A 144179-nucleotide genomic window follows, 5' to 3' on the forward strand; every position below is an offset into this window, starting at 1 on the left:
CAACTTTCAAAAGTAAATCCCAGTAAGTGATTTTTAACAAGCCTCCGGAAGGAATCAGCAGCTTCATCTCAGTTTAAAGAGGGGAGTTAGCACTTACTGGGGACTGAGGGAATGTATCCAGACTTGGAATATAGGGGCAGTGGGAAGGTTTTGCAGCAGGAACGATTATGGGGAAAGGCTGTGTCCCTTCTCCCACCTGGATGTTCGTATTGCTGCTTTTGGAATATTGCTGTGCACACTGGCCTGCTGCCTTTCCTGCACTGGAACAGTGATCACATTTTCAAATCAACATCACCGAGACAGACTTACCTGGATGTTAACACATTGCTGCTTGGGATCTTTCTGTGCAAAGAATTCCTGCGGCCTTCTCTACGTCATTAGCCTTTAGTTCCGAATGTGCATTTCTCTCTTGTCTCTAATTTGTTCTATCTGTCTGCCTCAGAGAAATGAGGGAGGAGTGAGGGAAAGATGGGGAGGGACAGAAGAGGGAGGCTATTACCTTGCTGGATCTTTCTGTGCACAAACTGCCTTCAGGGTTTTGTGTGTTGCGACAATGACTACATTTCAGAAGTTAATTAATTACCCAATTTCAGGGCTCTTGGGCCTGGTTTGCAAAGTTTTAATTTCCAAATAATGCCAGTGTTTTAGGGGATGAATTTGACTGTTAACATAAAATGCGCAGCAGCCACTTAATTCATTTAATTGAGGAACTGATTGTGGATCTGGGGGCCTCCAATGTGTAGTCACTGCCCAGCTCCAGTCATTTCCATCCAGAAATTGCAGTTTGCCAAAATGCCAGGGCAGCCAATTTTAAAAGGTCTCTTGAAGAAACTAGCAGCCTCATCACAAATTTATAGAGGGACTTGAGGCCATTCTAATAACTGAGGGGGTTCCTTTGCACTCTCAGGACACACAAGGCAACAGGCATGGAGATTGGGAAGGAAAAGGTTCCCGCATCCTATCTACATATGATTTCTTTGCTGCTTGAGGGATCTTGCTGTGCAAAACTGGCCTTTTCTGCACTGCAATGGTGACCACACTTAATATTTCATTGACCATAAAGCACTTGAGAAGGCATTGAAATTAAAGTTCTGATCCTGCGTAAAGGCTTGTTATAACTCCAGAGTAATGCTTTTGTTTCAGACAGGGTGATGAGAATTTGAAGGTTGAATGGAAGGTGCAGCAGCTACTTGAATTCTGTTTACTGAAGATCTGAGTGGGAGGTGGTGGAAAGAATTTCCTTCTGTCTCTCCAGCTTTCTCTCTTGCCCTTCTCAGCCCATTTCTTTCTACATTTCATCTTTTACTAAATCATTCATTATTCTAATTGGGGGCGGATGGGGGAAACAGTGGGTCCCATCTCCCATTTGCTTCTTTCAGCCCCATCTGTGAGGTTTGGTGTATGCTGTGGATGAAGGGGGGTGTTCTGCTTGAATATCCCTGTTGACACCCTATGTGTGTTAAAAGAAGAGGGGTGATGCTGTTGTGGGCCAGTGTTTGACATTGTCAAATTGCCATTAAAGCTTCTCTCTCTCTCTGACATTCTGGGCCAATCAATATTTATCCTTCAGGCAATGTCATTAAAGCAGATTGATCTGCTTGTAGGATCTTGCTGGGCATATACTGACCTGACCCCCATTCCCTGTACTGCAACAGTGACCACACTTGACTAATTCATTGATTGTAAAACACTCAGGATGGCTTGAAATTAATCTTCTGAGCCTGTGTAAAATTGTTACAATTCCCGAATAACATTTGTACTTTAGACAGATGGATGGAACTATGAGAGTTAAATGAGATCCGTGAAGGCCAATTGAATTCAGTTAATGAGGATCTGAAGAGGGCATGAATTTCTCTCTCTCTATATATATATATATATATATATATATATATCTCACCCTCCTACCCACTCTCACCATTGGTTAAAAACATGACAAATACAGCAATTTGATGTCATTAAAGGTTCAACAGAAATATTTCACAGCACAATACCATGAAGAATACACCCAGGATAGAGAGAAACAGAAACATGGACAAGGAGAGAGAGGGCGGACATAATGAGGGTCAGAGATGCAATGAGATAGCGAGAGTGTGAGTGAGAAAGAAAGAACAAGGGAGAGATAGGAACAGAGAGACAAGGCGCAGAGAGATAGAGAGAAAAAGAGAGAGATACACAAAGGTGGAGGTGACTCCATTAAGCTTTTAAACCTCTGGTTGCTAACTGATTTGTTTCCATTGGAATGTTGTGGAGAGCATGTTTCTGTAGCTGAGTTTATCCTAGGGTCTTGCTGTGCTATTTTGTTTAAGAATACATATTTGCACCTTGTCTTTTCAGCAATCCTCACGTAAAACACATTTATCTGGGCATGATCATGTGTGTGGGATCTTGCTGTGCCTGTGTGACCACACTTGGCTGGGGGTTTCCCTGTCTCTCCAACTTTCTCTCACACTCTCTTTTCCAGCCATCTCTTTCAATATTTCACATTTTAATACATTTAAAAATCAACGTGATTTGCCGTTATTTTAATTGGCGGAGGAATTGGGGGAAGGAGTGGGTCCCATTTCCCACCTGTAAATCCACAATCCTTGCAGAAAACACATTTGTCTGGCCATGACCATGTTGTGTGTGTCATCTTGCTGTGTGTGCATGGCCTGCCCTCGTTCTCTGCACTGCAACACTTTAAAAACAAAATATTGAGGGAAACAGGTGGAGAGAGAAAGAGAGGGAAACATGGAAAGAGGGAGACAGAGAGAAAGAAATAGAAACAGAGAGGGAGAGAGAGGGAGGGGAATTGGCAGGAGAGAGAGAAAGAGGGAAGGAGAGCAAAACAGATGAGGTTGTGGGGTGTGGGGTGGTGCATAAAGAGACACCAGATCTGGGGTGTCCTCCAGTGTGGGGATGCTTGTGGGATCATGCTGTGCAGAATTGCCTTAATTGCAACTTGAAAAACGAGTTCATTAACTGCTCCCAAAGGCCTAAATGTGAATCTTTGTAAATGTCGGTTACAATTTCTGAACATTATCCCTGTCTTAGGCAGAGCAATGAATAGAACAGTTAAATGAAATGTGTTGGGGATGAGGGCTGGTTGTTAGGGTGGAGGAGGGTGGGATTAGAGTTCAGTGTGCAACAAGTTTTCCAAAGTCTTTAAAAGCCTTCCGAAGGAATGAAGTTTCTTCGTGGGATTGGGGGGAATACTTGGAAAATATCACATTGCTCCTGTGGGATCTTGCTGTGCACAAATGGCCTGCAGCGTTTCCTACATTGTGACCCTGGCTACACTTCCCAAATTTAGTTTACTGGTGACCTGATTGTAGAGTGCTTCCATCCCCCAAGCCTATTTCTCCGTTTAAATCATTGATAAATATTCAACACGGCTAATGTGTCATTATTTAAAATGGAAAGACAGAAGTTTTCAGAATGCATTTCAATCAAGATTAATCCCGGGATAGATGGAGAGCGATAGAGAAAAAGAAGAGCTATTGAGAGAAGGAGAAAGAGGATGAGCAGGGATGGGTCCAGGTAGGCACAGAGAGTGGCGAGAAACAAGAGTACAAGAGAGAGGTGACTGTGCCAGGAGTGAAAGGCCCACTGTTAATATTTAAAGTACAAACAGCACCAATCCTGGACTAAGCAGGTATGGAGGACAGTGAATGGGAGAGTGATGAAAGTTGCTCATCAATGTTTGTGTTTCTTTGCAATGAGGCAGAAAAATAGTTGGAGATGGGAGGTTAAATACAGAGGGGGAGACACAGGTTCTGAGAGTGGTGGTGGGATGGGACTGGTGGTCTCGAGTACCTAGTCACTGCCCAGTCCCTGGAGTAACCCCCCGCCCCCCATCCCCCTGCACCCATCGCACCCCTTCCAGGATGTCTGACATATTCAAAAATAAATGCAGGGACAGTCATAGGACATGTGCACCTTCACTTCAGTTTAAATGGACTTTAATACGTTTCTGGGCACACAATGGATCTGAATTCTGAAAATGGCAGTAAATGGTTTCAACAATGGATTTGCAATGAAAAGGTTTGCAGCTCATCAGAAAGTAACTCCCTGGCAAGTCTCTGGTCAAAGCTAAGTGTGTGGCCTGGATCAACATGACAATTGGTAAGAATTCTGCTCCTAAACCTCTTTGCATTTAAAATTGGTTCCCATTGTCTGGGTTTAATATCGGGGATGTAATTGTAAAATGGTATCACTGAAGTTGTGTATATCAGTGAGTGAGGAGCCCTGGGTTCTTGCTGTGTCTTTTTGTTTCAAAATATTATTCAATTTCCATTTCTCCCTGTCTTGCAATGGGAATTTATTTGGAAGCTGCAGCTTTGATGATGCAAAGAGAGACTCATTTTGCTATGAAGAATCCTTGGACAAGAGCTAAAACCAGCAAAGGCTATCATTATAAACCTACATGTCCCTTTGTCATTCATTTTTATACACAGATAAAAGACTTGTGTTTAAGGCAGTCTGTGGAATTTTTACAAGGGGCAGGGTCTGGGGGATGGGACTCCAAGTCAAAAGCTTTGAGACCCCACTGCTTAGAGAGCTCAATGTAATCCCATAGATTTCAATCCCTCTATCTCTTCTTGCCACTCTATCTCTGCACCTCCCTCCGTGTTCTAGTTGTTTCTTCACATCTTTCTTTAAATCCCTATCCCTTGACGTGCTTGAAATCAAAATATCAACAACATTTTTATCACCTTCTGCGATTCTCTGCATCTCTTTCATCTCTCTCTTTCTGAAACTTTATCACTCCGTTTTTCGAATCTCGCTGAACTCTTATTTATCTCTCTCTACATCTCACTTTGTACCTCAACCTCTTTTTGTCTCACTGTGGATCATTATTTATATTTGTATCACAGCAGCACTATCTACATCTCCAGCTTGCTATTTCTGCATCTCTTTCCGTTTGCCCTTCTCTCAAGATTGCTCTGCTCTCAATTTCTCTCTTTGCAGTTTTTCTCTCCCAGTCTGTCTCTGTTATTCTCCCCCTCTCTCCCTCAGTTCTGGCTTTTGTCCATGGATCTCTCTGCTGTCTGTGCCTTGACTGAATGGAGGAAATTTGGACTCAGTGCCATGGTTTTGTATGGGTGATTATGAATCGGGATCCTCCTGCTTTCCACCTCTCCCGAGGTTTGCTCCCATTGATGTAAACGCAGGGGGAGGGATGTGAAAATGGACAGCTGATTCACAAGCACCTGGTCTGCACAACTGCAGCAAGTCAAAATCTAGCCCAGTGTTTTTTTCCCTCTCAATGTATCTGCTTTGTGACTGTTTGTACCTCTCTCTTATGGGGAAATGGAGGAAGGGACAGGTCAGATCATTGGTGGGACAGGCTCGAAGGGGCTGAATGTCCTTCTCCTGTTCCTGTGTCAACCAATGTTTGTGTCCAAGCGTTTGCTCTCTCTTTGGAGGGTGGGGATTGTGGGGAGGACCACCAAGATGAAGAGGGGAATAGGTGAAATATCTTTCTGCAGTGGGGTGGGGAATGCCCGGGGACTAGGATCATGCTGATCATTAATTGGTCAGGCAGAACGCCTGTGAGCCTCTCCATGACCCCTCACTATGTCCACCCCTTTGATTGGCTGGACATGAAGTGAAGGTGGCAGGGGCCGGTGTGGTTGAAGGGAGCAATTTTATGGAGTTCGAGCTGGACACGAATTAAATGAATGAAAGACAGGGAAGTAGAGATATAGGGGGCTGATTTTGCAGTGGGGAGATGGAGGTTTGGAGTTTCAAAGGGAGGAGATTACACAGGATTGGGAGGCCGATGCGATTATATGGGGACAGTTCCCAAGGGGGAAAAACCGCAGCTACAGGGTGGGCGGGGTTCGGCAGGGAAAGGCAAGAGCAAAATACTGCAGATGCTGGAAATCTGAAACAAAAACAAAAATTGATGGAAAAACTCAGCAGGTCTGACAGCATCTGTGGAGAAAAAGACAGTTAACGTTTCGAGTCCGTATGACTCTTCTTCGGCAGGGAAAGGTCTCATTTGTAATCGGACAGTGTGGTGCCCAGGCACACTGTGGGTGGGTGAGCTGACAGATTAATGAGTAAAACATGGTCAAGGAACAAAAACAGATTCTAGACGTGACCTCGATCCATCACTGACAGACACTTTCTATCGATCTGAGTGCAGACAGATTCGGTGCAGTTGTCAAAACTTAAGGTTTACCGGACCCCCAAATCTGTCCAGGTGTCCCGCTTTTCCGTTTCTCGGCTCCTGAAAATGCCTTCGGCTGGAGAGTTGGGATGTCCCTTTAAGCCGGAGCATGTAACTGCTGCCACAAGTCCGCTGTGTGGCGTCCCAGAGGCAGGGTATCCTCCCATTGGGATCGAGTTTCTCTCCCTGTCATTAAAACCGCAGCTTGATTTTACCCCAGGCCTTCTCTCCGGGAACTGAGCTCTAATTTTCGGCCTGAATTCGACATCGCAAACCTGGTTGTGGGTCTGGGAAATGGGGCTGTTCTGCAGCTGATCGAAGAGTTCCGATCAGCAACTGCTTGACCGAGATAGTCCTCAGCATGAGGAACATCTTCAAGTTGTGAAGCATAAGCAGTTGTAGAACTAATTGTCATATGAAAAAAAAAGTGTGCTAGGCGGATGTCACATCATCTTTCTTCGGCAGTCCCTCGAGAATGACTTGCTTCTACTCCAGTTAAATGGGTCCTGAGATGACTGCTAAGTCCAATGCACGATCTTCAGGCTCTGCCACACCTGGGGAAGGTAATGCCTGAGCAGTTGGGTAGATATGTTGTTTGTAGACTCCCTCATATGCCTCGACTTCACCCCTGCATGTTCCCGACGAAATTTCTCAATATGTTCGCTGCCTTCCCGGATGAGCCTTTCCCATTAACGTCGGTCACAAACCAGGAACTCCAATGAGTCAGCAGGGATGTTGGACCTCTTCAGGGATGCTTTGAGGACATCCTTAAAGTGCTTCCATAGCCCCCAGCTATATCCCATAGCTATAGATTCTCTAACCATGACTGAGTTCCAAGTAGAGCAGTTGCTCCGGAGATCTGACATCAGATACACAAACTCCATACCCCATTCAGTGAAACTAGGTTTGAGTGATTAATACCTTGATACTGGGCAAGTTGACTTGGGAGAGGACATAGTTACTGGGCCACCTTTCTTGCCACTAGATTTGGAGGGTCTTGCAAAGGCACCATGGGCGGTAATTCTCCACTGCTTTGAGGTGCCTGCTGCAGGTTGTACAAGTGTCTGAAGCATATAAGAGCACGGGGATCACTGATGCCAGGTAAGCCATGACCTTAGTCTCATGTTTCAGATCCCGGTTCTCAAATACTCTTTTCCTCAGTCAGCTAGAAGCTGAGTTGACAAATTGAAGGGATGGTGAATTTTGTCGTCTACACTGGCCTTCATCAAGAGGAGGCTCCCAAGATGGCTCACATTTTCCAGGGTCTCACCATTGATCTTAATGGGTGGAGGGAGGTGTTATGCTGTCAGAACTTGTTGTAGGGAGACCTTAGTCTACTGGGTGTTTATTAAAAGGACCATTTTCTAACATGTTTCAGAGATGGAGTCAACAATGATCTGGAACTCAGTTTCTGAGTTAGCACACACAGACAAACACCAGGACTGAGATTGGAGTAGTTTTGCATTTGGACTGAAGGTGGCGTAGGTTGAACAGTTTCCCGTCCTGCAGATTATCTGGACATCCGTGAGTAATTTGCTGGAGGTGAGGTGCAGCATTGCAACGAGGAAAATAGAAAAGAGGGTTGGTGCAATGATACAGCCTTGTTTGACCCCAGGCTTCATTGAGCTAGGTTCTGTGGTGGTTCCATTGGTGAGGATTACAGCTTGTATGTCATTATGGAGAAGACTGAGAATGGTAACAAATTCCTCAGGGTAGCAGATTTGAGGAGGGTACTCCATAAGCCTTTGCGGTTGACAAGGTTTAATGCATTTGTGAGGTCAGAAAATGCCATGTACGGCAGTTGGTGCTGTTTCTTGCACTTTTCTTGAATTTGCCACATAGTGAAGGTGATATCTATGGTAAAAACAAAAAAACTGCGGATGCTGGAAATCCAAAACAAAAACAGAATTACCTGGAAAAACTCAGCAGGTCTGGCAGCATCGGCGGAGAAGAAAAGAGTTGACGTTTCGAGTCCTCATGACCCTTCGACAGAACTTGAGTTCGAGTCCAGAAAAGAGCTGAAATATAAGCTAGTTTAAGGTGTGTGTGTGGGGGGCGGAGAGATAGAGAGACAGAGAGGTGGAGGGGGTTGGTGTGGTTGTAGGGACAAACAAGCAGTGATAGAAGCAGATCATCAAAAGATGTCAACGACAATAGTACAATAGAACACATAGGTGTCAAAGTTAAAGTTGGTAATATTATCTAAACAAATGTGCTAATTAAGAATGGATGGTAGGGCACTCAAGGTATAGCTCTAGTGAGTTTTTTTTAATAATGGAAATAGGTGGGAAAAGGAAAATCTTTATAATTTATTGGAAAAAAAAAGAAGGGGGAAACAGAAAGGGGGTGGGGATGGGGGAGGGAGCTCACGACCTAAAGTTGTTGAATTCAATATTCAGTCCGGAAGGCTGTAAAGTCCCTAGTCGGAAGATGAGGTGTTGTTCCTCCAGTTTGCGTTGGGCTTCACTGGAACAATGCAGCAAGCCAAGGACAGACATGTGGGCAAGAGAGCAGGGTGGAGTGTTAAAAAGGCAAGCGACAGGGAGGTTTGGGTCATTCTTGCGGACAGACCGCAGGTGTTCTGCAAAGCGGTCGCCCAGCTTACGTTTGGTCTCTCCAATGTAGAGGAGACCACATTGGGAGCAACGAATGCAGTAGACTAAGTTGGGGGAAATGCAAGTGAAATGCTGCTTCACTTGAAAGGAGTGTTTGGGTCCTTGGACGGTGAGGAGAGAGGAAGTGAAGGGGCAGGTGTTGCATCTTTTGCGTGGGCATGGGGTTGTGCCATAGGAGGGGGTTGAGGAGTAGTGGGTGATGGAGGAGTGGACCAGGGTGTCCCGGAGGGAGCGATCCCTACGGAATGCCGATAAGGGGGGTGAAGGGAAGATGTGTTTGGTGGTGGCATCATGCTGGAGTTGGCGGAAATGGAGGAGGATGATCCTTTGAATGCGGAGGCTGGTGGGGTGATAAGTGAGGACAAGGGGGACCCTATCATGTTTCTGGGAGGGAGGAGAAGGAGTGAGGGCGGATGCGCGGGAGATGGGCCGGACACGGTTGAGGGCCCTGTCAACGACCGTGGGTGGAAAACCTCGGTTAAGGAAGAAGGAGGATATGTCAGAGGAACTGTTTTTGAATGTAGCATCATCGGAACAGATGCGACGGAGGCGAAGGAACTGAGAGAATGGGATGGAGTCCTTACAGGAAGTGGGGTGTGAGGAGCTGTAGTCGAGATAGCTGTGGGAGTCGGTGGGTTTGTAATGGATATTGGTGGACAGTCTATCACCAGAGATTGAGACAGAGAGGTCAAGGAAGGGAAGGGAAGTGTCAGAGATGGACCACGTGAAAATGATGGAGGGGTGGAGATTGGAAGCAAAATTAATAAATTTTTCCAAGTCCTGACGAGAGCATGAAGCGGCACCGAAATAATCATCGATGTACCGGAGAAAGAGTTGTGGAAGGGGGCCGGAGTAGGACTGCAACAAGGAATGTTCCACATACCCCATAAAGAGACAGGCATAGCTGGGGCCCATGCGGGTACCCATAGCCACACCTTTTATTTGGAGGAAGTGAGAGGAGTTGAAGGAGAAATTGTTCAGCGTGAGAACAAGTTCAGCCAGACGGAGGAGAGTAGTGGTAGATGGGGATTGTTCGGGGCTCTGTTCGAGGAAGAAGCTAAGGGCCCTCAGACCATCCTGGTGGGGGATGGAGGTGTAGAGGGATTGGACGTCCATGGTGAAGAGGAAGCGGTTGGGGCCAGGGAACTGGAAATTGTTGATGTGACGTAAGGTGTCAGAGGAATCACGGATGTAGGTGGGAAGGGACTGGACAAGGGGAGAGAGAAGGGAGTCGATAACGAGAAATGAGTTCTGTGGGGCAGGAGCAAGCTGAGACGATCGGTCTACCGGGGCAGTTCTGTTTGTGGATTTTGGGTAGGAGATAGAAGCGGGCCGTCCGAGGTTGGGCGACTATCAGGTTGGAAGCTGTGGGAGGGAGATCCCCAGAGGAGATGAGGTCAGTGACAGTCCTGGAAACAGTGGCTTGATGTTCAGTGGTGGGGTCATGGTCCAGGGAGAGGTAGGAGGAAGTGTCTGCGAGTTGACGCTCAGCCTCCGCGAGGTAGAGGTCAGTGCGCCAGACAACAACAGCACCACCCTTGTCAGCGGGTTTGATGACAATGTCAGGGTTGGACCTGAGAGAATGGAGTGCAGTAAGTTCAGAGAGAGACAGGTTAGAATGGGTGAGAGGAGCAGAGAAATTGAGACGACTAATGTCGTGCCGACAGTTCTCAATGAAAAGATCGAGAGAAGATAAGAATCCAGAGGGAGGGGTCCAGGTGGAGGGAGAATATTGGAGATGGGTAAAAGGATCCGTTGAACTGGGAGAGGACTCCTGCCCAAAGAAGTGAGCCCGGAGACGAAGACGGTGGAAGAAGAGTTCAGTATCATGCCGAGCCCGAAATTCATTGAGGTGAGGGCGTAAGGGTATGAAACTAAGTCCTTTGCTGAGCACTGAACGTTCAGCATCGGAGAGGGGAAGGTCAGGGGGTATAGTGAATACACGGCTGGGGTTGGGACTGGAAGAAAGGGTGGGGACGGAGGGACAGGCAGGGGTGGAGGGTCCTAGATGGGTGTTGGTGTCGATGAGTTGTTGGAGCTTGCGTTCCTTAGCACTTGAGAGAAAGAGAAAAAGTTTCTTGTTGAGGCGTCGGATGAGCCGAAGGATAAAATGAAACTGGGGGCACGCGCAGCTTTGAAAAAGGGTACGGCGGTGCTGCTGGATGGAGAGGTCGAGTGTGTTCATATGGCGGCGCATGGCACTGAGAGTGGATTTCAGAATGTGACGGGAACAGCAGTCCGAGAAACGTTTTATGTCCCGGAGATACCTGTAATCCTGGGTGGGTTCGAAAAATGAGGGGTGGAATTTCAGTTGAAATCCACGTGGGGTAAGTCGGAGACGGAGACAGTCACTGAGAAAGGAGATATGGCTGTGAAAGCGGGTTTTAGTAAACACCTTGTCAAACACTAGGAGAGAAATGGAAAGCAATGAAGGTGAACAAGGCAACAGAGAGATCCGGAAATCTTGTCGCAGAGAGGAACAGAACTTCTTCAAGGAGGTAGGCATTTCTTGAAGAGCAGTGGCAGTCAATTAAACACAGAGATAAAAACAAAAAAACTGCGGATGCTGGAAATCCAAAACAAAAACAGAATTACCTGGAAAAACTCAGCAGGTCTGGCAGCATCGGCGGAGAAGAAAAGAGTTGACGTTTCGAGTCCTCATGACCCTTGGACAGAACTTGAGTTCGAGTCCAGGAAAGAGCTGAAATATAAGCTGGTTTAAGGTGTGTGTGTGGGGGGCGGAGAGATAGAGAGACAGAGAGGTGGAGGGGGTTGGTGTGGTTGTAGGGACAAACAAGCAGTGATAGAAGCAGATCATCAAAAGATGTCAACGACAATAGTACAATAGAACGCATAGGTGTTAAAGTTAAAGTTGGTGATATTATCTAAACAAATGTGCTAATTAAGAATGGATGGTAGGGCACTCAAGGTATAGCTCTAGTGAGTTTTTTTTTTAATAATGGAAATAGGTGGGAAAAGGAAAATCTTTATAATTTATTGGAAAAAAAAAGAAGGGGGAAACAGAAAGGGGGTGGGGATGGGGGAGGGAGCTCACGACCTAAAGTTGTTGAATTCAATATTCAGTCCGGAAGGCTGTAAAGTCCCTAGTCGGAAGATGAGGTGTTGTTCCTCCAGTTTGCGTTGGGCTTCACTGGAACAATGCAGCAAGCCAAGGACAGACATGTGGGCAAGAGAGCAGGGTGGAGTGTTAAAAAGGCAAGCGACAGGGAGGTTTGGGTCATTCTTGCGGACAGACCGCAGGTGTTCTGCAAAGCGGTCGCCCAGCTTACATTTGGTCTCTCCAATGTAGAGGAGACCACATTGGGAGCAACGATTGCAGTAGACTAAGTTGGGGTATATCTATGGTGCCTCACGATGGACATGTGTTGGTGCATTAACTAAAGTTGACCACCTGTATGTCCTCAAGGCCAGATTCTGGGACTTGACGTCCATCATCACGTACTGTCATTCCCTCTGGATGATTTTTCTTGAGGGCCTTCTTGTCACTACAGAATTATGGAAGATCTCTTCCTTTTAACCTCCTGGAATAAGGCACTTCATCTGAGAACCAGAGAATCCTGTCTGTTGCCTGTTGCTCCACCTGATGTCTTTTTCCTAATGATTATTTCCACAACACAGACACAGCTGACGTTTCTATATAATGACAGTCGCTATCCTTTAAGAGAGGCCGGCTACTTGTAGGGGAGACAGGTTGGCTGAAAGATATTATCACCACTCTTGCTGCTGGGCTCCTGTCGAACCTATATCCAACCCACAAGTGTGTTCATACTGGGCTGCACACATAGATTCATTGAAATGAGGAGGCAGCATGAAGAGCAACCTGCATGTCTCAGTGGGACCAACTGCAGACCAATTGCGAATTGGAACTGTCCTGTCCAAAATGGGAATGGTCAAACTGTTCTTCCTCCTTCTTGATTTCCTCACTAGAGGGATGGATTTTTCTGTATCTACCATATTGAAAACTTTTGGTGTTGACCACATTGATTAGATCACTCCTCAGCTGTCTAAATTCTACAGAATACAAATGATGTTTATAGAATCTATCCTCATAATTTACTCCTTTGATCCCAATATCATTCAGGTGATTCTGCTCTCGACCCATCCTCAAGACCAATATAGTCTTTCTCAGCTGCAGTGCCCAAAACTGAACACAGAGCTCCAGATCGGGTCTGACAATGGTCCTGTACATTTCAGGTTCCATTGTTCTCAGACCTCTTTGAAAGTCAAATCCTTCAAAATATGAAATATTTCATGTTTCTATTTTGTCTCTGCACTTGGGCCAATAAAATGCAATGTACCCTCTTCTGTTTACCCATGGAACTCCTGTATGATGCAAAAATGTTTCTTGTTATCTCTGACATCCCTTTAATATTCAAACTCTCAACTTATCTAAAAATGCAATTCTTAGATCCAACCTATTTACTTGTACTTCAAACCCAAATACAAATACACAAACCTAATGCCTCTATCCTTTCATGCCCAAAACCTTCCAGACAACCTGTCCCTGGTACCCTTTCCCCAGCTTAACTAAATCACACACAGATACACAGCCTTCTTCACAGACTAACACAATATTCCCCAAAAATATTTTAAAAAATAGCATCCATTCTCACATACCCAACTGGAATTGACTGCCACTAGGCCTCACTAAATAGTAATAAGTCTCTCAAGCGAAGACTTTACTGTTAAGATGTTTTTGCTCTATTTAATTACATCGTCTTCACCCACAAGCAGTGCAAAATTGCTGTCTGCCAAAGCGCATCATTCATTTCAAAGAATTTGCATTTATATGGCACTTTTCATCACCACTGAGGGTCTAAAGGCGCTTAACAGCCAATGAAGTGCTTCTGAAGTGTACTTACTGTTGTAACTGAAAAAAAACACAGCCCAAGAAGGAGTGGATAATTAACCATGCAGACTGCTCAGAACTGAAAAAGAGTGAAGGGGCAGTTGTTGTTCTCTTGGTGCAATCCTGTGATGCAATCTCCAGGTGCTGGTTCTTGTGGACTGGAAAGTAGAGGTGAGCAACATTATTCTGATCTGCACATGATGGTGAGGACAGAACTTCAGCCCATTTGAAATGAACAGGAACAAAGAACATATCCAGAATGGTGCAGGCCCAGATGTCATTGGTGCAAATTTCCAATGGCCTTCTATTGCACCACCATTAGCCCATTCCCCACAGAATCTTAGGTGGTCAATACAAACATACGAACAAGGAACAGGGGTAGGCCATTTGGCCCCTTGAGTGTGCTCCATCATTTAATAAGATCATGGCTGAGCTGATAGAAACTTCAAACCTGTTTCCCGTCTACACCCCTCCCCCCAATAACCTATCACCCCATTGTTTACCAAGAATTAAACCACCTCTGTCTTGAAAATATTCAAAGACTCTGCTTCCACTGCCTTTGCAGGGACAGAGGTCCAAAGACTCATGACACTTTGAGAGAAAAAAAATTGCCTCATCTCCATTTTAAATGAGCAACCCCTTATTTTTAAAAAGTGACTGATCAGAGGCTGTGTACACCGCAGTTACCTGCTGACCTCTTGAACCTTCAAAACCTCTGTCTCATCTGTAAGGCATAGGTCAGTGGTATAACCACTTATCACCTAGATTGGTGCATATGCAAATACAGCAACACTCAGAAGCTTGATTCCATCAAGGATATGACAGTCAATTGGCACTGGACTTAATATCACGTAATTCAATGGGTCAAGGATGATCTGCAACTGAGTTCGGTTTACCCACCTTTATTTCATAACACACAGGGAAGTGGGTTCAAGAAAAAGTGATGCGTAATAAATGCAGTTTGGCCAGCATGTGTCATCCAGATCCATAGCGATAATTTACGAAAAGCTAAATCCACGTGTTGGAGAGACAGCTAGACCAGACCAAGGCGGATGAGATGGGGTGAACAAGTTAAAATTACAAAACTGTTTTTGTTTTTGTTTTGGATTTCCAGCATCCGCAGTTTTTTTGTTTTTATCTTTAAGTTAAAATTACAGGTGGAACAAACTGTATGACTTGGAAATATATTGCAATTCCTTCACTGTTACTGGGTCAAAATCCTGGAACTCCCATCCGAACAGCATTGTGTACCTACACCATATGGACTGCAGCTGTTCAAGAAGGCAGCTCACCACCACCTTCTCAAGGGCAACTAGGGCTGGGCAGCAAATGCTGGCCCAGCAGTGATGCCCACATTCTGTGAATGAATAAACAAAATGAAGGCCAGATGCCTTTAGATGCTTAGATTGGAATCAGAATAGTTTGCTGGGAACTGGCATCAGCAGAGTCATCGTGCCCACAAGTGTGGGAGAGAGAACCATTTTTAGGAATGTGGAATGATTCAGTCTGCCCAGGTTATTTATCATAATCTTCATAGTCAATATCAAGCTGCTGTTAACTTTTTTTTACATTTAATCAAATCAGTCAAGAGCAGCTGCTGACTTTTATTTCTGTCCTATACATTTTCTAGGCTGTCTCGAATTGCAATTGTTACGAAGAAGTGTCACCCTTCATTCAGCTGGCAGTGCTATCACCAACGCAGTCAGAAGTTTGTACAGTTATTTTCCCGTTCAACACCAGTCCTTCAGTGTGCCACGTCATCTCCAAAGGAAGATTCTAATTAATGGACCTTTCTTAACAAAAGACATTGTCATTTGAGGCTCTACAATTTCACTCAAGGTCATTATCCATTGGCAATTTCTGGCAATTCTGGAGGGCCAATGGAGGGGGGTGGGGGGTGAGGGTAGTGAATTTGTTTTTTTTAAACTTTTCTTTATTCTTTCATGGGATGTGGGCATCTCTGGCAAAGCCTGCATTTGTTGCTCATCCCTAATTGCTCTCTTGAGCTGAACATTTCAGAGGGCAGTTATGAGTCAACCACAATTGCTGTGGGTCTGGAGTCACATGTAGGCCGGACCAGGTAAGGACAGCCGATTTTCTTTCCTAAGGGGCATCAGTGGATATTAGTTCATGGAGGAACATCTGGAAAATAGGAAATGAATGCTGAACACTGGAAAACAATAGAAAGAGAGGATGTAAGTAAATACTTCAAGCACAATGTCTGCGGCAGCTTAAATGGAGTGTTTCCATCCCTTCCCCCATCCCCATCACACTCCCCTTGAATATTTCTTGGGTACCCATTACTCTGTTGTGCACTCCCTGTGTTCTCTCTTTTAATTTTGTGGCTTTCTGGTTAGTATAGTGGTTAGTACCCCCACCTGTCACGTGAGAGACCGGGATTCAATTCCCTGTTGGGGTGAATACCCTTTGGTGTAATCAGAATTTTCCCTGACACAAGTTCTTATAACAGCTTGGCATTTTCTTTCCATTATACCAGTACATCAGAATCGTACATTAATTAAAAATCATGCCTTTGCTTCTCTGCATTTCTTGAATCCATATTTCCATGTTAACTTTCAACTTCTTCTGTTGGTCAACATTTGTCCTGTAACAAGAAAATTTGGAACAAATTGTCTGGTCTTTATTCCATGTGTTGTTTTTTGTGGGACTTTACTTTGAGCTAAATGGGAGATGCGTTTCCATACAAAACAACAGACATAGGAGTTCACACGAGTACATTGGCTGTGAAACATTTTGGGTAAGGTGAAAGACGTGTATTTTTTTGCAAAAAGACAAACTAAGTATTTATTTCCTGGAAATCCTTCTTTAAAACAGTAAACCCATCACAGCCGGATAGTAATTTATTTTCACAGGTGAAAATTTCTGAGTGAATTTGCATTTCAGTAAACTTGCACTGAATCACAGAATCACACAGTGCAGAAGAGGCCATCGAGTCTGCACCGACACATGAGAAACACCTGACCTACCTACCTAATCCCATTTACCAGCACTTAGCCCATGGCCTTGAATGTTATGACGTGCCAAGTGCTCATCCAGGTACTTTTTAAAGGATGTGAGGCAACCTGCCTCCACCACCCTCCCAGGCAGCGCATTCCAGACCGTCACTACCCTCTGGGTAAAAAGGTTTTTCCTCACAACCCCCTAAACCTCCTGCCCCTCACCTTGAATTTATGTCCCCTCATGACTTACCCTTCAACTAAGGGGAACAGCTGCTCCCTATTCACCCTGTCCATGCCCCTCATAATTTTGCACATCTTGATCAGGTTGTCTCTCAGTTTTCTCTGCTCCAATGAAAACAACCCATATCTATCCAACCTCTCTTCATAACTTAAATGTTTCATCCCTGGCAACTTCCTGGTGAATCTCCTCTGCACCCCCTCCAGTGCAATCACATCCTTCCTATAATGTGGCGACCAGAACTGCACACTGTACTCCAGCTGTGGCCTCACAAAGGTTCTATACAACTCCAACATGACCTCCCTACTTTTGTAATCTATGCCTCGATTGATAAAGGCAAGTGTCCCATATGCCTTTTTCACCAACCCACTAACATGCCCCTCTGCCTTCAGAGATCTATGGACACACACCCAAGGTCCCTTTGTTGCTCAGAAATTCCTAGTGTCATGCGGTTCATTGAATACTTTCTTGTCAAATTACTCCTTCAAAAGTGTATTACCTCACACTTTTCAGGGTTAAATTCCATCTGCCACTTATCTGCCCATTTGACCATCCCATCTATATCTTACTGCACAACACGTTTTAATAGATCTGTTGTCAATGATTATCATTATTCTGTTAAACCTAATAGGCAACTTTTTTCACTCCTGTCTCATCTTGAACTTTATTTTATATTTTCAGATCTAGGGAGATGCTCAAGGGGAAGATTTGTGATGTGAAAGCACTAATGTTCTAGTCGACATTCTCCCTCAGCCAACTGCGCATTCGTTCCAATATTATTGATCTCATTGTTCTGTGTGCAAAATTGGCTATCCGGTTTATCAATATAACAATTGTGACTCCCTTTAAAAAGATAGTTCTTTGGGAAACACTTTGGGATACACTAAAATTAAGCCTGAATATTTTTCTTTCAGTATATGTATATATACATGACGGAGAGGTTGAAGAGTGTCAGATCATGAATTTTACACTCTCTGCTTAGGATATAAATAGTATGTTCTCAAGTGGTTGCACATTTTGCATTGCTTCCACTATCTTGATTCTTTATTTGATTTTTCACTTCCATATTCGAACAGACATCGAACTTCCTTGTTTAACCGTAAGCGCTGTCTGGATGGATCTGTCTCGCAGAGCTGGCTCTTACACGGTTGAATGGTTCATTATCTTCAGTTATTGTGGGTGTTTTGTTGAGTGTAATTCTGATCATGAGTTCACTGGTATATTCTACATGCACCTGGAAGCAAATAAAAAGTGGTTTTCTGACCAAACAGGGTGTCACAATAAAAGTCATTGTTTGTATAATAGCGGCTGTAGTCTTTCATTTTGTGGAAGAACTAATGCAAGAACAGTCCCCATGTCCGTGTACAGTGGACCAGAATATTGTCTACACCTGCTTCTTCCTCATTATCCCTTCAGCGTTACTTTTTTTGCTCAGTCTTCTGATGCAGCCTGATTGATGAAAATGGTGTTAGTCTAAGTGTTATGGAACGTGTGAATCATGCAACTGCTGTCAATGTTGGCAAATATCGCCTGTCATCATGATGTTACTTAAAGCATTTTTTCCGTCAACAATGTGGGTCGTTATATTCTTCCTGGATGGCGACTACTATGCCTGCACAATGTTGAAGGGAACACATGAAATCTTGAACCAAACGCCGTTGCAATCAGCCTGCCAAAGACATTCCATACCGTCTACACAATCTTTGCAGTACGTCGCGGGTGAGTAAATGCTCCTTCAGATACGTAATTTAACGGCAAAACTTACAACGGCAACTTACATTTAGACCACACATAGAGTGAGGAGACCTATAGTTAACTTAGCATAGGGGAGAGATGTGGGAAATCCGGAAACACCACCACCTGGAAGTTCCCCTCCAAGTCACTCACCGCTCCTTCACTGTAGCTGGGTCAAAATCCTGGAAGTCCCTTCCTAACAGCACTGTGGGTGTATATACACCACAGGGGTTGCAGCGGTTCAAGAAGGCAGCTCACTACCACCTTCTCAAGGGCAATTAGGGATGGACAGTAAATGCTAGCCTAGCCACCCACGTCCTATCAATGAATGAAAAATAAATTTAGAGCAGGGGGAAAGATGGTTGAAAGCTTTGTCACTGGTAGTCGAGCAGAGGGAGAGAAATATGCCAGACTTCAAAGTTAGAGTCAAAGAGATAAGGATGGATGGGAATTGCACGTATTGGAAATCAGAGCAATGTTGTTCAAATGTGTGCTCTGACAGAATGGAGATGGACGAAGGTAAGGGGCAAAAGGGAGTAGGGATCAATCCTAAAGGGATACTGTTGACCGTTGTGGATGAGCTTGTATTTGTGTGACGTGGAACTTGAGGGGCCATTTGAAAACTGCGACTGGAGGTGACAGAATTATAACAGAGCATTCAAGTGACAGCGACAGCGAGAAAGGACAGAGGCAGGCGATGTTTCAGATGAGAAAGTAGGCAACATAAGGATGGGAAATTTAAGCTCAACTCAGAGCAAGACATAGAGTTTACCTAACAACGTATTGAGTTTGAGTGAGTACGCAGAGAGAAATCGAGATGCGGCAGCGCTTTCCTGTGAGCGATTTTATACTACATTACCTAAATAACAACAGGGACTGTACTTAAAAAGATGTAGATTGGATTGAAATATTTGGAATACATTAGGAGTTGTGACCAAGGGCTATATTAACACAGGTTTAATCGCAAGTCAGGGCTTATGCAGTGAACACCGAGCGTTCAACTTTTCTGACAAGCATTTTATCAAACTTGTCTAGGAAGAGTATGCATTATTAAGTTGTGCAGATCAGCCTTACTGAAATCATTGTTTGCACTCAGAGTCAGGGTTTGATAAAGGCAGCATTTTATTTGCCAAAAATGAAACTGCCCTGCCTGTTATTAACAACAAAACTAGAGTTTATGGGGATCACTCATTCTCTTGTAAAAGAGCTTCAGCTTGACAGACTAGAAGGCTCACATTCTCTTCCTCCCTTGTAAGTACCCAACTGATGACAATGGGGCAGCAGCAGCTGCAGAGCTGACCTCAGAGTCTCTAAGTTAGGAAGGTGGTAAATCAGTCAAATTTGCGCTCTGTTCACTTTCCTGTAACCGTGATTGCAAAGATATGTGTTGAGTGTTAGTCTGTGTGTGCTCACATGGGTCTGAAATGTGCCTGAATACATACATGTGGGTTTGTGTGTTGTCTAGGCCTGGTTCTGACTTTTTTTTAATATATTCACTGGTGGGATGTAGGCGTCGCTGGCAATCCTAATTGCCCTTGCTCAGACGGCATTTTTTTAAAGAGTCAACACTGTGGGTCTGGAGTCACATGTAGGCCAGACCAGATGAGGATGGCAGGTTTACTTCCTAAAAAGGCACTACATCAGTGAACCAAATGGGTTTGGTTATCATTAGACTTTTAATTCCAGATATTTATTGGATTCAAATTCCACCATCTGCTGTGGTGGGAGGCAAACCAGGGATCCCCAGAATGTTAACCTACGTCTCTGGAATACCAGTCCAGTGACAATGCCACTATGCCACCGACTGACTAAGGTACTGCAAGGCCAATGGCTGAAACATTTGTTACTAAATCAATGGGTCACAAAGCAGAGAAAATCCAGGGTTGCGTAGGTGAGCTGCCAACTGTTCTATCTCATAGTTGGACAGGCACCAGTGAATTTTACCAGTTTGAATCAGAGGGGGCATTAGTACACAAGTACAATTGATACTAGTATTCCAAAATTCTGAAACTTCACTCCACTTAGGGTCAAGCTCCACGAGTGAAACTGTACCCAAGTTAGAGTCAAGCTGAAAAGGAATGAAACTGTGCCTAAGTTAGAGTCAAGCTTCACGGGAGTAAAACTGTACTCCAGCTAAATTCAAGACTACTGGAATGAAATAGTACACCAGTGAGAGTCACAGCTACAGAAATAAAGCTGTACCCCAGTTAGAGTCAGGGCCTACAGGATTGAACAATCTTTGCAACTTCAACCCTGTGAGTGTTAGGGTCTGCAAGAATGAAACTGCCCCAGGAATAGGTAGGGGTCAAACTTGATAGACCCTGAAAACAGGCTCGGGAATCATGGTGTACAATAAACCCATGCTTCCGATGCAGGGTCCATAGAATGAAGAATCTGAAACTGTACCCCAGTTAAGTATCATGGTCTACAGGAGTGGAGTCTGTGAAACTGTACCCCAGTGAGAGTCAGGATCTAAAGGAATGGAGCTTGTGAAAGGATACCCAAGTTAAGAGCCATGTTATGTGGCAGTGGACTATGTGAAATCGTCCCCAATTAGATTCAGGGTCTATAGGTTTGGACCCTGTGAAAAAAATTGCAGGTGACTGAAAATTGGCTGTGTGGATGATGGTGAGATCTAAATATATACACTGCAGGAAGGTATAATTGGACTGATCAAATGGGTGCATAACCGGCAAATTAAGTTCAAAGCTGAGAAGTGTGAGATAACATGTTTCCAGATGGTAATGCAAGGCAAGGAAATACACAGTTAAGGATAGGATGTTGAGAGGTGTATTGCAATAGAGGTACCTTGGAGTGCATATAACGGCAATTATGGATGGGCAATAAATGATGGCCTAGCCAGCAATACCCACATCCCATTAATAAATAAAAAAAAGAGACATGTTGAAGCTTTTCATCTTGCACTTGTCAGGACACTTTCCAAGAATAGCAACATAAAGGGAAAACAACAATTTATACTGTATGTGAAGAGAGTGCTAATTGGTTGGCAAGGAGACTCTGATTAGTAGAAGCTTTGCCATGGAGAATGCACTAGTGATGGTGACTGACAGTTAACTGCCAAGCATTGTTTGCAATTTGAACCGGGCAGCTTGACCCTGATTAGTCAAGGCATTGTCCTGAGGAATGGGTCAGTGAATGGCTGTCACTTTATTTTAGCTGAAACAGGCAGACTGAGAATTATTTAGCAAATGTAGTCCAGTCACAAAATCACATCTAATGCTGGACGCTGTGTTTTGACTTTTGCAAGTATGGGCTGGTTGGGTACAGCCTGTAACTTGCCTGTTGAGGACAGCAGCTGGGACATGCGGTTTGATATAATCCCTCAGTCTTTGGAACAAACGAACATATGAAATAAGAGCAGAAGTAGGCTATTTGGTCTCTCAGGCCTACTCTGCCATTCAATAAGATCATGGCTGATCTGCTTCTGTTTTGAATTCCACATTCCTATATATGCCTGATATACATTGATTCCCTTGCCTAACAAAAATCTATCTACCTCTGCCTTAAAAATATTCAATGAACCCGCCTCCACTGCCTTCGCTACAGAGAGTTCCAAAGACACACAATCCTCCGGGAGAAAAAGTTTCCCATCATATCTATTCTAAATGGGCAACCCCTAATTTTGAAACAGTGCCCCTTAGTTCTGGGCTCACCCACAAGAGGAAATATCCTTTCCATGTGCACCTTATCAATACCGTTCAGGATCTTATATACTTCAATCAAGTCACCCCTCACACTCCTAAACTCCAGTGGAAACAAGCCCAGTCTGTCTAACCTTTCCAGGTATCAATCTAATAAACCTTGGAACTGCCTCCAATGCATTTACATCCTTAGTTAAATAAGGAGACTAAAACAGCACACAATATTTGAGATGTGGTCTCACCAATGCCCTATTTAACTGAAGCATAACATCTTTACTTTTATGTTCAATTCCTCTCATAATAAAAGGCAGCATTCCATTAGCCATCTTCTTTACTTGCTGTATCTGCAAACTAACTTTTTGTGATTCATGCACTGGAGCACCCAGATCCCTATGCACCTTGGAATTCTGCAGTCGTTCTTCATTTAAATCATCCTCTGCTTTTTTATTCTTCCTGCCAAAGCGAACAACTTCTCATTTTCCCACATTATATTCCATCTGCCAAATTTTTGATCACTCACTCAACCTATCTGTATCAGTCTGAAACCTGCTTGTGTTCTCTTTGCAACATACTTTCCTACATATCTTTGTGTCACCTAAAAACTTAGCTTCCATGCCTTCACTCCCCTCATCTAAATCATTGATATAAATTGTAAAAAGTTGAGGCCCCAGCACAGACCCCCGCAGGACTCCACTCACCAAACTCTGCCAATCAGAAAAAGACCCATTTATGCATACTCTGTGTTTTCTGCCAGCCAGCCAATCTTCTATCCTAGCAAATATGTTACACCTTACACCATGAGTTTTTATTTTCCACAATAATCTTTGATGTGACACCTTATCAAATGGCTTCTGGAAATCCTGCAACAGTAACAGCACTGTGGGTGTACCTACACCACATGGACTGCAGCGGGTTTATGAAGGCAGCTCACCACCACCTCCTCAAGGGCAACTATGGATGGGCAATCAATGCTGGCCCTGGCAGCAAAGCCCATGTACCGTGAATGAATAAAAAAGTATGTCTACAGGCTCCCTTTCATCCACGGTACACGTTACTCCATCGAAGAACTCCAATAAATTGGTTAAATGTGATGTCCCTTTCACAAAACCTTACTGACTCTCCCCAATTACCTTGACTTTCTCCAAGTGCCCAGCTACAACCTCCTTAATGATCGACCTTAACACCTTCCCCACAACAGAGGTCAAGCTAATTGGCCTACAGTTTCCTGTTTTCTGTCTCCCTCCCTGCATGAACAGAAGGGTTATATTTGCTACTTTCCAGTCTAATTGAACATTTCCATAGGTTACATTCATACTTAGAATCACACTGGCACTGAAACACAAATGCCACATTACCCATTTGTGTGATAGGCAGAACATCTTTTTGGCTTGAGGGCAGCAGTCTGTTAGTGGCGAATGCCATTCATGCTGCTATTACATAGTAGCAGCGTGAAACAGCTAGCTTCACCTGTGTGATGTGTCCTGGTGAATGCAAGATGAAAAACTTCAACATGTCTCTATTTTCAGCAATACTCAAGTTCTGTCCTGCCAAGACTATTTGTTTGCCTGAGACAGGGCGTATAACAAAGACCAAATCTGAGATATCAAGGCCATAGTTCAACTTACAGGTCAGTTAAGAACAGGTAAACTATCTAGTGAATTTCTCCAAGTGTGTATTAAACCAAAGGTTGTGCCAGTTTTTATTTCCAAATATATTGATAATGCTAAAGCGAGACATAGTCCTACGATCGAGTGAGCGTTAATGCAAGAGATTGAACAGATGGTTAATGGGGTTACTAATTTATGCTGTGCCCTACACTGTGCTTGGTTGGAGGTGCACAAATTTCTTTCATTCTTTGAATTCATCCATTCATGCCGCTATATTGCCTCAATTGATGACTGCACTACAACCAGTATCCGTTTGAAACATGTCTGCACCATAAACACAGCTAAACAGAAGCAGTTTGGTATAGAGGTATTGTCACTGGACTAAAATGCGGAGAACCAGGGTAACAACCTTGGGGACCTACGTTCAAATCCAACCATGGTAGATGGTGGAATTAGAATTCAATAAAAAATCTGGAATTAAAAGCTTAATGATGACTATGAAACCAGTGTCGATTGTTGTAAAAGCCCATCTGGTTCACTAATGCCTTTTAGGGAAGGAATTCTGCTGTCCTCATCTAGTCTGGCCTACATAAGACTCCAGACCTGCAGTAATGCGGCTGACTTTCAAGTGCCCTCGGAAATGGCCTAGCAAGACACTCGCTTGTATCAAATTGCTAAAAATTCAATAAAAAGGAATGAAATTGATGGACCACCTGACATTGACCTAGGCACTGGAAACAACAAAAGCAAACCCAGTCCTGTCGATCCTGAAAAGCCCTAACATCTGGGGGCTTGTACCAAAATTGGGAGAGCTGTCTCACAGAATAGTTGGGAGGGAGTTGCCCTAGGACTCCTGAACATTGACATCGGCCCCCATGAAGTCTCATGGCATCAGGTCAATCACGGGTAAGATAACCTCCTGTGATTACCATGTACCAGCCTACCCGCATCCTCCTCAGCTGATGAATCAGTGCTCCTCCATGTTGAACGCCACTTGGAGGAAGCACTGAGGATGGCAAGGGTGCAGGATATACTCTGGGTGGATGCTTTCAATGCCCCTCACCAAGAGTGGCTTGGTAGAATCACCACAGACTGAGCTGGTTGACTCATAAAAGACTGCTAGTCTGGGTCTGCGGTAGGTGGGAGGGAATCAACAAGAGGGAAAGACATACTTGACCTCATTCTCACCAACCTGCCTGCCACAGATGCATCTGTCCATGACACTATTGGTAGAAGTGACCACTGCACAGTCCTTGTGTAGAGAAAGGCCTGTCTTCATATTGAGGATACACTTCATCGTGTTGTGTGGCACTACCACCATACTAAATGGCATAGATTTCGAACAGATCTAACAACTCAAGCCTGAGCAACCATGAGGCATTGTGGGCCATCCGCAGCAGCAGAGTTATACTCATGGCTCGGCATATGCCCCACTCCAACATTGTCACCAAGCCAGGGGATCAACCCTGGTTCAATGCAGGAGCAGCATCAGTAATACCTAAAAATGATGCATCAACCAGTGAAAATACAACACAGGGCTAGTTGCGTGCCAGATAGCATAAGCAGCAAGTGATAGACAGAGCTAAGCGATTCCACATCCAGAGGATCAGATTAAAGATCTGCAGATCACCACATCCAGTCCTAAATTGTGGTGGACAATTAAATAACTCACTGGAGGAGGAAGCTCCACAAATATCCCCATCCTCAATGGAGGAGCTCAGCACAGCAGCACGAAAGATAAGGCTGAAGCATTCACAACAATCCTCAGGCAGAAGTTCCGAGTGGATGATCCATCTTGGCCTCACTCAGAGATCCCGGAATCACAGGTGTCAATTCAATTCAGTCCACGTGATATCAAGAAACAATTGAAGGCACTGGAAACTGCAAAGGGTATGGGCTCTGACAATATTCCGGCATTAGTACTGAAGACTTGTTGCTCCAGAACTTGCCGCACTCCTAGCCAAGCTGTGTTCCAGTACAGGTACAACACTGGCATCTTCCTGACTATGTGGAAAATTGCCCAGGTATGTCCTGTACACAAAAAGCAGGAAAAATCCAACCTGGCTAATTACTGCCCCATCAGTAAAGTGATGGAAGGGTAAATCAACAGTGCTATCAAGTGGCACTTGCTTAGCAATAATCTGTTCACTGATGCTCAGTTTGGGTTCCTCCAGGATCAATCAGCTCCTGACCTCATTGCAGCCTTGCCTGAAACATGGACAAAAGAGCTGAACTCCAGAAATGAGGTGAGAGTGACTGCCCTTGACATCAAGGCAGCATTTGACAGAGTCTGTATCAAGGACCCCTAGCAATACAGGAGTCAATGGGAATCAGGGGGAAACTCTCCACTGGTTGCAGTCATACCTAGCACAAAAGAAGATGGTTGTGGTTGTTGGGGGTCAATCGTCTCAGTTCCAGGACATCACTGCAACAGTTCCTCAGGATAGTGTCCTAGGCCCAACCATCTCCAGTTGCTTCATAAATTACTTCCCTCCATTATAATGTCAGAAGTGGGGATGTTCGCTGATGATTGCACAATATTTAGCAGCATTCACGGCTCCTAGATACTGAAGCAGTCCATGTCCAAATGCAACAAGACCTGGACAATATCCAGGCTTGGACTGACAAGTGGCAAGTAACATTTGCATAACACAAGTGCCAGGCAATGACCATCTCCAACAAGAGAGAAGCTATAACCCCTTGAAATTTAATGGTTTACCATCACTGAATCCCCCACTATCAACGTCCTGGGGGGGGTTATGACTGACCAGAAATTGAACTGGACCAGCCATATACATACCGGGGTTATAAGAACAGGTTAGAGTTTGGGAATTCTGTGGTGAAAAACTCAACTGATGTCTCCCCAAAGCCTGCCCACCAACTACAAGGCACAAGTCAGGAGTATGGTGGAATACACTGCCTGGATGAGTGCAGCTCCAACAACTCAAGATGCTGGAAAGAATCCAGAACAAAGCAGCCCACTTGACTGGCATCTGATCCACCAGCTTCAAATTCACTCCCTCCACTACCATTGCAGTGGCAGCAGTGTGTACCATCTACAAAATGTGCTGTAGCAACTCACCAAGGCTCTTTCGACAGTACCTTTCAAACCCGAGAACCCCTGCACCTAGTAGGACAAGGACAGCAGAAGCAAATGAACACCACGACTTGCAAGTTCCCCTCCAAGCCACACATCATCCTGACTTGAAATTATACCGCCGTTCCTTCACTGTCACTGGGTCAAAATCCTGAAATTGCCCTCCTTATGGCATTATGGGTGTTCCTACACCACATGGACTGCAGCAGTTCAAGAAGGCAACACACCACCATCTCTTCAAGGGCATTTAGGGATGGGCCATAAATGCTGGCCTAGCCAGCGGCATCCACATGCCATGAATGAATAATATTTTTTAAAAGTACCAGGGTGCCCAGATCTCTCTGTACTTCAGAATTATTTAATCTTTCTCCATTTAAATAATATGCTGATTTTCTATTCTTCCTGGACAAGTTCACATTTTTGTACATTATACTCCATTTGCCAAATTTTTGCACAATCACTTAACCTCTATTCTTTTACAGGCTGCTTATGTCCTCTTCACAACTTACTTTCCTACTTATCTTTGTGTCATCAGCAAGTTTAGCAACCATACATTTGGTCCCTTCATCCAAGTCATTGATATAAATTGCAAATAGTTAAGGACCCAGCACTGATCCCTGTGACGCCCCACTCGTCATATATTTCCGAACCAAAAATGACCCTTTTAAATCTGATCTGTTTTCCTGTTAGCTAACCAATGCTCTCCCCCAGCTTATATGTTATGCCCTAGACCATGAGCTCCTATTTTGCATAGTAACCTTTGATGTGGCACCTTGTTAAATGCTTTCTGGAAACTTAAATGCAGCACATCCACAGGTTCCCCTTTATCCATGTTGATTGTTACTTCCTTAAAGAACTCTAATAAAGTAGTCAAACATCATTGCCCTTTCACAAAACCATGTTGAATCTGCTTGATTGGATTGATATTTTCTAAGTGTCCCGCTATAACCTACTTAAGAATAGATTCCAACATCTGCCCTATGACAGATGTTAACCTAACTGGCCTGTAGCTTCTGACTTTCTTTCTCCCTCCTTTCTAGAATAGAGGAGTCACATTCACTATTTTCCAATCTGATAGGACCCATCCAGAATCTAGGGAATCTTGGAAAACTAATACCAGTGCATTTACTTTTTCAGCAACCAGATTTTTAAGACCCGAGGATGAAGTCCATCAGGAGCTGAGCACTTGTCAGCTTTTAGTTCTAATAAGTTTCTCAGTACCCTCTCCCTGATAATTGTTTTCGGTTCGGCTCTCCCTCTCATTTCCTGACTCACAATTATTTCTGAAATGTTACTTGCATCCTCTACAGGGAAGGTGGATGCAAACTAACTGTTCAGTTCACCCGCTATTTCCTTATTTCCATTATTAATTCCCCAGGTTGGCCAGGGGAGGTGGTGGCATAATGGTGTTGTCACTGGAGTGGTACCCCGGTTCAAATCTCACCATGCCAGATGGTGAAATTTGAATCCAATAAAAATCTAGAATTAGAACTCTGTTGATGACCTTGAAATCATTGTTGTAAAAACCCATCTGGTTCACTAATGTCCTTTAGGGAAGGAAACCCACATGTGACTCCAGACCCACAACAATGTGCCAGATTCACATCAATGTGGTTGACTCTTAAATGCCCTCTGAACAAGGACAATTAGGGATGGAAGATAAATGCTGGCCTAGCCAGTGATGTCCACATCTCTCTAGAGGAACAATGCTCATTTTACTTACTTTTTTCCTTTTAAATACCTGTAGAAACACTGGCTTGCTATCTAGCTAGCTTTCTCTCATTATCTGATTTCTCCATCTTTATTAATCTTTTAAAATTCTTTGCTGTTCTTTATATTGTGCCCAATCTTCTGACCTGCCACCTATAGAAGTATGCACTTCTTCTTTCAATCTGATACCATATTTAACTTCCTCAGTTAACCACAGGTGCATCCTTCCCTTAGAGTCTTTGTTTCTCACTGGAATGTATCTATTCTGAACATTTTGAAGTGTCTCCTTTAATGTCTGCCACTGCATTTCTACTGACCATATTTTCCAGTTTACTTTAGCCAGCGCTGCCTTCATGCTCTCATAACTGCCCTCATTTAAGATTAAAATACTAGTCTTAGATCCACTCTTCTCTCCCTCAAACTGAATGTGAAATTCAGTGTTGTTATGATCACTGCAATGAGGACACATTTACTATGAGGTCATTAATTAATCCTGTCTCATTGCACATTACCCAAATTACTATAGTCTCTGGCTGGGTCTAGAAAGTTCTGCCATAAGAAACTATTCCAAAAGCATTCTACAAATTCCTCATCCAAGTTACTTTTGCCAATCTGATTCATCTAATCTATACGTAGATTGAAATCACCCATGATTATCACCATAACTTTCTCACAAGTTCTCATTTTTTCTTCCTGGATACTCTGTGCCATTGAAACTTTTTCATGTTTCTCTCTATTCATGTAGATCATGACTACATCGTTGTGTTGGTACCTCCCAGCTCTAGTCCACATTACTTCACACAAACAAGGATATTGATTGACAATCTGCACATCTCTTGAATGGCATTTCCTGCTTTCCCTGCTTTCCTGTTCTGAAGTGTGTACTATCAACAGAAGGCAGCAACTCACCAAGGGAATGTGCATGGGAACACTACCACTTGCATGTTCCCCTGAAAGCCAATCACAATCCTGACATTTTTAAAAATTAATTTATGAGATGTGGCCTTCGCTGGCTGGGCCAGCATTTATTGCCCATCCCTAGTTGCCCTTGAGAAGACAGTGGTGAGCTATATGTTGTTCCTTCACTGTGGTGAGTTAAAATCCTGGAACTTCCTTCCTAACAGTACTGTGGGTGCATCTACACCACATAGACAGCAGTGGTTCAAGAAGCCAGCTCAGCACTACTTTTTCAAGGGCAATTAGAGATGGGCAATAAGTATTTGCCTATCCTGTGATGCCCACATCCCATGAACAAATATAAAAAAAACGATCTCATGTAAGTGGGTTTAGCAGAGTTATCCTCACCTTGGGATTTATTCTCACTTCCGTTACTCATTTACACATTGGTTTGATCCAAAGTCTTCTATCCGTGAAATTAGTTCCAAATTTGTGCCTGATATCTACGTCTTACCTTGGTTGTGCATCTGCTAAATGGGAACAAGTCGGTCCTTCTGCTGCACGTTGGGGAGTTTTGATCTCCTCTCATGATTGAATTGTTGTTCACTGTCAAATTTCATGTTAAATAAAAAAATAAGAATACCTTATTATTCGTTGCATAACATTTTTTAGAAGAAAATATACTTTTGCTATGTTCCAGAAGGACTGTTCAGTGATAATAACACAACAGAGAGGCCTTAGAAAGAACAGAATTGGGATCCGCCACTGTAAACATTTTACACTCCAGCAGTAGTAATAGTGGAGGAAGTTGATGTTTAAGCTGTTGGATAAGATGCTGATTTATTCATTTAATTGGGTCATCTGGTACAAAGCCTCTAAGTAATACTATTTCTGCATTTTGACAATTGCTTTAGCTACTTCCTTGGTTATGTGTGTGCATGAACATCAGCTTGCTTGTGGTTAACATGTACCCAAGCTCTTATCTCAGTTAAGCTGTTCTTTCATCCACATTGAGAAATAGAAAGACTTGCAAACATTTCCTGTACATTGTTACTGAAAACATGAAAATATTGTTTTGAATATAAGTGCTACAAGTTATAAAACATAGAAGAACAAAATAAGGTTTTTATCATGTTATTTTGATCTTTGAAATGACCAGTGCTTTCATTTGAAGTTAGGTGAACTGGACTGATTACTGGAGCCTGGCCACAAAACAAGCAATAGGATGGTATAAAGTCATAGAATGGTCCATGACAGAAACAATTCATTCTGTCCATCTAAGCTGTAGCATTGCTGTACTTCACAACCGCAGGTAACGAGTTTGGTCAGAAAGGACCCAGGGTAAGAACCGTACAGCTGACGACAAATATATCCCGACCATCTTACCCAGAGATGGCCAGTGGCGACGAGCTTGAGGGGGGACCAGAGGGATCCCTGACACAGCATTTAGCTGACAAAATAAGAAATTGATAGGCAAAATGATAAAGAACAATTGGAACCCATTTGATTCACCCACCGATCAGAGAAAATGGCGGGATACTCTTAAAAAAAGACAAAGATGATAAAGCCTGGATCCTAATGTTAAGGCAACACGTAGAGTTAAGTAAGAAACTAAATAGAATGCTGGCCAACAAATCCCAAAATGAAGAGCTGGTACAAGCAAAAAATCTCATGTCAGTTTCACCAGCTTTAACACAGCCACCAGCAACTCCACAATATGCAGATAATGTAGATTGGAATGGGCTGGTGGAACAGACAGCAGGATATGAGGAACAACAGGAAGTTGGTTGGGAATCACCACCCCCATATCCTGTGGCCCCAAATAAGAAAGAGTATGTGCTCCCAATGCCTGGACAACCAGGCAGACCAGGCACAGCAGCAAGCTAATTTCTGAGCCTTTAGAGCAGAAATAGCACAAGTCTTAGGGCAAGCCCCAGTTAATTGGAATATAGTGACTGGAGTAAAACAAGAAAAGGGTGAGGGTGCCCATGAATATGCCAATCGGACATTTGAGGCATATTGTAACTACAGGGCTGTAGGTGCTGCGTCAAACCGAGGTGATGTACAGTTTATGCCATTGTACAAGGCTGGCCTTAGCATGACCCACCAGGCAATCTTAGACACTGGGCTAGTAGACAAGAACACATATGATGAGCTAGAAAGATGGGTCACCGGGGTAGATAACCACGTAAGGAAAACTAAGATAAAGGTGTCAGCAGTGGAGGTTACATACCCCACTGAAATGGTGGGCCATCGCGACAGACATCCCTCAACCTGAGGTGTGCTTTAATTGTAAAAACCCGAACATAAAATACTTACAGTTTTAGATGTAGTCAATAGATTTTGGTCGATACCACTGGACCAGGAATTCCAAGATAAATTCGCTTTCACAGTGGGAGGAAGACAGTATACATGGGCTAGGCTCCCACAGGGAATCCACAACAGCCCAAACATCTTCCATCGGTTCACGAGTGAGAAGCTGAGTCACTGCGACGTAGAGTCTTACAACAGTACAATCTTATAATATGTAGATGATATCCTAATAGCATCAGAATCAGAAAGGGGCCACATCGGAGCTCTCCTGATCGTCTTAAAGACACTGAGAAATGCTGGATTTAAGATAAACCCCTTTATGAGTTGATGACCGGGAGGGCTATGTGCTTGCCAGTGGGCATAGCCACCGGAAGCGAGGATAAGAGACCCATCAGAGATAAAATTAAAAACTATATTAAGCAATTGAATGGACAGCTAAAGGAAGTGAAGGACCAACAGGCTATCAGGGATTTAGAAGAGAGGACAAAAGGGGGACCCTGTCACCACTGGTTGAGGTCGGAGACATGGTGTTTGTTCAAATCCCCCTAGCCAACCAGGCTTTGCCCTGAAATGGACTGGACCGTACGAAATTATTTTGACCAGCAGTTCATGTGCCAGCGTCGATATAAAGGGAAAAGGTAGGTGGAAACACTGGTTGCAATTGATAAGGTATGATGTAAGTAAGAAAGACTGAATTACAGGGCAGTGGGGGGAAAACAGGCAATGAACAGTCCATACTCTGTTAGCCAAGTGGTTTAGGATTCATTCCCGATCTGGAGGACTGGCCATCTGAAAGACAAAGGGGGAATCCTCTACTATGGGGAGGTTCACCGTGGGCTGTGCACAAGGAGGGGTGAAAAGGAGAAAGCTGCCTCTTATATAGAACCTAACCCCTGGTGATCATCAGCAGTACGCTTCATTACAGTAATAACAATAACCAGGTAACTTCTACACCAAGATGGAAAGTAAACCGTGAAGCAACGGCCGGTATGGGCTTATACTACAAGAAGGTCAGCGACGGATATTGCGTGAAAGGAGGTGTGAATGTCACAACGGAAAGGTCAATGCTCTTCAAGTGTGGCACTGGGCTTATGCAACTATCCGTTGGAATGAGTGATGGAGAGAGCCTTGGGCAGAGCTCGGAAATGGGAATGGAACTCTGATGGAAAAATGAGGGCCCAATATGCATCCAGATCAGCGATGGTTCGGACGGACCCTGGACATGTTTGAAGGGGGCACAGGTCCAGATACAACGTGTGAGAGATTTTTTGCAATTTACCTTCACACCCTGGGACAACAACAACTGGGTTCACTGTCCTGGGGAGGAGGGCTTGGGAATGACAGGTACCTGGCATTGGATCTTGAGGCCCAAATACTCAGAGTTGACTACAACGGTGGACCCCAGACTGACACCACCCTCCTATCACAGGACACAATGACACCACAGAGACTACCTTGCCCAGACACGACCCCTGGGCCACAGAATGGACTGGTACTGTATACGGACGGTGAACTCTTGTATGATAATGTTAAACATGAAATTGTACCGGTAATTGTGAACCTGGCAGGTATACAACTGCCTGAGTATTGCAGTAACCAAACGCCCCTACGAAAACTGTACAAATTACTGAGTAAGGCTGTGATTAATCAGGTGGCCAATGCCATGGGCGCCACTAGATTCAGGAGACATGCTGCTTTCCACCGCCAGAACAGAAGGTTAGTTAACCATGTACTGACAGGGATGAACACAGGGACTTCCCTGGTAAACTCTCTCGACATTCAAGGAATCAACTCTGAGGTCACGAATCATGAGGCAGCTGCTCATAAGAGCAGCGAGGGGCGGTGAAATGGCAGCAGCCCTAGGGAGCAAGAGTGTGGCATCTGTATTGGAAAGCGTACACGTTATAGAGACCCATGCCAAAGCCACCAGCCAATTAATAGAAAGGGAACAACAACAAGAGGACAGCACCCAAAAAAACCAGCTGTGCCATGCTTACAGCCAGTGGATGATCGGGCAATTAAGACACAATCTGGCCTAGATCCAAAGGGGGGAGGTACCGAGCTGGATCAACTGTGCTTGGTTGTGGGGGATGGCCAAGAACCTAGGCGTCATCGGCGCCTGTACATTGAAAGGAATGACCAGGGTGAATGCAGTGATTCAGAAGTGCACCACAAACCAAATGAACGTGATAAGCATGGTATTGGCAATCCCCTCAGACACAGCAGACACAGACCCGTACCCTCAGTACAAAGTGGAGAACATTGGGTTAATCCGGGACAATGACTCCCTCCGGTACTAGCCCATAGACATGTATGCCATACACAAGAATAAGGGCATACACAGGGTATCACTGAGCGGGTGCAGGAGGAAAGGTAGCCTCACGATTTGCCTCCACCCAGTCGGAACTGGGGTGGGTGAGGGGGTGCTGGACAACTGTGGCTACAACTGAATGGAGGGTTGTATGTTAGAAATTACCCACAGAGAAAACCATCACACCCGCTCAGGATACAAGAGAAAGGGGGAAATACCGTGTGACAACTACTGAGCAGTCATACATGTATGGGAGCCTACATTGCAACATCACCACCCCCAAGTTCTGCTTTAAACCCCGGCTCCCAGGTACTATCGGACACAGGCGAATGGTGTACATCCAACAAAGGGGTTAGATCTCAGTCAACACCTCCGACACACTCCACCATACCCTGGAACAGTATGAGGAACCTGAGCAGGCCTCAATTTCCCACCTTCCCGAAAGTCTGACAAAGATTAAAGGGGACATACAAAAGGTGAGGAATCAGCATTAAGTGTTACAGGCGGTGTTTAAAAGGCTAATCAATGATACAGAAAAGCAATTGAGAAATCCGACATGGTGGGAGCAAGTGTGGGACTGGGGGCTGAATATAGATATACACCCCTGGATAAGAATAATTTCTCATATACTTGTCGCAGTGCAGCTAGTGCTAGCATTGGCGTGGGGAATTACAGCATGTCGCACCTATAAGAAGGAAGCCCTTAAGACACAGGACAAAAATAATGTTAAAGGATCAACAGAGGCTGCTGGGACAGGACACAATATTAATGTACTGGTGTCCCAGCCTCCCATCCGGGTGACTGCGTACTACCAGAAAGGCAGGAGTCTCGGACATTAGGAAGCTTAAAAACTTGGGGAGAGATCCGGGTGATGCCATGGCCCATAGGACTTGCTCAGATCGGTACCACTGGAGCCATGACAGAACCATCGGGCGCAGATTAATTGGCTAGTTTAAGCTAACAGTTACGCACCCAAAAGGGGGGACTGAAGATGCAGAAAATTTGGATTTATTTTAATGTGCCAGCCAGGACCAGCATCTAAGGTGCCAAAGCATACACAGACAATCACAGCCTTACATGAAAGCTAAAAACTTGCACAAAGGGCTCAGCTGTAAATTTGCAATTAGGAAATGGGAGACACACAAGGGCAGGGACATGGGATAACTCAGTCAGGAAATGGGGAAGGCCATTTCGCACTGTCTGATAGCCATCTTCAAAAGGACAAAGCTTTGTCTCTACACTGCAATTACTGTACAAAAACACAATTATCAGCCCAGCGGGGGGTGGGGGGGGGGGGGGTCATTGTACTGTGGCCTTTGTCTAACTAACACCATTAAGTTGTAACTGGTAATAAAAGATATATAAACTGTGCTCATTTGAACCTCGGTGTAGAAGTGCCTGGATTGCCCAGCGTTTGCTCCCCGCATGCATAATAAAGGAACCACTTGAATATTGCATCTGGACTCCGAGTGTTGAAATTTTGTACCAGAGTATTCCTTGGACATTTCAGTTTCAAAATCTTTCCTTGTGTCCATGCACAATTACCTGTCCCTACCTCTCCAATGTACTCCAGTTCGGTTCCTCTCCGGTGTGCTATGTCCTTACCTTCTGCCTACCTTCTATGACCAGAGACAGCGTAAAACCATCTCTCCCTAAGGCTGCTCACCTGCAATATTGTAGGAAGACACGTGGCGTTTCACTGTAACAGTCTTTGCACTTGAATTTACCACACATCTGATTAGCCAGAGTTTCGTTCTTTGCCATTATCTCTGAACAGACGAGGTGGTCACCATCCAAAAAGAATATGACCATCCATATTGATGGTGGAGTCAGTTTATTAACCAGCAGGACTATGCAACAACAACAGCAATGCCATTGACGTGAATACACCCATAGACTGATGTAAAAACAGTATAAGGGAAGGGCCACTTAAGAATAGCCAGGTGTAGCAACTGTTCCACTCTTCAATACACGGACATGGGGTTTCTTTTTGAAGAGTACTTCTAATACATATATTAAAAAATCTCTGCAAGACTCTTCATGACTCCCGATGCGCCTGGGTTATGGAAACCACCATAACTCAGTTGGGTTTAGAATAGTTATGGAAATGGATAAGGTTGGGCCAGGAATAAATGCTCTAAACTGGGGAAAGGGTAATTTTACTAAGAAGAGATACCATTTGGTCCAAGTGGACTGGGAGCAGCTATTTGCAGGTAATACTGTGTCAGAGCAGTGGGAGGCATTCAAGGAGGTAATTGCATGAGTACAGGGCAAATATATTCCCATAAAGAAAATTGTGGGGATGGGGGGGTTCGGGCACCAAGTCTGGAGGACCCTGGATGTCAAGGGACATGAAGGTTAGGGCTAAGAAAAAAAGAGAAGTTTATGGCAGATACCAAGGGCTCAATACGGCAGGGTGCCTAGAGGAATATAAAAAGTGCAGGGGGGAACTTAAAGAGGAAATTAGGAAAGCTCAGACAGTGCATGAGAAAGCATTTGTGGGTAGAATAAAGGAAAGCCCAAATGGGTTTTTAAAATATATACAATGCAAGGGAATAACTAGAGAAAGAGTAGGGCCAATTAGACAACACAGAGGTAATGTGTGTGTGGACTCGGAAGACGTGGGTACAGTCCTCAATGAATACTTTATGTTGGTCTTCACAATGGAAAAGGATGACGCAGGTATAGACATCAGGGTGGAGGACTGTGAAATATTAGACAAAATTAACATAGAGAGAGAGGGGGTACTAGTGGGTTTAGTAGGCTTAAAAGTGGATAAATCCGCAGGCCCGGATGAGATGTATCCCAGGCTGCTGAGGGAGGAAAGGGAAGAGATGTCAGGGGCCCTGGCAGTAATTTTCAAATTCTCTCTGGTGAGGTGCCAGAGGACTGGAGGACTGCTAAAGTTTTCCCATTATTAACAAAGGGAGGAAGGGATAGACCAGGAAATTACAGGCTAGTCAGTCTAAACTTGGTGGTGGGGAAGTTACTAGAAAGAATTCTGATGGACATAATATATCTGCACATGGAGAGACACAGATTAATCAGGGATAGTCAGTATGGATTTGTTAAGGGGAGGCCGTATTTGGCAAATTTGATCGAATTTTTTGATGAGGTAACCAGGAGTGTTGATGAGGGTAATATATTTGATTTGGTCAAATGGACTTTAGCAAGGCTTTTGACAAGGTCCCTCAGGGCAGACCGGTCAAGAAAGAAAGAGCCCATGGGATCCAAGGCTAGGTGGCACGTTGGATGCAAAATTGGCTGAGGAGCAGGAAGCAGAGGGTGATGGCCGAGGGATGTTTCTGTGACTGCAAGTCTGTTTCAAGTGGGGTTCCACAGGGCTTGGTGCTGGGGCCCTTGCTGTTTGTGGTGTACATAAATGATTTGGATTTAAATGTAGGAGGCACAATCAAGAAGTTTGCGAATGACACGAAAATTGGTAGGGTGGTAAATAGTGAGGAGGATAGCTGCAAACTGCAGGAGGGTATCAATGGACTGGTCCGGTGGGCAGAGCAATGGCAAATTGAATTCAACCCAGAAAAGTGTGAGGTAATTCACTTGGGGAGGGCTAACAAGGCAAGGGATTACACTATGAATGGTAGGACACTGGAAAATACTGAAGATCAGAGGGACGTTGGTGTGCATATCCACAGATCCCTGAAGGTAGCAGGGCAGGTAGATAAGGTAGTTAAGAAGGCATATGGGATACTTGTGTTTATTAGCCAAGGCATAGAATACAAGAGCAGAGATGTTATAGCTGGAACTGTATAAAATGCTGGTTAGGCCACAACTGGAGTACAGCGTGCATTTCTGGTCATCACATTATAGGAAGGATGTGACTGCACTTGAGAGGGTGCGGAAGAGATTTACCAGGATGCTGCCTGGGCTGGAGGGCCTGAGCTACGAGGAAAGATTGGATAGACCAATGTTGTATTCTTTGGAGTAGCGAAGGTTGAGAGGGAACCAGACAGAGGTGTATAAGATTATAAGGGGCATAGATAGGGTGGCTAGGAAGGCACTTTCTCCATTAGTAGAGGGGGTCAATAACCAGGGGGCATAGATTTATGGTAAGACGGGAGTTGAGGAGAAACTTTTTCATCCAGGGCGTGGTGGGAGTGTGGAACTCACTGCCTGAAAGGGTGGTTGAGTTAGAAACTTTCATAGCATTTAAGAAGTATTTAAATATTCACTTGCATTTCCATAGCCTCCAGGGCTATGGGCCAAGTGCTAGAAATGGGATTAGTGCAGTCAGATCTTTGTTGACTGGCATGGATACGATGGGGCAAAACGGCCTTATTCTGTGCTGTAAATGTCTATGAGTTATATAAAAATCAACTAAAAGGTAATTCAGCTAAATAACTACCCATTTCACTGCAGTAATATGGTCATGGTATAGGGGGAAACATACTGGCATGGATAGAAGATTGGCTGGCTAACAGGAGGCAGAGAGCAAGCATAAATGGAACTTTTTCTGGTTGGCAAGATGGAACAAGTGGTGTGCAAAAGAGATCAGTGCTGGGACCTCAACTGTTTACAGTTTATATAAATAACTTGGATGAAGGGATTGAAGGGATGGCTGCCAAGCTTGCTGATGACACACAGATAGGTAGGAAAGTAAATGTGAAGAGGGCATAAGGAGGCTACAAAAAGATATAGATAGGTTAACTGAATGGGCAAAGATCTAGCAAATGGAGTATAATGTAGGGAGGTGTGAAATTGTCAATTTTGGCAAGAAGAATAAAAGAGAAGCATATTATCTAAATGCTGAGAGATTGTAGAGCTCTGAGGTGTAGAGGGATATGTGTGTCCTGGTGCTTGAATCACAAAAAGCTAGTATGCATGTACAGCAAGTAATTAGGAAAGCTAATAGAATGTTATCATTTACTGCGAGTGGAATTGAATACAAAAGTAGGGAGGTCATGCTTCCGTTGTACAGGACACTAGTGAGACGACATATGGAGTACTGTTTATAGTACTGGTCATCTTATTAAAAGAAGGATGTAAATGTGTTGGAAGCAGTTCAGAGGCCACTTACCAGACATTTACCAGGAATGGGCGGGTTATCTTATGAGGAAAGGTTGGACAGGCTAGGCTTGTATCTGCTGGAATTTAGAAGAGTAAGAGGCATATAAGATCCTGAGGGGTCTTGACAGGGTGGGTGTGGAGAAGATGTTTCCTCTTGTGGGGGAGTCTAGAACTAGGGGCCAATATTTAAAAATAAGTGGTCGCTCATTTAAAACAGAGATGAGGCGAATTCTTCTTCACTCAGAGGGTCATGAGCCTTTGGAACTCCCTTCCTGAAAAGGTGGTGGAAGCAGAGTCTTTGAATATTTTTAAGGAAGGGTTGGTTACATTCTTGGCAAGCAATGGTTATCGGTTAGGTTATTGGGGGTAGGCAGGATGTAGATTTCAGGTTACTATCAGATTTGCCATGATCTTATTAGATGGCAGAGGAGGCTCGAGGGGCTGAAAGGCCTATTCCTGCTCCTTGTTTGTATGATTGTAGAAGGCAATAATCCTTCAGGGCGAGATTTACGACTGGTGGGAATCTGCTTTTCCAAGGACAAGCTTGCTTGGGTGGCTTTTAAAACTACAGCTGAAACCAAAGTCTCAGCTTTGCAGTTTGAATTCGATTGAGTGCAAGGACTGCTCATTTGAGTGAACAGAGGAACCCTTCTCATGAGGAGAACTCTACTCTAATTCAGAGGTTCTTTTGAAGGATTATTTTAGGGATAAATAGGAGCTCAGGAGAGATTTGACAAAGATGCTATGGACAAAAGACAAAGGGAGTGGTAATGATATTGTTAATGAGTAAGGCAGGTGCTAAAAGTTGCAGAAAAAGCAGAAAGCAGAATGTGTAAATAGCAGAACAAGGGTCATTGCTCTCTGAAAACAAAAGATAAGAACAAGTTACAGACTGGCCTTGTTGGGGGGAGTGGTTTGGGAAAATATCAACATGGAGCTCAGAGTTCATGGTCTGAATTTGTTGAACTCATTGTTAAGTGTAGGAGGCTGTAAAAGGCCTAATCAGAAGATGAGGTGCTGTTTCTCTAGTTTGCTTTGGGGACTGGAGGAACAACACCTCATCTTCTGATTGGGCCTTTTACAGCCTTCTGGACTTAACATTGAGCTAAATAACTTCAGACCACGAACTCTATTCTCCATTTTGATATTCTTTTACCAACACTCTCCCCACACAGGGCCAGTCTGTAACGTGTTCTTATGATTTGGTTGCAGAGAGACATGACCCTTGTTCTGCTATTAACACATTCTGCTATCTTACCTTCATCTCACTATTACCACCTTAATCTTCAACACTACAATTACCACTCTATTTGTCTTGTGTCCATGACATCTTTGTCAAATCTCTCCTGAGCCCCAAACAACCCCTGATCTTCTACTTTGCTCCACATGCTTCACTTCCTCTCTTCAACAATACACAGCAATACACAGGGAGACACAGCAAAAATTCATCCCTAGGATGACAAGGAAGGATGAGGCAACCATGGCTGACAAGTGAAGTTAGAGACAGCATAAAAGCTAAAGATAAAGCATACAATGCAGCGAAGAGCAGTGGGAAACCAGGGAATTGGGAAGCCTACAAAGACCAACAGAGGACAACTAAAAAAGAAATTAGGAGGGAGAAGATTAAATATGAGAGTAAACTAGCCAGTAATATAAAAGAAGATTGTAAGAGTGTTTTTAGATATATAAAGGGTAAGAGAGAGGCAAAAGTGGACATTGGGCCGCTGGAAAATGATGCTGGAGAGGTGGTAGTGGGGAACAAAGAAATGGCAGAGGAACTGAATAGGTACTTTGCATCAGTCTTCACAGTGGAAGACACGAGTAACATCCCCAAAGTTCAAGAGATTCGGGGGGTAGAGGTTAGTATGGTGGCCATTACCAAGGAGTAGATGCTAGGAAAACTGAAAGGTCTGAAGGTGGATAAATCACCTGGACCAGATGGATTATGCCCCAGAGTTCTGAAGGAGATAGCTGAAGAGATAGTGGAGGCGTTAGTGATGATCTTTCAGGAATCACTGGAGTCAGGGAGGGTCCCAGAGGACTGGAAAATTGCTAACGTAACCCCCTTGTTTAAGAAGGGAGTGAGGCAAATGACGGGAAATTACAGGCCGATTAGCCTGACCTCGGTTGTTGGTAAGATTTTAGAGTCCGTTATTAAGGATGAGATTTCAGAATACTTGGAAGTGCATGGTAAAATCGGGCAAAGTCAGCATGGTTTCATCAAGGAGAGGTCATGCTTGACAAATCTGTTAGAATCCTTTGAGACGGTAATGAGTAGGTTAGACAAAGGAGAGCCAATGGACTTTATCTACTTGGACTTCCAGAAGGCCTTTGACAAGGTGCCGCACAGGAGGCTGCTCAGTAAGACAAGAGCCCATGGTGTTAGAGGCAAGGTAATAGCATGGATAGAAGATTGGCTGTCTGGCAGGAGGCAGAGAGTGGGGATAAGGGGGTCCTTCTCAAGATGGCGGCTGCTGACTAGTGGAATTCCGCAGGGGTCAGTGTTGGGACCACAACTTTTCACTTTATACATTAATGATCTAGATGAAGGAACTGAGGGCATCCTGGCTAAGTTTGCAGATGATACAAAGATAGGTGGAGGGACAGGTAGTATTGAGGAGGTGGGGAAGCTGCAGAAGGATTTGGACAGGTTAGGAGAATGGGCAAAGAAGTGGCAGATGGAATACAATGTGGGGAAGTGTGAGGTCATGCACTTTGGTAGGAAGAATAGAGGCATAGACTATTTTCTAAATGGGGAGAGAATTCAGAAATCTGGAGTGCAAAGGGACTTGGGAGTCCTAGTCCAGGATTCTCCTAAGGTTAACTTGCAGGTTGAGTCAGTAGTTAGGAAGGCAAATGCAATGTTGGTATTTATTTCGAAAGGACTAGAATATAAAAGCAGGGATGTGCTGTTAAGGCTTTACAAGGCTCTGGTCAGACCGCATTTAGAATATTGTGAGCAATTTTGGGCCCTGTATCTCAGGAAGGATGTGCTGGTCCTGGAGAGGGTCCAGAGGAGGTTCACGAGAATGATCCCAGGAATGAAAGGCTTAACATATGAGGAACATTTGAGGACTCTGGGTCTATACTTGATGGAGTTTAGAAGGATGAGGGAGGATCTGATTGTAACTTACAGAATACTGAAGGCCTGGATAGAGTGGACGTGGGGAAGATGTTTCCATTAGGAGAGACTAGGACCTGAGGGCACAGCCTCAGAGTAAAGGGAAGACCAATTAGAACAGAGATGAGGAGAAACTTCTTTAGCCAGAGATTGGTGAATCTCTGCAATTCATTGCCACAGAAGGCTGTGGAGGCCAGGTCATTGAGTGTATTTAAGACCGAGATAGATAAGTTCTTGATTGGTAAGGGGATCAAAGGTTACGGGGAGAAAGCAGGAGAATGGGGTTGAGAAACTTATCAGCCATGATTGAATAGTGGAGCAGACTCGATGGGCTGAATGGCCTCATTTCTGCTCCTATGTTTTATGGTCTTATGGTAATATAACATTCATTACCTTTCTACCTCTCTTCAACTGTGAAGAAGGGTCACAGTCTCAGAATAGGGGGTCAGCCATTTAGCATTGTGAGGAGGAGAAATTTCTTCATTCAAAGTGTTGTGGAATTCTCTACCCCAAAGAGCTATGGATGCTCAGGCATTAAGTATATTCAAGACAGATGTCAATAGATTTTGGGATATTGAGGGATATTAGGGATATGTTGGAAGGTAGAGTTTGAGATGTATATGATCTTATTGAATAAGGCAGCAGATTCCAGGGGTCAAATCACCTATCATAACTCCCACTTCTTATGTTCTAAGTGGCCGCAGGGTCCTGTGCCGTCCGCTTTGAGAATTGTGGTTGCCGAACACAACACGGGGAAGTATTCCAGGAAGTTCCCATATGAGTATAGTTTGCTGCTCATAGCCCTCGCCCCTCCCCCGTGTACATTTTAGTTTCTTTGCTGCCTGTGTTCCATCTTCCTTTAATTCTGCAAAAAAAAAGGCTATTATCTTCAGGGCCGGGAGTCAGTGGTGTACTCAGACGCCAACCGGCGCCTTCCCCACAGCTAAACACCAGTTCGGCAATAGCACAAATTTTTATCAACTCCTCTCAATACCCAGTGCTTCCGAAGTTCAACATGAGCCAATAGAGACTAAGAAGCAAATTAGTTGCATGTTGCACAACCACCTCTTTAAATAGGCAGTTGGGCCTTTCGCTGGCTACTCAATGTAACTCTTATAGAAGCTAAACGGGTGATTCGGAAGTCGCCGCAGAAGAAGACTTTAATCTGTCGAAATTGATTTTGAAATTAACCTGTTCGCCAACATTCCCACACAATGATTACAGATATAAAAACCAGCCACTTGAGCAGTAAAGCTCTTTGAGCCTGACGTGATGGCTACTCAATGTAACTCTTTCGAGTACAAACCCGTTTCCATCTGTTTCAGATGAAGTTACATTGTTTCATAGTTTGCCATTGTGAAATTTGAACTCTTGATAATCTTTTAAATGAAAACCAAATCAACAAAATTGAGATAAATCAGGCACAGCCCCTAATTCAGGTCAGCTGTAAAACCAAGAACAAAGTTTAAAGGAAACTTACAAACTTTAAATCAAAATGTGATTAAAGGGGTCAACAAAACACCCCAGTCCCCGCGGTGCCCACTGAGCACGGAAGGCCTCGAGAGTGTCAGCAGACACCACGTGCTCCCTCTCCAGGGACATCCCGGCAGCGAATGTAGCCGCGGAACAGGGACAAACAATCGGGCGGGACTCCCCCGTCGATTGCCCGCTGCCTGGACCTGTTAATGGCCAACTTGGCCAGGCCCAGGAGCAGGTTCACGAGGAGGTCCTCCTCCTTCCTGACCCCCTTCCGCACCGGGTGCCCATAGATCAGGAGCGTGGGGCTGAAGTGCAAACAAAACATCGATAAAAGGTTTTTCAAGTAACTAAAAAGGGAGTGCAGCCTACAACACCCTATGTATACATGGTCCACGGACTCCACAAGACCGCAAAAAGGGCACGTGTCCTGAGAGTCCGTGAACCTATGCATCCTCTTATTATAGGGGACCGCTGCATGCAACACCCTCCAACCCAGGTCCCCGATAGAAAGGGGGAGGACACCTCCGTAGAGGGCCTCCCATCGGGGGCCTCCGCCGCCGGACGGCAACAAGGCACGCCAGAGCGTGTCCGGGCGACGGACAAGGGCGAGAAAATGGAAGGTGTGCAGCAGCAGTCCGTACAAAAAGCCCCTCTTTGCCATGCCAAAAGGCACGGAGGGCATGTCCCCGAGGCGGCTCATATTGCGGGGCACCAGCACCCGAGGGAGGGTTCGGGGCTTGGGGCCAATGTGGAATTCTGTCCGAACAGGGGAACGTTCAGACGGAAGACCACCGCGCACCTGGGCCACCTCAAGACCCAAAATAACGTCGGGTCCGAGCACGACCGTTCTCAGGTCTTGGATGGCATCGGCTGCGACCTGGACACTCACAGACGCGCGTCGCGCCAACTCCTGCGGGAGCATCCAGCCCAGTCCTCCGCCACCCAGCACGTCCCCGATCCTGGTCACCCCTGCGGCCACAGCCCTCCTCTCCGCCAACCACTGAAAAGGACGGAGGGGCGGATTCCTGAGCAGCGGCTCTCTGACGATAGCCGCTACTCCTGACGGGGGAGAGCTGCGTCGCGAGGCGACCACCTTCCAGACTTTGATCAGGTCCTGGTAAAAGACGGGCAATGCCTGCAAGGAGCCACCGAGGCCCAGCTGTTCTATAAACAGGAGCTGCACGTCATAATTCAGGCCGTGCACCTGACGGAAGAAATATGTCGTCAGGGCACACCATCTAGGAGGAGGCGCGACGTAGAGGTATCGCTGCAGGGTATGAAGGCGGAAAGTCGCCACCTGTGTGCGTAGGCACACTAGCGCCTGACCACCCTCCCTAAGCAGGAGACTCAGAACCTCGGCAGCGACCCAGTGCAATCTTTTGTCCCAGAAGAAGTCGACTAACAATCTCTGGATTCTTGTGACAAAGTCCGGGGGAGGGGTCAAAGTGACCAGCCGATACTACAACATGGCGGCGATCAGCTGGTTTATGACCAGAACTCGACCTCGGTAAGATAGCACTCGGAGCAGTCCTGTCCAGCGCCGCAGGCGAGCGGTGACTTTCGTCTCCAGTTCCTGCCAGTTCGCCGGCCAGGATTCCTCAGCGGGGCAGAGATGGACCCCCAGGTAGAGGAGGCTGGTCCTGCTCCAGGTGAAAGGCCTGAGCTCCTCAGGTAGGGGATCCATCTGCCACTGACCGACCAGGAGTCCAGAACATTTACCCCAGTTGATCCTGGCAGAAGAAGCGGCAGAGTAGACCTCCTGGCACTCGCGCATCCTCCGCAGGTCAGCCGGGTCACTAAACATAAGGAGCACGTCATCGGCGTAAGCCGAAAGGACCACCCCGATGCCCGGCCCACGCAGAACCAATCCCGACAACCTCCTCCACAAGAGGCGCAGGAAAGGCTCCACGCAAATAGAATACAACTGGCCAGACAGGGGGCAGCCCTGACGTACCCCTCTCCCAAAGCGAAGGGGCGCCATCAGGGACCCGTTAACCTTCACTAGACACTCCGCGGCGGTGTACAGAAGTCGGATCCGGGCGACAAAATGCGTCTTGAACCCGAAAGCTCGCAGAGTTCCGAGTAAGTATTCGTGATCCACCCTGTCGAGCGCCTTCTCCTGATCGAGAGACAGGAAGGCGCTCGACAGACCAGCCCTCTGGGAATGGTGGATGATGTCCCGGACCAGATGGATGTTATCATAAATGGTTCGGTCCGGGACGGTGTAGGACTGGTCAGGGTGGATCATGTGGTCCAGCACGGTGCCGAGCCGAGAAGACATGGCTCGGGCGAAGATTTTGTAGTCCGTGCTGAGGAGGGAGACCGGGCGCCAGTTTTTAAGAAGGCGGAGATCCCCCTTCTTCGGCAGCAGGGCAATCACGGCCCTGCGCCACGAAAGGGGCATCTCCCCGGTAGCAATGCTCTCCCCCAGGCCCCCCGCGAAGTCGCTCCCCAAGACGTCCCAGAACGCCCTGAAGAACTCCACGGTCAGCCCGTCTAGTCCCGGGGTTTTGCCCCTAGAAAGACCGTCGAGTGCGCCGGTCAGCTCCCCCAGACTTATAGGGGAGTCGAGCTTTCCGGCGCACTCTGGGCCGACCTGCGGCAGGTCCTCCCAAAAAACTCTGCAAGCTTCCTCACTGGATGGATCCGGAGAGAACAGGGCAGTGTAGTAATCTCGGGCAATGGCCCTGATGCCCTCCGGATCCGAGACAAGGGATCCGTCGTCGGCCAGCAGCGTAAAGAGCTGCTTACGGACCCCGTGCCTTTTTTCCAGCGAGTTAAAAATATGTTTCCATCTTTTTTTTTCAGATGAAGTTACATTGTTTCATAGTTTACCAGTGTGAGATTTGAACTCTTAATCTTGGGGTTACAAACCCAGTACCATGACCACTTGGCTATTTAGGTCAATGTATAAGTGTGAGTTAAGAGAGGCTGTTAATTAAAGCAAAGAATTCAATCATGGCCAGAGAGACAGTGAATCAGCGATTAATGTTGACTGACCACATTATCCCGTCCACTCTGCCTGTTGTGGGCGCAATCAGGTCATGTCCTTAGCAAGGCGGCATTTGGCGCACACCACGGCGGCAGTGGAACCATAAAATACCAGTTCTGGCAGCATCTGTGGAGAGGAACACAGTTAACATTTCGAGTCCATATGTCTCTTCAACAGAACTAAGGAAAAATAGAAAAAGGGTGAAATATAAGCTGGTTTGGGGGGTGGGGGCAGACAAAAAGAGCTGGATAGAGGGCCAGTGATAGGTGGAGATAACCAAAAGATGTCACAGACAAAAGGACAAAGAGGTGTTGAAAGTGGTGATATTATCTAAAGGAATATGCTAATTAAGGGTAGAAATCAGGACTAGTGGGGATGGGGTGGGGTGAAGGAATCGAAAAAGGCTAAAAGGCAGAGATAAAACAATGGATGGAAATACATTTAAAATTAATGGAAAAAGGTGGGAAAAGAAAAATCTATATAAATTATTTGGAAAAACAAAAAGGAGGGGGAAAATCGGAAAGGGGGTGGGGATGGAGGACAGAGTTCATTATCTAAAGTTGTTGAACTCAATATTCAGTCTGGAAGGCTGTAAAGTGCCTTGTCGGAAGATGAGGTGCAGTTCCTCCAGTTTGCGTTGAGCTTCACCGGAGCAATGCAGCAGGCCAAGGACGGACATGTGGGCATGACAGCAGGGTGGAGTGTGAAATGGCAAGCGACGGGGAGGTTTTTCCAGGTATTTTTGCATCCGCAGTTTTTTGCTTTTATAAAACACCAGTGTTTTTGCCTCGGTTTTCGCATCTACTTTCTCAGCGCCTTTGTTTTTAAATTCTTGTTTACCCTTCTGCTTTATTGACACGTTTAAATAAACAAGTGAAAGTATTGATTTTAGAACAGATGAAATCTCAAACCTATATCTCTAGTTTCAGCTTTAAAGGGAATTGGAACATTGCGCTGGCAGAAGTGTCGTTATGTTAAATGACTAACACGCACAAGTGAAGCTTGAAAATTACTACAGGGGCTGAGGTAACAAACTGCTGACGATAGATTAACAGCGGTAAGCAACTATATGTGGACTGTATAGTTAAGCATGTTGCTATCATTGTGCTCTTGGTACGTGAACTTAACTTAGCATTACACCGTTGCACTACCACCCATCCTTTCAAATTCCTGTTTCATATTACCTAGTCTCCTGTTTACATGTCAGCCATTGCTCTGCGAGCAGCACATTCACCTGAATTAGAAGGCCATTGAATCAGTCTCATTCCAGAGACTGAAACGCATCTAGGCTGATATTCTGTATTACCACAGCCTTTTAGCCTCTCAATGGATAAAGAAGTTCCCAAGCATAAGTTGGAACAAAGAGCAAAGGAGTTTTCCCAGTGACTTGGCCAACATTCATCTCTCGACCACTGTCACCAAAGTTGATTTCCTGCTCACTACCCAACTGTGCAAGTTGGTCATCACTTTCCCTATGTTACAACGGCGACTTACACCTCTTTACAGCACCTTCCAAACCCGTGACCTCTACCATCTAGAAGGACAAGGGCAGCAGATAGATGGGAACACCACCACCTGCAAGTTCCCCTCCAAGCCATCCACCATCCTGATTTGGAAATATATTGCCGTTCCTTCACTGTCGCTGGGTCAAAATCTTAGAACTCCCTCCCTAACAGCACTGTGGGTGTACCTACAACAGGTGGACTGCAGCAGTTCAAGAAGGTGGCTCACCACCACCTTCTCAAGGGCAATTAGGGATGGACAATAGATGCTGGGCTTGTCAGCGATGTCCACATCCCATGAAAGAATGAATAAAAAAAATTCTAATCAGCTGTAAAGTGATTTGGGGCATTCTCACATGTGAACTTTGCTACCTGAATGCAAGTTAATTGTTATTTTATCCCCTCGTCTCTTAAAGGTACAATGGAATCTGGCCTGCCCGGTGCCTCAATCACTTGTCCGTATGCAATGAGTACATCAAGATCTTCGTCACAGCTGAACTCAAACTTGCCTATACCAAATTTCCATTCTCTTGCTTTGCAATGGAGTAACTGAGCACAGGGAAACTCCGTAGTAACCCTAACGATAACATCCCGAGGCCAAATGTTGTGTCATGGCCTGCCTGAGATTAGCGAGCTCAGCACAGCCCAGCATTTGTATGTTGTGGGTTGGGGTGGGGGTTTGTGCTTTGGATGCTTCAATACCAGACTGGGCGGGGCATTTCCCCAATTGATTTTCAGAAGGGAGTTGTCTTTTTGCACTAACTGTGCATAGTCCCCTTGTCTAGTGTCATGTGGCCGTCTTGGTGCTACGTAGACTGTGAAAGAGGAACAGAACTGGCAGTGTTTTCAGCCATCTGTTTGACAGCTTTTAAAATGGAGATAGCTCCTGCTGAAGGCCTTACACTGAGAATGACTATTTCTGGGATCTCTTTTCAGAGATCAGTCCAAACTGTCAAGTTTTTATTTTCAGCTTCGTAACAGTTTGCTCCATCTGTTTTCATCCTTTCTTCCTCAATGAGATTAGTTAAACATGCCTGACAGCATCTGTGGAGAGAGAGAGACAGAGAAAACGTTTTGAGTCCATATGACTCTTCATTAAATCGGATGGTCATATGGACTCAAAATATTATCTCTGTCTCTCTCTCTCTCTCTCTCCACAGACGCTGTCAGGCCTGCTGAGATTTTCCAGCATTTTTTGTTTTCATTTCAGATTTCCAGCATCCATGGTATTTTGCCTTTATATTAGATTAGATGGATTTATACGAAAATTGACAGCAGATTCGTACTGAATTCACATCCTGCCACCTGCAATGGTGGGATTCGAACCAAGGTCCCTGGAGCGTTACCCGGGCTCCCTGGATTATCAGTCCAGTGACAATACCACTACGCACTGCCTCCCTAGTTCAAATACTGAAGCAGTCCATGTCCATATGCAGCATGAACTGGATAATACTCCTGCTTGGGCTGATTGTGGCAAGTAATACAATTGCCAGGCAATGACCATCTCCAACAGGAAAGAATCTAGCCATCTTTCCTTGAAATTCAATGCCATTACCATTGTTCAATCCCCCACCATCAACATCCTGGGGGTTACCGTTGACCAGAAACTGAGCTGGACAAGTCCCATAAAGGCTGTGGCTGCAAAAGCACATCAGAGGCTTGGAATTCTGTGGCGAGTAACTCCCTTCTGACTCCTCAAAGCCTGTCCTCCATCTGCAAGTCACAAGTCAGTAGTATTATGGAAGACTTTCCTCTTCCTGGATGTGTGCAGCTCCAACAACACTCAGGAAGCTCAACATGATCCACAAAGCAACCCGTTTGATTAGCACCCCAAACACCACCTTCACATTCACTCCCACCCCCAACACACAGTGGCAGCAATGTTTACCATCTACAAGATTCACTGTAGCAACTCACCAAGGCTCCTTCGAAGCACCTTCTGAACCCATGGCCTCTACCATCTAGAAGGACAACATGAAGAAGGTGCCCCTTCAAATCCAGCAACTACCACATAGGCCAGTTGAAGAGGAGAAGTCACAATCCCTGATCACACAGCGACCACAGAGACTCAGGCTTCCTTTAACTGGTTTTATTCAAGCATATGCAAAGGAGCCACAATCATTCTTAAGAATAAAGACCCAGCTCCCAGACTGATTACATTTCATTACTTTTGTACTTTTTCTTATCATAATACATTTGAGTACATTTGAATACATCCAATTGGTAACTGACACACAGGTCCCATATTAACACTATCCTATTGAGTAAGTAAACATGTTATTTTGCTAAGCAATTACTCTAAAGGGTGCATACATAATTATATTATCCAATCAAAATTAAAACACGTACGCAAAGACCTTGGTTCTCACAACTCAAGACTGTTTGTGTTTCATCAAAGCCCCCTCTTTGTCCATTGGATGTCTTCCCATATCTAAGCTAAAACCACCTGCCCCTTCCCTATGTGAGATGTGAGTACACTTAATCTGATTTAAGTCCTGCTTGTGTCTTCCAGTTTGACTCTCAAGACTGTGCAATGTTCATCTGGTAATCTTCACCTCGTAATATGTTTATGGAGATTTTTCAGTAAATTCTTGCTGTATTCACTTTTAGCATTTTTAATTTTCCCTTTACAAAGGGCAGTAGAAGCATGGGATCACCAACACCTGCCTGTTCCCTTGAAGTCACACAACATCCTAACTTTGAAATATATCGCCGTTCCTTCATTGTCGCTGAGTCAAAATCCTGAAACTCCCTTCCTAACAGCACTGTGGGTGTACCTACACTGCATGGACTGCAGCAGTTCAAGAAGGCAGCTCACCACCACCTTATCAAGGGCAATTAAGGATGGGCAATAAATGTTGGCCTATCCAATGGTGCCCACATCCAATGAACGTATAAAATAAAGTATTCGGCACTTTAAATTTATAGAAATATCTTAGTTTACATCCAATTTGGTACATTGCCAATCAGCCAACTTGGCATTTTCCGACCACACTCACTTCACTTGACTTTGGTACAGACTTGTGTTGCACATTTTTTCTCTTGTTCCAATAAACTTTCCAGCTGTATTCTATATCAATCCAATCTCCATTCATTAGTTCCAACCAATTAACTCGTTCCATAGCTTCTGCCATTTTAGCAATGTTTAACCTTCTGTCATCCGGGATCAGTTGCACACACTCAGTATATTTAGTTCTACCAGCCACATGAAACTCTACAATGTGGTTGGTGTTGCCAATAGTTGGCAGACTCTACAGTGGAAACTCAACGCCTGATAAGGTATGCCACAGGACACAAGATATCTTCATTGGCATGTTAAGAGAAGAAAAAGTCTTAATATTTTGAACATTTTTTTTCAGTTGCATTTTCTACCCTAACCGGTGATAAGCCATCATGCCATTGAATTCCACAACCATTAAAAAAGGATTGTGCACATATTTCTAGCTGTTTCTATGGTAACAACAAATGCCTCACACATTGAAATAGCAGCACAGCTCCTCTCTGAGATACTGCAACCTTTCCCAATTTTTTTTTGCCTTTTAGGTGAATGTTTGACGCAGTGCTTTCATCTAGCCATGTCTCAAAACAGAGGAAAGTAGCTATTATTATTCCTCACAGCATACAACAGCAGTGACAGCAATTTGCTGTAACACTCCATGTATTTACGCAGATAAATCCCTTTATCTGCCTTTTTGAGGCAATCATTCTTAGAGTGCTCCCTATTTGTTTAAACGCATATTTAAAAAGAGTTGTGCAAACACAGTTAGTGAAAATATTCCTTCTTCAAACTGACTAAAATTCCAACTAATATCTCCAGTCATCTGTCTGAAGGGATTTGGAGCATTTCATTGATATGAGACTAGAGCTGTCAAATGGCTGGGAGCTGCAGACTTGAAGATTGATTGTTTATTCCCCTCTAGACTGATGTTATTTGGTACATAGAAACATAGAAAATAGAAGCAGGAGTAGGCCATTCGGCCTTTTGAGCCTGCTCTGCCATTCATTATGATCATGGCTGATCATCCAACTCAATAGCCTGCTCCTGCTTTCTCTCCATATCCTTTGATCCCTTTCACCCCAAGAGCTACATCTAACTCCTTCTTGAAAACATAGAATGTTTTGGCCTCAACTGCTTTCTGTGGTAGCAAATTCCACAGGCTCACCACTCTCTGGGTGAAGAAATTTCTCCTCATCTCAGTCCTAAATGGTCTATCCCATATCCTCAGACTGTGACCCCAGGTTCTGGACTCCCCCACCATCGGGAACATCCTTCCTGCATCTACCGACCAAACACCACAGATGAAAAGCAACATGTTTACAGTCAGTGCTAGATCGTGTGCTTTTTAAATGTTTATTTGCTACAGAATTACACACTTGCACTCCCTCCACCCATGCACCTTTTCTGTGGGCAGAAAGTGCTAGTTCTTAGAACATTTAGTTTCCTGTTTATCTGTCAGCCTGGCTCAGTCAGTAGCATTCTCAGCTGAATCAGAAAGCCCTGAACTCCCAGTGACCTGAGAACAACATTGAGGTTGATACAAAAAACTAAAATTACTGGAAAAACTCAGCAGGTGTGACAGCATTTGTGGAGAGAGAGACAGGGTTAATGTTTCGAGGCCGTATGATGCTTCATCAGAACTAAAGAGAAATAGAAATGTGGTGAAATATAAACTGTTTAAGGGGGTGGGGGGGGGGGGGGGGGGGGGGCGGGGGCGGGATTTGGGTGGGGATGGTGGGGGGAGGTGGACAGGTGAAGCTGGATGAAGGGCCAGTGATAGGTGGAGGCAAAGGAGAGATTGCCAAAGATGTCATAACAAAAGGTCAAAGGGGTGTTGACGGTGGTGATATTAGCAAAGGGATGTGCTAATGGTAACACTAAGGGTAAAAAGCAAGATGAGCAAGTGCCAGATAGCCCTAGTGGGGGTGGGGTGGGGAAGGGGATTGAAATAGGCTAAAAGGTAGAGACAAAACAATGGATAGAAATACATTTTTAAAATAAGAGAAATAGGTGAGAAAAAAAAACATATATAAAATAATAATCATTTGAAAAAAGAGGAACAAAAGGGGTGAGAGCAGGGTGGTGTGTTGAAATGGCAAGCAACAGGAAGGTCCGGGTCATGCTTGCGGACAGATTGAAGATGTTCCACAAAGCGGGCACCAAGTCTGCGTTTGGTCTCTCCAATGTAGAGGAAAACGCATGGGGAGCAGCGAATGTAGTAGACTAAATTGAGGGAGTGTTTGGGCCCTTGGACGGTGAGGAGAGGGGAAGTAAAGGGGCAGGTGTTGCACCTTCTGTGGTCACATGAGAAAGTGGGGTGGGAGGGGGTTCAGGTGTGGGGGCTGAGGGAGGAGTGGACCAGGGTGTTCTGGAGGGAACAGTCCCTACGGAATGCTGACAGGTGGGGTGAAGGGAAGATATTTTCACTGGTGCCATCATGCTGAAGTTGGCGGAAATGGCGGAGGATGATCCTTTGAATGTAGCGGCTGGTGGGGTGATAAGTGAGGACAAGGGGAACCCTAACATGGTTCTGGGAGGGAGAGGAAGGTGTGAGGGCGGATGCGCGGGAGTTGGGCCGGACACGGTTGTGGGCTCTGACTTTCGAGTACGGCCAGGCTTTGGACTAACTGTGTCGCGTCCTGGTCTGTGTGTAATTGGGTGTTATGAATTCCCTGTACTCGCCCTAAAATCTCCTTAAGCTTAAAGCTCAGGGTACCGACCTTCTGGTCAACAGTTGCCAGGTTCTGAATTATCCACTGATGTCCCTATATTAAATATCGTAGTGGCATCATTTACCAGGCTGCGCTTAACGCGGTTCCCTCCCAAGCCTGATCGCATCTCGATGTTGAACTGAGATGCTTCAGTCATCAGCTGGCCCATTAGAGCCATATAGAGTGCTTGGGTATGGGTTGTGCACCACTGGGGTGGGGCAATTCCGGATATGTTCAAGACTACGGTTACCAGCTCGTGGCGTACATTAGCATACAAAACTCCTGATTAACCAGTACCAAACCACTTGTCGGTACTGGATGCATAGTCGGACAAGGTGGGTCAGTCGGTGTGGTTTGAGGGGCTTCACTTATCTCTACTCAGACTGTGGGAGTCGATGTGGAGGGTGGCTGGATGGTGGCGGACTTCCCACGCTTGATCTGAAGCAAAGCCTTACTACAATTCAAAAGTACTTGTTCTCCTACTGTTATATTTATCATTCCCTGTTGCGTGTCGCATTTGGCACTGTCCGTGCTGTACCAAAGTTCCTCCTGTGGTGCGGGATGAGCAGTGATGATCCCCAACCTTGTTGCCAGTACTGATACGCCCATGACCAGGATCGGAGATCTGTGGAGACATTCACATCAGCTCCCGTTCTCTGGGTTACCGCTTGGTCAATTGTCATGTATCTTTAACTGTGTGTAATGCCCCCGTATACTTCCCGTTCTCATATCTACAAGTGCGCATGGATCACCTGTCATAATTACCTCATATGGTCCATGCCTGTTCGCTCTGGGATCACCTTGACCATCACCGGTTGGTCTCTGACTTCCTTTCTTAACTCATGCAATTGCTTACTTATTTCCCTCACATGTTCTCGCATTCTTCCTTTTAGTGGCCCTACATCTCCCACTCTGACTATGATTTCCTTGGGTAACTGCATTGCTCTCCTTATCATTATTTCAAATAGGGTGAACCCAGCGGTCCTGCTTGTTGTAGCCCCTAAGGTGCATTAGAATATAGAATATATTTTTTTTAAGTTCAGTTCATCCTTTCCACCATCCCCGAGCTCCGTGGCTGGTAGGGAATGTGGAATTTCTGTTTATATTTAAATTTATACATTTCTTTAATGACTCTTCTTGTGAAATGAGTTCCCTGATCTGAATCCATCTAGATAGGCCCCCTCCACTCCTTCCAGTCTACTGTCTCCTGCTGCTGTCCCACATTGGTCCTCAATTCCTTTAAACTGCTGACACAACTCTACAATGCACCTCCTTATCCTATCTTTCAATGGCTCAGTATCTTCATTTCCAGTAATGGTTCTCTCTGGGAACTGCTTAACTCTGTCTGTCATCATAGTGTTAATCCTATGGCCTTACATTTTGTCGTTCGGAGGCACATTAATACAATCAGTAATACATCAATTTAGCCTTTTTCCAGCTTTCCCTTCAACTGTATCCATCTTGTGGTAAATTGTTAAGTATTATTTCTCCTTACATTTCAATTCCTGAACTACAGATTCCACATAGTTTTACCTCTAAGTTTTTTTCCCCCTGACCATGATCATCCTAAGGTTCTCTTGATGTCAGTTTCTCTATTGTCTTGATCGTTTATAATGTTTCCTTGCTCTTTAGGCCGTATTAACTATTCCATGTCAATGAGGATCTCCCTCTCTAGATCCTTGCTATCTCGCCCTGTTTGTTTCCAATGTCTCAGCTGATGGCCAGATTATCAAATTCACTTCCCTTAAAACAGTTTGTACATTATGTCCTCTTTCCCTAACTCTTTCTCCTACTTGCCTCATACCATTTTATACATGCAACAGCTACCATCTTATCTTGTTCAGGTTGCCTGGAGAGACATGAAAATAAATAAAATATTCTCATAGTTTTAAAAACAGATTTCAGGCATTGACATGTTCCTTATCTTCTTCTCAAACAACATTTTTTTGTCTCAAAAGTAACTCACTAAAATGTGTCTGACCCTTTTCTTTTAGAATTATCCCAGATTCATTAACTCAGCCAAAAATTGGATTTCTGCCAAACTTTGTCAAGGTCTTGAGCTTAGCTTCATATTTTGGGAACAGATTTACACATATAAACGCTTGCAGCATTTGAATTAGTGCCAATTGTTGTCAAGCCTTTTAAAATGAAAATTCCCTTTTGAGAAATTATCAGGAACCAAACCTCAAATTTTAAACTTTGTCAGAAATGTAATTTACGCTATCAAAATGAAAACTACCTCTTTCTTATGTGTATTGATTTGTATCCAAGTTATAATTCCTGTATGTTTATTGACACATTCATTATCTTAGAAAGCATCCTAGTGATTCTAAAGTAACCTGCTAAATTACACTGCACTTTACATCTCAAAATTGTCCCAAATTCAAATTACGGTGTTGTTGGGATGCAGATTTCCTTTCATATTTAATTCATATCATCAAAAGAAACACCTTTTTATCCCATTCGAACCACCTAGACCGTGTGTTTATCCCTTTTGGTTTTCCTAGAATCCCTTTGAATTTCAGGTAATCTTTTTTTTCCCCTCAGAATTTGAGAATACTAACTCGTATGAGTTAATGTAACACATATGTATCAATCCCAATCAGTTTGGAAGCTGGTGGTACTAGTCTGCAAGGGGGTGGTACAAAGATTGGTTCATCTAACCCTGCCTAACGACTTAAAACTCTCATAATCTAAATGAAACTTCAAATAGCAGTGGGGGAAATAAAGGGATCTTGAAGGCTCCACCTATAGGGACAATCAAACTGATGAAAGCTCACATTTCCCCAGCTCCTGCCTGTCAGTGTTTATTATCTCCCCTAGGGGGTACCCCCCTTTTCTCTCTTTTTCTCTCTCTCCAGCACATGCAGCTCTTGTAACTTAGCTCAATTCATTTTTTTAAGTTACAGAAAATTCAGTAGCAGACCTTTCGAGTCCCAACCATCCTTCCACATTTTCAGCAAAATCTTGTCATCCTGAACGGGACATTATACACCCCCAATCCATTTCTCCCTCTCCCAAGGCTTCCTTAACGGCCTCCTCAAAGTCCCTGTGCAGGGCTGTCACCTTCTCCTGATCTGGGACGTCCCCAGGTTTCACCCAGTCTCCACTTCTAGACTGCAGGGGTAATCTTTCCCTGATATCCCCTGGGCATTTAGCCTTCACCAGTATGTGGGTATCAAGGGGATGCATTGCATGGAAATCTTGCATTTCCCGCAGTTTGGTCCAAAAATCTGGGTTGCTATGCCGAGTTTTAAGCTTCAGCAGTTCTTTAAGCAAAACCTGCTTCTCCCCTGGGCTGAATGTTACTTGCTCAACTTTCTCCGTAACCCTCTCAATCTCCTCATCCTCTCCCAAATCCTCAGCCCCCTTTCTCCCTTTGGTTTTTAATTTGTCTGTCCTTACTTTACTTTTCCTAACAATTACTGCCATAGGGGCCATGGGATTTAACGGGCAGAGTGGGGCGGTTGGTTCGTATGAGGGCGGTTTTTTCCCAACTCCATCATAGGTTTCTCCTTCAGAGCTCTCCTCCTCTTGATCAGTATCACTACAAGCTGCCGCCACTGCTCTGATCTGTCCTGGACATGACTTTGTCTCTCTCTCCCTACTCGACTCGAACTTAGTATTAATCCGTCTAAACAACTGCAGGTACAAGATAATAATAACCATCACCCCTTTCTTTTCCTTATCCTTTTTCTGCTCTACCCATCACTTTTTTTCCTCCGGGGGTTCCCTCTGAATTCCACCCCCCTTTTTGCATTTTTGTGATTAATTTTGACTTGTTGCACTATGAACCTCGTAATGGAGGCCGTGGTTCGCCAGTCGAGTTCTATAGCATTATTCTGTTTCCCTGATAGCACTCAGTTCTTATTCCCGTCTATCTCTGCACGGTATGTTCGCACGGCCCTAACAACTTAGTTTCTTGCAGTATGTGCGGTGTCACTTCTTTCACTGGAGTATGGGCTTCTTGTGCAGCTTCAGTTATGGTTATATTTCAAACTGTAATCTGCCAGCACAGCTCTGCCTCCTCTTTTCGGGTAGTGGTCTGGCCTTCCGGCGTGGCTTTGGCACTGCTAGCTCACCTGCACGGCTCCGCCTCCTACTGTGGAGCCTCCTATCTCCTGTCCTGAGTCCTCCTCCTGATTCTTTGATACTTGACTGGACCGTTCTCGGGTAGGCTTCCTCCTCTAACTACGGGCGGTAAATAACTATACTCACCCACTTTGCAGAGCTGTCCTGAGCATCCGATCCAAGTACCCTGCCGTCTACTCCAAACTGTTGTGGTCACTTTGACAAACGGACCACAGGAGTCTCAGGTACAGGTCACGATCGTTTATTCGAGCAATTGCAAGGGGAGAACCATCTCAATGCAGCTTGAGATAGCACTCTGCTAAATTACAAGTGTTCAACATATTTATACATTATTGGTCACGTACAAGAGCAGTTTCCAGATTCCAATCTCGTCAACATTTAAGTTTACATTAAACAGACATCTCTGGTAACAAGTACATGCATCGTATGTCCCTATTTTTCACCCAGGCAGAGACCTTCCCTCGTACCTAAACTAGGACCATCTGTTCTTCCCCTATCTGTTGAAGAGCACACTTAATCTTAGTTGTTATTGCCAATGGTCTGACTGCAGTCCGGCTCCCAAGGATCCATTTCTGTTGTTTGCAGGCCACAAGGCTGTGCAAGGTTCATCTGGTAACCTTTAACTGCCAATGTGCTTGGTAGCCCTGGTTGCCTGGAGATTTTAAGAAATTCATTCCTTTTCAATAAATTCTCCCTTACCATAAGTTCTTACTTACTTTCTTCCCCCTAACAAAGCCATTGTTTCCAGGACTGATACTCATCTCCTCTGGAGATCTTCCCCCCACAGCTTGCAACCTCATAGTCTCCCAACCTTGGACAGCCCGGTCTACCTCCTACCCAAAATCCACAAACAGGACTTTTCTGGCAGATTGATCGTGTCAGCCTGTTCCTGCCCCATGGAACTCATTTCTTGCTATCTTGACTCCCTTCTCTCTCCCCTTGCCCATTGTCTTCCCACCAACATCCACTATTCTTCTGATGCCCTACATCATGTCAACAAATTCCAGTTCCCTGGCTCCAACCGACTCCTCTTCACCATGGATGTCCAATCCCTCTACAGCTCCATCCCCCACCAGGATGGTCTGAGGGCTGTCCCTTTTTCCTTGAACAGAGGCCTGATCAAACCCCATCCATCACCACTTTCCTCCGTCTGGCTGAACTTGTTCTCCCACTGAACAATTTCTACTTAAACTCGTCTCACTTCCTGCAAATAAAAGGTGTGGCCATGGGTACCCGCATGGGCCCCAGCTATGCCTGTCTCTTTATGGGGTATGTGGAACATTCCTTGTTCCAGTCTTACTACTGCCCCCTCCCACAACTCTTTCTCCGGTACATCGATGACTGTTTCAGTGCTGCTTCATGCTTTTGTCTGGACCTGGAAAAATTTATTAATTTTGCTCCCAATTTCCACCCCTCCATCATTTTCACATGGTCCATCTCTGACACTTCCCTTCCCTTCCTTGACCTCTCTGTCTCAATTTCTGGTGACAGACTGTCCACCAATATTCATTACAAGCTCACCAACTCCCACAGCTACCTTGACTACAGCTCCTTATACCCCGCTTCCTGTAAGGACTCCATCCCATTGCCTCAGTCCCTTCACTTCCACTGCATGTGTTCTGATGATGCCACTTTCTAAAACAGTTCTTCTGACATGTCTTCCTTCTTCCCCAGCTGAGGTTTCCCACCCATGGTGGTTGACAGGGCCCTCAACTGAGTCTGACCCATCTCCCGCACACCAGCCCTCATATCTTCCTCTCCCTCCCAGAACCATAAAAGGGTCCCCCTTGTCCTCACTTAGCACCCCACTAGCCTCCACATTCAAAGGATCATCCTCCGCCATTTCCGCCAACGCCAGCATGATGCCAACACCAAACACATCTACCCTTCACCCTCCCCTGTCGGCATTCCATTGGGACCATTCTCTCCGGGACACCCTGGTCGACTCCTCCATCACCCCCTACACCTCAACCCCCTCCCACTACACCTTCTCATGCAACCACAGAAGGTACAATACCTGTCCCTTTACTTCCCTCTCCTCACCAACCAAGGGCCCAAACACTCCTTTCACGTGAAGCAGCGCATCACTTGCACTTCCCTTAATTTAGTCTACTACATTCGGTTTCCTCTACATTGGAGAGACCAAACGCAGACTGGGTGACCGCTTTGCGGAACACCTTCGATCTGTCCGCAAGCATGACTCAGACCTCCCTGTCGCTTGCCATTTCAACACTCCACCCTGCTCTCATGCCCACATGTCCAACCTTGGCCTGCTGCAATGTTCCAATGAAGCTCAATGCAAACAGGAGGAACAGCACCTCATCTTCCGATTAGGCACTTTACAGCCTTCCGGACTTAACACTGAGTTCAACAACTTCAGATCATGAACACTCTCTCCATCCTCACCCCTTTTTGATCCCCTTTTCTCAGTAATAATAATTTTATATTTATATATATGTATTTTTCCACCTATTTCTATTATTTTAAAAGTTCATTTCCATTCATTGTTTTATCTCTACCTTTTAGCCTATTTCGATCCCCTCCCTCCACCCCACCCCACTAGGGCTATCTGTCGCTTGCTCATCCTGCTTTCTACCCTTAATGCCACCATTAGCACATCCTCCATTTAATATCACCACCGTCAACACCCCTTTGACCTTTTGTCTATGACATCTTTGGCAATCTCTCCTTTGCCTCCACCTATCACTGGCCCTCTATCCAGCTTCACCTGTCCCACCCCCCCCACCCCACCCCCCCTTAAACAGCATATATTTCACCACATTTTTATTTCTCTTTAGTTCTGATGAAGAGTCATACAGACTTGAAACGTTAACTCTGTCTTTCTCTCCACAGATGCTGTCAGACCTGCTGAGTTTTTGCAGCAATTTTTGTTTTTGTTTCAGATTTCCAGCATCCGGAGTATTTTGTTTTTGTTTCGGTTGATACGTTGCACTGTCAGAGGTGCTATCAGTTGGCCCATCTGTTCTCTGAGGTGGACACAGTGGATCACTAAGGATGGGGAAGTTCTCCCAGTCCCCAAGCCACAATTCACCCCTCAGTCAACATCAGCAATTATCTGCTCATCATATCATTTGTTTTGTGGGATCTTGCTAAACACAAATTGTCTGCCACGGTACCTACATTATGTCGCCAAATACACTGCAACCATTTTTTCTCTGCTGTAAAGTGCTTGGGGACATCCTGAGTTTTTGAAAATGCAAAGTCTGTTATTTTCAGCCCTCTTTTCATGAAACTGTATTGAGGTCAGATATTTCTGTGCCATGTGCCGCCATATGAACACACTCGACCTCTCCCTCCAGCAGCACCGCCATACCCTTTTACAAAGCTACCCGTGGCCCCAGTTTCATTTTATTCTTCGTCTCATCTGACGCCTCAACAAGAAACTTTTTCTCTTTCTCTCAAGTACTAAGGAACGCAAGCTCCAACAACTCATCGACACCAACACCCATCTAGGTCCCTCCACCCCTGCCTGTCCCTCCGTCCCCACCCCATCTTCCAATCCCAGCCCCAGCCGTGTATTCACTATACCCCCTGACCTTCCCCTCTCCGATGCTGAACGTTCAGTGCTCAGCAAAGGACTTAGTTTCATACCCTTACGCCCTCACCTCAATGAATTTCGGGCTCGGCATGATGCTGAACTCTTCTTCCGCTGTCTTCGTCTCCGGGCTCACTTCTTTGGGCAGGAGTCCTCTCCCCGTTCAACGGATCCTTTCACCCACCTCCAATATTCTCCCTCCACCTGGACCCCTCCCTCTGGATTCTTACCTTCTCTTGATCTTTTCATTGAAAACTGTCGGCGCGACATTAGTCATCTCAATTTCTCTGCTCCTCTCACCAATTCTAATCTCTCTCTCTCTCTGAACTTACTGCACTCCATTCTCTCAGGTCCAACCCTGACATTGTCATCAAACCCGCTGACAAGGGTGGTGCTGTTGTTGTCTGGCGCACTGACCTCTACCTCGCGGATGCTGAGCGTCAACTCGCAGACAATTCCTCCTACCTCTCCCTGGACGATGACCCCACCACTGAACATCAAGCCATTGTGTCCAGGATTGTCACTGACCTCATCTCCTCTGGTGATCTTCCTCCCACAGCTTCCAACCTGATAGTCGCCCAACCTCGGACGGCCCGCTTCTACCTCGTCCCCAAAATCCACAAACAGAACTGCCCCGGTAGACCGATCGTGTCAGCTTGCTCCTGCCCCACATAACTCATTTCTCATTATCTTGACTCCCTTCTCTCTCCCCTTGTCCAATCCCTTCCCACCTACATCCGTAATTCCTCTGACACCTTACGTCACATCAACAATTTCCAGCTCCCTGGCCCCAACCGCTTCCTCTTCACCATGGACGTCCAGTCCCTCTACACCTCCATGCCCCACCAGGATGGTCTGAGGGCCCTTAGCTTCTTCCTCGAACAGAGGCCCGAACAATCCCCATCCACCACTACTCTCCTCCGTCTGGCTGAACTTGTTCTCACGCTGAACAATTTCTCCTTCAACTCCTCTCACTTCCTCCAAATAAAAGGTGTGGCTATGGGTACCCGCATGGGCCCCAGCTATGCCTGTCTCTTTATGGGGTATGTGGAACATTCCTTGTTCCAGTCCTACTCCGGCCCCCTTCCACAACTCTTTCTCCAGTACATCGATGATTACTTCGGTGCTGCTTCATGCTCTCGTCGGGACCTGGAAAAATTTATTAATTTTGCTTCCAATCTCCACCCCTCCATCATTTTCACGTGGTCCATCTCTGACACTTCCCTTCCCTTCCTTGACCTCTCTGTCTCAATCTCTGGTGATAGACTGTCCACCAATATCCATTACAAACCTACCGACTCCCACAGCTACCTCGACTACAGCTCCTCACACCCCGCTTCCTGTAAGGACTCCATCCCATTCTCTCAGTTCCTTCACCTCCATCGCATCTGTTCCGATGATGCTACCTTCAAAAACAGTTCCTCTGACGTGACCTCCTTCTTCCTTAACCGAGGTTTTCCACCCACGGTCGTTGACAGGGCCCTCAACCTTGTCCGGCCCATCTCCTGTGCATCCGTCCTCACGCCTTTTCCTCCCTCCCAGAAACATGATAGGGTCCCCCTTGTCCTCACTTATCACCCCACCAGCCTGCGCATTCAAAGGATCATCCTCCGCCATTTCCACCAACTCCAGCATGATGCCACCACCAAACACATCTTCCCTTCACCCCCCCTGTCGGCATTCCGTAGGGATCATTCCCTCCGGGACACCCTGGTCCACTCCTCCAAAACCCCCTACTCCTCAACCCCTCCTATGGCATCACCCCATGCCCATGCAAAAGATGTAACACCTACCCCTTCACTTCCTCTCTCCTCACTGTCCAAGGGCCCAAACACTCCTTTCAAGTGAAGCAGCATTTCACTTGCATTTCCCCCAACTTAGTCTACTGCATTTGTTGCTCCCAATGTGGTCTCCTCTACATTGGAGAGACCAAACGTAAACTGGGCGACCGCTTTGCAGAACACCTGCGGTCTGTCCGCAAGAATGACCCAAACCTCCCTGTCGCTTGCCATTTTAATACTCCACTTTGCTCTCTTGCCCACATGTCTGTCCTTGGCTTGCTGCATTGTTCCAGTGAAGCCCAATGCAAACTGGAGGAACAACACCTCATCTTCCGACTAGGCACTTTACAGCCTTCTGGACTGAATATTGATTTCAACAGCTTTAGGTCATGAGCTCCCTCCTCCATCCCCACCCCCTTTCTGTTTCTTCCCCCTTCCTTTTGTTTTTTTCCTATAAGTTATATAGATTTTTCTTTTCCCACCTATTTTCATTATTTTTAAATATTTTAAAATCTTTTATGCTCCCCCCACCCCCATTAGAGCTATACCTTGAGTGCCCTGCCATCCATTCTTAATTAGCACATTCGTTTAGATAATATCACCAACTTTAACACCTATGTGTTCTTTTGTTCTGTTGTCTGTGACATCTTTTGATGATCTGCTTCTATCACTGCTTGTTTGTCCCTACAACCACAGCACCCCCCTCCACTACTCTCCCCCACCCAAACCACCCCACCCCACCCCCCCACACCCCCCCCCCCCCCCCCCCCCCGCCAACACACACAACTTAAACCAGCTTATATTTCACCCCTTCCTTGGATTCACCCAGTTCTGTTGAAGGGTCATGAGGACTCGAAACGTCAACTCTTTTCTTCACCGCCGATGCTGCCAGACCTGCTGAGTTCTTCCAGGTAATTCTGTTTTTGTTTCTGTAACTGGTGCTGGCTGATGCCTCGCACAAGTGGGACCACACCCTGAGAATGACGTTTGTTCTCACCTTATAACCACTCTCTACTGTTAGAATATGTGTGTGCTTGTGGGCGCGGTTGGTGATGTTCACAGTCGGCGGCGCGACTTCATACCGATGTGGGGCAAGTACCGGAAATTCCTGCCAACCTGGCCATAAGGTTCTGAGCACAAATGCTGTTTCTCGTTTGCCGTCCCTGAGATTAGCTGGCTGAGCACAGGTCAACGCGGCAAAGGCTGGAAGTTCAGGTTATATTCTGGATGCCTAAAAAGCATTAACCCAAGTGAGCCGCTGCAGGCAGTCAGGTCCATTTGATTCCAGGTAAACCGGATGTACAGAGTCCACCTGATCAGCGTCCTTGACGTCCCTAGTGAAGGGTACAAAAGGGGCTGGGGGCAGGGGGTGGTCTGGCACACTGCTGGAGTCTAATCAGTTCCTTTGCAGGGAATGAACTCACTGTGGTCACAACATTAAGCATTCAGCGGGCAACTGAATGTCATCATATGCAGAGAAGATGCTGACTGCACGGCTAACAATCCTTTCTTGTCTGCAGGAGTTTCATTTAATTCTTCTGATCTCTTTCTAATAATGTGAAGTAAACACATTAAACTGAGACTTCAAACAGCCCCATTATCCAGTGCAAGGTGATGTATGCACCCTATCCCACCTTGTACTGTCGTAAGTTCCAGGTACGATGTACGAACATGCACTACAATGAGACGAAATCAGTTTGTTCCAGTTTACACTTAAGTAAATTGCTTACTTTTAGTATAACGTGATTACAGAAAAAAATCTGAACAATCGGCCTGCGTTTCAGTGACAATTTTAGCTAAGGAGTGAGAGTGAGCGTCTATTTGATGGGTATTGCTCCTCGAGAAGGCCGTACACGGCATTACTGGTCCCGCAGCGGTGTGAGTTTGATGGTGATAGTGCAAGACGATATTTGGGCTAAGTCGGCTGATCAAGCAATAGAGGTGTTGAAGCCTTTTCATAGTATTCAATCCTCAGCGTCACAAAACTCCTCAGGATACAGTCATCCGAAACTCTCAGGGAAAGATGCAGGCTGCAGTTACCCTGAACTTTCAATGGATATCGAACACTTCATGAGCACAATACTCTGATAGGCACTGGCTAGTCAGGAACACGATTCCGTTTGGCATCTCTCATTCTCCCCGAATGCTCTGTCCTGGCCTTTCTGATCCCAAAAATGCAAGCACACCTTGTAACCCTCAAGGTCACTAATCGTTAATAATTGAGGACACATCAGCTACATTGCAACCTCGCTCTTAGCCCATTTCAAGGCGGCACATTTTATTCCCCTCCTGATACGTGAACATGAAAAACAGCCACAAATGTGCTCTGAAGAGTCATACGGACTCAAAATATCGCCTGTGTCTCGCTTTACAGATGCTGCCAGACCTGCTGAGTTTTTCCAGCACTTTCTGTTTTCATTACAAAGATGAACTGTCTGTTAGACATAACAATTTGGATAAAAGCAAAAAAACTGCGGATGCTGGAAATCCAAAACATAAATACCTGGAAAAACACAGCAGGTCTGACAGCATCTGCGGAGAGGAATACAGATAACGTTTCGAGTCCGTATGACTCTTCAACAGAACTAAGGAAAAATAGAAGGGAGGTGAAATATAAGCTGGTTTAAGGGTGGGGATTGGGGGGGTGGGGGGGGGGGGAGTAGAGCTGGGTAGAGGGCCAGTGATAGGTGGAGATAGCCAAAAGATATCATAGACAAAAGGACAAAGAGGTGTTATCAGTGGTAATATTGTCTAAGGAATGTGTTAATAGGTAACATTAAGGGTAGAAAGCAGGATGAGCAAGGTACAGATAGCCCTAGTGGGGGTGGAGTGGCGAGAAGGGATTGAAACAGGCTAAAAGGTAGAGATAAAACAATTGATAGAAATACATTTAAAAATAATGGAAATAGGTGGGAGAAGAAAAATCTAAATAAATTATTGGAAAAAAAGGGAATCTGAAAGGGGTGGGGATGGAGGAGAGAGTTCATGAGCTAAAGTTGTTTTACTCAATAACTCAATATTCAGTCCGGAAGGCTGTAAAGTGCCTAGTTGGAAGATGAGGTGCTGTTCCTTCAGTTTGCGTTGAGCTTCACTGGAACAATGCAGCAGGCCATGTGGGCATGAGAGCAAGGTGGATGTTGAAATGGCAAAAAACAGGGAGGTCTGGGTCATGCTTGTGGACAGACCAAAGGTGTTCCGCAAAGCAGTCACCAAGTCTGTGTTTGGTCTCTCCAATGTAGAGGAAACTGCATTGGGAGCAGCGAATGCAGTAGACTAAATTGAGGGAAGTGCAAGTGAAGCGCTGCTTCACATGAAAGGAGTGGTTGGGCCTGTGGACGGTGAGGAGAGGGGAAGTAAAGGGGCAGGTGTTGCACCTTCTGTGGTTGCATGGGAAGGTGCCGTGGGAGGGGGTTGAGGTGTAGGGGGTGATGGAGGAGTGGACCAGGGTGTCCCGGAGCGAACAATCCCTGTGGAATACAACCAGGTTGGGTGAAGGTAAGATGTTTTTGGTGGTGGCATCATGCTGGAGTTGGCAGAAATGGCAGAGGATGATGCTTTGAATGCGGAGGCTGCTGGAGTGATAAGTGAGGACAAGGGGGACCCTATCATGGTTCTGGGAGGGAGAGGAAGGTGTGAGAGCGGATGCATGGGAGATGGGCCGGACCTGGTTGCAGGCCCTGTCAACCACCGTGGGTGGAAAACCTCGGTTAAGGAAGAAGGAAGACATGTCAGAGGAACTGTTTTTGAAAGTGGCATCATCAGAACAGATGCAACGGAGGCAAAGGGACTGAGAGAATGGGATGGATTCCTTACAGGAAGTGGGGTGTGAGGAGCTGTAGTCAAGGTAGCTGTGGGAGTTGGAAAACTTGTAATGAATATTGGTGGACAGTCTATCACCAGAAATTGAGACAGAGAGGTCAAGGAAGGGAAGGGAAGTGTCAGAGATGGACCATGTGAAAATGATGGAGGGGTGGAAATCAGAAGCAAAATTAATAAATTTTTCCAGGTCCGGATGAGAGCATGAAGCAGCACCGAAACAGTCATCAATGTACCTGAGAAAGAGTTGTGGGAGGGGGCTGGAGTAGGACTGGAACAAGGAATGTTCCACATACCCCATAAAGAGACAGGCATAGCTGGGGCCCATGCGGGTACCCATAGCCACACCTTTTATTTGGAGGAAGTGAGAGGAGTTTAAGGAGAAATTGTTCAGTGAGAGAACAAGTTCAGCCAGACAGAGAAGAGTATTGGTGGATGGGGATTTTTGGGCTTCTGTTCAAGAAAGAAGTGGAGAGCCCTCAGTCTATCCCGGTGGGGGATGATGGTGTAGAGAGATTGGACATCCATGGTGAAGAGGAGGTGGTTGGGGCCAGGGAGCTGGAAATTGTTGATACGATGTAGGGTGTCAGAGGAATCTCGGATGCAGGTGGGAAGGGACTGGACAAGGGGAGAGAGAATGGAGTCAAGATAGCAAGAAATGAGTTCTGTCGGGCAGGAACAGGCTGACACGATCTGTGGTCACTTCTTTGGGCAGGAGTCCTCTCCCCAGTCAACGGATCCTTTTACCCGCCTCCAATATTCTCCCTTCACCTGGACCCCTCCCTCTGGATTCTTACCTTCTCTTGATCTTTTCATTGAGAACTGTCGGTGTGACATCAGTCATCTCAATTTCTCTGCTCCTCACACTCACTCTAACCTGTCTCTCTCTGAACTTGCTGCGCTCCGTTCTCTCAGGTCCAACCCTAACTTTGTCATCAAACCTGCTGACAAGGGTGGCGCTGTTGTCTGGCACACTGACCTCTACCTCGCAGAGGCTGAGCATCAACTGACAGACACTCTCTCCTACCTCCCCCTGGATCATGACCCCACCACTGAACGTCAAACAAAACATGTGACTGATGTTGCTAGCCGTTCCTATAATAGTCACCAGCCTGTTATTTTGGTCATTATTAATGATCCAAGAGAAAATAATTTAATAGACACTAGATCAGCTGTTAGAATCGCTTCAACCCTGTATTCTAAATGTTGCTGGTCAACAATCAGAAATCCTATTTCTTCAATTTTCTTTTAGAGATCCATGGACCAGGCACATGAAAATAGGAGGCACACTTTTATTTTGGTCAGATAAAGGTTAATTTTCCAAACATTTAGTGATGAGAATGAAACATTGGAAAACTATCGTCAGTTTATTTTTGTGGTGAGGCAACTTTGACAACAATGATTCAGGACAAACTTCAGTCATATGGTTAATTAAGGAAAGTCAACATGAATCTCATAAGGGAAATCATGTTAAACTAACTTGCTGGAGCTTTTTGAAGAGGTAGCAGGGAGAATTGATGAGCACAATGCTATTGATTGGTGTACATGGACTTCCAAAAGGCGTTTGATACTATGCTGACAACAGACTTGTGAGTAAAGTTATAGCTCATGGAATAAAAGGGAAAGTAGCAATATTGTTAGCGAAATAAAAACGAAAAGTGCTGGAAAAACTTATCTGTGGAGAGAGAAACAGAGTTAATGTTTTGAGTCCATATGACTCTTCAGAGCTCTAGAAGAGGCCTGAAGAAACCTCAAATGAAATCTGGAGGTACTCTCCTCGAAGTCCCATCACAACGCACACACACACTCCACCAGCGTAGAGACACACGTTTTGGTGGGACCTAGCTTTAGAATAGCCTCGGGATCAAAATCTAGTGAGCACATCGCACTGTCTGATCCTCAGCAGGCAATGGCAGGACTTCCCAAGTCCCCAGCACTCGGAAGGCTGCTGGAGGCCAGAAATTTGCTGAGTCTGAGTCAGATGACGAGCCAATAGACTTGATCGCGGCACAGTTGCAAAGGCAAGCTCAGGAACATCGGGAAGGGATGTCCGCCGCACTCCTCAGATCTCAAGGCATGATGGAGGAGTTCTTCCGCCTTCACTCTGAGGTGATAGTGTAGGCATGCCAATGCACTGAGGTCAACACTGGTAGGATGGTCACCGCTATGGAAACCTTGGTTCAGGATGTTGCTCCTGAACTGCTGCCTCGGCTCAACTCCATCACTGATACCATATTTGGCCTCCAACAGTGTGTATGCGAGAGGGTTGTGGCAGCTCAATCTCACTCCAGGTACCAATTCTGCTCAAGGAGTGAGCCTGGGGCCCCCGGGTGCCCATAGGGAGGGGTATCAGCAGGTGCACACTCCAAGCCCATTCATCCAGGTGACTCTGGGAGTGTCCGGCCCATCCAAATCCCCTCTTCCTGTGACCACAGCAGCTCCAGCTCCACAGGCCAAGGAGGGTGACACTGCCACCCAAAGGACCCCAAAAGCAGGCCGGGACCCTTCAGGTCTCAGCCTTCCAGAGGGTGCCCGCCAAGGTCATCACAAACAGGGCGTAGCAGTCAGCAGGCTGCCTCCACCTCCGCTGTGGATGTCCGTGGAGCACTAAGACATAATGGCAGGGTTAGGAAAGTTAAGGAGAATGAAGTCCTTTTGGGAGTCCAGCAATTAAACTAAATTAATAAAAATGAGGGACAAAATTGGTTGCACAGCCTGGACACAGGTGTTAATAACTTGTACATATTATTCACTCTTGTCAATGAACACCCAAGAATGTATCCCTGCCTATGGCTCCTTGTCCTGATGAGCAGTGTTCTTGTCACTCAGATGTGAAACCTTTCTGTGCAAGATAAAGGTAGGTCTCTCAGTCCAGGGCCTCTTCCCTTTGCTCTGTGCAGCCTACAGACGAAAGTGATGGTCCGACCTCACATTGCCTGGGCACATTACTGATGCCTGCACCTTGACCTCTGCCGACAGAATGTAGTGGGCAGGCATCATAGCGTACCATCATTCACTCTGTGTGCTCTCAGCGCCTTTAAGTTGGGGCTGGTCCCCATCTCTTCAGTCTCTGTGACCAGTGACGCTGTGCTCCTGAAGGGATCAGGTGCTGAAGGTGTACAAAGGATCATATACTTCTAAGTTTTATGGCTGTGTCTCTAAAATAAAAGTGGGAAGTGGTGGAATAACTCAACAAGCCTGGCAGCATCTGTGGAGAGTAAAAGAGAGTTAACGTTTTGAGTCAAATACTTTGAGTCAAATGTTTTGACTCTTCTTCAGAGCCCTGAGTTCCCACATTCGAGTTCAGATGCTGTCAGGCCTGCTGAGTACTTCCAGCACTTTCTGTTTTGATTGCACTTGGTAGTAGTTCGTTTTTGAACTTCCTGCCATAAACTACTGCCGAGCTTTTACCAGCAGCAGCAACTCTGAGATGGAATGCTGCATCTAGATCGGGTGAGATAGGACAGGTAGCTTGCATTGCGATAGTCCTTAACTGTTTGATTGCATTAATGAGTACTTCTGTTCAGTTATCTTTAAATTCTTTATCCTTTTGCTTCATGCAGTGATCTAGTGAGCTCAGCAACTTTTAGAATAAATGTTCGCTGTTTGCACATCAACCCCAGGAAAGTTTACAAAGCTGTTATGGAGGCAGGGAGCAACAGTCCCTGGGTCACATCAACTTCACGTTGATCAGGCTGGACCCTTCATTTATGATGTTATTGCCAGGGAAAGTAACTTCAGGTTGCAGGTTTGTCTTTTGAGGGTTAGTTTAAAGACCAGGGTTTCGGCGGCAAGAAGTCAATCATTCGCAGGCTGTAATAAACAATCTGGACATGAAAATTTACATACCAAAGCAGCTCGTCTCTTCTGAAAAATAGTGGGAGAAATGTGAAACCCCTGTGGCAGGCAAAAGTAAAAATAAATTGATCTAGCAAGGGGATTTTGCAGAACTTGTTAGCAACGGAGTATTGAAAACCATTTGATTTACCTTGGTCCTTTGGAAAACAAAACGTGCAATCTCTCTCACCATGAAGGACAGGCTGGAGTCTTGATAATCAACTCTAAGGCTTTGGTTTCCATTTGGTTTCTTTTATGCCTTGGGTAAATGAGTTTGTTGATCAACCGAACTCCAACTGCACGCCTTCCTACCTTCAAGGTGATGGGCAGGAGGTTTAGGGGGGATGTGAGGAAAAACCTTTTTACCCAGAGGGTGGTGATGGTCTGGAATGCGCTGCCTGGGAGGGTGGTGGAGGCGAGTTGCCTCACATCCTTTAAAAAGTACCTGGATGAGCACTTGACACTTCATAACATTCTAGGCTATGGGCCAAGTGCTGGTAAATGGGATTAGGTAGGTAGGTCAGATGTTTCTCACGTGTCGGTGCAGACTTGATGGGCAAAAGGGCCTGTTCTGCACTGTGTGATTCTGTGATTCTCCTCAATTGACGTAAGAATAAACAGTGATGGTTTATTGAGACATAGGACAGAGCACTAGGTTGTACATGCTCACGCAGAAACCTCTAGAACTAGACTTACAATTCCCAGTTGCCCATGCGGTACAATGATTTGTCAGTACTGTCACATGATCAGTACACTTGCATTCTCTGAAAGAGACAGGGTACCTCACTTTACCACAGTTTCTTAACAAACCAAATGGGAGAATTGATTGTGAAAGTATCCTGTGGTTTAACATCCAGCTATAACAGTGCCTCAACCATATTCTGCAATGCAGGAGTACCCTCAGGTGGAATGGGTTTTTGATTAAATTTAAGATGCATCAGCATGTGAATTTCTTCCTCTCTATTTAGGTGCTTATAACCATGTTTGTGCATGGTAAACACTGCTCTGGACTGGGTTAATAGTACCTGTTATCTGGGTCTGTGTGTAAATAAAGGGATATATGTCAGGATTCTTAATCACAACCACTGTGGGCAGAATTTTGAGGTGGGCGAGTGGGCGCAGTCGGCGGGACCGGACGGGGCTGGGAAACAGCCCGTTGCTTGCGGAGTGGCACATGTCTGGCAAATCACTGACTACACATACTACCCTGGGGTAAGGATGACAGATCAGCCGCGATTAGTCAATAAATTGCCCAACTGTCTAATGTTCCCTGTTTGTAGATCCCCCCAGCTTTCTGAGAATTCCTTTCACATGTTGACAGAAAAGTACTGTAATGGAGCAATAGGCAATCTGTGAGGAAGAGATTTTTAAAGTAATAGCCGGGCACATTCCAATCATGGCGGAAGGTAGGGGAATTAAAACTAGTGGCTGGAATTTTCTGTCTCCATTGGCGTCAGGCATCATGGTGGGCCTGAGCAGACAATATGGTGGGAAGGCCATCGTGAAATCAATTTGTGATTGTCTGCTCCATCCGTTAATGTCGGGCCACATTTCCCACCGCCGCATGTGGAGAACGTGATTTTAATATATCTGCATATCATCAGAAGACCGGCTCACCAGGATCTCTTCCCCCCACCCCCCGGCCAAGGATCACCTCCCCCCCCCCCCACCCCCCACCAAGCTGGATCATCATGGCACATCTGCGCGATTGCATACTGATGTGTTAAACAACTGTATGTAGGTGATGTGTGCCTGGTGAGCTGTACGTCACTCGGAGCTTCGAGCTTTGTTTGTCTACCTGGCTTCGGGCAGCACTCGTGGTCATCAGCGCCAGGCTTGGCAGGCAGCTCTGCATCACTTTTAGGATTGCTCATGGGCAGGTGTCTACCTGCCAGGCCAGCCATAAGGTGGGGGTGGACTTTCAATGGCTGCAGGGCTAGGGCTTGCTTGGGGAAGCAGGGAGGTGCAGGGGGGAGGTGTCAAGTCAAGAGCCTGCAGGTCAAAGGCTGTACTGGTGAAGTGGGTGAAGTGGGAAGTACATGGTGTTTGTGTGTGTGTGCACATGTTGATCTGTGCAAGTGGCCTCAAGATGATGAGGCCTGAGGAGGCAGTCTCCAGAGCAGATGAGGCCAGATGGAGATGTGAGGGTTTGTGTGAGAAAATGAGTGGCGATGTCTCTTGAGCTGGCAGTGAGTGAAATGTCAGTGAATGTGTGATCGCTTTCTGAGTGTGTGTGTTTACAGTGATAAGATGGTTGCCTTATCCTGGTGGCACACATGAGATCATTCATCCATTTTCTGGATAATCGAGGCATATATTACAAAAGTCGGGAGGTCACGTTGGGGTTGTATAGAACCTTGGTGAGGCCACAGCTGGAGTACTGTGTGCAGTTCTGGTCACCACATTATAGGAAGGATGTGATTGCACTGGAGAGGGTGCAGAGGAGATTCACCAGGATGTTGCCTGGGATGAAATATTTAAGTTATGAAGAGAGGATGCATAGACTTGGGTTGTTTTCGTTGGAGCAGAGAAGGCTGAGGGGTGACCTGATCGAGGTGTACAAGATTATGAGGGGCATGGACAGGGTGGATAGGGAGCAGCTGTTCCCCTTAGTTGAAGGGTCAGTCACAAGGGGGCATAAGTTCAAGGTGAGGGGCAGGAGGTTTAGGGGGGATGTGAGGAAAACCTTTTTTACCCAGAAGGTGGTGACAGTCTGGAATGCGCTGCCTCACATCCTTTAAAAAGTACCTGGATAAGCACTTGGCAGATCATAACATTCAAGGCTATGGGCCTATGCTGGTAAATGGGATTAGGTAGGTAGGTCAGGTGTTTCTCACTTGTCGGTGCAGATTTGATTGGCCGAAGGGCCTCTTCTGCACTGTGATTATGTGATTATGTGATTCTGTGATAGCCAATATTGGCACTGACCACCTCTGCAACTGCTTTCCAAACTGGAGTGGTGAAACTGATGGGCGTCCTGCGGCCAGAGGGAGTAAAGGATATTGCGGTGACCCTTCACAGTGACCAGGTGCCTCAGAGATGCCTCACTGAATCAGGGGGCTGCACTCTTCTTGGCTTTTGGGGCCATGTCTTCACCAGTGCCTTCCTGGGCCACAAGAATTGAGAAGCGTGCGCGCAGCTGCAGTTTAAATATGGCACACTGCGTGAGGAATCAGTGAGGTAATGGCATGGAGGGCAAATTGGAGGCTGCCTGCCAGTGAGATGTGTTTCCTGTGACTGCATAATTAATGAGGTGGGAATGGGATGATATGGTGTGAAAAGTCACCATTGCGGCCGGTAGCTAAAATCTCCTTTTTCCCACCTGCTATTGCAGATAGCGCAAATTTGGGACGATCTGGCCAGTACTTTTTTAGATGACAAGAGAGGCAGAGAATATGATGAATCAAAAAAAAGAGGGTGTATAATGCTTGTTAGATGAACTCTTCTAGCAAAAACATGCCAAAAACAATGTGCGGAATTGTCCACTCACCTTTGCCGTAGGCGTCAGGGGGCGGAATTTGCCGGGTGGGGCAGAAATCAGTTTCCATGAAATCACAGTGGGATCATCCGATGGCGTCCGCAAATCCTGCTGGAGGCCAACGTGAACCCAACGGGATGTGAAGTAAGGCCCTGCCGGAATCATCCACCCTCCCCCCACCCATGCCAAATTTACCATTACACCGGCAGGACATCACGTCGGCCCAGAACTTGTCCGGACAAGTGTGACGTGCAGAAGTCGGGACTTATCATTAGGACTTTGCTCAGATCGTGGACAGCCGAGGAGCAGAAGATGCTGGAGCCCGCAGCTTCCAGATCTTGGAGGAGAACGTGCATCACATGCTGGGTACTGCCTCATGCATGTGACTCCACCATGAACCAGCTCTCGGAAGGTGGGAGGCCTTCATGCAGCAGCGTTGGCTCCATTGAGGCTTTGGAACTTCACGGACTTCGCCATGGGCTGGTACAGATGATTGGCAAAGGGTGGAGGGAGGGAAAGGAAGGCCTAGGTGTGAGTGGAAGATGAAGGTGTGCTGGGGGAGGGTGGGTGAAGGTGTCAGATGGGATGTGGTTGGGAGGGAAGGGGACAAGGTGTTGGTGGGATGAGTTTGGGGGTTGCGAAAGTGTCACGGGAGGGTGAGGTTCGGAAGGGGAAGGAGTGTGTCCAGCAGGGGAGGAGGGAAGGTGCAAAGTATTGCTGTTCTGTATGTCTCTCAAGCCCACATATCAAATCTACTGTTACCACATGAGCTCTGCTATGAGAATTAATGTTGATGCATTTTAATCTATGCCAACTCCCTGGCTGCCTGAGCCTACAAACATGGCACCAGCATAACCACTCTGCAAATACAATCACCGCATCAGTGTTGGCATGCCAATTCAGACCAAACTGGCCAATCCAGCTCACATCCAGATGATCATTTCACCCATCTGATCTCCCTTCAGCCTTGATGACTGATGGCAATGTTCTTGTAAGAGCCATGAGATACCAAATAGTTCACTTACATGGGGTGATAATGAAGGAACAGCGATATGTGTCCACGTTTGGTTTGTGTGTGGCTTAACAACAACAACTTGTATTTATGTAACACCTTTAACGTAATAAAACATGCAAAAGCAGCTCACGGTAGTGCTAGCAATAAAAATTTGTTACTGAGCCACATAAGGAAATATTAGGGCTGATGACCAGAAGCTTGGGGAAAGAGATAGCTTTTAAGAAGTATCTGAAAGGAGAAAAGAGAGATAGGGAAGTGGAGTGGTTTGGATTGAGAATTACAGCGCTTGACTTCAGTAACTGAAGGTAGGACCACCAATGGTGGAGCAGTTAAAATTACTAATGTAAGTATTGTGGTGCTGGAGGAGGTTACAGAGATAAATATAGAGAGCAACTTGAAGGTGATGGTGTTCCCAAGATCTGCTGCTCTCGTCCTTCTTAGCATTAGAGGCCATGGGTTTGGATGGTGCTTTCAAAAAAACTAAAATGTACACACTGCAGCCATGGTGGAAAGAATGGATTTTAAAAGAGAAGGCTGGGCTGCTGAGTGTGCCACCTGCTTTGTCCTGGACAGTGTTAAGCTGGGACACTGTCTCTTTTCACTGGCCATGTTTCAGCCATTGCATGATAGCTGCTTGCTGACTGGAAAATTCTAGTTGATGTGGGAGAGGGGTTTAATAGGCATCTTAATGGCCTCAATTGACTCCCCACTGCTTGTGGACCATTAGCCATATCATATCAAACCCAAACTTCTTAAAAATGGCCCTAACGCAGGAACTGGCACACCAGCTGAGAAATTCTGGGTTCTTCCGTCTCTGCTCCTGCCACCCACGGGCTTTCACAAATCTGCCCAACGTGTCTATTAGGGCAATTCTTTTTGTAGATCTGGATAGGATGTAAAGGCAGGCTATCCAGGGTTGGGGGCCTGAGAGGCTGGAGGAGGTCTTGGTAGTGGGGAAGCATCTCCGAAGATGAGATTAGCGATGTTCTGAAAAATGATGACTTGATGTTTGATGGCGGGATTATAGGTGGGAAAGTAGGAGGATGTGTCGGAGAGTTGAGTGAGAGTTCTCAGTCTTATAACTCTAACCGTGTGAGTCCTCAGCCACTCAATATCAAGTTGTCCCTTTGAGAATATAATCATGTAGACAAGAAGAAATATTCTGATGTCATAATGTAATGGTTCTACTATATTTATCCTACTGGTAAGGTAAATATATTCAGTCGAGCTTATTTTTATCCTTAATCCTCAACTAGGAGAGATTTCAAATCATTATAATACCTTAGTCAGCTATACTAGCTTTAATCCTGTTCTTAAAATAAAATGGCCTGCCTCCCAGGAGTATTTAGGCTAAACAAAGGTATCTCAGAATAAAACATAATTAATGTTAACAAAGGTAACATAATAAATAGCAGAAATAACTCCCCTGAGTTAATTACTCTCAGTAAATAGAATTCCTCATTTAAGAATTCCAGAGAAGTTAGTGTCCTGAAGTATAAAGAGTGAGTCTGCAAATTTATAATGGTTACTTAATAATATTTTATTATAAGGCTAAATCCTGAATTACATTATAATGATGGTTGCAATATTATAAAGCGTAAAGTAAATAAAATAAACTAATCCACCTAAAATATAAATGCAGAATAAACAAATCCACCAAGAAATAAATGAAGGATAACAAATCCACCAAAGAATAAATGCAGAAGATTAAAATCCACCTCAAAGCTAAATCCAGGATCCAGAAGGAAAAAAACAGTAAAAATTGGGAAATAAGAACATTGATCTGAACTGGTCTTGTATACCTTAAAAAGGAACACCTGTAAAAACTGGGAAATAAGAGTGCCAGTCCAAACTGTTTTTTTTTCTTCTGGAAAATATATGTGTAGACAATAACATGCTATGTTAATACTCACAATCAAAGTATAAGGCATAGTTTTTATCTTATCTCAGCTATGAGGAAATTGTCTTTTTTATGCTTTCTGGAGCCAGAACTCTTGATCCATAGCCTTTCCAGACCCTGATTTGATCAGACAGCGCATGATCAGCCTCTGATTGATTTCTTAAAGTCATCTTAAATCGGCAGTACTGTTTTTTCCAGGATATCTTTGTTCTCCAGAGACATTAGGGGGTCACATGATTGACACAAATTCTTATTGGACCATACCAAGTGATTTCCAGGAACTGAAACTTAAGAGAGTCTGTACAGGGTCTATGTTGTCTTATAAGAAATCATTATATAGTTAATTAAGGACAAATAAAATGATAAGAATTAGATAACCAGGTGCACTTGCAAAATACCGTGAAAAACATAAGTTTGCATAAGTAACAAAAGCAATGAGGAAAGACTACATAATTACAAAACTAATTACAAAACTTGATTCTTAAAACTGTCGTACATCAGACAGTTGCATAATTTCTCTACACAAGAAAGTAAAAGGTTCTTTAAGGCATTATTGTGCAATTAACATGTTAATGCCATGTTAAAAAAGCTAACTATAATTACACGATAGAAGTGCAAGTCCTCAATTGGAAATATAATGCCATTCCTTCACTGCTGCTGGGTCAAAATCCTGGAACCCCCTCCCTAACAGCACTGTGGGTGTAGCTACACTTCATAGATGTAAAGATACATTTTCTATTATGTGTAATTTAAGGGTACATGTGTATTGTGGCAAAAGTGTGATTTAAGAATACAATTTCTATAAATGTATTATTTCAGGATAAATTTTCCTTGAAAGTACTGAGGGTGTGAGTGCTTGTTGTGAATCTGCGCCACCCCGTCCCAGAGGGTGTGAAATATGAACATTTATCCTTGACTTTTAGCTAATGATGTGGTTCATTAACTCAATTAAATTAATAATATTCCAAATAAAACTCATGTAATTTCAATGAATGGTGCTGAGGTTACTTTCCTCTTGGTCACATTTCCAGTCTGCTCCTACTTCACTGAGATGAATACGAGTCCCTTTGGGTTCCACACTGCTCTCAGATAAAAGTTATCAAGTATCCTGCTTCTCGAGCAGGAATTTGATGAGAGTGGAAATTTGGTACAGAGCAGGAAGGAAGCGTGAAATGTGAAGTGATTTATACTGGTAACAAGAACAAAGAGAGACAGTACGAAATAAAGGGTACAATTCAAAAGGGGTTGCTGGAGCAGAGGGACATGGTTATAAAGTACATTATGAGCCAGTGACAAAATCCTGGAACTCCCTTCCCAGCAGCGCTTGGGCGTACCTTCACAAGATGGGCTACAGTGATTCAAGAAGGGGACTCACCACCACCTTCTCAAGGACAGTTGGTAATGGGCAACAAATGCTTTCAAAAACCCTTCCTTTCAACTGCTTCCATTTTACCCTCCATACTACCCACACTATTGTTATTGCAAGGAGCTATCATGTTTATTCCTGCACTTGAAGGTTGCTATAAAAATGAAAAATGCTGTTGTTGCTGTGTACAAGTACAGTCTGCAACCTGAATGAGTGAGAAAGATTGTACAACCACTCTGTAAAAAAGAACTACAAGGGAATGACTTTCTGAGCCCCCATTCTGATGTGGAACATCACTGACAACGAATGCAGTAACAGAGAGATGAACAATTGGTCTGCAAATTTTACTCCTCTATTGCATTCCCACTGTTTGATATCCTGGAGTAAATTCCCATGAGGGCATTGACCCCACATCTGCTGAGGTGCAATGCGGCAGAACTGGTTACAATGTCCCGACATACAATACAATTTTACCAGTTATGCATTGAACATTTTCACCCATTCTTCCGTAACACATTAAACCAAAATTTGTGGTCCTAATTTTTACCTTCTTCCTTAGCTCTGAATCTCTGCTTTAGGACTTCAATCCATTTCCTACCTATGTTATTTATTCCCACATGAACCATAGCTACAGGCTGTTTTGTTTTTAATTTATTCTTTCATAAGATGTGGGCATTGCTGCCTAAGCCAGCATTTATTGCCCATCCTAATTGTCCTTGAGAAGGTGGTGGTGAGCCGCCTTCTTGAACCACTGCAGTCCATGTGGTGTAGGTATACCCACAGTGCTGTTAGGGAGGGAGCTCCAGGATTTTGACCCAGCGATAGTGAAGGAAGATGATATATTTCCAAGTCAGGATGGTGTGTATCTTGGAGGGGAACTAGCAAGTAGCGGTGCTCCCATGTATCTGCTGCCCTTGTCCTTCTAGCTGGTAGAGGTCACTGGTTTGCAAGGCACTGTCGAAGGAGCCTTGGTGAGTTGCTGCAGTGCATCTTGTAGATGGTACTCAATGCTGCTACTGTGCATCGGTGGTGGAGGGACTGATGTTTAAGGTGGTGGATTGGGTGCTAATCAAGCAGGCTGCTTTGTCCTGGATGGTGTCGAGCTTCTTGAGCGTTATTGGGGATGCACTCCAAGCAAGTGGAGATTTATCCAACACACTCCTGACCTGTGTCTTGTAAATGGTGCACTGGCTTTGGGAAGCCAGAAGGTGAGTTACTCACCACAGAATCCCCAGGCTCTGACCTGTTGAATGTTACATGTCACTTATCATCCTGACACTGAATGTTAATTAGTGGCTTCATCTTGCATACCACTTACCACGTTGGACATTTCAGCTCCAGAAGTATTTTGTTTAGTCTTTAAATGAGAGAAAATATGCTTGCTATTCCACTTTTCTTCAAAGCCTTCTTCAGCCTGTTTAGCTGCTTCTTCTTTCAGTTTACTCATAATCATCTTTTGTTCATGTTCTGCATAAAGGTCTTCATATATTTTGCAATATTTCTCCTGGCCACAATGATGAAGACAGTTGAAGGTTATCAAGACGATCAAGAATATGAAAAGTGTAACTGCACCGATGAGCTGTTAGGATATGGATGAAAAGATATTTTAAAAATGAAACAGAACTGCTCCAGTCTAGAGATTTTGTGCTCTGTTGTGAAGAGCAACTTCCACATGTATCTATCCTCATCTGGAGCATATATCAGACATGGTTCCAATTTAGTGAGTTTATGAGTGTATGAATAGAATGTGTGTATGGGTGTGCCTGAGTCTGTGATACAGATTGTGTATTTGACAGAACATGTGAGTTTTTTTTTGTTCTTGCCATTTGAACATCCCAAGCAAGGCCAACATATGTTGCTCATCGCTAAATGCCCATTGGGTGGTGGTGAGTCCAGGGCCCTGGAGAGAAATCATGGGCCCTGGTGTTTCTCCTATTTCCCAGCCTACTGATCACATTTGACAATTCTGTTTGTTCTGGGATTTCAATTTCTTAGCACACACAATACCTACTTTATTGCAACTGAATATGCTATGTTAATACTGCACAGATGCACATTGATTTTCATAATGGGCTGGACACTGAAGAAAAATTAATATGTAATTGGACAGTGGCGGAGGGGGTGGGTGGATGGGGTTGAGGCGGATGTGGGGGAGTGGGGGGTTTGCATTGGAAGTGCTCAGCTCCAAGCTAATGGAAAGAAGATCAGGAGAGTTCCCCTACTGCTATGCCTTCCATCCACCTGATCACAGAGGGCGCCTATTTTTCCAGGCTCCTAGCGCTAGGCTGCCGTCCCAAAAAGTAAACATAGAATTAGATTCAACAATACCATCTCCTCTGACCTGTCCCAACAGTTTGTTTGTGTGTTATATCTCATCTCACTTTTTGATGAGGTACTTAATTAGATGCTGTTGATGGATCTGTGCATCAACATAAGTCACTGATTTTATGAGGGGAGGAGAGAAAATTGTGGGCAGGGGAGAAAAGAAAATACACACAGGCCCAATATTTATGAGAAGGTGGGGAGGATATGGGTGAGGCCAAAAACAGCTGATGCACCCAGCAAAACACAAAAGTGAAGGTCCTGATTTTTTAAAGCTAGGAACTCATGAGCATCTTATAGCTCCTCTCCCACCTGTCCTAAATTTCTCCTCCTCATTCCCAAATTGTTCCACTTCAAAGTACAGATAAAGGGAAATCCCTAATGGAAATACCATTGTGTCTTACAAATGAAATATCTTCATTTGATAGAAAATGCTGGAAAAGCTCAGTTGCTCTGGCAGCATCTGTAGAGAAACAGAATTAACTTTCAAGTCTGTATGACTCTTCTTTAGAGTGTCTTACAGACTCAAAATGTTAACTCTGTTTCTCACTCCACAGATGGTGCCAGAGCTGCTGAGTTTTTCCAACATTTTCCGTTTTTATTTCAGATTTCCAGCATCTGCAGTCTTTTGCTTTTATGTTCATTTGACTATGGCAGGAGACTTTATGTTGGAGTCCTGTGACATACATTGGGCTCTGAAGCTGTTTCAGTGGTCCACTTAGCAGAGTGTACTCAATAAAACTTGATGGCCAAGAAGGTAAATGCAAAAGTTATCTTAGTAGGGCTTGAAAAAGCTGGAGTATCATCCAAATAACTACCCCCAACTCAAACAGCCACAGCACAGGTCTATCCTCAGCTGTTGTCTCCTCTACCAAACCTTGTATCCCCTGCACAATCCCATTGAAGATACATGAATATTCAATCTTTTGTTCTCCCAAGTGCACTGTGCAAATACAAACATCAGAAACGTGTGACGTCAACTCTTCTTTCAAGATAAAAACTACAGAGCTTTTCAAATCCCCACAGACTAACCTTGCTTAGCTTAATCGTGCCTGATTTTGTAGCGAGCACTTTAACAGCTTCACCCACCGCATGCATGTCTGTACCTGTCTCGCACCAACTCAGCCAATCCAGTGCGGGCATTCAATTGATGGATAATGCCACTGACCAGGGAAAGCCAAAGCCAAAATCAAGTGCAGCTAATAAAACCCCTCCCTCCCTCCATCCTTTATGCTGTGCTCCACCCCTCACGGCCCCTTATTACTGGCAGAGAAAATAAGCATGAGGTGGTAGAAAGTAAAAGTTTAGCAGGATAAAGGTAGAAATTAGCGGAATAATTAACTAATGATGTGCATGGAGTTTTTATTTAGAAAAGGAGGGTTTGGAGGATTTGCTTGACTCTGGCCCCACCTAGGGCATGGGCTGTGGTGTTTTGCACCGTATGCACGCCCCACTCCCAGGCTCTGGTTGAGTCAGCTTCTTAAGCCACCTATAGTCCATGTGCTGTAGGTACATGCACAGTGATGTTAGGAAGAGGATTCCAGGATTTTGACCCAGTGACAGTAAAGGGTTGGTGATTTAATTACAAGTCATCGTGGCGTGTGGCTTGGAGGGCAATATGCAGGTGATGGTGTTCCCAATGTTTTTGTTGCCTGGGTGATAGAGGTCATGAGTGCGAATGCTGCTATTAAAGGGTTCTATTGAAGGGTCATGAGGACTCTAAACGTCAACTCTTTTCTTCTCCGCCGATGCTGCCAGACCTGCTGAGTTTTTCCAGGTAATTCTGTTTTGTTCTGCTATTAAAGGGGTTTGGTGAGTTACTGCAGTACATCTAATAGCACTTATGTCAATGTGCACCAGTGGTGGAGGGAGCGAATGGTGGGTGCCAATCAAGCAGGCTGCATTGTCCTTCTTGAGTGTTTTTGGAGCTGCACTCATCCAGGCAAGTGGAGACTATTCTATCACACTCCTGATTTGTGTCTTGTGGATGATGGACAGCTTTTGGGGAGGCAGGAGGTGAACTTCTCATTGCAGAATTGCTAGCCTCTAACTTGCTCTTTGAGCCACAGTATCTATATGGCTGCTCTTGTTAAGTGTCTGGTCAATAATAACCCCAGGATTTTGGTGATGAGGGAATTCAGACAGGCAACAACCAACAACATAGGTAAGAAGAGGGAAGAGGTCCTGCAAGCAGAATATAGGGAGCTAGGAAATAAACTAAAAAGCAGTACCTCAAAGGTAGTAATCTCAGGATTACTCCAAGTTCCATGCTCTAGCAAAATCAAGAATAGGAGAATAGGACGGATGAATATGTGGCTAGAGGGATGGTACAGGAGGGAGGGATTTAGATTCCTGAGGCATTGGGACTGATTCTATGGAATATGAGACCTGTGCAAGTTGGATGAGTTGTACCCCAGCAGTACTGGGACCAACATCCTCACGGAGGACTTGCTAGTACTGAGGGGGAGGGTGCAAACTAGGGTGGCAGGGCGATGCGAACCTGAGTGGGGAGACACAAGACAGGGAAACAAAGATAGAAATGAAAGACAGAAAAGTAAAAAGCAAAAGTGGAAGGCAGAGGAATTGGGGGTAGCAGCAAATAGGGCCTTAGTGCAAAAAAATGTGTAATAAGACAAGTCTGAAGGTAATGTATCTGAATGCACATGGCATTCACAATAAAGCAGACAAATGAAAAGCACAAACAGTATAAATGGGTACAATATGATTGAGATTACAGAGACATGGCTTCAGGGTGACCAAAGCTGGGAACTGAATATCCAACGGTTTTCGATATTTAGGAAGGACAGGCAAAAAGGAAAAAGAGATGGCGTGGCATTGTTAGTTAAGGATGAAATCAATGCAATAGTGAGAGGAGATATTGGCTCAGAAAATCTAGATGTAGCATCAGTCTGGGTGGAGTGAAAAAGCATCAAGTGGTGGAAAACATCAGTGGGAGTTGTATATAGGCCTCCAAGCAGTAGTGGTAAGCTCAGGGACAGTATTAAACAGGAAATTAGAGATGCATGTAGCTACAGTAATCATGGGTGACTTTAATCTACATATCGACTGGGGAAACCAAATAAGCAATAATAATGTGGTGGATGTCAGACTAGTCAATTGAGAAACCTACTGAGGAACAGGCTATTCTAGATTTGGTTTTGTGCAGTGAAAAGGGGTTAATTAATAATCTTGTGCTGGGTCCTTTAGGGAACAGTGACCATAACAAGATAGAATTCTTCCTTCTGTTGGAAAGTGAAGAAATCCAATCCAAAAGTAGGGTCCTAAATCTAAACAAAGGAAACTACGGATGTATGAGGCATGAGATGGCTAAGATAGATTGGCTCATTAAAAAGCAATGGCTAATATTTAAGGAATGAATGGATGCATTGGAACAGTAATATATTTCTTTCTGGCACAAAAACACAAGAAAAGTGGCCCCACCATGGCTAACGAAAGTAATTAAGGATATTATTAGATCCTAAGAGGAGGCATATCAAGTTGATAGAAAAAGTAGCAAGCCTGAGGATTGGGAGCAGTTTACAATTCAGCAAAGGAGGACCAAGAGAGTGATTAAGAGGGGAAAAATAGAATGAGTGTAAACTTGAAAGGAACATAAAATAGGACTGCAAAAGCGTCTAAAACTATGTAAGAAGAAAAAGGTTAGTGAAGACAAATGTAGGTCCCTTACAGTCTGAAACAGGAGTATTCATAATAGAGAACAAGGATATGGCAGAGCATAAAAGCAAAATACTGCTGATTCTGGAAATCTGAAACAAAAACAGAAAATGCTGGAAAGATTCAGCACGTCTAATAGCATCTGTCAAGTGAAAAACAGAGTTAACGTTTCGAATCCATATGACTCTTCTTCAGAGCTAAAGAGAAGCAAAAATATGATGAAATTTATACTGTTTAGGGGGGGCGGTTGGTGCAGGTGAAGCTGGATAGAAGGCAATGATTGGTGGGGGCAAGGGAGAGATTGACAAAGATGTCATGAACAAAATGAGGGGTGTTAATTGTGAAGGGGTGTTAAATGGGGGTGTTAATGGTAGTGGTAAAGGCTAGAGGTGCTTATAGTTGCATTAAGAGAAAGCAGAATGTGATAATAGCAGGACAAGGGTAAGCACTATGAAAAGAACAACATGATCAAGTGACAGATGGCCCTTGTAGAGGTGGGGTGGGGGAAGGGACAGTGGTGGGGAAAAATGATTAAAAATAGGATAAAAGGTGGGGATAGAACAATGAATGAATGAATAAAAATGAAAAAAAAAATAAAAATGTGGATAAAGAAATAAAAATAGAAAAATAAAAATAAAAATGTAAAAAGAGGGTTTAAAAAGGGGGTGAGGATAGGGGAGAGAGTTCATGGTCTGAAGTTGTTGAACTCAATGTTAAGCCCGGAAGGCTGTAAAGTGCCTAATCAGAAGACGAGGTGCTGTTCCTCCAATATGGCAGAGCAATTAAACACCTACTTTGGTTCTGTCTTCACGGAGGAAGATATAAATAACTTCCCAGAAATACTAGGGAACAAAGATTGAGTGAGAAGGAGGAATTGAAGGAAATTAGTATTGCTGAAAAAACAGTGCTGGAGAAATTAATGGGACTGAAAGCTAATAAATCCCCAAAGCCTGATAATCTACTTCCCAGGCCACTAAAGGAGAGGTCCATGGAAATAATGGTGCATTGGTTGTCATCTTCCAAAATTCTATAGATTCTGGAACAGTCCCAGCAGATTGGAGGGTGGCAAATGTAACCCCACTATTTAAAATAAGGCAGGAGGGAAAAAACAGGGAATCACAGACCCGGTTAGCCTAACATCAGTGAAAGGGAAAATGCTAGTGTCTAATATAAAGGATGTGATAACAGGAATCTTAGAAACTATCAACAGGATTAGACAAATTCAATATGGATTTATGAAAGGGAAATCATGTTTGACAAACCTACTGGAGTTTTTGAGGATGTAACTAGCAGAATAGACAAGGGAGAACCAATGGATGTGGTGTATTTGGATTTTCAGAGAGCTTTTGCTCTAGTCCCACATAAGAGGTTCATGTGCAAAATTAAAGCACGTGGGATTGGTGGTCGTATACTGGCATGGGTTGAGAATTGGTTAGCAGACAGTAAACAGAGAGTAGGAATAAATGGGTCTTTTAAAGAATGGCAGGTGTAAAGGGGTATGGGGAGAGCATAGAAATACGGTGTTGAGATAGAGGGTCAGCCATGGCCATATTGAATGGCATAGCAGGCTCGACGGGCTGAATAACCTACTCCTGCTTCTATTTTTCTGTTTCTGTGTTTCTACTGATTGTCAAGGAGATGGTTATATTCTCTCTTACTGAAGATGGGCATTGCTAGGCACTTGAGTAGCATGAATGGTATTTGCCACTTTATCAGCCCAAACCTGAATATTATCCAGGTCTTTCTGCATATGGGCATGGACTGCTTCAGTTTCTGAAAAGTTGTGAATGATGCTAAACATTGTGCAATCATCAGCAAACATCTCTACTTCTGACATTATGATGGAGGGAAGGTAATTGATGAAGCAGCTGAAGATGATTGCACCTGGGGCACTACCCTGAGAGATGCCTACAGCAAAATCCTGGGACTGAAATGATTGGCCTCCAACATCCACAATGATCTTCCTTTGTGATAGGTATGACTCCATCCAGTGGAGATTTTTTTCTCCTGATTCCCATTGACTTCAATTTTACCATTGCTCCCTGACGTCACACTCAGTCAAATGCTGCCACTCCTAGCTCACCTCTGGCATTCAGCTCTTCTACCCATGTTTGGACAAATTCTGTATTGAGGCCTGAGTGTGTCTGGGACAATATTTGTGTGTACAACAGAATGATGTATATCAGTATGTGTATAGATGTGTATCTGAGAGGGTGAATGAGGCATTACGTGGCTGTATGAATGGAATGTGTAGATGGCCTGCACTACCCATTTTCAGCTTCTTTACCACCTCCACTAGTGTCCCCCACCCAAAATCTACTCCTCCAACCTCTACAAGTAATGCCACATCTCCAACCTCCTATGTCCTTTCCAACTACTGTCCTACGTCCAACTTTTTCTTGGTATTATCCAAGGTTCATTGCCCACATATCTCATCCCTTCTTGTTCAAATCCCTTAACCCTGGTACCTGATCTGCTTACAGTATTCAAACAACCCTGGTCAAAGCATTACTAACACTAATTTACTGTGATCATGGTGTGTTATTCTTCCTCATCCTCCTCAACCTTTCGATAGTTTGAGACACAAAGTTGGCAAGACAGATTCCCATCTTGTTCAGTCTCACTGAATACTTCCTGGCCTACAAATAAGTTTGTCTTATTATAGTTTTTCATCAAAATCCCAAGATATCCTGAAATGCTTCAATCTAATCAACATCTTTTGAATGTCAATTATTTAGGTAATGTTGCAGCAGTCTCACACATAATAAAACACTACTCCATTTACATTTCACTGCAAGTTGTGACAGTTTAACAGTGAGCATTTCAAACCTGAATTTAAACCTCACCACCACACCACCACCCCCCGCCCGCCCCCCGCCATCAGAAATATTACCCACCCTTTTCACTCTCACCACCTTTGATATCTTCATCCATGCCTCTGCACTTCCAGACTCGGTTCTTCATATACTTCATTACTGATCTCTCAAGCCCCACAAACTGCACCTTTTCGATAACTACCACCCACACCACCTCTTCAATTGAATTCTACTCTGAATACCCATTATCCTCGCCTACCTCCATCCCCACTTGGTGCATTAATTTCAAAATCCTTCCCCCTGTCTTTAAATCCCTGCATTGCTCACCCACCCTATCTCTAACCTGCTGGAGACCAGTGAACCCATTCAGTTCCAACTCTGGTGTATGGCATCTTTCTCACCCTTCATCATTTGTAATCCATACTGAACCACTCAGAGTTACTACATCTCTTGTCTACACTCGGTATACTGCAGATTTCCTAATCAAATGCTCCTAGCGATCAATGGTATCAGCAATATTTTCAGCAGCTCCCTCAGTCAACCCCTGCCACTTCAGTTGGGTCTGACCACCAATGGGGAAATGCATCGAGAGATGCTTTGCTATATTAAAGGCACTATTGAAATGGAAGTTGAGGTGGTTTTTTTTCTTTACAATTGATCATTAGATTAAATATTTAAAGACATTACTCACCCGCGAATCATGGCAAAGATGTGTGTCAGATCGAAGACGAATAGAAATTTTATTACAATTGAATTCGGCGCAGACCGTATAATTCTCACTTTCCTGCCATGCACAGGCATAGTAATCACCATCCAAAAACAATACGGCCATCCATATTACTGATGGAACGCATAGTCGAAACAACATCCAGACCCTCAGAAAATAGCATTCCTTACAGCGCGGCTTTGAGTTGGCGATTTGCATCAAGCTTTTTCGCTGTATTGGCCTACGCGCAGCACAGTTATTACAAAGACGATGCCATTGATATGAAACAAATTGCAGCATTAGACGAATCAAAAACAACAATACTGAAGGGAAAACAAAAAATAGCACAGTGTAGGTGATATTCGCCAAACTTGACGTACACGGGCACGCAATATCTTTTTCAAGAAGCTCTTCCAATCCATAAAGGAATAAAAACAGCATAGCATTCCCGATGACTTTGAATGTGGTTGACGTATTGTTTTGCAATAACTCTTTTAGTTGGTTGAATATTTCTAAATCCAGTGGCATTGTGCACGTAATCAGAACCACGCAAAACTAACTGGAGCACTCAAAGCAACTAAGGTTTACAGTTAATCACAGGGGAGTTGAAGATCCGCTAAACTCTACGCAGAGAGTTCTTGAGGTCGTTCAAACAGGTTGACATATCCATTGGTTGATCTCTGTGCTAAATTGGAAGTGAATACAGTCAGATACAAGAATAGAAAGTGAAACTATCTCAGGCTGTGCAAGCTGCCACATCATTTTACAAAATTATAAGGGTTAAACAATAACAAAAGGAGGTAAAGGATCAATAAGGATTTAAAATTCAACTTACTTGAATTAATTGTTTCCTGTGAATATCAGACTGTCATCAGAGCTTTCACTTTTGCCAACAGATTCTGAAATATTCTGTTCAGGTACTAATTGCTATTCTCCATTTTCTCCCATGTCAGTGCATTTTTTTTAAATTTCAAGTCTTTGAAAACAGTTTCACCCAATTTTAGCAGCAGCTTTATAGAGTAATTGGTTCTTCTAAGTCATCCAGCCTTTCCTGTAAAACTTCAGTTTCAGCAACTTTGGCGAGATTTCGCAAAAAGTATTGCGTACACTGACATTTTATCCCCAGCCAAGTCATTTCCTAACAGAAAACCGACCTCTACGATAGGCAAATTAAGAATGTCCCAAAGTGCACTTTTGAAGAGCAGTCATTGCAATGGGACAGCCAATTTTTGTTCTCTCACCAGCAATCAAATCAATGACTTGTTGGATGAGTGAGAGTGTTTTTTTTATTCTTTGATGGGATGTGAGCAACACTCACAAGGCCAGCATTCATTGCCCATTGCAAACTGCCCTTGAACTGAATGGCTTATAGGCAGCTAAGAGTCAACCAGATTGCTGTGGGTCTAGAGTCACATGGAGGCCAGACCACGTAAGAATCAAAGATTTCCTTCCCTGAAGGGTATTAGTAAACTAGCTGAGTTTTTACAGCAATCTATGATAGTTTCATGCCACTATTATTAAGACTATCTTTCAATTCAAGATTTTGTTACTTGAAATTAAATTCTACCAGCTGTCATTGTGGGTTTGAGCCCATGTCTGCAGGATATTAACTTGGGCCTCAGGATTATTCATTCAATGATATTACCACAGCCCCACCATCTTCCCAAGGCTCATCAGGAAACAAGAGTTTGAGGATTGTAAAATTTACCTTTGTACACCTCTCTAGACTGGAATACCAGCCGTAAGATACTAAACAAGACTAAGAGCAGTTGCTTATTGCCAGTTCTGGGTTGAACAGAATAGTGATCATGGAAAATATGACAATTGATAACAGTTTAATTTAAGGGATTATTCAATTCAAGTTCACTAATATTCACAATAGGCCACAGGTATTTGCCTCCGTGAAAATATGTTACAATCTTGCTGTAATTTTAAAAAATCCATTTATACAACTCGTCAAGATGAACCAAAATGTTTCACAGGCAATAAATTACTTTGAACTGTTGGTTTGTACAGAAACACATTTGCCATTTTGCACAAAATAAAGTCCCACAAACAGCAGTTGCAAAAATGACCAGGAGCTGGATTTAGTGGAGGCTGCCAGAGCAGGAGTAGTGGTGTGGGACTGGGTGAATCAGGCGGGAGTACATGCATTGAATTCCCAGCATCGACTGGCCCTTAGTGAGTTGAGAGCAGGAAGGGCCCGATATGGGAATTCCACCCAGCAGCAGTGGGAGGGCAGTTAGGCTCATTGTGCCGAATTGATGAATCCAGCATCAGGAAGGAGGATACTGTTTGCCACTTCCTGCCTTTTCCTCTGAACTCCCTACCCACTCACCAGAGATCACTCCCTGTGACCCCCACCCCACCTTCAATGTGTCCTGAAATCCAGCATCAATCTTGGGACTAGGCCCCACTACATTACCAGCAGCAACCACCACTTCCAGTGGCATTGCTGGCAAAGGAGAGCTGCCGGCCTCTGATTGGCCAGCAGTTCTCAGAGACAGAATTTCCACCCTTCATGTAGCTGATGTGCTCAGGATGCCCAATGCTGGCCAATTAAGTGCCTGATAGGCACATAGTTGTATCGGGATTCCCCCTCCGTAGCGACACATTATTTCCGCCAATCCTGCAACTGATGCCAGTGGGGTGGGTGAACCTGCATTGCTTGAACAAAATTCAGCCCCAAATAATCTGTTTTGATTTTGCTTGCTACAGGATAAATATTGACCAAGACCCCACAAGAAATTTCTTGTTCTTCTTTAAGATTATGTCACGGACCTTTTATGTCCACCTGAAAAGGCCTCAGTCCAGCATCTCAGTTGAATGGCACGCACCTCTGACAATTCAGCACTTCATCAACACTGTTGTGGTAAAAACAACCATTCTGAATCTGTGAGCTTTCAAGTAAGTAAGGGCTTTCTTTAAGCATATGCTAGCGAGAAAGAACCACAGCCCTGTATGGTGTCTCTCTCTCTATGACATAGGCTTTGTAGCACATATTTATAATTCTTATCCTAATGTTTCTCAATAATTTCTTAACCAACCATAGTATTCTATCAGCAGATGCTCCCACTATCTCACCCCTCAGCCTTGGGTACGCCTTCAGTTCGCTCTTGTCCTTCTGGTCCCTGTCCTGTTCAACATGAATGACTGCAAGCTGATATTGTTACAACTGTTGGGCTAACCGCTTCTGGAACTATCCTTGGCCAAGGGTCCCATCATGCCGATAGTATTGGCTAAATTTCCCATCATGCCTAGAAAGCACTCTCATAACTATAATTTTCAATTCTAAAGCTATTAATGCACAATTTAATATCAATCTTAATAAAAATCAATTCAACTAACCCACTTCCAGCATCTCAGTTGACCATTTAGTACTCCATTAACACCATACTAGGGTGTCAACCTAGATTTTATGCTCAAGTTCTAGAAGTAGGCTTCAATCCTGGACTTACTGACTCAAAGGAGTATGTGTAGAATTTTCCTCTGTGGAGACAAGTGTGATGGCGGACAGAAAAGATGGTGTGTTTCCCGCCAGCCGCCGTGGTGGGTTTCCACACCAGATCATCTGCTTTTAAGCTTATAAATGCATGAAAGTGAAAAATGCCATATTTCATGGCGGGGCAGGCTGATGATCACCTGCCCTGCCCTTACCTCATCAGCTCATCTTTCCGGGTGCCCATATTTAACACACGTACGAGCATACGAATTAGAAGGAGGAGTAGGCCACTCGGCCCCTAGAGCCTCCGCCACCATTCAATGAGATCATGGCTGATCTGAATGTAACGTCAGCCCCACATTCCCACTGACCCCCGATAGCCTTTCACCCCTATGTTAATCAAGAATATCTCTAGCTCTGCCTTAAAGATATTCAAAGACTCTGCTTCCACTGCCTTTTGAGGAAGAGAGCTCCAAAGATTCACTACCCTCTGAGGGAAAAAAATTCTCCTCATCTATGTTAAATGAGTGACCCCTTATTTTTAAAGAATGACCCCTAGTTCTAGATTCTCCCACAAGAGGAAACATCCTTACCACATCCACCCTGTCAAGGCCCCTAAGCCTAACCTGTCCAGCCTTTCCTCATAAAACAACCCACCCATTCCTGGTATTAGTCCAGTGAACCTTCTCTGAACTGCTTCTAATGCATTTATATCTTTCTGTAAATAAAGAGGCCAGTACAGTACACAATACTCCAGATGTGGCCTCGCCAATGCCCTGTATAACTGAAGCATATGCTCTCTACTTTTGTAATCAATTCTGCTCACAATGAATGATAACATTCTATTAGCTTTCCTGATTACCTGCTGTAGCTGCATACTAACCTTTTGTGATTCATGCACTAGGACGCCCAGATCTCTCTCAATCTCAGAGCTCTGCAATCTCACACCATTTAGGTAATAAGCTTCTTTTTTATTCTTCCTATCAAAATGAACGATTTCACATTTGCAAACATTATAGACCATTTGCCAGCTCTTTGCCCACTCACTTAACCTATCTATACTATTTTGTAGCCTCCTGACATCCTCTTCACAATTTACTTTCCTAGCTATCTTTGTGTTGTCAGCAAATTTAGCAACCATTCCTTCCTTTTATATAAATTGTAAAAAGTTGAGCTCCCCGCACTGATCCCTGTAGCAAAGCACTCGTCACATCCTGCCAACCAGAAAAAGACCCAATAATGCCAACTCTCTGCTTCCTGTTAGTTAGCCAATTTTCTAACCATGCCAATATGTTACACCGTACTGCACCTGTACACAAATTGACTCTGCAGCCAGGACTTGTCGTGGTAAGCACTGGGATGGCCCCCAAAATAATGAAGCCCACAGCACAAAAGTTTAGTCACACAACACTGGTGCCACTCCTGGATGCTGTGGAAGATGGGCGGGATATACTTTTCCCCTGTGATGGGAGGCGGGGATCCACCCTGGCTTGGGAGCAGGTCGCCAGGGTGGTCAGCACTGATGCGCCCTAAAGGAGAACAGCCATCCAGTGCAGGAAGAGGATGGATGATCTCATCGGCTCTGCCAAGGTAAGCCAACCTTCTCCTCACTCTCAACACACACTCTCACAGGCATGTCAGCCATTATCAGGGTTACAATCCACAGGGATCTCGCACACTGCTACCATAAGGAACATAGCCACTGACCCTCTCACAAACGCTTTGATCTCTTCATCTCTTCTCATGTCCTGTGCAAACCCAGAAAGCTTGCATCAGCTTTGGCATCCGTCCTGCTCACAATCTGTCTGTATGTCTTTATGCAGGACAAGGTTGCTCACAACAACAGGGAGAGATCCCAGACTGGAGGGGGGGGGAATGCCTTAGCTCATGCCCCTCACTCAATTTGAGGAGCGGACGGCTGAGTTGGCCGGCGAGGACCGGGATCGAGCCTGCACTGAGGCTGAGATTAGCATTTTCGGATCTATTGAGGACCCATTGTCAGCTCATCAGAAACTGTGAGTGCTTTGCAATGTTGGTGACTATCCAGCCAATCACTAATTATCTCTTCTCCCTTTGACAGACACCAGCAGCAAAAGGAAGAGGACCACCGGCAGCCAACTCATCAGGCCCAACCCCCACAGCACCTCGGATGGGGATCCTAGATGCCCACAATATGTAGACCCATCACAGCGTTCACCCGCACCCTCCAGCCATGCAGAGACATATACTTTGGGGAGACCAAGTTCTACAACAGGCTCAGAATCACAACCTGGTGAGCACAGCACAGATCCCGCTCCACAGCAGGCAGACGCAGGGTCAAACAGGGTCACCGGCACTCAGAGGACTGCTGGAGGCCAGGCTTCTGCTGAGTGCGAGACAGATGATGAGCCTGTGGGCTCAGCCCTAACAAAGATGTTAGAGCTGCAAAGACAAACACGGAAACATCAAGCAGGGTTGTCAAGTGCCATCATCAGATTGCAACGGAGTGATGGAGGAGTCTGTTCATGTTCAGTCTGATGCCGTCACACTGACAAGCTAAAGCACCGAGATCAACACTAGTAGGATGGCGACCGCCATGGAGACCTTTGTCCAGGACTGTGCACCTGACCTGTGCCAGGACCTGCCCTCCATCTCTTGAGTCGTAGGTGGAATCCATCAATGGCTAGGAGAGAGGGTGATGGGTCCTCGACCTCATTCCAGGTGCCCCTTCTCCTCAAGGAGTCAGCCAGGGGCCCTTGGTCACCCATAGAGAGGAGGACCATCAACTGGACCTCCTGAGGCCATCCACCCAGGTCACTCACAGTGTGTCCAGTTGATCCCAGTTCCCTCTGCCTATGACCCCATCAGCTGCAGCTCCGCAGGGCAAGGAGGGTGCACCTGTCCCACAGCAGGAGACCCAAAGCAGGTCGGGGCCCTACAGGCCTTTGCCCTCTAGTGGACACCAGCCAAGGTCATTAGCAGTCAGCTGTCAGCCTCCACCTCTACTGTGGATGTCGGGGATGCACCCAGACATAGCAGTAGGTTAAGAAAAATTAAGAAATACTGGGAGCATAAAAGTAGCATGGATTTCACAATCAGTATGTAAGATGCACAAATGTAAATGCTATTTGTTTCAGTCTATTTCTCATCTAGTGTATGCCTCTTCGATCTGATGATATGCTCTGAGTTCAGGCAACTTTTGCAGATACCCCCTACTGCCACACCAGATGTCCTGTGCAGAACTGCAACAGTGCGGATTCAGATTAGACCTCAGACATCAAGGCAAGAACCATTCAGTGATGCTTCTCCCCCTTCAGGTGCCTTGCTACACTGCAGGCATACTGCCATGAGCGCACTGAGCATTGCAGTGCTGCTCCTGCTTCTTGACGGCTCCGGTAAGCAATGAGATGTTGGCAAGATGCTTAAAGAGGCTGCACCATCTCAACTCTGCTCAGAAAACTCACTGTTGCAGTAATCAGCCCATAACAGGAAGGCCATATGCTCCAGAGGCAGCACAACCTTCCAAGGATGAGGACATCGTGATGGAAGAGTATAACCCCTCATTCAGAAATTGATGTGCTTCACTGAGATGAAGAGGATCGCAACAAAGGTGTTAAGTTGGATCCAGCATGGAGGGCACTGACATGAGCTATTCATCATCATCCTCCTGGAACCTGGTGGCTATAAGCATTTAATGTCCATGCCTACCTCATCTGGCCCTACTATGGCCTCTTCCTCTGGAGCCTCAGCTTCCTCACCCTCACTGAGCGTAGCTCCCTCGACATTCTCATCATCAGAAGAGGCGTGCAGCTCCTCCATCTCTTGTTCTGCCAAGTCATCCCCCCCACCCCTCTTTGGAGCATCAGGTTGCGTGGAGTGCAGCAAGTGATGGTGATGTGTGAGACCCTCTGGGGAGTGTACTGGAGATTGCCGCTTGACCTGTCAAGATATCGAAATGCCAATGATCTGCTCAATTAATGAGCGTGTTTCAGAATGAGTAGTCTTGTACCTCTGCCCTGAGGCACCTAGTGGCCGCTGAACAGCCTCTTAAAGCCACATGAATGTAGCTGATGGCCCCCTGCACCTGTGGGAATCCAGAGAGAGCAGCAAAGCCCAGTTCTCTGGACGCCTGGCTGGCTTCATGTAGGGAGAACTGGATGTAATTGTGAACCTTGTTAACTAGGGCATTGGTAACCTCTTTTCAGGAATATATAGTACTTTTCATGAATTTATTGTAAAATAGAGTAATAGTGGGGTGTGTATGTGTGTGTGTGTGCGCGCTTCGATATATCAGAAGATAAGCTAGGTTTGAAATGTTAAGTAGGTAAACATAGGGCCATTTAGAGTGTAAGGTGTAAAAGGAACAATTGCATTTTTAAATAAACCAGGCTAGATTGAATTCAAAGAGAGAGAGTAAAATATTTCACCTAGGCAGGAGAAGTTAAGAAACAGTGTGTTTATTTTTCCCAAAGATTACTGGTAAAATTGGTACTATGATAGGTTTTATTATTAGACAGGTAACAATCCAAAGACTGAAACGATTGGAATATGCATTCAAAGGGGAAATATGTATAAAGGAGATAAGGCTGTGTATAAAGGCAGGAATTCTAAGATCTAACAAGCGTGAAAAGCCTACAGCCTCTAAGCCTCAACTTGCTGTCTGCAAGGAACTGAAACTGAGAAAACTCACTTTGAATTTGACTATTCAGAGTATTGTGTGTTACTTTGCCTGGACCTTTTAAAGACCTATGTGTCTCACTATTGCTTTAACGGAGGTGTAACTGGGGTTTAGATTAATTAGATGATTTAGAAGTTATCAGAGCAGTAATTTGTACATCTATGCATGTACTGAAATAATTTCTTATATTAATAAAGGTTTAATTTAGTTTTGTAAGAAACTTATAAGACTGAGTGGTCTTATTACTACTGAATTCAAGGGACGCATCTCAAAATTTATACAAATTGCAAAATATTTGTGGCAGCTGCTTCAAGTATCCCTCTGAGATTTGGACAGCTGAGCATTCACCATCTGCCTGCCATAACTCTCTCAAATGCATTTCTGAGTAGATGCTTGGGAAATACTGCACAGATCCCCAGTAGAGCTGTGGAATGAGCCATTCGCAAAGAAATTCAGAGTGGCAGTCACTTTTACAGCGACTGACAATGGATGGCCTCCCAGGCCCAGAAGCATCAACACCTCCCAGAGAATGTGGCAGATGTGAGCCACCACAACCCCAGACATGTGAAGGCATCTATGGCACTATCTCTCACTCACTTAGAGGTATGAGAGATGTCTTTGTACACCTATGGTCTTGCCAGATGCCTCTGTTCAATGACTTTGTCAGCCTCAGCTTCTGGGTCTTGAAGGGGTTGTGCTGGCCCTTGTTCATCAGGGTAATGCTCTTCACTTAGCCCAGCCTGATGGCAACAGAACCTTCTTCTCTTCCTTCTTAATTGCCTGATTGCCAGGGTGAATGCAATGTTGCCTGCTCCATCCATGAGGCACTCTTGTTTGTGTATGCAGAAACATTGAGCAGAGATATGAATGAACATAAGCCAGTAATGGTCACTTTCCAGCCGCTAACTAGGGAGTCATTATAAAGCCCATGGGTTACTTTCATTCCAGACATTACATTCCCAGAGATAAAAACAAAAAAACTGCGGATGCTGGAAATCCAAAACAAAAACAGAATTACCTGGAAAAACTGAAAAAAAATTACATTCCCACTCAGTTCCTAGGAGTGCTATTACTGCCTTCCAGAGCACTGGTAGGGGAACCACCTCCCCAACCCCCAAATGACAGGGCTTTGACACAGGGGCTTGGATCTGACTGAGTTCTGCCAGGTGAGAGAAGCCTCAGTCAGGGCACTGTCAGACTGTGCCATTTGGATGACACAGCAACTCCAACTTGAATTCGTGCTGTGAGATTATTGTGGGGGAGGGGGCTTCTAAATCTTACACTGCCAGCTTCAAGGTTTGGAGTTCTTTGGGTCATTAGGCATATGCATTTTGGCCCATGGCCTCTTTTCAATTGATTCTTTCTGACACTTGGAATTTCCCATAAGAGGGACAAAGGGGCTTTGGAAGCCAATTCAAAAATAGCTGCAATCAGGAATAGGCTCTTGCAAAAATGCGCAACAGAGTTAATGCACCACAATCCCTAAACTGGCACCTGGCTGTTCCTAACATGTCTCAGCTGTTCCTTCCTCTCTATTTGGAAAAGCAGAAATTAGTGGGTACCCCTTCAACTGGCCCACAAGTGCTGTGGTCAACTGCTCCTACAAGGCCTGAGAGCCCTCCCTTGGCAACTTTCTTCATCACTTGTTTGTCAATTTGTGTCATTGGATCAGCTTGAAAAATGGTGGTGCTGAGGTATTACTGCCAGACAAGCCTCCAGTCCACCCATGATCGTCAAAATCCTTCCCTTCATGCTGGAAGAGCATCATGTTCAGGTTTCCCTTTCTCCAATCATTCTCCTTCACCCCCCCACCCCCAACACCCCAACTCTAATCCTTGATCCCATTGTTATCGTTGCTGATATCTCTGTCCTCCTCCCTGAACTGTTTGATGCTGATGTCCCAATGTCCCATGTAGACCTGATCCCTCCCCAGCTTGATGCCCATTGTACTGTGACTTCGTGACACTACCCCCCATGAGACCATCAAGTGCCACCACCTATATTACCTATTCTGTATAAACAGGCTGCAGATACCTCCCCTGTCTGTGACTGTGCCATCTGCAGCCTGGTATCAAACCAACACCCCCTGGGATCGACGTGCATGAAGGGCTGACCATGCCCTGTGTGCCATGCAGGGCACGACTGACAAAGGACTGACAGGCCCTCCTTCTCCCTGGGCTCGGACCAGGACAGGTGTGCCAAGCACAGCCCTCTAAATTGTGGTGCAGATCCAGAGGACTCTCTCATCTTTGTGGCCCTGACTACATGTTGTGCAATTGTCCAGGACAGTCCATGCTTCATGACACAATTATTTCCCAACACCACTGCCCCCCCAGTCATGTCTCTGTGCTGTCTTCCCCCAGATGGTTTTCAGTACGAAATCGCCAACAGTTTCTGGTGTACCCCTGCAAGGAGGCAATATAAATTCACTTTTACGATTGCCTGCCATGGCGGTTTCATAATTTCTTTATTATTTTTCGAGAGGATGGCGGTGTAGTCAGTAACCTTTGCATCCCAGGTTGCTTGTTACAATGAAGCAGATCTACCTTTACCTAGGGGAGGTGGGGTGTACCCTGAAGATACTCCAGAAGGTGCTCTGAGGGGCCTACCAGAACTCCTCATGCAAGGACTACATGGGAATTGTCCAGAAAGTTTACCCTGTGCCTGAAACCATCCGATAATCTGGTTTAATTTGGAGAATTTGGATGATTCCGACTCTGTTGGCAGAATAATTACCCAGGAAAAGTTAGAAGGTTTTGAACCACTTCTAAGGCCTAGGTAACTATGACCCATGGTACTGACACCCATGCTCCCCACCTGCCATTGGACCCCTCAACTGCCCTTCCGCCCACCTGATTACCCCCTCACCCACCCTCCTAGACTTCGCCCCCCCCAACACACCCCCCCCCACCCCCCACCCCGAGCACCTGACCAGCTAGTGCCATACAAAGGAGGATTAAAAACAGAAATTGCTGGAAAAATGCACCAGCTGAGAGAGACAGAGTTAACGTTTTGAGTCCGTCTGACTCTCCTTCGAAACAACCAATTCACCTTTCACCTGTTTCTCTCTCCACAGATGTTGCCAGACCTGTGGAGCCTTTCCAGCACTTTTTGTTTCTATTTCAGATTTCCAGCATTTTCAGTACTTTGCTTATATTTTACCCTAAAACGTGGGCATGGCTTCACTTCCCCCAACGATCCTGAATTGCATAGAGGAATACTGGGGGATGCTACCTTTCTTAGCCAGCCTGGATTGGAAGTCTGGGTGAGAAATGAAAAACGGCTCCATTCTAGTGTAAGTAAAAGGGAGCAGTCTGGCAATCTGATGGTCAATTGCATTCCATGGAAGATATGTCAGTGATTTGCTTCTTCCCAATGAAGCCCATGTTCAGGAACTGCTGTAGCTACTGACAGATAAAACCAGCCCTCAAAAGACAAATCTTCTGCAACTTGAAGTTACTTTCCTCAACGATTAAGATCTCAAAGGAAGGATGCAACACCAAGTAGGCGTGATCCAGGGGCTACGCAGCCTGCTTCTTCGACAGCTTTGTAAACTTCCTAGGGTGGTGGGCCAACAGTGACTATTTACTCCACAATTTGCTGAGCTTGCTGGACCACTATCTGACCCACTGAAGCTCCAGGATAAAAAATTTAAAAGTAACTGGACCAGAGCATACAATAAGGCAATCAAACTATTAAAAGCTGTAGTGATGCAAGATGTGTGGCCAATCTCACCCAGTCCAGGTCAGGTGTTCTATTTCAGGGAGCTGCTGCTCATAAAAGCAGGGCTTTGGTTTTATGTGAAGAAGTTCAGAACAATTTACTTCCTACTGCATTTGACACACATGTTTAACCTGGGCAGAGAATGTCTCTCAGATGCATTTATTAGCCACAATTTGGGCAGTCCAACATTTTACCTCTATCACTGAGTGCAGTTGCAATTTTTCAGTCTTTTGATGTGTCAGGAGGCATTCTGGCTTCCACTGTGAGGATTACCCACTGGGCTTTATTTCTAATGGCACATGATTTGTACATCACCCCAAATAAATCTAAATTGCTACTCTAACTTTTACATTAGCCAGGAGAACCTCATCAATGTCCATTGCCCTTTTTGGAATTTGGAAATCATTCCATGTTGTTGAAAACCATTGGCAGATGATGAAGATGTGGGTATTGATGGATTTTCCTCTCATTCAGCTCAGTATGCCAACTGACAGCTTTAAAGTTCACCTCCCAATGCCCCATCAATAGCAGGTCAGGTAGTGCCCATGCTACTGATAAAATGTCATCCCACCCTAAGTACTGCAAAAAATAATTTTGTAGCATACAATGGGAAAATCTTTATACGAGCATTGTGACTGATTTCTTTGTGTCATGCATAAAAACCCAGACAGCCCTCACGTTACATGGGTAAAGGGAAACTTATTGACTGACAAAGCAGCTAAAGAGGCTGGTTCCTTAGCTCTGACTTGGAATCCCCTCAGGTTAATGTTCTCTCCTTGGCTGAAACAGCACCATAGGGGTTGAATTTAATATCTATGCTAGATATATGTGAACAGTACCAATCGGTTAATGCATGGCATAGGACTGGAAAACCACTGCCTGAAACTACTAGCAGGGCTATGAATATGAAAGTTTTAGGGACAGATTGACCCATATTAGTCCATAAATTTCCAATTGTCCAATATTTTGTGTGTGTGTACCCCCACAGTTTGCTGCGAATTTCTTTTACCCCCAGCTGAAGTAACTTATGAAGAAGGGATGAACAAGAAACAGGATATTGAAATACATTCCTACTTTTCACACTATCTTTGTCTTTCTTAGATTTGCTATTTACCCACTCCCCACCACACCCCAACCACACCAAGCGATCATAGACTCACCTTCAAATTAATTTTGTTGGACCTTTGTATGGGTCAAATGCGGGTCACCCAATATTGCTTAAGATCATTGACAAATTCACAAATTGGATGGAAGGGCTCCCACATCGAACTAGCACACCTCTTACTGCAACGTGTCTACTACTGAGTGAATTGATCTGAAGTTGGGGATTACTAATCCATTGAAAAATTACAGAGAATATTTGTACAGCATTCCAGATAGCAATTGAAATTGTGCAAAAATTACTGAAGGTCTTCACCCTCAGTTTTCAGGAATGGTTGAAAAGGAAAATGGAAGTTTGAAAGTTTGGAAAGATTTCTGCAGATCATCCAAATAAAAAGCCATGCTGTCAACGTGTTTACCAGCTGTACACTCTAACGCAGGAATGCTAATCCTGCCAAGCAAACGGGACAATTAATGCTTAGCCCAGGACATCGTTTATCAATGGCAGTAACAATATTGTTGCAAGGAGCGACTGTGAATACATGGCTGACTAATGCTATTATCTACGTCCAAGGCATTAATTTGTATTGACACAAAAGATTGTAAAATTGAAAAATTCAACTAAGGTGTACTTCGATAAAAGGATTGGATCTTTTGGCTGTGAAATGGCTAATGATGTCATGGTGTTAAACTATTGGAAAACTATGGGCAGAATTTACCGCTCCCATTGGTGGCGCAAATTCAGCCATGTGAGTGGACAATATAGTGAGAAGGCCAACAATCAGTTTTACTCTGTCGTGAAACCAGTTTTTGATCATCTGCTCCATTCGTCAATGGTGGGCAGCATTTCCCACTGCTGCACATCGGGAACCTAATTTCAATACTTTAGCATTTCATTATAAACTCTGCTCACCGGAATCATTCCCCCCAACCCTGCATCAGCCGGGCATGTTGGCATGATTGAACACCGACATGTTTCACAACTGTACATAAGCGTCATGCACCTAGTGAGCAGCGCTTCGCACCGGAATTTGAGCTTTGTTTGCCCACCTTGCTTCAGACAGCACTCGAAGTTATCAGCACCAGGTTCTGCAGGCAGCACCACATCACTTTTAAGGGGCTCATGGCCGGCTGTCTACCGATCACACCAGCCAGAAGGCAGGGGTGGCTTTTCAATGACTGCAGGGCTCGGGATTGCTTGAGAATGGGGGAGAAGTGGCCTCAGGCAAGGGAAGAGGCTGCAGGGCGAGGGCTGTACTGGGGAAGGGTGTGTGTGGGGGCACATGTTGATCAATGCAAGTGGGCTTAAGATGGTGAGGGCTGAGAAGGCAGTCTCCAGAGGAGATGAGGCCAGATGGACATGTGAGGGTGTGTGTGAGAGACTGGGTGGTGATGTCCCTTGAGCTGGCAGTGAGTGAGATGCCAGTGACTATGTGATGACCTTGTGAGTGCGTGTTTAAAGTGATGAGATGGTTGCCTTAACCTGACAGCATGGATGAGATCATTCATCCTCTTTCTGCAATGGATGGCCAACCTCTTCTGTACAGCGTTATCACTGACCACCACTGCCACCACCTCCCAAACTGGAGTGGTGAGATTGCTGGACTCCCTGCCACCAGAGTGGGGGTGGAGTACATCATGGCGGGCCTCCAAAAGGCATTCCAGTGATGGGTCACTGAACTTTTCTTAGCTTTCAGGGCAATGCCTTCAACGGAGCAGTCCTGGGCTGCAAGCATTGAGAACTGTGTGGGCGGCTGTAGTTTAGATATGGCACCCGGAGTGAGGAAACAGTGAGGTAACAGCATAGAGGGCAATTCAGAGTGCACCCACTAGCGAGGTGACTTATTTTCTGTAGCTGCATAATTAATGAGGCAGGAAGCAGACGACACACTGTTATTGCAGCCAACGGGTAAAACGTTGTTTTCTACAGCTGCTACTGCACTTAGTGTAACTCTGGGACGATTCCACCACATGGGTATTTGCACCTAAATGGTGGGACCCTTTTCCAATTGTGGATAATCAAAGGCCGGTTTTGAATTTTTACAATACATGGGGGAAATGAAACAAATAAACACCAAGTGGCATCACATTAATTAGTTAAGGATGGTGGAATGTGGTCAGAAATGGTCTGATAAGTAATCTGGATACAAAGCTTGATTTACACATTTAATGACATCATGGTGATTGTAAGATTTAAGATTATAGACATCAGAGATTGTCCATCAATGGGTATTCATAAGTGAGTTTAAAGTAGTTTATTAAGAAGCAACTGTTTAAATATGATGCATCAGCTAAATACACAGTAAAAACTTACTACATGTGACAGGTGACAACAGTTTACCAGTCACGAAGGACATGTGGATGGGAGAAGTAGGGGGATACTGAACTCCGTGGTGATGGATGATGATAGCAACCTTTCTGCTTCTTAACAGATGTATTTGGATGTTCTTTCTTTCTTTTCTTCCTTCTGATGAAGGCTTCCCCCTTCCTACCCTGGACATCCTTTTATATATTTCTTTCTAGGGGCTGGTGGCTTACACCCTGTCAATCACTTGTGACGAATTCCTGAAGGACAGGTACCCCAAGATAAACCTTCCCCCTGCCTATCAATCTGCCTCAAGGTCACCTTGCAGCTTATCCCATGCTTGGTGCCACCTGTTACCTTCTGCCAGACACTTCATATGAGGGCACAAGACTCTGTTTCATCAGCTCAAGGATGGCAACATGGAAGCATTCTCCAGGAGACCCTTGAGTATACCATTCTCCTTGGCTATTAACTTTGTTTGTCCCTGTTTCTGGCTGGTAAGAGCTGTTTTGTTCAAAATGAGAGAGAGAGGAAAGGAACAACATTCTGTCAAGTGTTCACAATATCATGCCTACTAATTCTATTGTATTGTTAAAGGCACCATCTCGTACATGATGATTGCGTGATGATGACTGATTTCAAGTGTAACAATTGAGATTATGTGTGGAAACTCTAATGATGAATTTTAAGCAAGGTGTTACGTCTCTGCTGCTTGACTCACAAACCGAATAGTGATTATATTAGATTGTTTGTCCTTGATCCTCCAGTGTACAATATTAGTGTTTTCAAGGCCCATATAGTGTGCAAACAACTGTAGAAACAGAAAACCAGCAGAGAAACAGTTTGTTGCAACAAGTTCAATTCCTGACAACAGATGATGGTTTACAGCACTCTTCATTTATTGTGAGACCAAGGTCAAATAAAGCACAGAGAAAATTAAAACAATGCTATAGCACGTTGTTTTTTTTAATGATAGCAATTATCTGATTAACAATGGCAGTGTATCTTGAGAAGCCACAATAAAATGGCTAGCTTCCTCTTTAACAATTTACAGAGATGCTCCGAACTGGAAATAAACAACAATGAAGGTCTCTACCCAGGGAAAGAGAACATGCAGGCCACCTTTAGGATCACCACAATGCTGGTTGAACTCTTGGATTTTTTGGATATGACAAGTAGCTTTTACAACCAAGTACCCCTTCTCCCTGTCCATTTATCCAGGCTGGGGACTGGCATCAATCCACATTAGTTTGCCTATATCAGTGACAGGATTCTTCCAAGCCAACAAACGCTTGAGTGGGACTTGATCCTAGGGCTTTTGGTTCAGAGGCAGGAGAGCTATCCACTGATCCACTCCAGCTTATTGAAAAATAATAACGTGCCATATAATTTTTTTTCATTTTTCTCTGTGGTTTATTTGATCTTGGCCTCATAATCAATGAGGAATGTTTTAAATCATAATCCGTTGTCAGGAATTGAACTTGTTACAACAAACTGATTCTCTGCTGGTTTTCTGTTTCTACAGTTGTTTGTGCTTGGATGGGCTTTGAAAACATCAAGAGTTCTAATTCTAAAACATAGGATCAATACTCCTTTTCCTTAATTCCTTGAGGATGGATATAACTAAGGTAATAAAACTTATAATTAAAAAACATAATGTTAAACTCCTTTCAATGAGTCGTTTGACAGTACAGAACTTGAGTATTGCTGAAAAAGAGGCATGTCTAAGCTTTTAATCTTGCATTTATCAGGACACTTTGCAAGATTACCAATACAAGGTGAAACAACAATTTATACTGTATGTGAAGAGAGTGCTGACTGGTTGGCAAGGATTCTCCATTGCCATGGAGAATGCACCACTGATGTTAACTGCCAGTTAACTGCCAAGCATTGTTTGAAATTTGAACAAGGCAGCTTGTCCCTGATTGGCCAATGCATTGCCCTGAGGAATGAGTCGGTGAATGGCTGTCAATTATTTTGTTTAACTGAAACAGGCGCAATCCATGTGCTCATTCTTTCTGTCTGGAAAGAACAGGGCCCTGTGTATTAACATATGTAGCTTCCAGTACACGCAAATGTGCCACACTGCATGCTCGACTGACAATCTTAAATTGGTTTTCAGTGTAATTCTTAGCACACTGAGGATTATTTAGCAAATGCTGTCATGAGAAACGTGTCTTCGATGGAATGGCAGCTAACCTCCTAGCCCATATTTCTGATATGTGGATGATACGTTTGCTATATTTAAATTCGCAACTGCAAGTAATAATTTCCTTACATGTCTTAATGGGCTCTATCCTGCACTCAAATTCACCTGTGAAATGGAGCAATCAAATGAACTCCCCTTCCTTGATGTACCAGTTGAGAAATTTGCCTGTGGGTTCTCTATCGCGTCCAATGCAAGCCAAACTTCACTGGTCAAGATAGGCACTGGGATTTTTGCAGTTCCACATGCTATAAGATTGGTCTGATCACCAACACTGTCAATAGGGCCTGAGCCATTTGCTCACCATGCAAGCTTGATGCTGAAATAGGGCGCAACAAAGGCGTCCTTTGGGATACTGGCTACCCTGATCAGATCATTTCACGCTGCATATCACGCAAACTCATGAAGGGGTCTAAGGCCATCACTTTTAGTCCTGAAAAGTGCCCTGTCTACCTCAGATTACCCTGGAAAGGCATGGTATCTGTTTCGTTCTGCTACTATGCAGTAGCAACACGAGTGATATTGGCCACTAACAGGATGCTGCCATCAATCCAAAAAGACATTCTGCCTATCACACAAATGATTAATGTGGTATGTGAATTTCATTGCCAGTGTGATGCTAGCTTTATAGGCCATCCGTCACAAAGACTGGTGGATTGTATCAAACAGCATATCCCAGCCACTGTTCACAATGGGCAAGGTACAGACCATACCCAATCAGCCAGTGCTCGCAAAACTCAAAACACAGTGTCCGACATTAGATGTGATTCCATGATTGGACGACATTTGCTGAATAACCCTCCGTGTGCTAAGAATTATGCTGACAGCCAATTTATGATTGTCAGTTGGGCTTGCCGTGTGCTGCATTTGTGTGTACTGGAAGCTACATATATTAATACACATGGCCCTGTTCTTTGCAGACAGAAAGAACATGTACACACATTGTGCCTCTTTCAGCTAAACAAAATAAGTGACAGCCATTTGCTGACTCCCTCCTCAAGGCAATGCCTTGAACAATTAGGTCTGGCTTAAATTTCAAATAATGCTTGGCAGTTAACTGTCAATCACCATCAGTGGTGCATTCTCCATGGCAATACTACTTGCCAAACAATCAGCACTCTCCTCACATACAGTATAACTTGTTGTTTTCCCTGATATTGGTATTTTTTTGAGAGTCCTGATGAGTGCAAGGCGAAAACCTTCAACATGTCTCTTTTTTCAGCAATACTCCTTTCAATGAATTTGTACATTGGCACATTCCTACTGTCAGAGAAGAGTAATAATGGATTATGCTGTGGGCAGATTTGCATCTCAGCCTATTTTCCCTCTTCTTCAGCAACAAGCAATACTGTTTGCAAAAACAAGGATGATTGTGATTGTATATCATTCTGAGAGAGGCGCAGTAGTTGCGATTGCAAAACAATAGATTGAACAAAAAACTTAGGATCATTTAACATCTGTATGTCCAAATCTTCTAAGTACCCTCACAAGAATATATTTGTACTCCTCTCAGATAGATATCAATGATCCTCTAGCAATATTTTTGAGGAACAGCAGAGGTGTTTCTCCCATTGTGCTAAGGAGCTTAATCCTCTGTCAAAACAATCGACAATTGCTAGGTCAGTGGAGTGATGGTGTCTGAAACCAAACTGATTTAATTTCAATACATTTTGGCATGACAAAAAGGAATATAATCTATTCTAAACAAATTGTTGAAAAATTGACAGTATTGAAATTGGGAAATAATTGTTTGGTAAAGACATGTCATCGTTTTTATAGCTTTTGAAAATATAATTTATATTGGAAAAATGCTGGTTGAAAATGAGAGATTGCACCTATGAGTAAGAGGAGTGGCAGTATTTGAGATTATCTTCTTCAATAGTTTGTTGCTTATTCTGGCATGACCAGCGGAATTACTTGTCTTGAGCGAATTAACAATTTTCATTATTTTGCTTTGGTCAATAGGAGTTAAAAGTAATGCTTCAGTACAAGAATCAGTAAGAAAATGGGAGGAACATCCATCCCTGTTCCTCCAGGATGTTCTTTAACGAGAAGGGTTGGGGTGGGGATGTGGTGCCTAGACCGAGGCCAGGTGAAGGCATTAGCGCTGGCCTACAGGCTTTGAGGTGGATGGAAACCTGTAAAGGACATGCTCACTTAATATATCACTTCAAATCATTCACACATGTCAATGAAGTGTCAATGATGCAGACTGCAGGCAACCCTGCCTTGGTAATGGCGCTCATCCGGATGAGAAGGAGGGCCCATCGCAGGTTGGCACAGGGCCATTAGGAGCAAGGGCCTGAGTAGCAAGAGTCAGCAGGGCCTCTATAAGGTCAACAGGCTGATGCACATGGACCACTACAACAGCGAGCATTAGCTGGTCGATGCATGTATCACAATCTAGGGATGAGTAAAAGTCAATGCTGGAGGTGCGCTCGTATGTCCCAGGCATGGTTACTCACATCTGCAAGACATTGCTGTTTTCCCCACACAATCATTTTCCTCATGGTTCAATGTGTGTGCTCTAGGTTGCACTCTTCTGAGGCTTTTTCACCCTCACTTGTATTCAGCAGTGATTTTTTTGTTTTGAAAATGTCATAGGCCTAGAACATTCCTGCACTGCCTGTCTCTTCTTACTCTGTCAGGTGGCCACTTACTATTCTCCTGAACTCTCTGTAGCTGTGAAGTCACCACCTGCAGGAATGTGTACTTCAGGAAATTCCCAGCCTCCTATAGGCCCTGCAGTGACTCCAGCCACCCCTCAAACCGGAGTTCCTGCAACTGGAGGCACTTCCTTCACTTGTGGTTACCCAGGACCTCACAGCACAGGAGATTTAGGTAAGGGTCTCAGCTGTCTCATTGTTTTGCTTTAAACATTTTTCACATTGAATTAATTTCTCTGATTATTTATATATTTACCATTCCTAGTTGCAATGCCATCACCATCCTCCACTGCACCGATTTCCCATTTCACCAAATTCCAGAGTACCACATTGTTGACCTAAATATATTTTCAATAAGGAGCAAGCTGTAACTTAAATGTCAATTTTGTATCGGGGACAAACGTATGATTGAAGTGTGTATTTTCTATCATGGGACAAATGCATGATTTCAGAGGATGGCATCTGCAATAGAGTAAATGAATGAATTAAGGGTGCAATTTCCATTCGAGTACTCACACATAAGTGCCTAATGTAAAACTGTGCATCCCTATCACAGAGTAGGGGCAGCAGTGGAACATTTACCCTTAAATTTTACATCATATAACAAATCGGCACTTGCAATCAAATGAATTAAAACAATTACAGTTAAAAATGTTCACTAAATGATGCTGAATTACACTTTGGTGTCTTCGTTTGAGACTGTTGTTCCTTTGTGCACTTTGTTGAGTGGAGCCAATTGTTCTTTGCTTTTTATGTTGCTGCTAGAACAACGTTGCGGAGTGTCCTGACGCTCTTGTGTAAATGCATCAGTTCCAGAAGTGGGTGGCTGTTGGTAAAGCAAAGTCGCACCTCTAAGCTTTAATAATCATTGTCATGTCCTTCTATTTATCCCATGAAACGTGCCACCAGTGCTGGAACACGTGGGCCAGTATCATTTGTGGATATATATTAATAGTTCAATACTAGATACACCCATTGCAGTGCCACTGATTTAATAAGTGTACACCAAATCTTGTAGAGTTCCGCATTGAGTAATCTGCGCCCTCTCATGCCCTTCCCACTTAATAAAAATATTGTCAACCCTTCCCTTAAACCATTTCTATTTTATCCTGCTCAGCACCCACAACTCATCCAACTGTAAGGAGCTACCAGATGACTCCCTGTACTCAAAGTTTGCTATAAAAACACGAGGTTCTGTTATTACAGTGCAAAAAGGCAGTCTGCAGCCTGAGTGAGTGAGAAAAACTTGACAAGTGATGTCTAAATAGAGGGATGAGGGGCGAATTATCTTGTGAATGTCCATTCAGAGGTGAAGCCTCACTGAAGTGAGAGCTTTAAGAGAGACAAGGTGACAACATTGTGACCCAAGCCTATGACCCCTCCACTTGCATGAGCTTACACTGGGGCTGGAGCCTCAAAAATGAATACTATCAATTTCACTGGATGTAATTTTGCATGTTAACTTTATTTGGTGGAGGCCAGTTCCCTTCCCATTCATTTCTTGAAGAGTCTATGTGATTTTGCAGGGCAGACAGCCTTTCTGGAACCTGCAGGCAGACAGTGACACGTGATTTCCATTCTCTTACTACACGGCATTTTCAGTCCTTGATCCCAGTCAGGAGACAACTGAGATTGGGAACATTGCTGTTTAACAGTGGCTGAATGGTCCTGCCTTGGATCAGGGACTCCTGTTAATCTTTGTAAATTAAATAAAACTGAGGAACAATTATGTATCAAACCACATTAGTGTAGGACTGGAGTTACGAAAAGGTCAGCCAGTTAAAGACACCAGAGAGCATCAGGGCCAAATGCAGTCCTGTTTGACATCACTGTGGGTCTGGAAGGATTTTGGTTTTGTCCCATCATAGATGACCTGACCCCTCGTGTTGCCCTAGAAGGAGATCACACTGAGCAGCTTCAGCAGGCAGCTAATTTTCTTCAGTAAAAACTGATACATCTTCAAATAGTGTTTAAAATCATCAGCAATAACTTTTTTACTCGCAATCTGCTGGTTGCTATTAGGAGAGGGCATTGGGTCAATCTATCAAACTGCTGTGCTGCTCCCTTAATGAGTGCAAGCAAGCAATTTAAGTGGTAATCAGCCCCTTATTGATCCTCCAGGCAGCCATTACTAGCAGAAGCTTCAATTCCTTTCACAAGATGGCACCTTGCGCTGAACATGGACTACATCTGTACCTGTTACTTCCAAACTGATTAAGAGAGTGTGGAACAGCAGCAACCTGATGAAGAACACCAAACTATGAGTCTACCGAGTCTACATCATCAGCACACCCCTCTAGAGAAGTGAGACCAGGGCAACAGACGCAAGGCAGGAGGAAAAGCTGAACAGTTCCACCTTCATTGTCTCAGACATATCCTTGGCAGCTCTTGGCAGAACAAAGTCACTAACTCAGAAGGGCCTGGAGAATGCTCATTCCATCAGCTTCCACTCATTACTAAGCCTACATCAGCCATGTTCATCAGTTGGATGACGGCCATACATACAAAGGTCTCTGTCAGTAAGCTTGCTTCTGCATCATGACCTGACTAGGATACTTGTTCTCCTAAGGGCCTCCTCCAACATTCCACTATAAGGAAACTGCCAGTCAGATATGAAGATGGTAGACAATTAAACAGAGAGTCGCCAATGGCCATGACTTCTGAAGGCTGGCTGTTTGGAGGAGCATTGGAAGAGTCAATGTGAAATGGAAAGCTCAGCTGGTAAGGATCAGAGAGCAGAGGAAACATAACCCAATGAATCCGACACCTCAGCCCACTGTCTCCATCTGCAACAAGTGAGCAGAGACTGCCATGTCAGGGTGGGGTCCCTGAGCCACACCAGGTGATGTTTAGCACAGAGTTGACCACAATTGTCTCACAAGATGGAAGCCTATACAGATCTTCTACTGTTCATTTGCTGCTGGAGGATAGAAGACGACTTTTGATACACATCAGAGGATTTCCTGGGACATGTTGTCAAATATCACCAGCATTTTATCGACATTTATTCTGGAACTTTTCTGCAGACTTCACCTACAATGACTGGGTGTTGTGCTGTTCTGTATTACTGGACAACTTATTGAAGTCACTTGGAGAAAGGGAGTGCTCGGTCATCAACATTCTGTTCGGGGTACCCCATGGTCTTCAGTAGGAATGGGTGGACAGCATCAAGCAAGGCAGAGCAGCAATAGCTGCTGCAAGTGAGAGTGACAGGACAAATATGAGGGAATTTTCAAGGATCAGTATATGTGGGCTCCACTTAACCACTGCCACTGAAGATGTGGAGTGTACTAGCCGACACACAGCAGGGTGGGGGAGGGTGTGTCTCTGTGTGTGTGTGTGTGTTTCAGGATAGCTTAGGGACTAAGTTAAAGGGTGCCCAGGTTCTTAGATATGACACTGATTGTATTGTTGGAGGAGGTCCTTAGGAGAAAAAGTATCCTGCACCTGAGAGGAGATATTCACCTCACCCTCATGTCTGTCCTGTAAGAGAGTGTGGAACAACAGTAATCTGATGGAGAACACCAAACTTTAAGCCTACTGAGTCTACATCAGTTTTAACTCCTGGGTATGCCTGGGCTATTCTGTAATTCAATGGCCGGGATTTTCCTGCTTCAGTTCTCATGCCTCATGTCAGCAGCACAGCTGAAGTATTCCACATCTGAAACTCTGACCATTAAATCAATGCTTGGAAAAAATCAAAGGTTAGCAATACGTGATTTCTGGGTACAGACTCCCACGATGTGCTGGGCTGTAAAACTGCACAACATTTTAAAACATTATTACGGGTTGGTTTCGGCTTCATTCATCACATTTGCTCTATGTTCATAGCTTGTCATGTTCATTTAACTAGGTGGAAAGTTATCTTTGCATTCCACTTACCTCATATGTCGATTCAGCTTCATTATTATTTGTTTGAGTCCCAGATACAGACTCATGGTGAGAAGGAAATCTTTTGCTCATGTTGTTAATGTCTTTTCTTGCCTCTGCATCTGCTTTGTCATACAGTGCCTTCATCATCAGATTTTCTTTCAATCTTCCACGCATTGAATCATATTCATTTTTGTAATAAATTTCTTCATATTACACCAAGTGCAACGATGAAGAGAGTAGAGCAACAGCAGTAGGACCAGGAATACGAAAATTAAAACGCCACCAATGAACTGTAAAGGCATGAGTGAAAATGTAAGAGGATAATTTAAACAACTCTTCAACAGAACTGTTCAACTCTAGAGATTTAATGGTAAATGTTGTGAGGAGTGACTTTCAGCATGAAGCTGCACTCATCTGGAGCACAAGTCAGAGATGATTCAGTTTTAGACAGTATGTGAGTGCATGATTGGAGTGTGTACATGGTTGTGGGGTGTGTATGACCAATTGTGTGCATGTGTGTGTGTGAAATAGCATGTTAGCTAGGACATAATGTCTACATGTCTGCAGAGTGTTCGGGACAGTGGCCAGAACTTTATGCTTCCCCCACCGGTGGATTTTACAAAGAACAAAGAAGATAGAAAAGTACAGCATAGGAACAGGCCCTTCGGCCCTCCAAGCCTGCGCCGATCATATTGCCCGTCAACTAAAACATTTTGCACTTCTGGGGTCTGTATCCCTATTCCCATCCTATTCATGTATTTGTCAAGCTGCCTCTTAAACACCACTATCGTACCTGCTTCCACCACCTCCTCTAGCAGCGAATTCCAGACACTCACCACCCTCTGCGTAAAAAACTTGCCCCGCACATCTCCTCTATAGTTTTCTCCTCTCACCTTAAATCTATGTCCCCTAGTAATTGACTTCCACCCTGGGAAAAAGCTTCTGACTATCTACTCTGTCCATGCCTCTCATAATTTTGTAAACTTCTATCAAGTCGCCCCTCAATCTACGTCTCTCAAGTGAGAACAATCCGAGTTTCTCCAACCGCTCCTCATAGCTAATAACCTCCAGAACAGGCAGCATCCTGGTAAACCTCCTCTGCACCCTCTCCAATGCCTCCATATTCTTCTGGTAATGTGGTGACCAGAATTGCACGCAATATTCCAAGTGTGGCCTAACCAAGGTTCTATAAAGCTGTAGCATGACTTCCCAGCTTTTATACTCAATACCCCTGCCAATGAAGGCAAGCATGCCATATGCCTTCCTGACCACCTTATCCACCTGCGTTGCCACTTTCAGTGACCTGTGGATTTGCACACCCAGATCCCTCTGCCTGACGATGCACTTAAGGGTTCTGCCATTTACTGTTTAATTCCTGCCTGTATTAGACCTTCCAAAATGCATTACCTCGCATTTGTCTGGATTAAACTCCATCTGCCATTTCTCCGCCCAAGTCTCCAACCGATCTATATCCCATTGTATCCTTCGACAATCCTCCTCACTATCTGCAACTCCTCCAACCTTAGTGCTGTCTGCAAACTTACTAATTAGCCCAGTTACATTTTCCTCCAAATCATTTATGTATACTACAAACAACAAAGGTCCCAGCACTGATCCCCGCGGAACTCCACTAGTCACAGCTCTCCATTCAGAAAAGCACCCTTCCACTGCTAACCTCTGTCTTCTATGACCAGTTGAGGGGAGTGCATTAAATTGAATTGAAAGTCCAGGTTCCCTCTTGCCCAACCACACTGCGGGCAAGGCCTCGGATGGGAAGCCCATCAATGCACTCATGAATCGTACCTGACAGATAATGTCCTACTCACGGAATTATACCTTACTGATAATGTCCTACTCACTGAGTCATACCTTATAGATAATGCCCTACTCACAGAGTCATACCTTATAGGTAATGCCCTATTAACAGTGTCATACGTTACAAATAATGTCCTAATCATGGAGTCATACCTTACAGATAATGCTCTACTCATGGAGTCATACCTTACAGATAACGCCCCACTCAGAGAGTCATACCTTACAGACAATGTCCCATTCATGGAGTGAAACCTTACAGATAATGTCCCAGACACCATCATCACCATCCCTGGATATGTTCTATCTCACCGAAAGGACTGGCCCAGCAAAGGTGGCGGCACAGTGTTATATATTCGGGAGAGAGTTGCCCTGGGAGTCATCAACACCAACCCCGAACCCCATGACGTCTCAGGCACCAGGTCAAACAGAGACAAGGAAACCTCCTGCTGATTACCACATACCGCCCCACATCAGTGCTCTTCCATGTTGAACACCACTTGGAGGAAGCACTGAGGCTTCCAAGGGCACAGAATGTACTCTGGGTGGGGGACTTCAACGTCCGTCACCAAGAGTGACTCCGTAACACCACGACAGACCAGCTGCTGGACTGGGTCTGCGGCAGTTGGTGTGGGGACCAACAAGAGTGAAAGACATACTTGACCTGACCCTGACTAACCTGCCTGCCGTAGATGCATCTGTCCATGACAGTATAAGTAGGAATGACCACCGTACAATCATTGTGGAGACGAAGTCCCGTCTTCACATTGAGGATGCCCTCCACCGTGTTGTGTGGCACTACCACCGCGCTAAAAGGATAAATTTCAAACAGATATAGCAACCCTCAAGACTGGGCATCCACGAGGCGCTATGGGCCATCAGCAGCAACAGAATTGTACTCGAACACAATCTATAATCTCATGGCCCGGCATATCCCCCACTCCACCATTCTTACCAAGCCAGAGGATCAGCTCTGGTTCAATAAAAAGTGCAGGAGGGCATGCCAGGAGCAACACCAGTCATACCTAAAAGTGAGGTGTCAACCTGGTGAAGCTACAGCACTGGACTGCTTGCATTCACACAGCATAAGCAGCAAGTGATAGACAATGCTAAGTGATTCCACAACCAACGGAGCATATCTAAGCTCTGCAGTCCTGCCACATCCAGTCGTGAATGGTGGTGGACAATTAAACAACTCACTGGAGGAGGAAGCTCCACAAATATTCCCATGCTCAATGATGGAGGAGCTCAGCAGATCAATGTAGAAGCTAAGGCTGAAGCATTTGTAACAATCTTCAGCCAGAAGTGCCGAGTGGATGATTCATCTCAACCTCCTTTGGAGGTGCCCAACATCACATACCAGTCTTCAACCAATTTCATTCACTCCATGAGATATTAAGAAACAGCTGAAGGCATTGGATACTGCAAAGGCTACGGGCACTGACAATGCTCCAGCAATAGTATTGAAGACTTGTGCTCCAGAACTTGCCGCTATCCTAGTTAACCTGTTCCATTACAGCTACAACACTGGCATCTACCCAGCTATGTGGAAACTTGCCCAGGTATGTCCTGTACACAAAAAGCAGGAAAAATCCCACCAATTACCACCCTGTCAGTCTCCTCTTGATCATCAGTAAAGTGATGGAAGGGGTGATGAATAGTGCTATCAAGCAGCACTTGCTTAGCAATAACCTGCTCACTGACGCAGAGTTAGTGTTCCACTGGGGTCACATAGTTCCTGATCTCATTACAGACTTGGCTCAAACATGGACAAAAGAACAGAACTCCAGATATGAATGAGAGTGACTGCTCTTGACATCAAGGCCACATTTCACAACATGTGGCATCAAGGAGCCCTAGAAAATCTGGAGTCAATAGGAATCAGGGAGAAAAACACTCCACTGGTTAGAGTTATACCTAGCACAAAGGAAGATGAATGTGGTGGTTACAGGTCAATCACCCCAGTTCCAGGACATGACTACAAGAGTTCCTCAAGGTAGTGTCCTAGGCCTAACCATCTTCATCTGCTTCATCAATGATCTTCCCTTCTTCATAACACCAGAAGTGGGGATGTTCGCTGATGACTGCACAATGTTCAGCACCATTCATGGCTCCTCAGACAATGAAGTAGCCCATGTCTAAATGCAGCAAGACCTGGACAATATCCAAGCTTGGCCTGATAAGTGGCAAGTAACACTCGCGCCACACAAGTGCAAAGGAATGACCATCTTGAACGAGAGAGCCTAACAATCGCCCCTTGACATTCAATGGCATTACCATCGCTGAACCCCCACAATCAACATCCTGGGAGTTACCATTGACCAGAAACTGAACTGGACTAGCCGTATAAAAACTGTGGCTACAAGAGCAGGTCAGAGGCTAGGAATCCTGCAGTGAATAACTCACCTCCTAGCTCCCCAAAGCCTGTCCACCATCTACAAGGCACAAGTCAGGAGTGTAATGGAATACTCCCCTCTCGCCTGGATGAGTGCAGCTCCAACAACATTCAAGAGGCTTGACACTATCCAGGACAAAGCAGCCCTCTTGATAGGCACCCCATTCACTTCTTCCACCAGTGACACACAGCAGCAGCAGTGTGCCATCTACAAGATGAGCTGCAGGAACTCACCAAGCCTCCTTCAACAGCACCTTCCAAACCCACGACCACTACCACCAAGAAAGACAAGGGCAGCAGACACATGGGAACACCATCACCTGGAAGTTCCCCTCCAAGTCACTCACCATCCTGACTTGGCAATATATCACTGTTCCTTCACCACCGCAACATCACAATCCTGGAGCTCCCTCCCTAACAGCACTGTAGATGTACCTGCACCACATGGTCTGCAGTGGTTCCAGAAGGCAGCTCACTACCACCTTCTCAAGGGCAGTTAGGGATGGGCAATAAATGCTGGCCTAGCCAGTGATGCCCACATCCTATGCATGAATTTTTTAAAAATTGAGGCCCTTAAGCGGACCCTTCTGAAGTCGGGCACACAACCCCCACCCCCTTAAAGTCCGATGGTTTCTTGACCTCCTTTCCCTCCCATTCCCCAGCCTCGCTCACCTCTAGCCGCTTCCAGGTCTTCCCAACCCTTCGCACCCTGGGACACTTTGATCTTAGCTACGCTTCCAGTTCCCGGACTTGGTCTCCGACTTCTTTAGTTATACAGGGCATTGTTGAGAACACATCTTGAATACTGTGTGCAGTTTTGGTCTCCTTATTTGAGGAAGGATGTAAATGCATTGGGGGTAATTCAGAGGATGTTTACTAGATCGATACCTGGAATGACCGAGTTGCCTACTGAGATAGGTTAGATAGGCTAGCCTTATTTCCAATGGAGTTTAGAAGAGTGAGGGGTGACTTGATTGAAGTGTATAAGATCTAGACTAGTCTTGACAAGCTGGACATGGAAAGGATGTTTCTTCTTGTGGGTGAGTCCAGAAATACGGGACACTGTTTTAAAATGAGGGATCGCCCTTTTAGGACAGAGATGAGGAGAATTTTTTTTCTCTCAGAGGGTTATGTGACTTTGGGACTCTCTGCCTGAGAAGGCAGTAGAGGTAGGGCCATTGAATATTTTGAAGACAGAGGCAGATTGATTCTCTTGCCTAACAAGAATCAAAGGTTTTCAGAGGTAGATGGAAATGTGGAGCTCGAAACACAAGCAGGTCAGGCAAAATCATATTGAAAGGCAGAGCAGTCCTGAGATCCAGTTGGCCTAATTCTACTCCTATTTCAAGTGTTCGTATGTCTTTTTGAAATTCCTTTTCTGTCCACTACAGCACTGTCGCTATAGGGACTGGAGAACTGTTGGCCAATCAGATTGGCCTTTGCAGGTTTTGGGTGCCTAGTTCGATGCTAGATGGCTGATGGCCTTGTAGTGGCTTGGGACAACTGAATGTCTTGCTAGGCAATTTCAGAGTCAGCCACATCACTGTGGATCTGGAGGACGACAGATTTCCTTCCCTAAAGGACATTAGTGAAGTAGATGGGTTTTCTGCGACAACCAGCAATGGTTTCATGCTCATCATTAGACTTTTAATTCCAGATTGAATTCAAATTCCACCATCTGCCATGTTGGGATTCAAACCCAGGCCCCAGAGAATTACCTTGGGTGCCTGGGTTACCAGCTGAGTGACAATATCACTACACCACTGCTTACCACCTACATACACAAGACAACATGATGCCAGTAAAGGTAGGATGCAGGTATCAATAAGACAAAAGTAGAATTCATATAGATAGAGATAATGCTTAATAAAGGATTTATCATATTAGTGGCGTTGTCTAAATGCACCTAATAATGGTAGGGAGTTGAAGGCAGAATTTTTTTTTATTCATGGAATGTGGGCATCGCTGGGTCAGCCAACATTTATTATTCATCCCTAATTGCCCTTAAGAAGCTGATGGTGAGCTGCCTTCTTGAACTGTTGCAGTCCATGTGGTGTAGGTACGCCTACAGTGCTTTTAGGGAGGAAGATCCAGGATTTCGACCCAGCAGCAGTGAAGGGACAGCGATATATTTCCAAGTCAAGATGTTGAGTGACTTGGAAGGGAACTTTCAGATGGTGGTGTTCCCGTGGATCTGCTGCCCTTGCCCTTCTAGGTGGTAGAGGTCATGGGTTTGGAAGGTAATGTCAAAGGAGCTGGTGAGTTGCTGCAGTGTATTTTGTTGATGGGACACACTGCTGCATTGTGTGTGAGGGAGTGAATGTTGAAGTTGCTAGATGGGGTGCCAATGAAGCTTTGTCCTGGATGGTGTTGAGCTTCTTGAAGCTTTGTCCTGGATGGTGTCGAGCTTCTTGAATGTTGTTGGAGCTGCACTCACCCAAGCAAGTGAAGACATTCCATCACACTGCTAATTTGTGCCTTGTAGATGGTGGACAGGCTTTGGGGAGTCAGGAAGTGTTACTCACCGCAGCATTCCCAGCCCTCTCACCTGCTCTTGTAGGCACAGTATTTATATGGCTGGTCCAGTTCAGTTTCTGGTCAATGTTAACCCCCAGAACGTTGATAGTGAGGGATTCACGATGGGAATGCCATTGAAGGTCAAAGGGCGATGGTTAGATTCTCTCTTGTTGGAGATGGTCATTGCCTGGCACTTGTGTGGAATGAATGTTAAATGTGCAGACAAATTAAGGAATCGAGTTTGAAACAGAATGGTAATCACTGGGGGCTTCAACTGCCCTAGTATTAATTGGGTGGAAGAGGTATGTAAAGGGGATAGGTTTCTACAATGCCTACAGGACTCCTTTCTAACCCAACATGTAAAAAGACTAACAAGGAAAGATTTGCTATTGAACCTAGATAATGGTGATGGACCCAGAGCAGATTAGGGAAGTAAAAGTAGGGAAACATCTGGACAACTGTGACCATAATATTATCTGCTTTAAGATGGTGATAGAGAAGGGTACAGGTCAAATATCTTTTGTCGGAAACCCCTGGGGCTGATAGCATTTTGGATTTCAGATAAATTCGCCTAAGCCTAGATGAGTTATAGTCCAAAGTAAATAAAATAGCTAGAAAAGTAAGATATATCACTGAATAATAATTGCAGGGTGCCTGTAATAAGTTACTTTTTGACGTGTTCACCACAGAAAATCACCAGGTAAACAGTGCAGACAAAAAACTAGTCAGACTCCCCATGCTAATGGTAAATGAGGTTCCAAAAAAGTATGGTTTTTGGATGTATTTGGTTTCTGGATTTACAAATAAAGGATACTCAACCCATATAGGTATGATAAAAACCAAGTTTATATATGAGAAAAATGTGGATTTTGAGGGACTGAGAATAGAACTTTAAAAAATAAAATATTCAAATGTATTGACAAAGAGCAATGTAGAACAACAATAGGACACATTTAAAGCAATGTTCAACAGAATGCAGGAAATATACATTCCTCTAAAAGGAAAGAGCAAACTAAACAGTAGTGGGACTCCTTGGATGGATGGAGACACAACGGAATAATTGAGGTTTAGAAAACAGGCAAATATTAACTACAAAGAAGCTTGACACCATTCAACAAGGGCAATTAAGGATGGGCAATAAACGCTGGCCTAGCCAGCAACGTCCACATCCTATGCATGAATAAAAAAACAGCACAGCAAAAGATAGCTGTCTGAAGAGATTAGGTGAGAAGTTTAAAAAAATCAGGATGGTAAAGATTAAAGTAAATTATTCAGGAACATAAAACAAAATAGTAAAATCAAGGAACAGACAGCATAACGTCACAGGTAATGACTTAAAGAGATGGCAGAAATAATAAATAATTACTTTGTTTTAGTTTTTACCAGGAAGATAGGAAAGGTAGATATGATCTTGGATGATGAGATGAGTTATAAGGTAAGCGCATTTAAAATAAAAAAGGGATGCATTTTAAAAAACTGAACAAATTAAAGAGGTAAAAACTGGGGTCTGTGTGGATTGCATCAATATATTTTTGAAGAAACTATGGAAAAGATAGCAGAAGCATTATTGCTCAGATTTAATAATTAATTAAAAAATGTGTAGGGCCAGAGCATTGGCAGATAGCTAATGTAATTCCTGTATTTTAGAAGGGCAGCAGTTCAGGTCCAAGGAATTAAAGACCAGTCAGCATAATATCAGTGGTAGGAAAAGTAATGGAATCCTTACTAAAGGAAATAATTGAAGAACATTTAAAAATAATAACAAATAATAATGGTGCAGGTTTTCAAAGGGGAAAATCTTGCTTGTCCAACTTATTAAATTGTCGAGGAGGTGACCAAGGTTAAATAGTAGATGTAATATATCTGGATTTTCAAATGCCTTGGTGAGATGCCCCATAATAGATTAAGGAATAAGGTCAGAGAATATGGAGTCAGGGGACAAGTGGCAGGAGATATTGCTAGCTTTCTTCAAGACTGAAAGGAGAGTTGGGGGAGGGGGAATAATCAATACTGAGGAGGACTTCAACAAAATACAGGGGGCCATTCATAAACTTGCAGAATAGGAAAATAATTGGCAAGTGAAGTTTAAATGTGAGGTAGCACATCTTGGTAGGAAGAATAGGGAGGTCACCTGTTATTTGGAAAGTGCAAGTCTAAGTGGGGTACAGGAAGAAAGGGATCTTAGAGTACAAAGACATCAATCACTACAAGTTACACAACAGGTCAGCATGGTCAAAAAAAGTAAGCCAAGCACAAGGCTTTGTTTCAAGAGGGTTGGAATTGGGAAGTAAGGAAGCTATGCTAAACCTGTATCATGTCTTGTTTAGATCACAGTTCTGGTCACCATATTATAAAAAGCACTGCAGACAGTACAGAAAAAAATAGAAGGTTAATATCAGAAATGCATGGGTATGCATATCAGGAAAGGAGGAATAGGTTAGCTATCTTTTCTTTTGAGAAAAGAAGGCTGAGGAATGACTTTATAAAGATATTTAAAATTGTGGGAGGTTCAGAGTGGATACAGAGAGAATTATTCATCTTGTGTGGAAGAGTTTAACCCGAGGCCATCAGCATAATATAATCACCAAGAAATCCAATAGGAAATTCAGAAGAAACTTCTTTACTTAGAGTGGTAAGAAGTGGACCTCGCTACCACAGGGAGTAGTTGAAGCGAATAGCATAGATGCATTTCAAGGGATGCTGGGCAAGCATTTGAGAGAGAACGGTTACCATGGTAGATTTAGATAAGAAAAGATGGGATCAGGCTTGAGTGGAGCTGAAACACAGGCATGGTCTGATTGGCTGAATGGCCTGTTTCTGTGCTACACATCAGATGAAACCCTATGCAATCCTTTTTAGTCTGCATTGGATACTCCCTAACCTATGATAAAAGGTGCACACATATATACCTTTGTCACAACTCCTAAGATATCACAAAATGGTTGAATCCATTCAACATCTATGAAATGCAGTGACTGATCAGGTATTATTTTGTACACAGCAACGTGCAATTCCATTTCACTCGCTGGCTACTCCCTCAATCTCATGTTGTGCAAACTCTGTGTCCTGATTAACCCTGAGCAGAATTTAAACCTCACCCGCATGTGTTCCACTTTCTCATCTGAGATATTATCCATCTCTTTCTCTGTCGCATTCTCACTGCCTCTGAAACCCACATTAATACCCCTGTGACTTCCAGACTCATTTCTTCATTGTAGCTGATCTCCTCAGCCTCACAAGTTCCTGATCAACAACTGCCACCCATGTCTAGAACTGTTTAAAAATAAGGGGTTGCTCATTTATGACATAGATAAGGAGAATTTTCTTCCATCAGAGTGTGGTGAGCCTTAGGATGTCTCTTCCTCAAAAGGCAGTGAAAGCAGGGTCTTTGAATATTTTTAAGGCAGAGTTAGATACATTCTTGATTAACAAGGGAGGGAAAGGTTATCAGGGGTAGGAAGGAATATGGGGTTGAGGTTACACTTCTTATTGAATAGCGGAGCAGGCTCGGGGGGGGGGGGGGGGGGCTAGTGGCCTACTCCTGCTCCTAGTTCATATGTCCGTATGTAAGTCCCCTCTTGCACTGACTCCCGCTCTCTATCACCTCTTCTCCTTGACAATCTCCATCCTCCCTCAGTGCACCGTTTCCAAATTCCTGCAAATGTCTTCAAATCCGTGCATTGCTCATCTGTCTCTCCCTCGGCACTCTCCTCAAACCTCATGTCCCGCTTCTGTTCCAACTCTGCCGTGTGGCGTCCTTCCCTCCCTCTGTTCTACCATCAATGGTGCAGTTTTTAGTCATTTGTCTTCCACACTAAGCCCCTCAGAGTTACTGCATCTCTCCCCTACACTCAAGTCATTCCAGGTCTCTTGATTCCCTGATGATCGATAGTAACTATAAGGGTACCCTAGTACTCCAATCGGATCTGATCTCCAATTGTGAAACAAGTTGAGTTGCTTTTCTCCGTTAAAGATGCGGTCGAAATGGAGGTTGAACGAACATTTAAAGACATTACTTACCCGCAATATATAACAATGACGTCGTAGCTCAGATAAAACTTTACTGTCATTATCATTGCAGTTGAATTCGGCGCACATTTTCTTCGTCACATTTTTATCTTTCATTATCTCAGCACAGGTATAGCAGTTACCGTCGAAGAATCCATATTATTGGTGGAGTCAGTATTCTAAATAACAAAATGGCAGGGACAACGTCACATTTGCAACACTTTTCTGGTGTGTTTTCCTCGACTGGTCCAGTGGATTGCTCGCTCTTTGTCGAATTTCTTGCCCGAAAACGACACCTGCAACACCAATTACATTGATATGATTCAAATTGCAGCATTAGGCTGATTATTAGCAATATTACTGAAGGGAAAAGAAAAAACATCCAAGCATAGCAATTATTCGCTTCCACAACACACGGACAAGTGATATGTTTTTCAAGGAGCTCTTCCAATCCATAAAGGATTAGAACCAGGATAGCACTCTGAATGAATTTGAAAGAGTTACTGTTTAGAAATAACTCTTTCAGTTGATTGAGTATTTGAACATTCAATCCCATTGTACCGGTAATCTCGAGCACCAACTCGAGTGCTCACAACAAGTAAGGTTTACAGCAAATCACTGGGGAGCTTTTAATAAGACCTGTGAAGATCCAACCGGGAGTTCTTGACGTTGTTCAAACACATTGAAACATCTACAGTTTGACCGCATCTGCCCTAATTTGGAAGTAAACAGTTAAATCCAAGAACAGGAACGGAAAGTCTCACACATAGCACAAATAAATTACCATCGTGCTGTGATAAATTCACTGTTTTCAAACACTCTCTCCAAGAAAAAAGTCACAATCTCCACTTTCCAACTCTTCACACTTTACTAAGACAGATAAAAGTGTTTCGGAAGCGATGAATTATTTTAAGGTGCGGTCACTCTTGTTTTGTAGGAAAACACATTTGACATTCTGCCCAAAGCCCCACAAGGAACATTTCGATAAATGACCAGATAATCTGTTTTGATTGTGCTTGTAAATGGATAAATATTGAACAGGACACCACAAGAAATTTCTCGATCCTATTCAAAATTCTGCCCACTTTGAACAGCCAGGTGGGACTTCAAGCCAGCATATCAACTGAAAGGCAAGTAGCTGTATTAACAATGAGGTGTTAACCCAGATTAAGTGCTTAAACCCGTGGGTTTCTGATTTAGAAGTGTATGTTTTCGAGGTAATGCTAGGATTATGACTAATGTTAAAGTAACTTGATATAAATAAAAGAATCACTAGCATAAAGGTACATCATGCATCTAAAATGCACTTTGCAGAATAAAGATAAGACATATTAAAAATTTCCTCTAATACGGGTAGTTTTCTGAGTAGAAATTAGTTCTAATTAAGCATGTATATTTATTCATTATTGTTTTACTTAGTGAAAAACTTCTTGCTAGTGTTGACCAATAGTTGCAAAATGATATGCAGGTATCTTCTCAAAGCATACACGCACATATGTCACGATTAACATTCATCCTGGCTCAGTACTTTGTTTTCATTGATGTTAATGCTCAAAATAAGTAGATTGTGCAACACATAAGTAAATTGTGAAACATGGGGCCAATACATTCAGCGCTGCCAGAGGATCAATGCATATTTATTGGAATATTCACAACAACAACTTACACTGTATAATAATTTATATTCATAACTTATATACAACTTGTATTTATACTAAAATGTATCTAGTGGCATTTCACTGAAATTGGTTCTGAGGAAGATGTCTGATGAAATATAAATGAGCTTTTCTAATAACTTTGGTAGGTTAGAGGTTGGCAATTTAATTCTAATATTCTCATGAAAGGGTTTTGAAGTGCATAGGTGTGCAACAGATTGTTTCTTCATGAGGTCTGTAAAAGAATTATTAAATTTGTTGTGTAGACCAACCCTGGTTCAATGAGGAGTGTGGGAGAGCATGCCCAGAGCAGCATCTGTCATAGCTAAAAATGGGTTGATAATGTGGTGAAGCTACAACACTGTACTATATGTACGGTAAACAGCAGAAGCAGCATGTTTCAGATAGAGCTAAATGACCCCACAACCAGTTTATCAGATGAAAGTTCTGCAGTCCTGCGAGGTGGTGGTGAATGGTGGTGAACAATTAAACAGCAAACAGGAAGAGGAGGCTCCACAAACATCCCTGTATCAATTATGGGAGAGCGCAGCACATCAGTTTAAAATTGCAAGGCTGCAACCATCTTCAGTCAAAAGCACTAAATGGATGATCCATCGTGGCCTCCTTTTGAGATTCCCCAGCATCGTAGATTCACTCCACATGTGTAAACAGTCCTTCAGCAAGAATACATTTTTCTGAAAGGGAGCTGACATTAAAGGCCAAGCAAAGGGAAGAGGTAAATGAACATTCATCAGAACTGACCAAGTCTCACAACCCAGGAACCAATGAGCTTGATCCCAGTTGTTATGAGACAGCTTTTTGGAAAAGCTGAGTTATTTGAAAAATCCCATAGGGAAACTTTAAACAACTGTCATAACCTATATTTTAAGTGGTATGTTTGAGATGCAACTTAAATTCAGGGATCAGACCACCAGTTCTCGAGGGGTTTTATATTAAACTAAATGGAAAATTTTATTAATTTACACAAGTTAAATACATATACATGGTTACAAATCACAACTATCATAACTTTTAACAAATTCATAAACTAATCTCTATTAAGGCAACAGCAACCCATAGACTTAACCAAACACCAGGTAAAGCATTTTCATCTTATGAATTCAAAATGATGTTCTTTTCACTTTGGTTCCTGTGGAGATGGTTGTAGGCTTACAGCTACTTTGATCTTACATTGCCCCTCCAATGATCAGTTTCACTGATCTTCTTAAAAAAAAAACAAGCTGGGAATTGAAATGGAATTATTCAGAGACACCGGCACAATGGAATAACTTCATGAATATGTTAGCCAAGGGATAGCTGATGCAATCAGACCACACAAAGCTATGTGTTTTTCCAGATCTAGCTTACTTATCTTGACTATTGAACTACTGTGGTCAAGCAGTAAATAACGCTTACAAGCTAACAGCTGTGATCCCAATACATCTCGGTTGGCTCCAAAAGAGTTCCAAAAGAGTTATATCTCGGTTGGCACCCACATCCCTGGGAAACGCTTATTCCAAAACTGCTTCAGATGATGAAGCTCATTCACCAATATGATGCTGGTTCATCGAAATCCCTTTACTTGTTAATGGACTATTCAGAAACCCAGGATGTGGAATTGAGACAAGATCTAAGAAGTTACAATCAAAAATAGGGATGGGTTTGTATCAGTTGGGTATGACTTTTGTTCTATAAGAAGTGTGTGTTTAGGGACAAGGGCAACAACCTATAAGGCTAACCGCAGTTGGGATTGATCGTCTACACGGATGGGGATATGCTTTTCTTGAATGATCACCAAGTGAGTACTATTCAAAAATTAAGGAGTGAAAAGGGGAACAGCATTGTTGGGTATTGACATAACTTGAAAGGGACAGGGTACTGAAATTTGTAAGTGATCAGTGGTACAATAAACTGTTAAAAGATGAGATGTACTGAATTGGGAGCCTTGATCATTTTACCTCGCCCAGATGGATTCAGGTTCAGATTTTGGTATGAGTGTATAACGGGGGGCGGGGGCGGGAAGAATGTGGAAATCACCCATCCACAGAATTTCCTGCGCCCAACATGGGACCTGATCGGGGAAAATGGAAGAGACGGCAGTGGAGTGTTTGGTGAGAAATTATTTTTGATAGAGGGGAGGATATGAGTTATCGCGCTTGCATCAAACCCTCTAAAAGAATCTGAGGAATGGGAGGACACTCCCATTGCAAAGAGGAGGCCAAAATCCATACACAGTGTATGGTTTTTAAATTATTTTTAACAGCGTGTGGTTGTTAGCATACAGTGGACAAACACAATTAGCGCAGTAACATCGGCGATATAAATAAAGGTTGCTGGAGGAGGATGGAAGGCTGCAGTAATAACAAGATTGATGGAAGAATGGTCAGGGGTTCGATAGGAGAGAGAAGAAAAAAAAGGGAAAAAGATGGAGACAAGGTACAACTACCTAGAGGTACAACACCAGTGGATAACTATGGGAAGAGCTCATAGGTGATTTCAAAATAATAAAGTAGTTTTTGAGGAAGCAACTCTTTGTATATGATGCAGGTACTAAATAGACAGAAAAAAAATTCGATTCATGACAGGTGGGAATGTTTTACTTGTCCTTGAGAACCACTGGATAGATGGCGCAGAGTTAGTGTTGATTTTTGTAGCTAGTGTTGGCAGCTTTCTGCTCTCTAACCAAAGTGTTAGGATGCTCTTACTCTGGTCTTCCTCATTGCTCCTCAGTCTTGCTTTATCTGAAGAAGGCAGTGGCCTCGTGAGGTATGCCCCTTTAATTCCCAAGCACCTGTTAATATATCTATAATAGGCGATGACACACTTCTTCCGGTTACCACCGAAGAGGGGCAAGTGCAAATTACCACCATGGAAATTGCAGACTTTCCAAGCAGTTTTAACCCACCCTATCTAACTGGAACTGGACATTTTCAGGTTGGTTCAGCTTTATAATGGCACGATCTTCCTCTCCAAAGTTTCAGTGGGAGTGGTAAGACAAATTCTTGCGACGGACAATACTGAAAGTAATTTTAACTTTGACCGATGGTTTAAAATGGGCCATATAGAATTGACGAAACACTATACTCAGAGGAAGAAGGATCAAGCGCCAGTAATTGGACTGAGTTACAGGTTAGTTATGTGCTAATTGAAAGGTGGGGCAGGCCCAATGAACTAAATGATCTACTGATGTTCTTATACTTTTTATGATAAGAATATTCACAAAAAGCACCAAACAAGCCCTTGAATCGTTCATCTTATTACCTCATCAAGGAACTATCTTGGTTTTATAATCCAGATGGTGCCTAGAAATGAATAATGCCTAAATTTTCCATGTCAAACTCTCAAATCAATTGCACTATGTTAGAATTTAAACCACCAACATCCCATCAGGTGCTGCAGCAGCAAACAAGTAAATGAATTAATTTTCTCTTGTAAGTTAACAAATTGTCATCAAATTGGCTTGGTAGTTGGTGATTGAGTTGAGTCTGTTGCCAAAGGGAATATAGTAAGAACAGAGAAGAGAGCGATGATCAATACATCATTATTACAAGAACAAGCAACATTTATTTAGTTGTAAATGAAGCTCTGAGATACTTTAAAGAGGCTTATTAAAAGACAAAGCCCTGATCCAATGAAGGACACAATAGGAAGGATGACCAAAATGTTGTTGATAAGGATGTGTTTGAGGATGGCCTTAAAAAAACAGGGATTGGGAAGCAGAGAGGATTAGGAAGGGAATTGCAGAGCCTGGGGCTTAGATTGCTTAAGATATCACCTATGGTTGGGCTATGGCAAGGAAGGTGTGCAATAAAGCAGAGGAGATTGGAGAGTTTCATCAAGGGATAGGGGTGGGTAGGTGGGAAGGAAAAGGCTAAAGAGATACAGAGGGGAGTAACATGAAGAGATTTAAAGAGAAGGATGAATATGTTAAATTTGAGTTGTTGGAGGGACATGAGTTAATGCAGGTCAGTGAGGGCGGAGCTGGAAGAATCACATCAGCTAATGCATATACAGCAAGTTCCCACAAACATCAATGCGATAGTGACCAGATTATTTTGTTCTCATGGTAATCTGCCTTTTTAGTGATGTTGATGAGGAATAAAGATTGGCCAGGACATCAAAGAGAGTTCCTCTGCTTTTCAAATTAATTGTCATGTTGCCTTCTATGTCCACCTGAGAGGGCAGAGCGGTTCAGTTTAATGTTCCACTCAAAGCCGACAGTGCAGAACTCCCTCTGTTGTTGCTAGATTATCAGATTGGATTATGTGTACTCCCAGAGTGCGACTGAATCCACAAAGGGTCAGGAGCTCACGTGATTGGCAGCAGCAGGGAGCAATTGATGAGCCCATTCAAATCAGTCCAATGAAGGGTGATGGTGGACCTCTGAAGGAAAAGTGAAGTAGAGCAGAGACAGTCCCATGGTGAATAACCATAAAGCAAAGAATAACCATAGGGAACAGATCAGAATGGGTTCAACACAATTAAAGCTTCCCATCAGAGGAGCAGGAAACAGAGCCAGCAGAAATGAGTCTGGTGATGGAACCCAGGCTGCTCAGCAGAGGACGCATTTTCAGGAAAACAGCTGCAAAGATGAGGGTCACTGTAAAGCTCAGAAGCCAGTGGAGAAATGGAAATTGGCCCAGGGGAGGGAACAGGACACACAAGTCTGAAGCTGAGAACTCTGGTCAGTTAGTTGTGACTGTCAAAGGTGTCAGCTGTGGCTAAGGTGGGAGCACTCCCACCTCTGTGTCCGAAGTTTGCAAGTTCAAGTCCCGCTCCAGAGATTTTGAGCAACAAATCTAGACTGGTGTACCCAATGAGGGAGTGCTCATTGGGATGTGGTCAGAGATGCTGTCTTTCCAATGAGAGATTAATTGAGGTTTCTGAAGTGCATGTGGAAGCCCCACAGCACAATTTGAAGAACAGCAAGGTTCTCCCTGGTGTCCTGAGCCATTGTTTATCCTTCAATTAACGTCACTAAAACAGAATATCTGGTTGCTGTTTATTGGAACCTGCTGTGTGTAAATTGACTGTGGTGCTTCTAACATTACAATAGTGACTATGTATCCAAAAGTACTTCATTGATTGCGAAGCACTGCTGGAGGTTGTGAAACACACTGTATAAATGCAAGCATTTTTGTTTTCAATGTCTCAGATCACAGTCCTGAAGCTGACCAGGTAATATAAGCAGGTGAGTTGGGGAGGGTGGGCCTCAGGGTGGTGAGATGGGTACAAATGGGCAGGAGCCTGTTACCTTAAACTTAAAAATATTGGGCAGCAGAGCAGTGTCATGTCAGCCAAAACATCCAGTGATGTCCAGCAGAATAGATCAACCCAAATAGCAGAGGAGTCCAGGAAATGTGAGAAGAATCCCAGTTGTTCCAGCCTGACTGCAGTTAACAACACTTCTCCCATTTAACCATCTGCTACTCAATGGTTCCTCTATAACGTGATAATTGTCACTACAATGTCACGTAACCTCCCATTCAGAAAGAGAATAATTTAAACTCTCCTGCCTCATTCCTGCATGTAGTAAATGATTCTGACTCATGGGTTTCATCATATGGAGATCCCAGCAAGGTATGGAACCACTGTTCATTCTGTTCAATTTATATCCACTGCAGTCAGAGGCAGAGGTTGAGGGAGGGAACTGGAATGCTTCCAAGGGGCATGGCTGGTGGAGGGCAAACAACTCACAGCTCCAAACCTTCATTCTCCAGGGTGAACGGTCATGTTTGACAAGGGATCATACGGTTGATCTTCCATGACGCCAAGGCAATGGTCTCTCTCTCTCTAGACTTCCTAGGATGGTGGAGACAAGCGGAAAGTGTCCACATGAGGCTTCTTGCACATGACTCTTATTGCTGGTCAAAGAACAAGATCTCCATACATATTCATGTGTGAATGGGAGGAAAACCCATCTCCGGTCCTCCGGGATGTCCTTTACCTGGAAGGGGTGGAGTGGGGATGCCATGAATGGATGGATGCCAGGTGAAGGGCTTAGCACTTGCCTGCTGGCTTTGAGATGGAGGGAAATTTGTAAATGACACGGACACTAAATGTATCACTTCAATTCACCTGCCAGTCTCGCACCCTGAACCTCCCACCTTACCACATCCCACTCCTTCCTCTGACTGTCACTGTTCCCTCCTACCACCGCTACCCTGAGTTTTCACCCCAGGACCCCAACATCTACTCAACAGATGCACTCTAACACACACTCAACCTTCCCCCGACAGCCCCTCACCAACTTACTTGGGCACCCACCAGTCCACCTTCCCCCAGAGCAGCCTACGAGAGATGCACCCGAATTGCAACCCTTTTAAAGAAAGGTGAAATCAATGTCTACATCCCTCAAGACCGTTGATGAAGTGAAGCTCACCAGGTGCATGCCAGTCCCATGCAGCCATGAAACAGGCCGTTCTAATTGTCCGCTGGTGGGGCACTTCATTTGCAGGAGGAATGTGAACCCAGTGAATTGGGCTTTTACAAACATTCATGAGATGCAACTGGATGCAAATGTGGTTCATGACATCGATCAGCAGGAAACTCTTTAGGTCATTAAGTCTAAAGTAAAGCCTTCAACCCACCATCAAAATTGTGAGAACAAAATTCCAAACTGATTTCCCGACGGTGGAAAATTGACTTTTCCATTACTCTCAATTTTACGGCCCCACCAGCCACGAATCCCATCGCTAGCGGGAGTGGAAATTTCTGCTCAAAATTGCGCCTTCGCAAAACCATGTTGATTCTGCCTGATACTCTAATGATTTCCTCAGTATCCTGCTATAACCTCGCTTTAATCATGGATGTGTAGTCCTGTAACATAATCACTACACTACTGGGTGGCAGTTAGGAGGTTACCAGTGCCGCAAATCCCTAATGAAGCGAGTCACATAGATTTACGAACATGGAAAAAGACCAGTCCGCACAGCTAATCCATACTGATGGTTTTCTCCACACCAACCTCCTCCCATCCTGTACATCTCACCTCAGTCTATCCTTCTGCTAATGTCAGAATCTTCCTAGGCCTCTGCACCACCTTTGTTAATGAATGGATAATCATGTGCTGTTGATAATTCAGCTCAAAGCTCACTGCAGGAGAGGCCGTCATAGCAATGCAGAGCCTGCGAAAATTCGGCCCCTTCCTCACCAGTATTCGTTTCCTCTTTTTATATCTGAACTTCGTAGAGCATGTAATATCCAGACTCCAGTGGGGAAAGTTATTTGGCACAGTACCCTGCAAAAGTATACATCTTATACCTTGTAATTTACTGCTTAGATGTCATAATAAGTGGAAATATTTGTCTCCAAATGAACCCAAGAGATAACAAATCAGGTGCCCTAAATATTAGGCCCGAAGATGCAATTTTCGTGCACCCCCTTAATTTCAATATTCTCTCCCATATTGTTGCTTTCCTGGACCCCAACCATTTCGATGCAATTAATGATGTCAGTTTTCCAAATTCTACCCCACCCACAGCCATTCCAGTGCTGAATGGTCACTTCATGGCTAAGTGTGTCAAACCCCTGTCCAGGAGAAGCAGAGCCCAAATTTGAATGACCCTTTCAGTGCAGGCCTCCTTCAGGCTTTGATATATGTAAGTTTAATGTTTCCTATAATATGCTTGAAGCAATGTCCATCCTTGGCCTGCTGTATTGTTCCAGTGAAGCTCAACTTAAACTGGAGGAACAGCACCTCATCTTCTGACTAGGCACTTTACAGACTTCCGGACTGTATAATGAGTTCAACAATTTTAGTTCATGAATTCTCTCCTCCATCCCCACCGCTTTTCCGATTTCCCCCCCTTTTTCCAATAATTTATATGGATTTTTCTTTTCCCACCTATTTCCTTTATTTTTAAATGTATTTCCATCCATTATTTTATCTCTACCTTTTAGCCTATTTTGATCTCTTCCCTTCACCCCACCCCCACTAGGGCTATCTGTACCTTGCTTGTCCTGCTTTCTACCCTTTATTAGCACATTCCTTAGATAATATCACCACCTTCAACTCCTCTTTGTCCTTTTGTCTAAGACATCTTTTGGCTATCTCCACCTATCACTGGCCCTCTATCCAGTTCTACCTGACCCACCCCCACCCCTCCCTAAAAACCAGCTTATATTCCACCTCTTTTCTATTTTTCCTTAGTTCTGTTGAAGAGTCATACGGACTCGAAATGTTAACTGTGTTCCTCTCCGCAGATGCTGCCAGACCTGATGAGTTTTTCGAGGTATTTTTATTTTTGTTTTACAATACCAGAGACTCCTTTGGGAGCATAAAGCAGAGCCTCTCCTGGTCTAATCAAGCCAGTGAGCCCTTCCTTTCCAGCCCCTTCCTGTAATCTCAATGACCTCTCTGGTAGATGCAGAGGCCTCAATCTATCCTTGGCCAGGATTTTATGGCCCTGCTGCAATGTGTCTCCACTCCCACCACCCCCCTCCAACCTGTGGATATGGTGAGCCATTTAAATCTCCTATCAGTTGGGTGAATCCACAATATCCCACCAGGCAGGAGGGGGCCATAAAATCCTGGCCCTTGTTTCACTGGTAAGTTTGGCATCGAAAGGGGTGGAAAGGTGGAAACCATGGAAGTAAGGGGTTTGATAAGTTTTCTACAAGCTACTCTAGCATCCCATTGTCCTCTGATTCATTGTAGCTGGTCAAAAATCATTTGAGAACTGAGACAATGAAATTATTTTATATTCAGGAGTAGTTCTTTATGGTTCTTTCATGAGCTGAGAACAGAAAAACATAAGCAATAGGAGTAGAAGTGGGCCATAGTGAGCTCACACTGCCATTCAACAGGATCATGGCTGACCTGCTCTGGGCCTTAACTCCACTTTCCTGCCTGCTCCCAATATCCCTTGAATCTATGGTTCAAAAATCTGCCTACCTCAGCGTAGAATATGTTCAATTCCAAAGACATGGGCATTGCTGGCAAGGCCAAAATTTCTTGTCCATTCTTTTATCATCTGAATGATTTACTGTTATGACCACAGGCGGTGTTAATTGCTGTGAAAACCAAATCCCAGCAGAACTTGTCTTTTTTGTATTCTGATAACGAGAAGAAGACATACCAATCTCACCAGTAAAAGGTCCAGTAATGCATTGGGATTTTAAAAATTACAAGTAAAAGTTTTATTAACAAAAATAAAAGAACTTAAGCACACAAGATTACAGTGACACAATTAAGGTTAGTCTTATAAAGCCTTGCCCCAAAAACTCTCTACTTGGTCAAACCCACAAGTAAACACCTTCCGGGCAATACTCCCTTATAGATGTCTACTATGAAATGCAGTAATATTGCACAAGGCAAGCTGCTGTAGCTTCAATAAAGGAATACCACATGATGTCTAGTCTCTTCCACTCTGTGGTGTAATCCACTTCAGAATAAAACTGCTTGGTGTAACCCAAGACTTTTCTGGCTTGAGTAGATGGGTGATTCAAACTCCATCCTCTTCCAGCCCAGAGCACCAGCTACAACTCAAACAGCTCCAACCATGTCCACCTATCTGCAGCTCAATAACAAATCTAAAATACCCTATTTTTCTCCCATTTCCTTTGCTCTTGCGCCTCTTTAAAACTCAAACCCTTCCAAATATAAGATCTTTCATGGTTCCATCTTGTCCTTGCTTTTGGGTCAATAAAAAAATAATATCCTCACTGCTGATGACCTACTGGAACTCCTGCAAGATGCAAACATGCTTCTTTTCACCTCTGACTCCCCTTTGATTTTCAAAAAACTCTCAGCTTATTTAAAAATGCAAATGTTAGATCTAACCTATTTACTTGTACCTCAAACTTAACACCTCTATCATTTTCATGGTTCCAACCCCCAAACAGCCTGACTCCTATCAAACTCTGCCGAGCTTAATTAAATCTCGCACACATACACACAGGCACCCAGCCTTCTTTACAGAAGAACACTATATTCCCCATTATATTTAAAAAAAATAACATCCAATATCACACTTAGTCATTTCAGAGAACAGTGCTGTGGGTCTGGAGTCACATATACACCAGATTCTAAAGATGGCAGATTTCCTATCTTAAAGAATATTAGTAAACCAGGTGTTTCTTTTAATAATCTGACAGTTTTATGGTCACTATTACTGATACTAACATTTAAAATGCCATATTTATTTAATTAAATGAATTTAATTTTCTCAGGCAGTGTGGTGGAATTTGAACTCACATACAATAGGAGTCTGAAACACAATGCAGCAGGCATCCGTGGCAAGAGAAAATGGGCCAGCATTTATATATTTATGACCTCAGGACATCGCAAACTGCTGTATAGGTGTTGAAGCTCTTTTGAGTTCTAGTTGCTTTTGTAATGTAGGAATCCTTGCACAACAAGGTCCAAAAAATCACAGAGAAATAAATACTCATCAAGCATTTTAGGTCTTGGTTGAGGGACAAATGTTGACCAAGAGAACTCTGCTGCTCTTCTTCAGATAGTGTCTTGGGCTGTTTTGCAACTTAGGATAGGGGCCTTGGCTTCATGTCTCATCCATAAAACGACACCACCAATGGTTGAGCACTCCTTCAATACTGCATGTAAGTGTCAGCCTAGATTATGAACTGAAGTTTTGGAATGGGACAATGAACAAACAACCTACGGGCTCAGGGGTGCATTTGTTACCTACTGAGACAATGCTCACACCCTGCATGTGTTTGAGTCCAGCAACATGCTACAACTGCATAACCCTTTTCATACTGTTGCCCAAGATTCATCCCCTATCTGATGAATTCCTCAGCTCTGCTGAAGATAGTATTGGTGACCTTGTGTACAGAGACTACAGCTCACTGGCTGATGTGATACAGTCTTTGGATAAATATTTGAAGAAAAATAATTTACATGTCTATGGGGAAAGAACAGAAGGCTAGAATTAATTGGATAGCACTGTGAAAGAGCCAGCAAAGAATGTGTTGGGTTGAATGGCCTCCTCCTACGTTGTATCATTCTATGATCCTAAGAAGTCTTTGTTGCAACTTGGAAGACACTTATGGTACAAAAATTTGGATCTGGTTAACTTTGAGCAGAACTGTTCAGTTAACTGTGCAGGACATCCTAAGATATTCTGGACCCAATTGCAGGGCAGCTGCATTGGTTTCTTCTACAGAAAGGCCTAGGCCATAAATAATGGGCCCGGACATAGGGACAGCTTTGAGCTTGGTTGCTGGTCTCAAAGGAGATCATGACTTCTGGTGGCCCAACTGCATCCAATGGTGAAAGTCCTAGCGATCCCCACCAAGATTTAGCAGCTTCCCACCCATCTCCTCCACATAAATGTTTGGAAAATGAAGAACTAACTCCAACAGAACATTGTTCATTAATGATAATTTTTAAAAATCTAACCTTCAACCTAACAAATATTTTTGTCAATAATAATTTTAAGAATAAACAATTTTCAAAACTTAATCGCTAACTAGAACTAGACCCAATTCCTAACCATTAATCATAAACCTAACCAATAATCCTAACCCTAACACGTTGTCAGTAATTTAAAAAATAAACAATTTCAAATCCTAAACAATAAACCTAATTTTAAACTCGAACCTCTGACCCCCAATCACAAACCCAAATACAAAGCACGAAATCTAACCCCTCACCCTCAGGTGACCTTAGTGTCAATCACTGTGACGTCATTACACTCATTGTGGTATCATCAATGATCAATGTGATGTCAGTGATTATGATGATCACCCGCATTTATCAATAGTCACTCCAAATATTAACAGTAACACTGCATGCCATAATTAGACTCTAAACAGTTTACTTCTCCAACATTGATTTTATTTGAACCGAATAGATGTGTAATTAATTTATTGTGGCTGAATTATATCCTTATAAAATTCCTTTCCAAGTGTTTCTGAAAATTTACGCTTAAATCATCATGTCAGCTGTAGTTCCTGCTCCAGCTCCAGCAACTGCTCTAGTTCCAGCTTCTGCTGCTGCTCCAGATCGAGATCCGGCCAGTGATCCTGCTGCAGCTCCTGCTCCAGCTCCTGCTCCAGCTCCAGCTCCTGCTCCAGCTCCAGCTCCAGCTCCAGCAGCTGGGCCAGCTCCAGCTCCAGCTGCAGGTCCTGGTCCTGTTCTTCGGCCCGCTCCCGCTCCCGCTCCCGCTCCCGCTCCTGCTCCTGCTCCCACTCCCACTCTCTCTCCAGCTCTAGCTCCAGCTTCAGCTCAGGGTGGCTGTTGCCAATTCTCCGTAATCAGGTGTTGAAATCCTGTCTCCAAGTGACACTAGTGTGTAACCAGGGGCCATTACTGTCTGACCATGAGCCACATCACAAGAGTTGCCAGGTGTCATGTCATAAAGCAGCCAAAGTCCCTCCCACTTAAAGCATTGCACCCCTTCCACTGCTATTTCCCTGATTATGACCTTCCTATAAAAACACCTCTTTTTAAGTAAACTTTTGGTCAACCCTCCTAATAGCCTTCACTCAGTGAAATATTTATATGCTTACACTTTTGCAAAGTGCTTTAGGTCATTTTTCTATGTTGAAAGAAATAGGTAGGGTACACACACATGAGCTGTAAACAAAGTACGGAGCTCATAGACTGTAAAGAGTACAAACCCACTATCTGTGAGTCAGATTCAAACCATGTGCAGTTTGTGTAATATTTCAACAACTAACACTTTGTTTAAAGGCATGCTAATCCTTCAGGTCACGGTCTTGGACCCAATTTCTTTGTCCCTAAATACCCCTAGGTCCAGTTTCATAAGGTCAGTAAGTGAAAAAGGGAAAAAAGACATCATGCAGGCCTAATTGCTATTTTTGCATGAGGATCATAAAATCATAAAATTGTACAGGACAGAATGAGGCCATTTGGTCCATCACAGGTAATATTCATGCCACAGAAGTGCCAGGCAATGGGCAATGACCATCTCCAACAAGAGAGAGAATCTAACCATCTGCCCTTGACATTCAGCAGCATTACCATCATTGAATCCTGCACTGTCAGCAACCTTGGGGTTATGTCCTCAGTGGATAGGAAACCATGAGCAAGTCATCTGTGACTTTCTAATTAGCTGCCCTCTTGGAGCAAGTCCCCTTCAGCTCACTCCACACATAGACTCCCTGATGGACTTTGAGTTAATGCTTTGACAATAAATAAAAGAGGGTTGCAATTGCACTTTACTTTGTGAAGGTACATTTTCCTTCATTCTAATATGAAAGTCAGAGAGGGTGAAAAGTGGATCATGGACAATTTAGAGAAACCCCTGTAATATAAGGGGTTAACATGGTGTCCCAATACATGCAAGATTGGATCCAGGCACCAGTCGACCTAGAACACAAGACGTTGCTAAGAGACTTCCTGTTATCTACTGAAGGGAGTCGGAGCCGAAACCGCATGGGAACAATGCCCAGTACTAAACAATGTGTTGGACGAGTGCCCAACGCGGACTCAGTGAACTCGGCAAGTAGCGCATATATAAGCCTGGAAAGTCCCCAGTTCGGGGAGTCTGCTCCGGGTTAAGCTAATCGCTGAGCGTGGGTCACAGGCGGCACCTCCGCAGAACTGACGGCTCCCAGTTCCAGTAATTCGTGGAGTAAGTATATAGCCAATTATGCCAGACCCGTTGTGAGTATCGGACCTGGTTTCTATCCTATGTAGGCTAGGTAGGAAACAAGCAAAATAAAATAATATTATCCTAGCAAGCTAGTCTCCTGTTCTTTGTTTCCGCATCAAACTACCCGCCTGCGAACCTGATCCTCATAATTTCTTAAAACACCCCCTAAATGGTCTTTAGCAGATCCCAAGGGTAAGATACCATCATTACCTATGAGATGCTTTGAAATATAAGTAAAGGTATGTGTAGCTTGCCTCATCTGTGAAAACAAAGTTTAGTTTGTGGCAAACTAATGTCAAAAAATGGCCAAGTCACTGAATATATTTAAGAACAAAATAGATTTCTGGACTCTAAAGGTGTCAAGGGGCATGGGGGGAAGAGTGCAGGAGTACAGCGTTGAGATAGAGGATCAGCCATGTTCATATTAAATAGCGGAGCAGGCTTGAAGAGACAAATGACCTACTCCTGCTCCTATTTTCTATATCAAGCCCATGATTTAGAAGTTTAGTTAAAAGTGATTGCAGCAACAGAATGCTGAGTGATTTGAAGCTATGGAGAAAGCAGAAGTAGCGAGTTAATCACAGTACAATGTACTTGAGATTTTGCACATACACATACTGTTCACATGAACAGCTATGTGATTGGACAAGAACTGTGTGGTTATGTACAAGGATTGTTTTCATTGGTGGCCTAGGTGTAACAATGGGAAGAATACCAGGATAAGAAAAGACCCTCAGAGAAGGTTCCATAATGTAGGGAAGAAACAAGAATGGATGACAGAAGAGAAGTAGAAGGCTGAAGTCTGCAAGAGGAATGATGGCACTGCTGTGCAGAATCAACTCTGGAAGTACATAGCCCACATTGTTCTGTAAATTGCTGGCTAAACTTATCCTAAACCTGACTTTTGGTGAACAAGTTTGTTCTGACTTTCTCTGAATAAAGTTGCTCCATCACTGAACATTTCTTGTTATATCCAATCCCATTGTTAATAAGTGGTTTAATAATCCTTACACATGTTAAGTTCCCAATGACTTAGGATAACATTAGTGGGTGGGTGAGTTTGTTGCCCATGATTCCTGACGCAATGCATGGAAGATGGAAATAGTACATATTATGACGTGGCAGGTGATGTGTGCTAGGTGGATCAAACCTACAAGAGAAACTTGGCCACACTATCACTACAGTTTTGCAATTTGTATTTATTGCAACAAGATTTGTGCACTGGATTCAAAATATGTCCACTAATCCCTTCAGAGATTTTAAAAACTAAATTAAAACATTTTTTAACAAAAGAAAAGATTTCATGCACATCCATAAGATCATAGTTACTTAATACTATAATAAATCCTTAATTAACCTGACTCCCAACTACAAGGCAACTGTCCAAAATAGATTTTAAATTTAAATAGGTAAGCCAGCAAGTTTACCACAGCACCCACTTGATGGGGAATTCCGGAGGCTTTCTCCACCTTTGGTTACTGGACACATCAGACTTCCACAAAAGTGGCTGGAGGCTTCCCCTCGGTTGTTTTACATGGTCCTTTTAGACCTTACATGGCCCTCCAACATCCTTCTTTATGTATGTGTCTCTCTCTTTAATCTGTAAATTCCATTGTTCTATATGTCTTTGGAAATTTACTTTTCCTATAATATAAAAATCTTTCATGTTGCCAATATGGTCAGTACTTTTGGGAAAAATAAACATACTGCTTGGTCTTGCTGATCTTCTTAGTTGTAAGCATCCTATCATCCCTTTGAAACCCAAACAACCCCTTTCATTTATCTAAAAATGCAAATTTCCTTCACACCCTACATGCTAAGCCCTCACCCATTTTTACTCATTAGCATTTCAAATGCTTTTTACCCCTAACTGTTTTTGATAATTTCAAGCTTGCAGCCTACCTGACTCTAATTCAATTAAATCACACAGACAGCACCGTCTACACTCACACCCATAAACCTACTTTACAATCAACCAGAAGAATATAATGAAAAGATTATGTTTCATGACATACAGAAACTCAAAGACTGCTTGCTGGATATCAACTCAGGCATACTCTAAGTCTTTGGGAATGTTGTATTGTTTCTAATTCTTTATGGATTGAAACTGTGCGTGTCAAAATGTGTGAAATTCTAAAAAAAAATCTCTGCATTGAATCACAAGCAGTTCCTTTTTTTAAGTCTTTACGGTAATAGGTCATTAGAGTCTGTTCTGCCAATCAATTAGGTTATGGCTGATCTGTGAGCTAACTCCTTACACCTGCCTTTGCCCCTTATCCCTACATACCTTTATGTAATCCATCAATCTTTGATTTAAAATTAACAATTGATCTATTTGCAAAGAATGTTCCAAACTTCTGGCACCCTTTGTGCGTAGAAATGTTTCTTAACTTCAACATGAGATTTTGATTCTAGATTGAAGACTATGTCCCCTAGTCCTGAACTCCCAAACCAGCAGAAATTGCTTCTCTCTTTCTGCCTTATCAGTTTCCCCTACCACCTTGAAAACATTGAATTAACTATCCCTTACACTTCTAAATTACAGGAAACACAAAACTAGTTTCCATCCTTTGTACACTTGGCGCAGGATTTTCCTGTCAGCGAGCAGGGAGGAGGGGCCTGCTTGCTGATGTGTAAAATGACGTGAGGTGATGTCGGGCGGAACCCCCGACGTCACTGCGCCCCATTTAAATTTTCCGGTAGGTGGGGGCTCAGCAAAATCAGCTGCGCATCCGCTGACCTGTCAATGGCCAATTGAGGCCATTGACAGAGTCATTTAGCTAATTAATGGACCTGCCTGTCCAACCTTAAGGTTGGCGGGCAGGCCAGGAGCCCCTGCGGGAATTAGAAAAAGCATGAAGTCTCATCCATGGGCGGGATGATGTTTCATGTAGGTTTTAAAAAATGTTATTAAAGTTTTTGTAAACATTATGGACATGTCCCAACTCATGTGACAGTGTCAGGAATTTTTTTTCTATTTTTAATATTTGCGACCGAACAGCTGATCTCCCTGAGGCAGCACTTAGCCTCAGGGAGATGAGTGCGCTCTTTCATGCGCATGCACTAAAGAGCACACTCTCGATTTAGGGATTCCACCCCCACCTGCACATGGAGCACATAGCGTTTCCGTGCGGATGTCACGCTGGGTGGGCCTTAATTGGCCCACCCACATAAAATGGCAGCGATCGGAGGTGCACCTGTGCACGCCCACCATTCAACTTCGCCCCCATCGGGGAGAAAATCCTACCCTTGGAGTCTGGTAATTCTGGTAAAATTACACTGCACTCTCTCCAAGGCCAGAAACTGCAAAATGACTTGCATTAATGCAACAGCTGAAATGCAGCTATTCACCTGAGATCCTTCACAACTGACAATCATACCTCAGCGGGTGTAGAAGGGAGGCAGCTGAAAGTATTGCCCAGGAACTACGCCTTAAGGGGGCCTTTTGAATGTGAGGAGACATGTGGTAACTCTAAGAGGTTCAATGCAGAGGAAAGTAGCTGAAAACTCTATCATTGATCCAAAGGGTGGAGAGAATGGAACAGTTCTATTGAAGTTTAATTCCGGGCACCACACTTCAATGAGGATGTCAAAGTCTTGATGAGAATGCAAAAACAAATTATCAAAATGTTATCAGGGATGAGGAACTTCAGTGGTGTTGAGAGTTTAGGAAGGCTGGGATTGTTCTCTAGATAGCAGAGAAGATTAAGAGCAGCACTTCACTTGCACTTCCCTTAATTTAGTCTACTGCATTCGCTGCTCCCGATGCGGTCACCTCTACATTAGAGAGACCAAATACAGACTTGGTGACCACTTTGCAGAACACCTTTGGTCTGTCCGCAAGTATGATCCAGACCTCCCAATCGCTTGCCATTTCAACACACCACACTGCCTGCATGTACGTCCTTGGCCTGCTATGTTCCAGTGAAGCTCAACGCAGCTGGAGGAACAGCACCTCATCTTCCAGCTAGGCACGTTACAGCCTTCCGGACTTAATATTGAGTTTAACAATTTCAGATCATGCACTCTCTCCTCCATCCCCAGCTCCTTTCTGATCCCCCTTTTTCCAATAATTTATAATTTTTTTATAACTATATTTTTTTCTTTTCCCTCCTATTTTTAAATTTATTTCGATCCATTGTTTCATCTCCATCTTTTATCCCATTTTGATCCCTTCCCCCCCACCAACCCCACCCGCACTAGGGCCATCAGCTACTAGCTTGCTTCCCTTAATGTCCCCATTGGCACATCCTTTAGATAATATCAGCACCGTCAACACCCCTTTGTCCTTTTGTCTATGACATCCTTGTCAGTCTTTTCTTGGCCTCCACCTATCACTGGCCTCCTATTGAGCTCTCCTGTCCCACCCCCTTCTATCAGCTTATGATTCATCTCATTTCTATATGTCTTAGTTCTGATGAAGCGTCATACGGACTTGAAACATCATTTGTATCCCTCTCTGCAGATGCTGTCAGACCTGCTGAGTTTTTCCAGGTATTTTTGTTTTTGTTCTAGATTTCCAGCATCCGCAGTATTTTGCTTTTATCTTAGTGTTTAATTTGACTGCCACCTCTTTTCAAGGAACGTCTACCTTGAAGAAGTATTGCTCTTCTCTCCAACAGGATTTACGCCTATCTCTTTTGCCCTGTTCACTTCATTGTTTTCCATTTCTCTCCCGGTGTTTGACAAGGTGTTTACTAAAACTCGCTTTCACAGCCATATTTCATTCCTCAGTGACTATCTCCATCTCCAACTTACCCCATGTGGATTCCAACTGAAGTTCCACCCCTCATGTTTCGAACCCACTCAGGATTACAGGTATCTCTGGGACATACATTGCTCCTCGGACTGCTGTTCTCATCGCATCCTGAGATCCACACTCAGTGCCATGTGCCGCCATATGAACACACTCGACCTCTCCCTCCAGCAGCACCAACGCACACTATTTCTAAGCTGTCCTTGCCCCCAGTTTCATTTTATTCTTCACTCATCTGACACCTCAACAAGAAACTTTGTCTCTTTCTTTCAAATGCAAAGGAACACAAGCTCCAACAACTCATCAACACCAATGCCCATCCAGGACCCTCCACCCCTGCCCATCCCTTTGTCCCCATAGCATCTTCCAATCCCAGGCCTGGCCGTGTATTCACCATATCCTCTGACCTTCCCCTCTCTGATGCTGAACATTCAGTGCTCAGCATATGACTCAGTTTCATACCCTTACGCCCTCACCTCAATGAATTTCGGGCTCGGCATGATGCTGAACTCTTCTTCCGCCGCCTTTGTCTCCATGCTCATTTCTTTGGGCAGGAGTCCTCTCCCCGTTCGATAGATCCTTTTACCCACCTCCAATATTCTCCCTCCACCTGGGCTCCTCCCTCTGGATTTTTAAGTGCTCTTGATCTTTTCATTGAGAACTGTTGGCGTGACATCTCAATTTCTCTGCTCCTCTCACCCACTCTAACCTGTCTCTCGCTGAACTTGCTACACTCCATTCTCTCAGGTCCAACCCTGACTTTGTCATCAAACCCGCTGACAAGGGTGGTGCTGTTGTTGTCTGGTGCACTGACCTCTACCTCGCAAAGGCTGAGCGTCAACTCGTGGACACTTTCTCCTACCTCCCCCTGGACCATGACCCCACCACTGAACATCAAGCCATTGTTTCCAGGACTGCCACTGACATCAGCTCCTCTGGGGATCTTCCTTCCACAGCTTCCAACCTCATAGTCTCCCAACCTCAGACGGCCCGCTTCTACCTCGTCCCCAAAATCCACAAACAGGACTGTCCCGGCAGACCAATCGTGCCAGCCTGTTCCTACCTCACGGAACTCATTACTTGCTATCTTGACTCCATTCTCTCTCCCCTTGTCC

The 144179-nt window shown here is 44.3% G+C and overlaps 1 protein-coding gene and 2 long non-coding RNA genes across 5 annotated transcripts; 1 reads left to right on the plus strand and 2 right to left on the minus strand.

Annotated features, from left to right (window-relative positions):
• The first annotated feature begins 6346 nt into the window (after window positions 1-6346).
• LOC121291948 lies at window positions 6347-15337 on the plus strand. The gene is made up of 3 exons (XR_005946124.1): window positions 6347-6720; window positions 7536-7699; window positions 15273-15337. It is a non-coding gene; the product is annotated as an uncharacterized LOC121291948 (long non-coding RNA).
• A 161-nt stretch (window positions 15338-15498) lies between these two features.
• On the minus strand, window positions 15499-88973 carry LOC121291947 (calcium homeostasis modulator protein 5-like). 2 transcript variants are annotated; one of them, XM_041213632.1, is made up of 4 exons: window positions 88348-88973; window positions 80162-80422; window positions 30062-30153; window positions 15499-15784 (listed from the first exon to the last, which is right to left on the minus strand). In XM_041213632.1, the coding sequence occupies exons 1-3, from the start codon at window positions 88888-88890 to the stop codon at window positions 30151-30153; spliced, it is 807 nt and encodes a 268-aa protein (XP_041069566.1). In that variant the 5' UTR covers window positions 88891-88973; the 3' UTR covers window positions 15499-15784; window positions 30062-30150. The 2 variants fall into 2 exon arrangements, with proteins under 2 accessions (XP_041069566.1, XP_041069565.1); XM_041213631.1 differs by lacking the exons at window positions 15499-15784; window positions 30062-30153 and having other exon boundaries at window positions 79948-80422.
• Window positions 88974-107425: 18452 nt separating this feature from the next.
• Window positions 107426-123723, minus strand: LOC121291658. 2 transcript variants are annotated; one of them, XR_005946046.1, is made up of 4 exons: window positions 123629-123723; window positions 123080-123363; window positions 112345-112625; window positions 107426-109288 (listed from the first exon to the last, which is right to left on the minus strand). It is a non-coding gene; the product is annotated as an uncharacterized LOC121291658 (long non-coding RNA). The 2 variants fall into 2 exon arrangements; XR_005946045.1 differs by having other exon boundaries at window positions 123080-123657.
• Between the last annotated feature and the right edge of the window lie 20456 nt (window positions 123724-144179).

Source organism: Carcharodon carcharias, chromosome 19 (genome assembly GCF_017639515.1).
Source record: "Carcharodon carcharias isolate sCarCar2 chromosome 19, sCarCar2.pri, whole genome shotgun sequence".
NCBI lineage: Eukaryota > Metazoa > Chordata > Chondrichthyes > Lamniformes > Lamnidae > Carcharodon > Carcharodon carcharias.

Coding starts and splice junctions, on each gene's coding strand:
- LOC121291947 (XM_041213631.1), bottom strand. CDS start 88,890: ATGCCACTGGATTTAGAAATATTCAACCAACTAAAAGAGTTATTGCAA. Junction 80,423..88,347: donor ATCTTTGCCATGATTCGCGG/GTGAGTAATGTC, acceptor ATATCCTAACAG/CTCATCGGTGCAGTTACACT.